This window comes from Salvia splendens, chromosome 17 (genome assembly GCF_004379255.2).
Source record: "Salvia splendens isolate huo1 chromosome 17, SspV2, whole genome shotgun sequence".
NCBI classification, from domain to species: Eukaryota; Viridiplantae; Streptophyta; class Magnoliopsida; order Lamiales; family Lamiaceae; genus Salvia; species Salvia splendens.
This window is the reverse complement of record NC_056048.1, coordinates 1,187,467-1,309,438: the sequence shown is the minus strand read 5'-3', so window position 1 is coordinate 1,309,438 and position 121,972 is coordinate 1,187,467. Positions and strand designations below refer to the sequence as shown.

The window sequence follows — 121,972 nt, the reverse complement described above, 5'->3', positions numbered from 1 at the left end:
AAACAAATAAATAAAATACGAGATCAGTTGAGAAATTCAAAAAAACTTAAGGTTGTATCATTTATTTAATTGTGAGGTGATTGTTTCAACATTGTAAGAGCCAATGAAAGGTATATTATTTTTCATCAAAATCGAATATTATCATGAGATGGGAAACCTTGTCTTTTTTTTGTCACTTTTTTGCTATTGTTTTAAGGCAACTATGAATTTTTATTTCTGTTTTTCTCGTTAAATTAACTTGTCGGATCCTATGTAACAATTAGGGTATTGTAAGCATATTTGGTGGCAATTTTTGGAAGATGCTTCACTTTCATATCATAAATTTTAGGCATGTTTTCTACACACATCTTATTTATAACATAAATCAGTATATTGTATTCTATATCATTAATATTGAGCATCCTCATTAGAAATCTAGACATCCACACGTACATGTAGTGCAATATTTATGGATTTCTAATACATACTAGTATTAATTAGTGCTGAATATCGTAGTGTACTTGCTATAGTTTTGTTTCAGAGTTTTCACACCCCACAACAAAATATTTCAGTATTGACATTCTTGATGAATTATGACACTTATAAATGATACTTCTAATAAAGTTATTACATACTCCCCCGTCCCACGTTACTTGAGGCGCTTTTTTTGGGGTCTCGTTTGATAAAATGAAAATAAATAGTTAAATCAGAGCGAAAATAATATAGAAAAGACTCACTACATTATTCTATTACTTATTTCACTTTTTATTCACTTTAACTATTTAAAACTATTATTTTTCCAAAACGACTGTGAAAAGTAACGTGGGACAGATGGAGTATTATAGTTGGGTAGCTATTATGTGTCAAAAAATAAAGACATATCACTAAATTTAGCAATATTTGAGTGTGTAGCTAATTTTGTAACATGTTAAAGTGTAGTTACTTTTGTGACATGCGAATTTATCAGTATTTTTCCTGACAATCAATTTGTAAGTAGTTATGAAAAATAATTTTATAAATAATTAAAGTAATGTGAGAGAGAGAGAGAGGGTAACATATGCATGTAACAAAAGTATTTTGTGATAGCTTACAAAATTAAGTTTCATTAAATGAATAGATGTCACTCAGTTTGTTACATGCATCTCTAAATGTAGCAAATTTTACTTACATTTTCATGTTTCACAAATGTTTACATGCATGTGAGGGTGCACCTAAATTTCGCTACACCTAAAAACAACAAATTTTGTGACACCACTCATGATGTCACTAGTAGCAATACAAAATTATAATTTGGACCACACTCTTAAAATCTCTCTATATATTTATAGGATATACCAATTCAAGATTCTATACTAATGAAAATATAGAGTTATATATGTTCATTATTGAGATAACCCAAAAATCTCAAACTTTTAAAAAATAGTACTCCCTCCGCCCCGCACTACTTGCACTTATTTCCTTTCTGGGCGTCCCAAGTTATTTGCACTCTTTTCATTTTTAGTAACAATTTATACCTACAGCCGTAATTGTTGACTTTGTCTATCACTCATTCCTTAATCTCCGTGCCCAAAAGGAAAGGTGCGAGTAGTGCGGGACGGAGGGAGTACTTAAAGACCTTCTACAATAAGAGTCGAAAACAACATCACATCCAACGTAATGTTGAGTAGAAAAAGAGAAGCAAACCAAAAGCTAACAAAGAAAACGCACAGAGCTAGCAACCATGAACATCTGCCAAAGCCAAGGGAGACGACATGCAATGAAAGGTCATGTTAACGAACAGTCTGTACTTATAAAGTCAAAATGATTAAATTATAGTAACATGGTTTGATTTATAATGTATTGATGCTTCATACCAACCAACAGATCTACTCAACTAATCACTCACACATGCCACTTTTGTAATACTACTTGAGATCACACATCGCACTTTTGAATTTAAATCGTATTAATATTTCAATATTTTTTGTTTTGGTGCCATATAAATGCATCATACTCGACGATCAGTATTTTTGTTAATTAAAATTATAGTACTAAAAATAATTAATTAAGTATAAAATTATAGTTATAATCCAGTTTTAAAAAACCGAACTGAATTAAATAACCCAATTTGTTTTAAAAAAAATCAATTTAAATAACCTAATTGGTTCAGGATGGTTACTCGATATAAGTCGGATGTTTTGCTCAACCCTAATTACTACAACTATCACTAATATAATCGTTCATAAGCAATCATTTTATGACTTCATTATAAAAATCAATGAAATTATTATAATATCATGAAATTGGCTCTTATATAGAGATGAAAAAATATACAAAAAACCTAAAACTTGGACCACAAACATCAAAAGTCAAAAGTTAACCCAACCGACTTAGTAGTATTTGATAACTCAAATCAATATAGTTCAAGTCACCGCAACCAAATGGTATTAATGAAGAATCATTAACGATACTATTTCAAAAATAAATAAATTAAAAGTCAATCTCTCGGGGCCGAGCCTCGTTAAAACCTCTATAAACGATCGAGAAATCAGTGGCAAAAGCACCAAGGGAGGGAAAATAGTTAAATTGTAATTTTCTTTACATATTCTAATTGTTATTTTCTTTACATCATTACGTAAAAGTCAATTTCTTCTAGATATTAAATAATTTTCTCCAAGATTACAATTCTAATACTCGTAGTGAGTTTACCATGTTTTAAATACTAGTATGGTGTATTTAATAATATGATAGTTGCATCTACCTCCCCCATAGGCATGAGAATTGAGACCTAGAAGGCTAGAACCAAAGTATACATAATTCTTATTAATTATTACAAAAATATATATAACCCATGACACACTATACACCACAAACTACTATTCCTTGCTATAGATTAGCACCCAAAAATACAGCTTAGTCTATAATCTAAATATTTGATTAATCCACAATCCAAAATACAGCTCAAGTGGTCCATACATAACCAAGCAGATGAGATTCCCAATTATCACAAGATGCAAATAAATATGATTGGTGAATTCACAAAGAAAATTAAGCCTATTAATTTGTCTATTCTAATCATACCATCCTTCCTAGCCTTCTCCCATTGCTATATAAATTCATTTAGTTACAACAAGTTATTTAACACAACCCCCTCTAACCCTATTAGTACCCCCAACCCCCCAAAAAAAAGAAGAAAAGGAAAAAATGAGTCCTCTAAGCATTAGCTTGTTTGTAATGTTATGTTTGCTGATAGCATCAATGGTGATATGGGGATGGAAAATGTTGAATTGGGTGTGGATTAGGCCGAAAAAGATTGAAAAACGGCTTAGGGCGCAAGGCCTAGCCGGAAACCCTTACCGGCTGCTTTATGGTGACACCAACGACATGGCCGCCCTGATCAAGGAGGCGAAATCCAAGCCGATCAAACTCTCCGACGACGTCGTGCCGAGGGTTTTGCCACTACACCACCACATTATCAATAAATACGGTACATATATATACCATAGTAATAACCATGATTTATTTATTGTTATCTTTATGGTTATTATTAAATATTACTAGCATTTTTCTTTATTTATTTGCTACTAGCATTTGATCACTAATTATAATCTGACTACATGATTGAGCTACTTGTCGTTTAAGTACACTAGAGATTTTATTATATTTTTCTTCTTTGATTTACACCACAAGTTGCTGAAGTAAATTCTTTTAGAATTCTTTTCTTTTTGCTACTTGATTTTGTGATGCATCAACTAGGAGAATAGCTTGATCGATCGTACCATGCCAGCTAAATGTGTTCATTTTTTGGTGTGAATTATTTTAAATATATATTCTCTTTGCCGTTTGACTTAACTCATTTCTTCTGAACACGCGCGAAAAATAAAATTGTAATGTAAATAAGTACGACCCACATATTTAAAGTAGGTTAAAGTTTTTTTCGAAATGTCTAGTATAACCAAACAAATAGTTCATAAAAAACACGGGCCTAGTCAAAAGGATGGGGCCGAGCAAAGAGAAATAGGCTTTTTTTATTCACTCAAAGCTGAAGGCGAGTAAAAGAGTTCATCCAAAACACTCAACCAAGTAAAACAACATCTAAAAACGAAAACATAACGATACTAATGAGTAATGCTTGAGGCCAAATGTCTCAAGTTGAGCCCCGCACCATTTCGCACTTCAAGGCAAAAACCTAAAAATTAAAAAATAGAATACTCTATTTTCGTTCAATTCGAGATCCATTTTCGTCCAAAAATGATCTGCCGAGATAATAAATGAATTAATTTGTATAGGAAAAGCATCCTTCATATGGATTGGACCAGTTGCAAGAGTATTGATAATGGAGCCTGAGCTTCTAAAGAAAATCTTGATCAACAACCACATTTTCAAGAAGCCAACACACAACCCTCTTGCTCAGTTTCTTGTCTGTGGATTAGCTGGCTACGAGGATGAAAAGTGGGCTAAGCATAGAAGAATCATTAATCCGGCTTTCTACGTCGAAAAGCTCAAGGTAATGAATTATAGGGATAACTAAAATCACAAAATTTTGTCAAATTTTGGCCAGTCTGATAAATTTGGTAAATAAAATATTAAATCACAAACTGTATTTTTTTAAAATTGTTTATCCATATACAAAATGATGTTTTTTCCATGCTTCAAACGATGTTATTTTATTAAAACAAGTAGTTGTTTTACTTTTTCTTTTATTTTCCTTTCTTAGTTTAATGAAATGAGTAATGTTGTTTTGTTGCTATCATCAAAAGGCGTCATTTGTATACGGACGTTATTTAATATATTTTGTTTTCAAATCTTGTAAGACATCATACTTTATTGGGATAATAGTTATTTAAACTAAAATCTAGTCAAATTCTAGTCCCATAAGATTTGAAAACAAAAAAAAAATCACAAAGATTCAATTTTTCTCAATTGTTTTATCCATATACAAATCATCGTTTCAACCGATGCTCAAAAAGACGTTTCATCACCAAGAACGTCGTTTGTACACAGATAAGACTAATGAGAAAAATCAATACTTGACTTAATAAATCGAACCTTATGGACTTATCTGAATTTGATTAAATTTGTGATTTAAATGAGTAATATGGCTAGTTTAATTAATCAATCAATCTACTATTGAACAATATAATTATCTAATTTGGACAAGATTATTTCAGCACATGGTGCCTGCGATGCACACGAGTTGTGATGAAATGATAAGAAAATGGGAAGAGTTGGTGGTGGATGAGGGGGCATTCATAGAAATAGAGGTGCAGTCACATTTTGAGGATTTAACCACTGAAATTATATCAAGAACAGCTTTTGGAAGTAGACATGAAGAGGGAAGGAGGATTTTCGAGCTCCAGAAAGAGCAGTCGGAGCTCACGCGCCAAGTTCTGCAGTCCGTTTACATCCCCGGGTGGAGGTACGTCTAAACACATGAACTTTCACAAAATTTTGGTTTTGCACATCAGCTAATATTTTCCCTGCATAACTTGTAATTTGTAGTAATTGATTGCAATTTAACTTCAATGGCAATTTTGTAATAAAATGCATGTCAATCAAATAGTTCACATTGAATACATGAATGAGAAAATAAATTTGCAAAAGAATAAGGGAAATTAGTGTCTGATTTAGCTGGAATAGTCAATTTTGGAAAATCTCAAACAAAATCAAAATTTATGATTTTTACTACCAAATTAGCTGGTACAAAAATCTAGAATTCGGCCAAAACTATGTGATATTAACAACAGTTGCTGAAAAAAATAATACAGTAACAACCAATGACTTGAGAAACCAGTTTATTAATTACTATCCAAATAAAAGGTAATAATGGCTTAGTTCTATCCTACAATTTTAACTATTTAAGTAGTAATTTAATATGATTATGGTTGAAGATTTAGGGTTTAGTTTGCATAAAAATATTTGTTTTCATGAAAACGTGAGAACACTGTATTAAACGTATAAAGTCATTGTATTCCCTGTGATATTACTTCTGCTAAAACAAATACTCCCTCCGTCCGCCATTAGATGTCTCATTTTTCCTTTTCCGTCCGTCTAAATATCTCATTTCACTTTTACTATATTTAGTGGACCCTACATTTCACTAACTCATTTCACTCACATTTAATTTATAAAATCAATATATAAAAATAAGATCCGCATTCCACTAACTTTTTCTACTCATTTTACTTTATAAAGTCAAACAATTCTTAAAACTCGTGCCAGTCAAATATGGGACATTCATTCATGGGCGCGGGAGCAATGATAAACATTTTTTGAAAAATGCAGATACATCCCAACGAAGAGAAACAGGAGAATGAAAGAGATCAACAATCAACTCTGCCGGCAGCTGAGGGGCATCATCAACAAACGAGAAGAGTCGATGAGAAAGGGAGAATTCGCGGACGATGACTTGCTAGGCATCTTGCTGAAGTCGAACGAGAGAGAGATACGCGAGAATGATGGAAGCAGCAGTGCCGGGATGAGCATCGAGGAAGTGGTGGAGGAATGCAAGACTTTCTATCTATCCGGGCAAGAGAGCACATCGAATCTCTTGTCGTGGACGATGATGTTGTTGGGCGCCCATCCGACGTGGCAGGAGCAAGCTAGGGATGAGCTTTTTAGGGTTTTTGGAGATGGAGAGCCTCATTTTGATGGATTGAATCGTCTCAAAGTTGTAAGTTCACGCTCAATTCTTGTTACAATTTATTAAAACTTGTGTTTGTTTGTTCGCGAGTGTATGCGTTGTTGGTCTTTCGTTTAGGCTTTGTCGTGTTCTGCTTTTCAGAGTAGTTGATCTTTTGTGTACGTTCATGAGTAGTCTTATGTTGTGTCGCGTGCGATGTCGAGTAACTTTCTCAATCTAAATTATTGATGACTTTAGGGTTAATAGTGGGTTTAATTTAAATTTATTTTCACAAAACACCAATAATTTTGAAAATTTGTTTAATTTCACCCTGCATCGATAAACGTGACATCGGACTTGAGCTAGGATATCGAAGCTATTACCGAAGTAAATGCAAATTTTACTCAGAGTATTTAGAAAAATGCCCTTTGTGGGGACGTCCTCACGCGGGGACGCGTTTGGATCGCATCCAATTAAGATATCTTAATTGGGGTTCGTTAATCACCTATTAGAAATTTTAATCCCCGATTAGGGACGTCCCCACACATGCGTGAGGACGTCCTTAAAAAATATTTATAATCTAAATTATTAAATGAAAAAAATGTAGGTTAATTAGGCTAGCAATTTTTTCTTTTTTAAATAAAACAATCTTTATAATCGGAGTAATTAGCACAAGTCAATCTTTATAATTCAACTTACATTTTGCAATTGAATTTTAATTTTTTTATATACTAATTTTTAGCAACTTTGCTTGTTAAAAAAGATCGATTTTAACTCCGTCGAAACTAATTTTCTACGTTTGCCCCTGCAGTTGACGATGATTTTGCACGAGGTTCTAAGACTATACCCTCCAGCAATAATATTCAACCGCATCCTCGAAAACGAGACGGAGCTCGGGAACATGACCCTCCCCGGCGGAGTGCACGTGCTGCTGCCGATCATCCTGATCCACCGCGACAAGCAGCTGTGGGGCGAAGACTCGGACGAGTTCAAGCCGGAAAGATTCTCCGAAGGAATCGCCAAAGCAACACAGAATCAGCTCTCCTTCTTCCCCTTCAGCTGGGGCCCTAGGGTTTGCATCGGCAACAATTTTGCCCTAATTGAGGCCAAGATGGCTCTGGCTATGATCCTCCGCCGCTTCTCGTTCGAGCTCTCCCCGGCTTACGCGCACGCGCCGTCGTTCGTCGTCTCGCTCCAACCCCAACACGGGATTCATCTCACCTTAAGGAGACTCCATAAATGATTTTATTGTATTTTATGTTTATGCTTTCATTTGGCTTGTGGTGATGCTGATATAATATCAGGAAAGTTTGATTAAATTCGGGTTTATTCCATATTTTTCAAATTTTGAATGATAAATCATGAAGTTTAAAAATTTATGCTAGTCTTTTAATTTCTTAAGCTCAAAATTTCGTCTTTTAGTTATCTGTGTCGTCACATTAATATACATTTACGTCACTATTCAATGAAAATATCAAAATTTTATGCGTGTGCACCAATTTAGCATCGAATTTATCTCCAAAAAAAAATTATGATGGGTCAATTAATTTTTTTTTGAAACTTCGTGATTTATCATTCAAATTTTGGGGTGGGATGAATCAGAATTTGACCAAATTTTTTGATATTATAGCCAATTTAGCCCTTTTCTTTTTGGTTAAGTGGAAAGAGTTTTTGGTTACCGACAAAATCTGTTGGTAATCAAGATTTTTGGCACGTTCGTTACTGGACAAAGCCTGTCAGGAAATTTACCAACGTATTTATCGTCGATCCATCAGTAATTAGAAGCAGCTTAACTATCTTTAATATATAGGTGTTTGAACTAGCTAGTTACTTAGCTTTCTCTCGTATTAAATTTCATTAAATTTATCAAGTTATTTTAAGTTTTCATTTAATTTTCGGGACCTCTAATTTTTCTTATGGGGTGAGAATAGATGCTAAGAAAATCTATTATAGTAAACGTTTGTATAATATAGAAGAACTCTGAATCAAGACACCTAACATGGTTATTAGGCACGTACTATATTGAAGTCTAATATGTAGGATTATTAATTGACTGTCGAACGATAAAATTTTTAGGTTTTTCCATATAATAAATTATTATATAAAAACATAAACTATAATAAAAAAAATATATTCGTATATTCTGATAACGATATTTACTTTCTAAATTATATAAAATAAATCGCCACGGTCTCCCAAACCGCTGGCTTCCGACCGTTTCTCTCTTAGCTAGCCGGAAAATCGCCATGGCCGCCCCCTCCACTGGCTTCCAACGTCGCCCTAAGAAGAAGTTCGCTGTTCGTTGGCCCATGTTGGAAGCCTCCGTATACCGCCATATACGGGTCGAGCTGAACGCCAGCTGCCCAAGTCATATAAAAACAAATAATTAAGCCCATTTTTAATCCTCATTAGCCCAAGTCACAACTCAAATGCCCAAAGGCGCAAACCAAGTTGCCCAACCCATATTATTTTGGTTTTGTTTGCAGTGTGACTTGTGTTTTTCTGCTTGAATATTTTAAGCACGATTGGTCGGGTCGGGTTAGCACGAAACCAAAAAGTTTAAGGCTTGAATCGATAATTTATAACTCAAATAAATTATAACCCGATTGATCCTTAATCCAATAGTTCGACAACATAAACATACTGACCAAATGGATTGGCTCGATTAACATCTCTGGCTCTAATGATCATTTTCTTCTCCTCCATTTCTCAACTCTGGATCTATCATTGAGTGGATTGATATTATTGAATACTAGTACTTTATAAGGAGTATAAGAAATTTAGACGCTCAAATGGGAGTGGATAGATATTATAAAAAAGTACACAAAATAATAAATTTAGAAAACTAAATACGAGTGAATTGATACTATTGTATACTATGTAGTCTATAGGGAGTAATTACAAAGGATAATAAAGCCAAGATGAGAGGTACTGTACTTCCTTCATACACCCTTATAAAATTGCATGCTTTAGACTCCAAAAAGTTTGAAAAGTCAAGCCTAATATTAATAATAAAACCAAGAAAACAAAATATATTATTTTTTTTAATATGAACAATGTGTAGATTCAAAAAAAGGTACACATTTGTAATCATAGGACTTCGGTAATAAATAATAATTAAAAGCAATTCAGCGCTTTCAATTTTCTAAATTTCCAATTTAAAAAAATGGAAACAGGACAATTAATAATTTAAATTATAAACCTGCACGTAACAACTCTATAAATATGAGATTATCAAGTATGTTATGTCACAGGATTCCCTTATAATTAAATTTACAGTGTACCTAAGATATAGAAATTTATGAAGAAAATGACACGAAAATGATAGCCTCGAAAAAGTTTGAATAGTCAATCCTAAAAATTTGAAATAAAAACCAAGAAAAGAAAATGAAACCCAATAAAATGCAACACATTTATACATCTCCCCATAATAACCAAACCCAATAAATTGCAAATAAAACAAGGAAAAACACAAAAACTAAACGAATCATTAAAAAAATAGTACATAGAAATATTAATAAAAGCAGCCAATTAAAATGAAAAATAAATTATAGCAGAAGTGGTAAAATTTTTAATCTAAGTCAACTAAGAGTTAATACTAGTACTATATACTACTCTCATCCTTCATTAATTGACATCATTTGACTTGACACAAATTTTAAGAAATGTAGTGGAAAGTAAATGAAAAAAAGTTAGTGGAATATAATAGAAAGTGAGTTAAAAAAGTTGGTGGAACTTGGATCCTACTTTTATGTACTCTCTTCGTCCCTCTGTAGTAGAGACATTTTTTTCGGCACGAGGTTTAAGAAATATTTTTTAAATGAGTTAAGTAAAAAGGAGAATAAAGTAGAAAGGAAAATAGTAGAGAGATGAACCGAGGGTAAAGTAAGAGAGAGTAAAATACTTTTTGCCAAAAAAGAAAATAACTCAGCTACAGTGCGACAACCCAAAAAGGAATACGACTTAGCTACAGAGGGACGGAGGGAGTATTAATTTAATAACAAAAAATGAGTCGGAATGAGTTAGTGGAATGTAGAGTCAACTGCCAAAAGTGATAAAAATGAAGTGAGACAATTAATATAGGACGGACCAAAATGGAAAATTGGGACAAATAATGGGGGACGAAGAGAGTAATAACATATGAATGAATGAATTAGTGGAATGTGGAGTTCATTACTAAAAGTAGGAAAAGTAAGAGTATCAATTACTCCATTAGTCCTACAATAAGAGTCACATTTCATTTTTTACCATAAATGGTAAGTAGGTCTCATATTCCACTGACTCACTTCACTCACATTTTATTATAAAACCAATATAAAAATGGGTCTAATAATCCACTAACTTTTTCAATCTACTATTCTCTACATTTCTTAAAATTTGTGCCCATAATAAGAGTGACTCCTATTGTGGGACAGGGGGAGTAATTGAGAACGAAAGAAAAACGAAATTGATGTCAATTAATAGGAAACGAAGGGAGTAGTACTCCATCGTCTGCAATAAAAATTTGAGTGTAAGTTTTTAAAAATGCGAATCCAATTTTGATAGAACAAGAAATGAGGATTTTAATTATAGACGTCCATTAATAATAAAATGAGACTTTATTTCATCGACACGGATAGTACTTATTTGCATATACAATAGAGTACTACTTACTAGTTTGTATAATCGATTTTATCCTCAAAATGTATTAGGCTATCACACATGAATCCCCTATTTAAGATCATGCTATTCTAATATGAATCTTGTCACGCCACCCTTTTACTCACATGACCACCATACGAACTCCACTTAGCTTCCCCGCCGGCGTCACTTCCCATCGGCTTCCACACCGGCTGCCACCACCGTTGAGGAGATGTCGTCGCCTTGCTTGTAATAGCTCCAAGGGTGGAAAAGGGTAAGTAAGAACATTACATGGAACATATAAAGTTATACTCCTATATTTACAATTAAATTAATTGTATATGCAAAAAAAATTAAAATTTGTTTTTCGTGCTATTCTGACTCTGGAGTTACATTCCTCAACAAATGTAATATATATTCTCGCAATATTTAGGATGGTCGGGTTCCATGCCATTGAACTACAAGTTCGAGAATATGAGTTGGATCAATTTAGAGTTGTGAATATTGTTTAGGCCAATTACTGTGAGACTAGTAAGACTACTCCAAATCAATTGTTTCTTATAGAAAATTATCAACTATTATGTATATGTAGCATATAAATTTTCGTAATATATATACTTGTTTTTATAATATTTGCAAATTATACAAACTCCCAAATACGCAACAGTAGAGATGTCAATCAAGTCAGTCTAGGAATTGCTGACTAATTAGACTATAAATAAATCGAGGCTATAAATTTCCAACTCTATTCCGAAAGAAAAAAGAAGTATGATCTTGTGAAAGGATGAATCTATTATTAATTATTTGGTGATTGAATAGGTATGTTCCAAGTCTTCTACATTGTTGGATTTAGTGATGAAACAATACCAGCACTCCTTGAGTCGTCATACAAATTCTTTTCTCCTTTAAGGGTATGAAATATTTAGTATTCCGTACACTTATTTTTTTTAAGGTTAATTGGCTATAAATTTGTCAACTATTAGTGAATTCTTGAATTTATTAAAAAATTGTTAACAAATTGAAAACCTTGAAAGGAAAACTCATTAGTTGTTACCCAGTTTCCTAACCTTGGAACTTTCATCTGTCTTTTTCTATTGTCTAATAAAAACATGGGGAAATTTTAAATATTGTGTATTCATGTTTTGAATTCTCTCCTGCTCGAATGTATCTTGAAAACTTCATTTTCAGACTACCAAATGAAGAGGTTTGTTCCACTAAAAAAAAACTTATCTACTTGTATTTGAAAATTTTAAAAAATAATAATAAGATGCAAAAGAAAACATCTCTAAATTAAGGACAAATTAACTTAATCTTTTATTATTTTAGGACACTTCTATTTGCCTCCTCTAAATATAAATGAGTATCCTTAAAAAATGTCTTTAACGGTGTGTTTTTTTGTTGCAGTGTGCATTACTATATATTTATTCAACATGATTTTAATGTTTTGGTGTCAAAGTTTGATTAATTTTTCCAGCAAAATTGGACATGAACATAATACCAAATATGGGTTTAGACAATCCACGTAACTTAATAATTTTAAAATATGAAAAAGCCCAAAAGGAGTTTGCCCGTTTAGGTACAGCCAATAATATTAATAATTATTATTGTGATGTCAATTAAAAATTTATTTAAAAATTCTAATATAATTTCTAAACGCATGGTTCATATTTGTGTATTTACAATAATAATAATAATATTTATTACAATTATTATTATGTTTTCAGTTAATAACTTATAAAGCAAATTTCAATTTAACTTTTAAACTATGGATTATTTGTTGTATTATTATTATTATTATTATTATTATTATTATTATCTCAGTTAGTAGTTTTATTAAAATATTCTTTCGCTAACTCAACTAAAACTTAAATAATATAAATTCGGGGTGTGTTATAATGCTAACTTTTCTTAAATTGCTAACTTGCTAACTCATCAATACAATGTATAAAAAATATCAACATAAATTTGTGTTGACATTTTACTATACTGTGTTGACATTATAAATATCAATGTCAACTATGTGTATTAAAATATCAACTAAGTTTATGTTGACAATTTAATGTCGTCGCGTTGACATTTTCAATACAGTGCATTGATAAGTTAGCAGAGTTAGCAACTTAATAAAGTTAACAACGGATCACACTCCTATAAACTCATAATTTTTAAAAATTTCCTTGATATTTTAAAGCACATTGTAAGTAATTATATTTTTATAGATCATATTTCCAGAAATCATATTCTCGATAACATAGTACTACTACAATTTCCTCAAAAAGAGACAAGCCATAAAAGTTTGGTGCACACTTTTATACTCCCTGCCATGACTAGCAATTAAAATTTGTGATATAAATAAATTTCAAAACAATTTTATTTTTAACCCCTTATTTTTGTGTGTAGCTTAGTTTGGAGAATAAAGCTACTGCGGTTGTACTTGACAAGAGTTCACACCCACTTCGTCTTCCTCCATTCGTCAAATCACGAATCGATGAATTAAACAAAAGTGATAAGCAACATTTGTTGTAAATCATTGTTTATTTATGAATCTACTACGTGTTAAGTGTAATAATCATATAGTGGGTTTAGCGTTTATTTATGAATCTACTGTGTGTTAAGTGTAATAATATATTTTAAAAAAGGATAACTGCCTTAAAAGTCATAAACTTTCACCAAATTTCGGTTTTTCCATGAACTATAAAATGGGCGTATAATGTCACGAACTTTGCCGGGTTGTTGGCATCTCCCATTCAAAACCTCAACTCTCCCGAGTTCTATTGTATTAAGGTGTGAATTATTCTTGTTTCCAAATAATTATTTCATCTCCCAATTAATCTAATTAATTCTACACAATCAAGTGGTGATCAAGTAATTAAAAGGAATAAACCCAATAATAATCAAATAACTACAAGAGCAAGGTAAGAACAAAAATCAATTGGATAAAAACTATGAAATCAGTGCATCATCACCAAGAATTCTACATTTCTCTACAAGAAATGTTTAGCTGCTCATGTTCAAGGAGGAAACCAAGTCAAACACAAAGAATCCAAACAAAAACATGAAAGATAGATACTAAGAACATCTATGGAACGAATCTATGGAATGAAGTCTTCAATCTTCCGATCTATAGTCTTCAATCTTCAATTCTCTCTCTTAGTGGTGTTCTTAGGGGGGTGTGTGAGTGTTGGAGGCGGTAAGTGTAGAATGTGTGAACCTTAGGCGTTTTTCCCTTTAATCCCCCATCAAAAATCGCGTTTTTGGCAAAAGAAAACGCCAAAACAACGTACCCGACCGGGTGATGATTTTAGACCAGTTTCTGCCCCTTTCAGCGCAGAAACACCGTACGCGTGAAATTTTCTGGACAGCACAGTGTTCATAAAATGGTCATAACTTCTTCTACATGACTTCGATTGAGGCTGGTAAGATACCCACGCGAAGATCTTTTAAAGACGAAGAGATTGATATACATGGGCTTATTGGACTTCAAAATCTCCAGTAAAAATTGTCTCAAACCAAGGTTATTGCACATCCACATATTTTGTACCTTTTTCTACACATTCTTAACAAAATGGTCAACATACCAATATAATAGAGAAGTAGATATAAACGCGCTCAATAATAGACGAAATATGATCAAATTCATATAAAATCACCCTCTAAAACCATGTAAATTCCAAGTATGTCACCCATACTCCAGAAACCCCCATCCGGCCTAGACCTACGGATTGGTTACCGCTTGCCCCTACGCGTATCAGGAATTTTCGGGAGGAAACTCAGTTCCACTAACATTTGACTGAGTGAGTCAAGACTCCCCTCCTCTGAACAAAGTGGAAATAAATTTCCATTATTTTTGTTGCTGAGAGGGGTCGAGCTCGAGATCTCTGTCAAAGATGTCTAAGCTCATTGCCACTAGGACAAAGGCTCCGGACAAAACTGTGTTAGGGTCAACTTTTTATAGTGACTGGTTCCACCACATGTGGCCCCATACTCCAGAAACCCCCTCCGGCCTGGACCTACGGATTGGTTATAGTGACTGGTTCCACCGCACGCGGCCCCATATTCCAGAAACCCCCCTCCGGCCTGGACCTACGGATTGATTACCGCTTGCCCCTACGCGTATTAGGAATTTTTTGGAGGAAACTCAGTTCCACTAACAATTGACTGAGTGAGTCAAGACTTCCCTCCTCTTACCAAAGTGGAAATAAATTTCCACTAATTTTATTGCTGAAAGAGGTCGAGCTCGAGACCTCTGTCAAAGATGTCTAAGCTCATTGCCACTAGGACAAAGCCTCCGGACTCTTTACCACATTCATTCATACATGCTTTCCGCTTTGTAGTACGACTCCTACCAAACCCTAATTCCTAAGCAAATTAATTAAAGAGCTATATTCTTGATGGTCCAATATATCATGCTTGCATTAAATATTCAGGAATTAATTGTTACTTATTATAAATTAATTATATTTTATTGCTATTTTCTTGGCCAATGAGGTCTAGTCCAAATGATAGCTTCTGCTTCGATATGTGCTACCTTTATTGTTATGCTATTATTCTGCAACTATTTGTAACATATAAATATCCAATATAAAATTCATCAAATGAAAAATTCAGTGTTTTACGATTAAATTTGAAAATTTTAGTAAGTACCTTGTTCGGTTTTATTTTTTATTTTAATTTTAATCTTATTTTTCAATATATGTCCTATTGCCTTAATTTAGTTGTATAATCATTAATTATAATTCACTAATATCCAGTTAGGCATTAGTAATTTAAGATTATGAATTTTTAGGTGATTGTAATTTATTATATTAGGGTTGGTTATACCATAAGTACGGTATGGTATACAGGTTATAACTTATAAGATTCAGTTTTTAGTGAATTGACTACATTTTAATCACTTTTTATAATATGTAGATTCAACTTAAAATACATTTCTCCATATTTTGTGCTATTTAATTAATTAAGGAAAGTTAGGTGTGTGTGTGTATACATCTTCAAGTTGTACCTTCCCATTGTGGTGCAATTTTTATCTAGTTGAAAGAATGTTGCATAATTCTTTAACTCACATCACCACACAATCGGCGTTTAGCTTCCCCATCGTTCCGAGACGGCATGCCGAGCAGCTACCGCCTCTCGTTAGGAGCTGCGATCGGCTTTTGCAGTGGCGGCCGCAGACGGCGAAGAGCACTGCAGTTGCTGTGAGCAATACATTAACCGGAGGTGGCAAAGGGTACTTGATTTTAATAGTATTGGATTGCCTTTTTTTAGTTGTTTAATTTGAAATTAAATGTTATGTATGATTGAATTTGTCACAAAATGTTATTACAAACTTTTTTGACAGGATGAGTTGGTTTTTTGAACTAGAACAAGATTGGATCAATTTGGAGTGGTGAATAATGCTATATATTCCAATCTATGTGAATATGGTAAGATTGCAACAAATACTTGGTTTGCTCCATGAATTTAAATTACGTGTTGGAAGATGATTTATTATTTTTTCTTAAAAAATATGTTGTACTATGCGTGAATAGTATTTTATTTTTATTTTTATTTTTAGAAATAATTATCTAAAAATAATTAATGATACAAACTAAGGAAATTGGGGTAGAATTAGTAAAGTTGAAAAGCCTAAGATATATTTGATGCAATTATGAATGGTTGGCAATAAAAATGATAAATTTCAGAGTTTGAATAACTAATAAAATCATAAAGACCAGGATAGATTGGACCCATAATCCCTTTCCCATATAATATTATTTTCTCTATGATCATGTTTTAACATAAAACAATATTTTTGTATATATCATAATAATATTTGAGTATGATGTTTGATCAAATAAGTTAAATTCTAATATTACAACAATATCTATCTTTAGTTTATAATGGATTAATAGATCTTGAATTTTAGTAATTCTAGGTCTTGCCAAATCAATTTTTTCTCCTAGTTAGTGAATGATTATTGAATACTTTTAATTAAGATATTGTGATTGAACAGCTACATACACACTACTTCATGAGATCGGTTTTGATGCTGATATAAAGTTAGCAGTGTCCGATGCCACAATCAAATATATCTCACCTTTGAAGGTATGAACTTATTTTAATATTTATAATGTTAATTTTTTTTTTCATTAATAATATTTTATATTAATGATTGTTATATTACAAAATTAACTATTTTTAACACCAGTGCGTTATAAAAATATCCAAACTAGTTTTCAGTTAAACATCGAAAAAACATTATTTCAAACTTAACCTATAATATAGCTCATGATATAATTCAAACTCGACAACAATTTTTAAAATAAAACTTTTATCTCTGGTTTCTTTATATATACTCTGTTTTTTATTTTTGCTTTTATGCACAGAGGAAAGATAGATATTTGCTAAAAGTGAGGTTATATGATTATTCAACTACTCGATTCTTTTTTGAGGACCAAGTATTCAGGCTACCAGATCATAAGGTTGGTGATCTTTTTTCGCATTTTAATGCTACATAATTAATTACTTCAACTTTTTTTAGTTTAAATAATAGGATTGTTCTTAAAGGTAGTGTAAGTAACAATGTTTTGAAACCAGACAAGCAAGCTAAAACAACGAAATCTATCGCTTGATGGTCGAACCGACATGTCCAGTCCGATTTTAAAACATATATACAATAGTTAGTAATTATTAAAAAACATATTTCAAGTACAATATGAAAATAAATTGTTATGTCAAGGTAATATATTGTAGAGTAGTATCTATAAATGAAAATAGACTAATTTTTTAATGTAATAAAATGATAAAAAAAAATTGACTATTTTTAAAGGACAAAAGAAGTACTCATACAATGCCATTGTGTATAACAATGCCTTTTGATACAAGGATAATTGTCATTTAAATAGCAATTTTTTGTTAGCTTCTGGCCAGTCACACACTTTTGAAACTAAAATATAAAATCATGACTTTTCAAATATTTGCAATTGTCTTAGAATGGTCAAAATCAAAACTAATGAGACAACAAAACGACGCCGTATCGAATGAGTCAACATTGTTTTTAGTTGATACAAAAAATAGAATGACGTTGTTTTGTGGGCACGTCATATTTCATTTTCTTATATTAGTTTTGATTTTGACCATTATGAGACAATCGCAAAAAACGTGGAACGTAGGATTGACCAGAAGTGTTAGTGAAAAGTTATGATTTAAATGACAATTATCCGATTTATATACTACTACTATAATAATGTTTTTTCTCATGGCAACGTTCGTTCGGTGCAGCCGATTGCATGGGGTACGGCCACATTGGTTCTACTAGACGAGAGGCTACGCCCAACACGAATCACACCTTCGATGATTTCCCAATTCAACAAATTCCTACAAACACACACAAACAAATGATGCTCGAGTTTTTAATAAACTTGGATTATTGTATTTGTATTGTTCTTGTTATATTGGATATTGTATTTTTGTGTCGTTCGTTTTTGTTGATTTTTTTGCTAGGGAAACTTACGTGCATCTGCACGTACAACAATAATTTAATACTAAAACTGTTTTATTTTTAATTCATTCTACCATTTGTTTCAATTTATTTTTATAGGGAGTAATATCTAATTATAATGTTCTTTGTTTTAATTAGTTGGTGAATATAATTTTATATCGAGTACTGATAACCTCAAAAAAAAAATACTCGAGAATAACCAAAGTAATAAACTTAATGATTTACAAACGTAATTTCGATGTACATAATTGAATCAACTTAATTTTGGGAGGTTTTGGAGATTTTGCTCAAATAACAAGAGTATTAAAATAAGAAGAAAAAATCGGAAACTCCCCGACGAATCAATTACCGAGCAATATTTATGCTCGAAAAGTGTATCCCGGTTTACCAAACACTTTCACCTTTAACAAAGCATTTCAGTTCTCAGAATACACTACCCGACAACAATATTTACAATATCAGAATTAAACTAAATGTACAAAACAAAACTTAATGTGTACTAAACGATAGTGATGCTCACGACTGGTTTTTGACTTTTCAAAATAATTCAATATCAGAATTAAACTAAATGTACAAAACAAAACTTAATGTGTACAAAACGATAGTGATGCTCACGACCGGTTTTTGACTTTTCAAATAATTCTTTAAGATTTATTGTTGCTAGGACTTGAATACATGACCTCATCTCTAAATACCTACTCCTTTACCACTCTACCACATGATCATTTTTAAATATTATGAACATTAATTATCATTATACATTAAATCTGAAATTCTTTTCCACCAAAACTAATAATTCATTTTAATTTTATATTCTTTTAAGAAATTGTTAATTATAATATATTTCTTATATTTTAATTATACGTTTACAATCACTAATATTTTACAATATAGGAGTTTATAATTATACATAGGGTTTAATACTAGTTTTTAATATTGTGTATTATAATTTATTATTGTATTTAAACTTAACGTCATTAAATATTCTAATATACTAGTACAAGACTTGTTTTCTATAATAATACTATTAAATTTATAACACTATAATATTTATTGATAAAATATTTAATTAAATTTTATTATTTACTACTAAATAAATAAATATATATATATAAACAGTATTCCGGTTCAACTAATGGTTTGACCAGTGAACCGGTTGAACCAGTGAACCAGTAACGACACCGGTTCGCTTGCCGGTCTGATTTTTAAAACATTGGTCCTAACTATTACTACTATTATTCCATAGTTTTCTCTCCATAGTAATAGAAAATTTGAAAATGGGAAACTCAACAAGAGACAAACAAGATTATTAATCCCAGACACGAAACAACGCTCCGTTTTCTCCGCAGATGTTGAAATTTTTGTCGACCTGTCTCTCATCTCCATATTTTGTCCAAATCCCCAACTTGCACATGCACAATATATGCATATCTCCACATCACAAATCAAAATTATTCCAATATTAATTCTCTACATCTCTATTACTCCTTCTTTAAATATTACTATCTCTCAAATTTACATTAAAAAAAATGAACTTAGCCTCAATCTTGTGCTCAATCCTGCTTGCTGCAGTGATAGCATGGGGAGTGAAATTACTGAATTGGGTCTGGCTGAGGCCGAGAAGGCTGCAGAAGCTGCTGAGGAAGCAGGGGCTTAAAGGTAATTCCTACCGGCTTCTGCTCGGAGACATGAAGGATCTCATCTCAGTGATGAAACAAGAACAGTTCAAACCCATCCAACTCTCCGACGATCTTGTGCCGCATATGTTCCCTTATTTTCACCAAATCATTACCAAATATGGTAAGCTTTCTTCATAAAAAGAGAAAGAGAGAGATTCTACTTTGCTTCTTTTGGCTTTGATAGTTCAAATCAGAATCCTTAATAAGATGTATGCATCACATGAGTTCGAATCTCGAAAAAGGAAATTTTCGTAATTTCACTGCAAATACAGTAAGGTGGTGTTCGATTTCCTTGATAAAATAGCAATAGTAAAATATAATCTATAATTAAGTTGTGAGATTATTTAGTAGTAGAGGATTGACTATGACCATGTGATTCAATCTTATAAACTAAACATAATACAAATTTAATAATGAAATATAATCTTGCAAACTGAAAACCCTTTTATAAATTCAGTACAGTGTTTTCGCGATAACGAACAATATGTATGCAACAGGAGAGAATTCTTTCATATGGTTTGGGCCGTCGCCGAGGTTGATTATCAGTGATCCGAAGCTCATGAGAGAGATTCTTGCGAGGCCGGATATTTTCCGGAAGCCGCTGCCCGATCCGATCGGGCAGACGGTGGCCGGAGGGCTGCTGTATCTCGAGGGCCAGAAATGGGCGAAACACAGGAAAATCATCAATCCAGCTTTTCACATGGACAAATTAAAGGTAAACATAAGATTTTTTTTAAAACTATTTTTTAAACTATTTTGTAAAATTCATTGTTGCCATTGGTGTAGAGTATGGTGCCGGTTATTGGTATGAGTTGTTTGGACATGATGGGGAAATGGGAGGCTTTGGTGGGTGGTGATGGTGGCGGAGGCGAATGGGCGGTGGAGATCGACGTGTGGCCCTTTATTGAGGATTTCTCGGGCCATGTGATCTCGAGGGTGGCGTTCGGGAGTTCCCATGAGAAAGGGAGGAGAATATTTGAGCTCCAAAAGGAGCTTGTGAAACTCGTTTTGGAGGTCATTCAGTTCATGTTCATCCCCGGTTGGAGGTAAACTATAGCATCAAAAGTGTTTGGATAATTGAGCTTCGGAAATTAAATTTGTCCCCCAAAAAAGTCCTCATAGGAAACTCAATCGATAAAGTATGAGAGAGAAAAAAAATAGTTGAATTAACATTAGTTAAGAATGAGATTCACATTAATTAGCACTAGTATTTAGTTATATTTGCATATTGTGAGTATTTTGTAAATAAGATATGTATATAGGCAATGCATTGTGAAAATATTTCAAAATAGAAGTGAGCTAATTTTATTGGACCGACCAAAATAATAACATACTCCGTATAAGACTACTTTTACTTTTAGGGACGAGAAAATTTGTTTAAAATTTTATTTTGACGTAGACAATTTTCGAGATCTCGTAAGCTTGTGAACGTCTAGGTTTGTCCCGACCAAAGCCAACAGAAGAACCAAAGCAATGTCGGAGGAAATCCGATCACTGCTGAAGGGCATAATCAAGCAAAGACAGAAAGCAATGGAGAGTGAAAAGAAAGTTGGCAGCGATGGAGACCTCTTAGGTACATTGATGGAATCGAATAGAGAAGCTCACGGCATGAGCATCGAAGATGTGATCGAAGAATGCAAGCTCTTCTACTTCGCGGGCTCGGAGACAACCTCGCTAGTAGTGGTGTGGACATTGGTGATGCTCAGTAAGCATCAAGGATGGCAAGCTAGAGCGAGAGAGGAGGTTCTTCAAGTGTTCGGAGAGAGACATCCATCCTACGACGGCCTTAGTCGCCTTAAAATCGTAAGATCGCATCCCCCTCCCTAACCAGGCCCAATCTCGAATCTAGGTTAGGCCGGGATATTCGATTTTGCTTGACATTTTAGCAACTGTCTCGAAAAATAGGTAATTGAAAAAAAATAACCAACATTTCAATTTTGACTTTAAAATGTCCCAGCCAAAAATTTCCGGACCAAATTGCCTCTGGAGTAATTTCAACATCTTCTTCAAGATCGAGGGGCAATTTGGTCCTCAACTTTTTGACTAAGACATTTTAAATAGAAATTGAAATGTTGAGTTTTTCTGGAAATGACTTAGAATTCCTAACCTAATAGTTGGAGGAGAAGCGCCTTATCATTAAGTTGCGGTTGATCGTCGATTTATAATTTTTTGTTTCATCCGATTAATAATGACTCATTCCAAAATAAATGAACTTTCTCTAAGCACAAAATGTGTTTTAAAACTACTTCAAATAGTACTACTAAAAATATGTTTTTTTCTTAAGTTACGTGCCTAAAAATAACGAGCTACTTATAATAGGACCGATGGAATATTAGTACGGAGTAATAGTTAGTTTTTATATCTTTGTTTTGCAGGTGACGATGATTTTGAACGAGGTGTTGAGGATGTACCCCTCGGTGCCGTTGCTAGCTCGGGCGCCAACGGAGACAGTGAAATTGGGGGACGTGACGGTGCCGGTTGGCGTGAACTTGATGCTGCTAATAGGGGCGATGCATCATGATCCGAAGATATGGGGCGATGATGTGAGCGAGTTCAAACCGGAGAGATTCGAGAGTGGAATGAGAGGGCAATCAGGGTTCATGCCCTTCAGTAGCGGGCCTCGCGTGTGCATAGGGCAGAACTTGGGCATGATCGAGGCCAAGATAGCCGTGGCAATGATGCTGCAGAGATTCTCGTTCGAGCTATCGCCCTCGTATTTGCATATGCCGTTCTCGATCATTACCCTCCAGCCCCAGCACGGCGTGCCTTTGCTTCTACGTAAGCTGAAGTAGAGGGTGGACGCAGGAACAAAATCATTGGTGGAAGTTGCATTTCTTAAATAATGAGCTTGAGGTTTTTAGAAGACTGTTTTCATTTGTAATATGCATAAATATTTACACACATAATTGATATTTTCACAATTTTGTAAAATAAAAATTAATGGAATTTGTTTTGCTTGTGGGCCCTACCCTGCACCTCCAAGATTATATTAGGATCTGATCCTTGTGTAAAATATTATGATAATGGTTTATTTAAAAAGGCCATTGTTGGACAACCCCATTGTTTAGTTCTGTAGTAAAAGTTATGAAATGCAACTCTTATGACTTTTTGGCTGTCGGCTTGTCTCTCTCTAGAATGTGCACATACTTTCTCTACTTCATTTGATTGCCACTTCCAATCAATATGTCATCATTATGTCTAGCTTCAAATAATAATAGTATTTTATTAACTAATTATTCATTACCATTAAAAAAGTGATTCTCAAAAAAAAATTATCATGAACAAATTAAAATGGCAAGCTATGGATTCAACGAAAGGGCCATAGCTAATTCCAAAGATCCAATGAATACACATGGAGCCTTTCGCAATGTCCAAGTTCCACCTAATTTTTGTAGGGACTTGAGAAGATATAGTAAAATATAGTAATATAATAAAAAAATTTAAAAAAAAAACATGGATTTGAAGATTTCATGATTATAACATCATTCACATTTTTAACCTATTAGAGATGAAGAAAAGGTATCCATGCAACTCAAACTGGTCAAAATTTTCAATTATATCATGAATGCAAAAGTAGTACTACTAAGATTCATGTGTTACACACACTTATCTTAAAATCATAAGCAAAAATAAGTGAAGCAGTAATGAATTAAAGTATGAAAACAATGTACTACTACCTCACTAATCAGCAGGTGTAACATCACGCGCCATTTCGAGACATGAGGCTCGGCTGGCTACAAAATGCAAGCATGTATTGATTTGTTCGAAAACTGAAAATAGGAATTGGAGGAGTTGAGGGCAGACCACGTTGTCTCTTCTGTCGATGAAGCTTTGACTGCAGCGTCTTTTGTCCAGAATCTGTTACAGGTTGCAGGTATCTAGCAAGGAAGCAATGGATATTTTGTCGGTTTAGTTACATGTATAGTTACCAATATCACACAACTAGTGCTCAAATATACACTTGCAACAAGTAGAGTAGTCTCAAAAGTGTGAAATTAAACACACATATACATACATACACGGGTAACAAAGTTATGAAGAAACAAATTCATCCAACTCTTCTCCTTTCAGTTTATTCTTAAATTTTGGAACAAATATTCATAGTGATTAGTGATGGATTAAAAATCTTGTGAACTGCAATACATTTGAACACCAAGTCTAGGTCAACCAGACAGAGGCAAATCAAGGTTCAGATGGGTGACTGAATAAAATAATCGGGTTACTCACCGGTGGCATACCCATAACTACATTACAATTCTCATAGCTCTATTGTGGCAAAGGTCCAAAATCTTCAGGTGGCCATACCTGCATACCAAAAAACAATATGATAAAGAACGTATTGTACAGAATACGAAATGATACAGCTCTACAAATACAGAGCTTAACCAAACATACTCTGAGCGAACTATAAATCTGAAACCAAGTATAGGAAACTAAAGAACAAATAAAATAAACTAAACTCAGAAAATTTAACACAAAGTACTCTAATCTGAGAAGGAGCCAAGCCTACGTACACTTATCAGTTGTCGCAAACATAGCAGATAAAAGAATAGAGAGAAGCTACGCAATACGAATAAGCGACACTTAAAAGGTCACAGTATTATAAATTTAGAGAGCAAATAAATGTCCTTTTATATGATATTTATAAAATGTACACAATCAAGTTTAACAATCAAAATGTAGTTGATAGGTAAAACTAATGCAAAGTTTGGCTTGCTAGTTGCTACAACCCAAAGGCCAAGATCAAAGTCATCCAGCCCAATGAAGCATGCGACGAGGTCAGTTCATACGAGCTAGTGGACTAATTTGTGCCCACTGCCCAGGAAATTCATTCAGACTGTGGCCGCAGTTTATCTCACCGATTCAAACAGCCAGCATACGTTAGGTCTGCAACGGCTAAAACACCTCAATCTGGGCAGTTCAGTTTGCTTTTTAAGGTAAAGACTTATATATTAATATCTCATCACATCCTACATGATGTTGTGCATCTTTCTTCATAGTTTTTAATCAAGCACACCACCACAAGCCAATAACACCAACAGGCACACCGCTATCCTCTACTGTTTCTAGATTTACCGAATTAACAAAATTAGAACAGTGCAAACCACAAAGACACAAACTAACTCATATGGGTAAACAGTGTCAAGTGCTGGGAAATGGGTATTGATTGAAGCCATAAGGTAAGCAAGCATGAAACTTTCAAGAGCACTAAAGAGTGAAAGTATTGAACAGTTAATTATACAGATATTTAATCAAGAATGTGGCAGCAAGGTTTACCCTGAAAAAGACTTTCCCATAAACCAGCCCATAAGGAACGGGACCAAAGTGTCGTGAGTCATTTGATGCATAGATATTATCTCCTTGAATCCACACATGACCCTTTGGTACCTGTCATTTACAATCATTGTGTATATCAATATTCCTTGATACTGCAGCATTGTATTCATCAGAAGAAGTTAAACATGTACAGAAGACTAATAACAGGTTCAGAGGTAGCAGTTAATTAACAATGTATGTCAGATGAGATAGCTCACACTTTGGTCTAATAGGTTTGTTAACAATTGGAGAACGAATTGATCGATTCTTGTTGTGAAAAGGAAATTTTATTTCACTGAAACAATTTGGGGAAAAATTGAGCTACAAACAGAATGAATTAGAGCTTTAACTAATCAGCCCTTATTTAAACAGAAACTAACGGCTACTTTAATCCAACGGCTAGGATTAAAACTAACTATTTAAACTCCATCTGACGGCTGCTGAAACAAGCTATTTTACCAGCCGTCTAACTTCATTTCTTGTTGAATCTTAGCTCCAGATTGAAGCTCCTTCACGCCAGCATTGAGCTATCACTTCTCATCACAAACTCCACCTTGATTGCTCAATCACTGACCACCTCTCTTCTCCTCAGCCCCACCAGCTTCATGCACAACAGAAACTTCTCCTTTGGCAACGGTTTGGTTAACATATCAGCCGGATTCTCTGATGTGTGAACCTTGAAAACTTTCACACTCCCCTTCTCAGTCTCCTCCCTGATAAAATGATACCGCACATCAATGTGCTTGGACCTCTCATGATAAGCCTGGTGCCTTGCCAGATATATGGCACTATTATTATCGCATCCAATGGCTATGGCTTCCTGCTCTATCCCCAGATCAGATAACATGCCTTTTAACCAAAAACTTTCCTTTATAGCAGCAGCTAATGATATAAACTCTGCCTCAGTTGTGGATAATGCTACCACACTTTGAAGATTTGATTTCCAACTTATGGCAGATCCATACATGGTGAATATGTATGCTGACTGTGACTTTCTGTTATCCAAGTTCCCAGCAAAGTCCGAGTCACAAAACCCCATAATAGCATCAGCTCCACCTTTATCATCTGCTCCAAATAATATGCCTACATCACTTGCACCCTTCAAATACCTCAAGAGCCATTTTAGTGCAGCCCAATGTTCCTTACCATAGCTTGCCATAAATCTGCTTGTCACACTGGTGGCCTGAGCAATATCAGCTCTTGTGCTAATCATAGCATACATAATGCTTCCTATTATGTTAGCATAGGGAATCTTTTGCATCTCCCTAGCTTCAGCCTCACTCTTAGGTCTCTGATCAATGCTCAGTTTGAAATGCATAGCTAGTGGAGTAGCAACTGCCCTCATGTTCTCCACCTTAAACCTCCTCAGCACCTTTGAAATGTAATCAGATTGTGTGAGCCAAATTTGTCTTTTAGCTCTGTCTCTGACAATATTCATCCCCAAAATCTTCCTTGCAGCTCCAAGGTCTTTCATTTCAAACATTTCATTGAGTTCATCCTTCACTTCTTGAACCACTTCCTTGTTCATTCCAGCCACAAGCATATCATCTACATAAAGTAGAAGAAATGTAGCATGCTTGCCTCTTCTTCTAATATACACACAAGAATCATAGCTGGATCTACAGAATCCAATCTTGATCATGTAGTCATCAAAAGTCTTGTTCCATTGCCTACTTGCCTGTTTCAGACCATACAAGCTTCTTTTAAGTAGACAAACTTTCTGTTCAGTTCCTGGTTTGATAAACCCCTCCGGTTGGGCCATGTATATGGTTTCCTCCAATCCACCATGTAGGAAAGCAGTCTTTACATCAAGCTGCTCTAGCTCCAGATCAAACTTGGCCACCAAGGCTAGCAACATTCTAATTGAAGTGTGCTTCACAACTGGTGAAAACACCTCATTAAAATCAACCCCATGCTCTTGAGTGAACCCCCTTGCCACCAACCGGGCTTTAAATCTGATCTGATCACCACTTGTACCTTCCAATTTCTTCTTGAAAATCCACTTACAGCTGATCACCTTCCTACCATCTGGTCTATCAACCAATATCCAAGTACCATTCTTGAGCAAGGAGTCTATTTCTTCTATCATTGCTGCCATCCATCTCTCCCATTCTCTGCTTTGCATTGCATCCTTATAGGATGATGGCTCTGCGTACTCAACATCTTCACTTACACAGAGGGCATAAAACAACATTTCAGAGTCACTGAACCTGGCTAGTAGCTTGATCTGTCTTCTGGCTCTGTCTCTGGCCAACATATAGTTCTTTAAGCCATTCTGACCTTGATCCCCAGTATCAACAGACTTCTCAGACTCCTCAGATCTCTCTTGCTCCACCTCAAGGTCAGTATTACTGCCAGCATCAGCTACAGGTTCAGTGCTATCAAGAACCACCTTCTCCTTAGTCAGGAATGGCATTTCTGCCTCAGAAAACACCACATCCCTGCTAACCACAATCTTGTGATTACCTGGTTCAATGCACCACAAACGATACCCCTTTACTCCAGGCTGATATCCTAACATTACACACCTGATAGCTCTAGCATCCAATTTACCTTGCTTTAGATGAGCATAAGCCTTACATCCAAACACCCTCAGGTCTGAATAGCCAGCATGACTGTCATACCACCTCCAATCAGGTGTGTCACCTTCTATACTAGATGAGGGACATTTATTGATGAGTTTCACGGCCGTGGTTGCAGCCTCGGCCCAAAATTCCTTTCCAAGTCCGGATGACAGAAGCATGCACCGGACCCTTTCCAAGATTGTTCTATTTGCTCTCTCGGCAACACCATTCTGTTGAGGATTTAGTGGCACGGTCCTGTGTCTTTTAATACCTTTCTCCTTACAAAAATTATCAAACTCCTTCGATAAGTATTCTAGACCGTTATCAGTTCTCAAACATTTAAGAACACAAGACTTTTCCTTCTCAACTTCAGCACACCACTGCCTAAATTTACTGAATGCTTCTGATTTATCCTTTAAGATGTATATTCACATCTTACGGGAGTAGTCATCTATCACACTCATGTAATACTTGCCACCCCCAACAGAAATCACAGATGCCGGGCCCCAAAGATCACTATGAGCATAATCGAGAATGGAGGTTGAGGTATGCTTACCCTTAGGATAAGGCTGCTTCTTTGATTTTCCAAGAATGCATTCCTCGCAAGGATTTGAATCTTCTTGTTGCTCACTGCTCTGAATAATTCCCTTCTTGGTTAGCTCCTTTATCGTGCCTTCAGCCGCATGAGCAAGTCTCATATGCCAGAGCCTATAATCATCCAATCTCACTGCATTGGCTTGTGCATTTGGAATTTCAACAGTAGCCAGTAGGTAATAAAGACTACCTCTCCTTTCTGCCTCCATCAACACCCTCTCACCCTTTGTAACCAGCATCTTTCCACCTGTAGAGCCAAAAGTGTAGCCCTTTCGCTCAAGAAGTCCAAGTGAGATAAGGTTCCTCTTAACATCTGGTATATACCTCACTTCACTGAGTATCTTCACTGATCCATCATTCATCTTCAGCCGGATCTTGCCGATACCCCGAATGTTGCAGACTTGGTTATTTCCTAGTATCACTGATCCTGTCATTTCTTGGATCTCCTCAAACCAATTGAGATTGGGACTCATATGAAGGCTACATCCTGAGTCCATGATCCAAGAACCTCCCAAATCACCATCCATAACATTTAGGATTTCAGGAGTGTCACCTTCTTCAACGCAATCAGTGGTAGGAACCCGATTTCCACCTCCATTCGCCTGCCTTTTCTTCCAAACGAAACAATCCTGCTTGAGATGACCTGGCTTTTTACACCAATAACACGAGCGAGTTTCCTTCTGATCACTCATAGATGCCTTCTGACTGTCCTGCTTTGGTTTCTGGAACTTTTTGTTGTTCTTGAACTTCTTAATGTTCAAGCTCTCCGCCACCACTTCAGATTTCACTGCAAACCCTTTATTATGCAGCTCTTTAGCCCTTATGGCGGATTGAACTTCAAGAAGCGTGATAGTACCCTCACGACCATACAGTATCGCATCCCGAAGTTGATCAAATGATCTAGGCAGAGCGTTCAGAAGCAATATCGCCTTGTCTTCATCTCCTATCGAAACGTCAATGTTCTCAAGATCATCGACCGCCTTATTGAAGTCCTCAAGTTGCTCCAATACGCCCTTCTCATCCGAGAACCGATAGGAATATAACCTCTGTTTCATGAATAGCCGGTTCGCCAACGACTTGGTCATGTACAGATTTTCAAGCTTTGAGAAAATCGCGGATGCCGTCTTCTCCTTCGCGACTTCTCGGAGAACTTTATCTCCGAGACATAGCACAATCGCACTATGAGCCTTCGCTTCGATCTCAGCTCGCTTCAAGATCTCTTTCTCATCAAGATCCACTTTCTCCCCTTCCTTCGGCTTATCCTTCTCTCCACCTGCCTCCAATGTCGACGCAAGTCCTTGATGAATTAGCATAGCCCGCATCTTCATCCTCCATAAGCCGAAATCGTTTCTTCCCGTGAATTTCTCAGCTTCAAATCTAGAAGCCATGGCACTTCGCAATCTCACCAACAAACCAGAAAAATCAATCGCGCCTCCTTCGTAGTTCCCACAGACGGCGCCAATTTGTTAACAATTGGAGAACGAATTGATCGATTCTTGTTGTGAAAAGGAAATTTTATTTCACTGAAACAATTTGGGGAAAAATTGAGCTACAAACAGAATGAATTAGAGCTTTAACTAATCGGCCCTTATTTAAACAGAAACTAACGGCTACTTTAATCCAACGGCTAGGATTAAAACTAACTATTTAAACTCCATCTGACGGCTGCTGAAACAAGCTATTTTACCAGCCGTCTAACTTCATTTCTTGTTGAATCTTAGCTCCAGATTGAAGCTCCTTCACGCCAGCATTGAGCTATCACTTCTCATCACAAGGTTGAAAACATATTGATGACAACAAAGGAATTCTTATAACCATTTCATCCAAGAAATTTCCTAGATATCTATTCTCTTTCCACAGCTCACTAAAATACCTTATTTTCATAAATCATAATTTTTCATTCTTGCATTCAACTATGCAGGAAAATTTGCCACACTGGTTACTGGAGTATTGGACAGAAACAAAAGTCATGCTCTTCCCATGAAAATTGGTAAGAAAAATATAAACCGGTGATCCACAGCACATTCCTATTAACCCATGACAGACTATGCTACAGATCCATGAAGACAAGATTCTCAAGGAAGAAGATGCTATTCATAAAGCACATTCCTATTACCGTAAATGTAACATTGAAGAACAAACATTTGGTTGATACTTGATACACTATGCCTTAGAAGCCAGTGCACATGATATGCTTACAAAAGCATTCATCAGAGTTTAGCTTTAACCAAAATTCATTTTCAAGTCTATTAGCAGGATTCAAAAATGCATCCAAACAGATTCAAGAACAAAGCTCACTGAAATATATCGACCAAATTTCTTCCGTCCTCACATTTCCTCAAATTTCTAACACTTTCGAAGGGAAAAACACAACAAATCATACAACAAAGTTCAGTTCTCTCTGAGCAAAACAATTCTCGACCCCTCCAAAATCCATTATCTCACGTGAGTCGTGACACAAACATAAACACTCTAAGCATAGAACCACAACTGGAATAATCAAACATTAAACAGCAACAGTCGGCTAACATGACATATCCAAAAACGCAATAAAAAAAAAAGACAACCAAAGCTAACCGATAACTCTCAAACTATAAAAACGTTGGCCATTATCTCATACATACCACCACCGAATTAGACTGATCACCGCGGCCGGAATCCGCCAAGAAGGTGACTGTATCTCCCTCAACGCCGACAATTCGCTTGGTTAAGCTCTTCCTAGGATTTTCCGGCGATCGCACCAGAACGACGTCACCGTTTCCCACCTTCCCCAGCAAGGGCGACAGCTTATCAACCAGCAAAACGTCGCCCGTGAAATTCAATGTCGGCAGCATGCTCGGGCCATAAACCTTCACAAAATTGAACCAATTAGACATAGAAAATTCCACGAGAGTACAATTTATCGATGATGAATCGAATCAGAAAGAGAAAAGGAAGAAGCTTACTAGGGCTGGGGAGCAAATGTAGGTATCGGTGATGTGCAAAAGGGAAATAAATTGAGCGAAGAGGACGGAGTGGCTCAACACATCCTTAGCTGCCGACTTCCATTGTAGAGCGTATTGCTGCAGCAGTTTTGGAGCTCTCATCGTCTCGAATTTGCTGCCATTAATGGCACCCGAGCTCGGATGTATATACGATTGCGGCGTTTTTTTTTTGACGTAATAAAAAAAATGGTCATTAAATATAGGAAAAATACATTATTTTGTTTTATTTTTTGATACATCTTTACCATTTTTTTTCATATAAAGAAATAATTACTTTTAATTAAATTTTCAATCCGACATCGATTTGAGGTTCGAATTGCACCTCAGATAAATGTATGATTAAAATGCTCTCAACAATACTTTAATTTGGTTTATTGAAAATGGTCAAAATGCATACACAATTTATTTTACATGGAAAGTACTAAACTTTGTAATAATCCATGATTTTCATTATCATCAATCAATAATAGTTCCTTGATACAATGTCACTCAAGCCTAAATACAATATTTGAATACAATCATTATTCATAAATGCAGCTTCCATAACCTGCAATCCACACAAAACATTGTTAACAACCTCCCATTTACATTATTTGAATACAATATTTAAATATCGCGCTTTCTCACTATAAAAAGTGTGGATTACCGATGAATATCTGTCTCTAGTTGATTGTCGATGATAATTCATCAATAATCATGATTACTGACATAATTTTCAAAATTCATGTAGGTAATCCACCGGGGATCATGATTACCGTCCATGATTACCAGCGGAATTTCTAGAATTTCCGTTGGTAATCCGTTAGTAATCATGATCACTGCCAAAGTTAGTGGGGTCATGCTCGGGTTGGCTCGATTATACCCCAATTAATACTATAAAGCGTAAAAAACATACTCGGGTTGGTGACGACGAGAAGGCCAGAGTTGCCAAAGTAGCAATTCCAGTGGTTGCTGCCTTTAGAGTGATAGTAGAGATTCATGGCAATTGAGGCATGGTTGATCAAATTATTAGGTATGAAGCAAGGGCAGCCCTTCTGCAGAATTCTGCAGTCTACTTGAGAGCAAGCATAGTTGATATTCGCTATAAGAACACTCTCTTCCGACGACGGTTTCGCAATGCACCATGTTTTCTGGCCAAAAAAAAAACTCACGATATATTATTGACTTTCGGTGACCTAAAAAGTCAAGGTTGTTAAATTTGAAACGAATTGGATGTGGTGGTATTAGTATTGCAACCGTTTCTAAAGTCGTGTTAAAATTAAAAAAAAATAGTGAAAGTTCGTGTATTAACCGACAAACTCACCTGTGTATCATTGTTATGTACAACGAAACTTGCATGTGAATGCGGAGTGGCTGGCAATGAAAATCAAACATAACATATTGCTAAAGTTAGAACAAGAATTTAGTAATAAAGCTACTAGAGTATGCATATATACCATAAATTTATTGCAATTAAGTAACATGAATGAAATATGTATACCTGAACTCAAGAAAAGCAACACAACAAGGAAAAGAGCATCCATTCTTGATTTATTCTCTCTTGATGATGGATTTTTAGTTAGTAGGAATGTGTATACATATATATAAGAATTATTGTGTTGTGACAAAGTAGAAATTTGAAAGAGAGGAAAAGGGACATAAGCAACGGCTAATTGGAATTATTTATTGTTTCTATATTGACTTTTAGCTATGTTTTTTGTATTATTATTTGTCCACTAAATATCTACAACGTTATAAATTCTAATGGTGAATTGGTAGTCACCAACTAATGATTGATAAGATAAATATTGTCAAACAAATACGTTCCAGTGTATTTAAATGTAATATAGAATAAATCCAATGTAAAATTTAATAAATTCTAATTATAAAATTGGCGAATCCTAATAAGATTTAAAGTGATACTTACCCTTAAAGTGATAATCATTTTGTATGAAATCCTTATTTAATGAACATGATAGCAAAGGAAGTAGATATTTGAATCAAACAAACTTCATAAATATTTCATTCATTAGATGAAAGCAAAAGAAGGTAAATGAAGCCCCATATTTAGTCATAAAATGACATTAGTTTCTTCTACCTAAGTTGTAAATGACTAAAGCCTACCACTGATGAGATGCTGCTGTGCACAAATTTTGCAGTCTATACACACATAGTAACAACGATCAAGGGGCAAAATCGGGATTTCACTGCCTTCGCCATCGTGATGCCTCTACGCAGTTCTCATCACTCTGCAGCATTTCAACACAGTGGATTACCAACTGTTAACTCATCCATACAAAACTCAGACACTGTATTTACGCAGAAAAGTCGACACCGTACCTTCCCAATTGCGAGAGCTTAGGCTCTTGGAGCAGCAGGTACTGTAGCGTCGCTTCCTTGGACGGAGAACTGCAATAGACAAGAAAGCAACACGTTTAGTTCGTCGTCTCAAAACGTGTTCAACGAATAAGCACAAATATGAAAAGTTTAACACGTTCTTGGATAACGTGTGTATATAAAAATTTTCCGAGTTTGGTTTTACTACTAAAACACGAAGCTAGCTGACGTTATTGTTGAGAATGGAGTATGAAAGGAAGTTATATTTAGGCCCAACACAATTCCTATTGTGGATGGGATCAAGGTTCATTTTTCTGCCTATATTATATCTCCTCTCTCGTTGTAAATTGTATCTGAAAATTATATATTGAAATCCCTGTTCGGCATCGGCCCCAGATGTAGATACCTGGGTAAACAATTCATATGTTTATGTTCGCGATTATCTGTGCTTATTTCCTAACAATTATGCAAGTCGGACTCTACCAGGCTAAAAAGCAGACGAACGACGAACTCGGGAAAAAAAACGAACCTGTGAATGAAATCGAAAGATAGAAGCCGGTGGCGAATGGTGTAGTCGCTTTCAACATAAGTCACGACGAGGTTGCCAGCATCAGGGTGAGGCCAGCTCCTTGACGTAGGGAATCGCAGTAGAAATGTCCCGGGATCTTGAAGACCTCCCGTGCCTTGAAGTGCAGATTCCGCTTCTTCTTTGGTGATGAACCCTTCAATCCATAGAGGTGACACTGAATCCCACATTGCGTTAACAGCGCTTTGCGACAAGGTAAATGCTACTGGGAATAGCCATGACCACATTCTCTCGAAATCTTCTTGCATAACGACATCCCGGCAGCCAGCTATTCTCCTCAAACACTCGAGGTCCTGTGATTATGGTATTAGATGTCTCAAATCACGTCAAGTCCAAAAAAAAGTTTAGCACGAGAGAGAGAGAGAGGAGCGAGACCTGATCCATTAAAGGACGAGTAGAGCAAGCAATCTTCATGAATTGTTCGTTAATGCTGAAAACGAGATTCTCCCATAGAACGTGGTTGTTGTTCGCGGATATTGAAGTCCAAGCTTGAATTCCCTCCTCCACCAATCTCTTCGTCATTTTTATTTGACGCCTGAAACATACAAGACTCCAGTTACCAGATCATGTATGAAATTCGTTGAATAAATCCATCAAAATGAATGATTGGATGTAGACGCGCGTGTGTGTGAGCAAGCAAACGAGAGAGAGAGGCAGAGTATTATTACCTGTGATGTGAGCATCCGGAAAAAAGGGAAACATGCTTTGCAAAATCGGCTAGTTGCTCTTCCGTAGCTGAAATAGCAATTTCCTTGAGAAGATGGTATTTCTCTGCTGGACCTCCGAGGCAGTATTTGAAAATTATCAAATCTGAAATTGGACTCGAAACACTGAGCACGCTTCTTGGGTCAGAATTTGTTGCTTCACTATTATCGGAAGGACATGAGTTGTTCTCTGTTCCACAACGGTCTTTGGTTTTCCTCTTCATACTCGTTTCATGTGTATTATCCTAATTCCGACAAATCATTAAATCTTAGTGCAGTACCACTACGAAGAATTAAGGAACGACAAAGGACAAGAAATCAATGTATGGTAGATGTAGTCACCGAGGACCACAGACCCATACGGAGTAAACTGGCGTTAAAAGACTACCTGATTAGCAGTCCAAGCACGAGAGTGGTGAGCTTTGTTGGCTTGCCTAGCTTCTTCTTTGAACATCACGAAAGGCACGTCTTGTCCTAATTTGATCCGCTTTGATGAAGGACTTGGTTTGGCTTCACGAACAGTATTGGTGATAAGTTGCATCGATCCATCATCAGGACTAGGCGATTCGCACACATTCCCATAGTAACTTCTGCTGGAGGACTTTCTCAATGTAACCGAAGCTGATTTTGTACCCCTACTGCGTGAGACACAACGGAAAGGAAGAGATAGCGTCTCAAGAAAAGGGTGTTTTCCCAATCTTGGAACGTCAAACATTATCTGGAAAAGCCTGTTGTCACACTTTGAAGAAAGCTGAAATGCAAAATTCGAAGAACTCAGTATCCATAGATCTAACAGATGGTACTTGAAGGTTTCGACAAATTTCTGCGCTCATAAACACCTAACACTGCATTGAAAAAGAGGAAAAGAAGCCAACTCAATGCATACCTGCGATATCTTGAGCTTAAAAGAAGCACGCCCGTTGATGAGTTTGCACGGTCTATCATGAGAAGCATATTCGATACCGTCACAGTTCACAAAAACGGGAGGTTCTGCATCATTAGTGTTCTCAACAGGGACGCCATTGTCAGCATAGAGAAGTGAAGCAACAACCTCGAATTCTTTGTTCACAGGACCACCAAACGCATCCAATAACACAACGTCCAGAGAAAATATCCTGCGGCAGGATGCCTGTTTTTGTATTTTTCACGAAAGATGATAGATTACACAAGTTAGAAATAGAATTGGAAGTAAAGACGATGATGCACGGATTCAGTAAGTAATTCCCTATGATCGTTTTTACCTTGCCCCCAACAATGCTCCACACACCGTCACTGTCTTCTTCAATCTCCGATGCAGTTGAATTGTCAATTGCCAGTCGCAACGGAGGATCCTGGGCATCATTAGGGGGAAACAGTCATAGAACAACGGAGTAACTCATACTAAGAAATAATTAAAATAAACCTTGACATAGTGGCTTTTGATAGACGTTTCTTGGAACAGGACATCAAGCCCATGAACGTAACCATGTAATATATCTTCATTTTCGTCGGGGCATGCCAAGCATATCCTTTTCAAACCCTCTTCATACAAGTCTATGTCAAATGAGCAAGTTAAATGATTTTCACCGACAATTTCTCCATCTACGTGAAGCCTCATGAGATCCCTCGAAACCTGACATGAAATTCTCACGCTATCAAGTTCACCTCAAGAAATCAATTCACGGTAGCTACTGTAATAAAGGAAACATAATGCTGGAAAGCATAACACTGATAGCAAACCAAATACCTCACATCCAATATGAACCCATTTCTTCATAGGAAACTCGATCTCAGTAGACACGCACGCAACTTCAGTCAAGGGAATAGGTTTATCAGGATTTGGAGCCTCTTTGTACATATACAGGTACGGGAAGAGCTTCATTTTCTTCTTATCGTCCAAGTACAAGAAAGGCAGATCAGGAGTGACATCCGGGTGCTTCTGCATAATGAAAAGATGATCAAATGAACCACGTCTTTCGATCTTAACACAGGCATGATTCTCAATTCCCATAGTGAAGTTCAGCTCACATAAGCTTGTAAAGATCGTAGAAAATAAAGGATTGGATCACTTCATTATCACATTATTCATTAGCACTAAACTTGCACCTTAAAGAGCAACGGTATGAAAGACCATGCCGTCACTTTCTCTAGACATAAACATACAATATCTTCAAAAACATTGATCAAATACAAAAACAACATGAGTATAACTTAAAACACCATGTCACCCTCAAAATATCGATTTATCATCATACCACACTCACTTTGAAATACAATGTGACAACGAGTGAGCATCAACATGCACAATCATCCCATGACGAGATGAAAGACCATGCTGTCACTTTCTCTAGACACAAACACACAACACCTCCAAAGGCATTGAGCTAATACAGCAACAAAATATAACTCAAACACCGGGTCACCCTCAAAAAAACGATCTACAATCACACTGCAATCACTTCGAAATACAATGTGACAATTACTGAGCATCAACACGTATAATCAATCATCCCACAAAAAACCTTCTTCAACTCTTAAAAAGACATTAAATTGAAAAACCCAAGCATCCATACACCCACATTTACTCAAAACACATAAATCAGCACAGAGGAACAACACAAACGACAAGAATTTCCCAAAATGCACAAGAAAAAAAAGGCATAAAAGGAACACAACCGCCTCAAAGATTCAAACTTTCTCAACTAAGCGACGAACCCTACATTTCTCAGAGCCCATTTCTCAAACAAAAGGAAGCCCGAGTGAGAAAATGACCTGAACCAGAACTGAAAAAGGCAACGAAACACAATCATCAATGTAAATCCAGAAACAAAGCGCGAAACACCCTTCTCCCTCCTCCCAATCGTCGCCTCTTCCCAATTCCACTTTGAGATTCCTCAAGGGAACATAATCTTCACTGAAATCACTCATCCTCCCCCAAATTTTCTCTGATCAACTCTTTTGCAGAAACCCTTTCTAAAAATCGGCGGTTTCTGCTTACTTTCACCGCTATTTGAGCTTTATACGCTGCAGCTGCGGTCCCTTTTTAGGCAGAATTTCAAGAATCTTAGGTTGAATTTATGGTCCCTTTTATTTTTGGTTTGTTTCTGTGGGGAAGTTGAGAGTGGAGTTGTTGCGACGGCTGTTAATTGACGGTTGGTAGAGTCTTCGGCAGTTCTGCTTCTGGTCTTTTTCCGCGCTTCTCAATTTTGGGGTGTGTTTGCATGTTTCGATTCAGATTATATAGATTATATTTATCTAATCGAACAATATTTATTCAGCATCCAAACACTCCTCTACAAAGAGAATGTTTTCAATGGTTTATTAGGCTTTTTTTTTTGCGAGGAGTGTTCGATTGTTCAAAATTAACTTGTTTCGAGACCGACAGATATTGTATAAATTAAAATCACTCGGTATTAGTTTGTCATATGAAGAGACCAAGACTCATAAAATAGGACTAATTTTACATAATTTTGACACCGGACATTATTAACCTAACTAAGCAGTTATTGTAAGTTTTAATCTTATCTAATCGATCAAACCAAACACAACCATATCAAGAGTGTCCCATGATCGGTTTTTATTATAATTTGGAAATTTGTTCAAACCAAACACCGCCATAGAAGATCATGTTTCAATTAAGATTGTATAAATATCGGGACAAGATCTATCCAACTGAACAACATTTTATAAGATGCGTGTGCAACACTCCATAACATAGAGATCGTATTACAACATATTGATAGTCTTGTCTTTAGCTAAGAGACTATTTACCTAGCTAAACAATATTCATAAGACTCAATTTTTATTTAATCGATTAAAGAGATCATTTAAGTATACAACTCATTCAAGAACATTGTAATATATTCTCCCAAATCAGATCCAAACCTATTCTCTCAAGACGAATTAGGCACATGGAGAGGCCAAGACTCATAAAGTAAGACCGATTCCACGCGACATTATTTCAAAATTAAGCCCCCGGCGATATTTACCTAACTGAACACCATTCTTTATTCGATCAAACCGAACACCACCTTAGAAGAACGAGTCTCGTGATCGGTTTAGATTAAAATTCAGGAGAGATATCTTATAAGTATACAGCTCATTCAACAACATTACACTTTATTCTCTCCAATCAGATCCAAAGTAATATACACATGAAATAAATGTAACATGTTACAACACAAACAGCTCTCTCACAGCCAATCTGAGGCAACTTTTTATGAATATAAATACTAATTACAAAATCCAGCATTTGTAACCATATTATTGCTGACTTTGTTTCTTCTTAAAAAGCCAAAATCTACTTAGGCTTTAGTTTAAGGGCAGCACTGCAAAATTCAACAGGAAAAAAATGGTAACCAGTTAGCAGAAAAATAAAAAAGAGAGATTGAAAGGCAATGCCATGGATTTTTTCTACACACAACCTGTTGATGCAGTAGCGTTTTCCCGTAGGCGGAGGGCCATCGTCGAAGATGTGGCCGAGATGAGCATCGCAGACTGCACAGAGAACTTCTTGACGCGGCATGAAGATGATAGACAGGTCCAGCTTCGACTTCACGTTGTTTCCCACAGGCTGGTAGTACGAGGGCCATCCGGTCCCGCTGTCGAATTTGGTTGACGACCTAGGACACGGGACGCATGGGGTTCAGACACAAATACGAGATCCCGAGTAGTAGGGAATGTTTGAATGTATATACGAGGGATACTCACTCGAACATAGGAGTGTCGCAGCAGATGCAATGGTACGTCCCGGTGGTTTTCGTGTTCCAGTATTCTCTGGAAATAGGATATGACTAGACAATGTTATCCCGTCGTCTCAATTAATAGTGGGACGACACTAAAAGGAATACGTGTCAATCATACGCAATGATCGGGCTCACAAAGATTGGCATGAGATGCAACTACACGATTCTCAAGATCCCTAGCGTTTGGTAGCATGGAATCGGGGATGGATTTGGAATTGGAGCCTTCAATTCTAAATGCACTGTTTGGCTACAAAAATGTATGGATTTGGAATTGAAACCTTCTCAATTCTACCTACAAAACAAACATCGCACTCGACACTACATACACGATACACACACTGCATATGCACATCATTGATCACACAATACACATACGGAACACACGCTGCACACATAAATGCACAATACACACACTGCACACACAATCAATCCAAGGAAACCGTGAAGTTCATACGAAGCTAGCGACTCCTAAACGATGACTCACACATATTCATAAAGTAGAAGAACAAGAAACATGAATATTCCTACGAGGAGATCATATGTACCCGGTGAATGCCCTCTCGGTGCCCTTCTGTCTAGTGACATAGAACTGCTGATCGGTAAGCTTCTTTCTCCACTCTGCTTCACTTACTGAACTGTAATTCGTGTTTCCCGCCTCTGCACCACACTCACAACAAGAAGAATGTCACTAGTCCTACCTATACAACAACATTTAGTAAATTTAAAAACATCATCAACAACTCTATGATGTCAAAAACTACAGCTTGTTTGGCAGTAAAATGGCTTCATTCCAACATCTAAGCTATCAACCAACAAATCATCAAGGCTCAAGTACCCCATGAATTTTTAGCATAAAGTCTCTCTAGAATTCCAAATAACCAATGTAATCAACTAAACCAAAATCACCAAAAACCTCTTATCCTCCAAAAAATCAATCTTTATCTACTCCAAACTGACAAATATGTTCAAGTCGAAATATGTTAAACTTGAAAATGCTCAAAGATTCTTTTTTTTAAACATTGCAATCAAACAGGAATTTATATGAATATAGAAAGAGAGGCCCTTCAGTCTCACTCCTAATAGCACATCCATCTATAACAAGTTCACAACTCACACACTATTACTAATTGAAAAAAAAAAGAAAAAATTACAATTGTGCTGGTTAATGTCATGAACACAAGTTGCATAACAAGTATTAAATCCACACTTTTGCCCATCAACAAAATCACCAAAAATATATCAATGAAACCTCTTATCCTCAAAAAATTCAATCTTTATCCCTCCCAAATCCAAGAAAAGGACTTCCACCAACAAATATGCTAAACTTGAGAGCACAATCAAACAGGAATTTCTATAAATCTAGAGAGAGAGAGAGACCTTGAGAGCTATCTTGTTTCTGAGAGGAGGATGAAGAGCCCATGGCAAAACAGAGAAGAGCGGCCTGCTTCTGATTGTGTGAAACGATTTCTCACCAAAGGCAAGTGAAATCTGACGCTTACTGCCTAAACCGAAATGGGATTTTGCAGTAGAGTGGGGATTAACAAGACTGGCCAAATTGGTTTTGACTATGGCGTAGCACCCCATCTTCTAGAATAAGCTCATTGAATTCCACAGGCAACTGCTTATGCTTCTAAGCTTTTGGTTTATTTTGGTGTGTGCGAGCTCATTGTAAATTGGTGCACCCTGCAATCTCCACCGCGTAATTAACCAGCTGTTGATCTTCATGTCAAAATGTCGGGCTCTTATTGGATTGTGATTTTGGCGCCTTGAAATGTTTCCGCAGCGGAATTTTTTCGAACAGATGGCGAATGCGTATCCATCCGTGTAGGATTGAAGGCTTTACAGTCCACGTCAGCAGCAACCAGTGTGGAGACTTGATTTTTTTTTCTTTGGGAGAATATTATGTTATCCCATAGAAAAATATGGAGTAGGAACTATATTTTAAATTTATTTGAAAATATATCTTTCAATATTTTGATGGGATTTTTTCTAATAATTTATCAGAAGAATTAGATAAAATTCAAAATAAATAAAACAAGAATTAATTAAAAATGGTGGGGCTTATAAATAAAACATTACATATGATAGAGTTTTGGTTAAATAAATGGATAAGAACCAAGATATAGTAGTAGTATCTTATTTTCAATCAAGGCAAAGGAATGATCCTCCCACATCATATATCAACGTATCTTTTTATCCACAATAATATCAATTCCATCATATTTTTCTCAACTTACTAAATCACATATCGAAAGTTATGATCCATATCAATTATGATATAAAACCAATATAATTAATTAATTATAGAGATTAACGATAAATTCAACCAAGGATGGATAAAATATAAACCTATGAAGATCTAATCATCAAACTAATAATAATAAATTTCAGATAAAAACAATTATTTTTTAATCAAAACAAAATCCAGCATCAGCCGTCACTCAGCTCAAGTTGCTCAACTCTCCAGTCCTTCCACACACAGTAAAACACACACACACAAAATCAAGAAGAAGAAGAAGAAGAAAATCAATCCCCAAAATGGTAGCATTCGCAGCCCTCTCAACCCCAAAACCATATCCCCAATCCCCCAACCTCGAAACCCCCCAAATCCACCCCCAATCCGCCCAATTCCGCCCCCCTCCTCTCCCCACCCCTTCCTTCTCCCTCAAATCCTCCCCCGCCCCCTCCCCTCCGCCGCTGGTGGTGGTGGGGTCCGCCAACGCCGACATCTACGTCGAGATCGAGCGCCTCCCCCGCGAGGGCGAGACCATCTCCGCCGCCACGGGGCAGACCCTCGCCGGCGGCAAGGGCGCCAATCAGGCCGTCTGCGGCGGCCGCCTGGCCTACCCGACCTACTTCGTGGGCCAGGTGGGGCCCGACGCCCACGGCCGCCTCATCGTGGAGGCGCTCCAGGGCGGCGGCGTGGCGCTCGACAGGTTGACCACGGTGGCGGGGGCTCCTACCGGCCACGCGGTGGTGATGCTGCAGCCGGATGGGCAGAACTCGATTATTATTGTGGGTGGGGCGAATATGGCCGGGTGGCCTGAGAGCTTGGCGGCGGAGGATGTGGCGGTGGTGGAGAGTGCCGGGATTGTTTTGCTGCAGAGGGAGATTCCTGATTTTGTCAACATTCAGGTTGCAAAGGTGAGATCTTTTTTTGGCCCTTTTCATAGTAGCACTTTTTAATTGTGATATACTCGTAAATTAACGAAGTTTGATCGAATTCTGGTTATAATAAGGGCTATTGGGTTGGTGATATTGTGACCGAATTTCAGATTTTCCCACGGACTTTAAACTTGATAGTAAAAGTCATGAATCTTGATAGTGTTTGGGATTTTACCCAATGAAATATGATCGGATAGTCTAATCGCAAAGGGGAAAGCAATGGTGTCATTTATAATAGCTTACGAGCAAACGTTGTGTGTAACTAGGTTTGATACAATGGCTAATATGGTGTAAATTAATGAACTTTGATCGAATTCTGGTTATAATAAGGGCTATTGGTTGCTAATTTTATGACCGAACTTATAATCTGATGGTAAAAGTCATGAATTTTGATAGTGTTTGGTAATTCCCGTAATGAAATATAGTCGGATAGTATAAGTGGACTAATCGCACAGGAAAAGCAATGGTGTCGTTTTTAATAGCTTGCAAACCATTGCGATTAAACCTCAACATAAACTTTTACTTGTTCTCAGATGATATTGAGTTGAGTGTTCAGTGCCCTTGTTAGTCATTTGCATCGATTTCTTCTCCTTTGATCAGATTTGATTTGGTAAAGGCCACATATGGTTCAATTTCCCCGGAAACATATTGTGGGAAATCCCAGCCACAACAAAGTTCATGACTTTTTCCAGATGTCATAGTTTATGATATTAGCGAACAATAGCCCTTATAATAATGGCTGAACTCTTAATTTGATTTGATCGTGAGCAGGGTTCGTATTTCAGTCCAAAACGACGATGTTTTGTTAAGTAAAAGCCGGTGCCATAATAGATTGAACTGAAAATTCATTCTGCCACAAAGATTTAAGTTGATGTGAAAGATCAGAATTTGGTGTAGTTTATATGCTATTATTTCTTTTCTTGTAGGCTTTATTTTTCGCTATTTGTCACGAACCATTTTCTTGAATGATGATATCTTCTCCGCGTGGAGACTGAAAGGTGAGAACTTGGCATCGTCATTGTCAAAGGGATGCATTTGGTTTTCCAAAATTAGAGTTAGATGCTGCTTTAGAAAATTGTTTCTTGATGTTCAAATTTCTTGTTAATGCTGTGTATGGCTGCTCAAGAAAAGTGAATAACAGAAATAGTTAATAATTTGTGTATGTGACAGATAGATTATGACAAATGATGCATTTGTGTCGAATGATTTTAACAAGGCACGTGCTAAATATTTCTCGTGCATTCAGGCTGCACGGAGGTCTGGTGTTCCAGTCATCTTGGATGCCGGGGGAGTTGATGCTCCAATCCCTCCGGAGCTACTCCAGTTTATCGATATTCTGAGTCCAAACGAATCTGAGCTTGCTCGTCTAACAAATATGCCCACGGAAAGCTTTGAGCAGATCAGCCAAGCTGCAGGGAAATGCCACGAAATGGTTGGTGGCATATCGCATTCGTTTCTGATGTTTCTTCCTTGATTGGCATTGCCCCGTTTATTTAAGAACTTCTCCAACAGTCGTTCAACTTTTTCCGGTTTTTTTCTAGGGTGTTAAGGAAGTGCTCGTGAAACTTGGAGCCAAAGGCTCGGTACTTTTCACGGAAGGGAAGGAACCAATGAGACAACCGATCATATCAGCTCCGAAAGTGGTTGACACGACAGGAGCTGGCGATACTTTCACTGCTGCTTTTGCTGTCGCCCTCGTGGAGGGAAAGCCCAAGAAAGAGTGCCTGGAATTTGCTGGTATGTTCGGCTATCGCTTTCGACTCTCTCTTAGTTAAAGCTCAGTCTGACAAAGTTACGGATTGTGTTATCAGCCGCTGCGGCTTCGCTTTGTGTGCAAGTAAAGGGTGCCATCCCGAGCATGCCCGACAGGAAATCAGTCTCGAATCTTATCCAGATGCATTATTAGCTCACCAGGGGCGTAATAAGAGGTGTTCTTCTCGATCCGGTTTTCTTGCTTATCTGCAGAAACAAATGCCCGAATGCCACCCCGACACATATTTAAAAACCCGGCTTAATCTTTCATTTTAGTCCGTCTCTTAAAATTGTGCACTTTCATATACTCCATTAACAATACGTCAATCAATTTTTTCGTTTTATCTCTCTTACTTTACTAATTGTAGATTAAAACTCGGACCTTCCAAAGTTCATATTTTCATGTGACGGGGGGAGTATTAAAATCTTGAATATTCCTTTGTTTTTTCTTCTATGGGTGAAAAATTGCATCTTTGCATGTCCCGACTCGAATTAACCGGGTTGAGTTGTATCATTGTATGTATTGTTGGTTTTGTGAAGGGCATCAGCAACAATGTGCTCAAATGCCGAAGCACTCTTACACCGGGGCGTGTAAGACCACATCACTTCGTTGCCCAATCTGAGTCCGCCATGTGGCCGGATTTTTAATTTTTTCAATAATTAAAAAATCAGATTATAAAAAAAAAAGTCCTCCAACGGCGTTCTCGCTTATTCGTATTCTTAATTTTCATTTATAAATACACTCATTCTCCGTTCATTCTTCGCACCTCTAAACTCGCGTATTTGGTGCAGGACAAGCGTCATCGTCATCCGAACTTCCACTGCTTGCAGGCTTGCAAACTCTGGATCATATCATTCCTCCTCAAAACTAATTTGAAGTTGTTAACTGCACATATTTTTTTTGTTATTTTTTTAGAATATAACTTTATCAATAAATCATGTGGTGGTGTTTGTCTTTCTTGACAATGAGTATTGTTGGGGTTTTTGAAATTTTGATTTTAAATTTTTATGTCTTATAGCATGTTTCTTCAATATACTATCCATTATCCACACACTTACAAGATTCGTTTGTTGAGTAGTTATATAGTACTACCAATTAATAACTCATACTTAAAATTTTTTTTATCACTTAATAACAAATCTGATTCTGATTAAGATCATGCACATACTTTTGAACATGTCTCATTATCATCCAACACTTCACGAGTCATATTTTTTTTATTGGTCAGAACACAAATGGTTTTTGCAGACACCACCGGTTTCTTGAACTAGGGTATGTGTCTGTATCTGAAACACACAAATAAAACTCCAATTGAACATTAAACGTCTAAATTGGAAGCGATGTGCCCGCAAGGGCGTAGCGCAGTTGGCAACGGAGGGACAGATCTTGCTGCAATGAGCCTGGGGTTTGAATCCCACTACTGTCGTGTAGTTGCTTCCATCTGCGTACCCCGATTGAACCCCTTTACATGATATCGGGCCGAAGTGTGGGGGCCGCCAAGGCGACGGAATCGCCTTTTTGCTGCAATGAAAGCGATGTATGTTTACCGACTACTAGTGGGTTATGCAGATTTCGGATTGGGGGTGGGGGTAAAAACGTAATCTTATCTCCAAAAAGGCAGTTGTACCGTTGTACGTATAACGTTGGTAGTTGCTACGTACACTTCACTTCCACCTAATCGTTATTAACTAACGCATTTATATTAAAATAAAAATAATAAAAGTTAAAAAATCCGAAATCACGCTAAGCCACATACTTGTGAAATCACTTTAGCTTCTTCTTCATTTCTCAATCCCAATCTTCACATTTCCAAACCCTAATTTTACTCATCCCTTCCAAGTTTCTACCTTTTTTCTCCACCGATTTGCTCTGTTCAGGGAGGATTTGTTTGTTCGGGTGCGGTGCACTGCAAATGCAGCTGATTTCTCGTTAGTATATAGCTCGGCGTTTTCGCTTCGTGATTAGTGATTTTTTTTGTGGAAGGATTGTAGCTTTGATCCGATCGGATCGAGGAGCTAGGGCGGCGCGGTTTGTTTATTTAGGGAAGAGGAAGGAAGTATGCCGCTGCAAGATCAAGGGAAGAAGGTTTGTTAGGTTTCGTTGCGCGTGCGTGAATCACTGCTGTTTTGGCCTTTTGTTGGAACGTTGAAATGGAAATAGAAATTGTGATCTTATCTCCTTCTTCTCCGGAAGTATGGTGCTATTTTTTTTTGTATTTCAAAGCTTTGTTTTGGATTATAGATCGAGTTCTGCGATTTCTCTCGATTCTGTTGTCATGGAAAAATTGCCGATAGAACCAGATTTTTATGATTATGGAGAAAGTTTGGAGTGAATTAAATGCTTCTGTTTGTCAAAATTGAATTCTCATTTGACTTGTGGTTTTGAAATTCAAATTTCTGTCGGCTAGCTATGTGTTTGATAGGTTAGACAGCCGTACTTTGTTTGATTATTTTGGAACTTTATGTGGAAAATATAGGATTAAGTCTTCTGACTATAACAAACAGGGGGTATATATTGATGACACTGTTTACAGCTTCACGGTTTAAGCTATTTTTTCCATTGACAGCTTGTGGGGGTGTGATTGAATATACTTTTTTATTGTACTTTCTTCTTTCCTTGTCTCTTTGATCTTTGCTACTTTCATTTTTTTAGATGTAAATTTGTGAATAAAAAGTTTTACATCTTATTCTGAAGTTGAACATTATGTACTTAAAAATGATAATAATGCTAATTTGTTGCATGGTCGCGTCACGCTATTGTTTTGTCAGATCCTGAAGGAAGCAGAATTCTTTACCGACTATGGAGATGCAAATAGATATAAGATTCTTGAAATTATTGGAAAGGGCAGCTATGGAGTTGTTTGTGCTGCAATTGATACACATACAGGAGGAAAAGTAGCTATAAAGAAAATAACAGACATTTTTGAGCACATGTCTGATGCGATTCGGATTTTGCGTGAAATTAAGTTGCTACGGCTGTTACGCCATCCTGATATTGTGGAAATTAAACGAATCATTTTACCACCCTCTAGGAGGGACTTCAGAGACATTTATGTTGTTTTTGAGCTTATGGAGTCAGACCTTCATCAAGTCATAAAAGCTAATGATGACTTGACACATGAGCATCATCGATTTTTCCTCTACCAGATGTTACGGGCTCTTAAATTTATGCATACAGGTAACTCATCCACTGCACTAGGGGATACTATAGATAAAACCTTTGTCTGTGTTTTTTGGTTTCATCATGGAATGTATTGATTGTCTTTTCTTTTATTAACTAATGTTTTTGCCAGCCAATGTATTTCATCGGGATCTCAAACCAAAGAATATACTGGCAAATGCCAACTGCAAACTTAAAATATGTGATTTTGGACTAGCAAGAGTGGCTTTCAGTGATGCTCCAACAACAAGTTTTTGGACGGTACATATTTTCTGTAGAAGTCATTATAGGATTAGGGCGTCTCTATTTCTTTTACTTTTGCGATAGTGACGAAAGGGTAAACTTTCTGAACGATTTGTTCTGCTTGCAGGATTATGTTGCTACAAGATGGTACAGGGCTCCGGAGCTGTGTGGTTCTTTCTTCTCTAAGGTAATAAAACATGGCATGTTATCACCTTCATTCCTTTCTCAATTAAGATTTGACTGCAAAGTTCCAATGTTATGGTTTGCATTTAAACAATCAAATATCATTAATCTGTGGAATAAGAATATTGCGCCAATGTCAATCATGAAAACAATTTCCTTGCAAATCATAATTGGCTCACAGGACATCTTGGGTTATTAGTATTGGAATTTCCTTAGTGATTTTAATTTTTTGCTGGTGATAGAAGTTTGAAAGGATTTAGTTCTTATTATATATCTTTATGTCTTAGCTTCTGATCATGTCTAGTGAAATTAGTAGTGCTGTAGATTAAAAAACAATTTTTGTTCAGGGAGGGCTATTGAATTATCCTGGAAGTTGATATTTGTATTCTTCAGAGGTAAATTGTGTCAGGTGGTTTTTCATAATGGATTTCTTACTTTATTCTTCTAAATTCTCATTTATCTTTTTCATACTTTCTTGCAGTATACTCCTGCAATTGATATTTGGAGCATAGGCTGTATCTTTGCCGAAGTCTTGACGGGCAAGCCTTTGTTTCCTGGTAAAAGTGTTGTGCAGCAGCTGGATTTAATTACTGATCTTCTTGGGACACCTTCTTCGGATACAATTTCTGGGGTACTGAACAGAAATACCTTTATGTAGATTATTTTTATGCATAAAACTCTCAAAACTGTGGGGCATAATGTTGTGCTCCTGGATGTAGGTACGCAATGAGAAAGCAAGGAAGTATTTGTTGGATTTGACAGAAAAGCGCCCAGTGCCTTTTACTGAGAAATTCCCAAATGCAGATCCTCTGGCTCTCAAATTATTGGAGAAGATGTTGTCATTTGATCCAAAGGATCGCCCAAGTGCCGAAGAGGTACTTGGTGCCTGAATAGATCATGATATTGCTTTTAATCATTCGTATATCATTTGACTTTTTTTTATATAATATCAGTCTGTACTTATTTTGGTTTATTTGGACACTAGGCGCTATCTGATCCCTACTTCAAGGGGCTGTCTAAAATTGAGCGGGAGCCATCTTGTCAGCCAATCTCAAAATTGGAATTTGAGTTTGAAAGACGAAGAGTGACAAAGGAAGATATTAGGGAATTAATATTCCGGGAAGTATTGGAGTACCATCCTCAATTATTGAGGGATTACATATCAGGAAACGGTGGCACGAGTTTTCTCTATCCTAGGTGCCAAATCATTCTTAACTTGTCCATGCTTATCGACATTTTGATATGATTCTTACTTTGGTTTATGTGTTTTTTCAGTGCCATTGGTAATTTCAAGAAGCAATTTGCTTACCTTGAGGAAAATATTGGGAAAAATGGGCCTGTGATTCCTCCTGAGAGAAAGCATGCATCTCTTCCAAGGTTGACCTTTAATTTCTGGATTCAAGTTTTACTTGTTGAAGGAGCAACTCTCTTGGCTGTTTTTAGGGGAAGATGCACTAAGTTGATATTTCTGTGGTCTTCGTTTTTTATTCTATTGAATACATGTGACTGACTTATTCATTACTCTCCTATTGATATAGTTTCTTATGCCTAGCGTCCATTCATACATATACTAGCTTACGTTTAATAACCGAACAAGGCCTTGATCCTTTATTTTATCTTTGTGCAGGTCTACAGTAAATTCCTGTCCAATTCCTCCCAAACCAGTAGGAAACAATTGTACATTCGATAGTCGTCAAATCACTGGAGAAATGTCAACTGCTGCCATTTCAGGGGATATATCAAAGGTTATGCGGCCGCCACCAAGGGCACCTAATGGTATTGAAGGATCCCTACCTTTAAATTTGTGGCCACTAAACTGGCTTGTGAGAAGTTTGTGTGCAAGTGTATTGTCTTTTCTATGCTAACGAGCTCTTTAACCGTTGCAGCAAAACCAGCAAGACCAGCTGGGCCGGTTTTACCTTATGAAAATGCCAGATATGCAAATGATAGTCATGACGGTAGGATATATGTCCAGAATGCTATCCTTCATCAGTCGATCTCTCCACATTGTTATCACAGAAGTAACTCAGGGAAGTATAGTCGGATAGCATCCGAGATGGAAGCATCTCAGCTGAAACAAGCAGTTAAATCAATAAACGGCACGGGTCTTGAGATTGATTCTAAAGGACAAGCTCAATACACCCCATCTAAATTGAACTCCTGCACGAGTTTCGACATAAATAGCAATCCATACTACCGGTCTCAAGTGAAAGCAGGAATGTTGAACGGACGATTTGCTATTGATGCGAAATTGTTGCAAGCGCAGAGTCAGTTGGTTGCAGCGGGAGCTGCTGCTGCTGCTGCTCGTGAGGTTGGTGCCGTTCAACTCGGACTTACATGAGAGATGATTCGGTTGCATGGTGATGGGTTTCCTTTGTGATGACTCGGGGCAAAAAGGGATGTAACCGGCTCTCGACGTAGCTTCATTATGATCTGTTTGTGAGAAAGAAGGTTGTCTTAGTCTTCTAGTTTTAGTTCATTGTATAGCAACCCTTCATTTATTCATATATCCAATCTGCTAAATTGCTACTGCTTTATACTGACCAAAAATGATAAAAACACATATTTCAAGTGTACAAGTAAAATAAATTAAAAAATAAGTAAAATCTCAAATATTGAATAAAAATATACTCCTACATACATTTGAAAAACGGATTTATTTTAGTAACTTCTAAAGTTGAAAAATTGATAACTAAATAACGGAACTACTATTTTGTTATAGCAATCCTACATCATTCTCTGTTATTTTTGAGTCAACCTATAAAGCCAGGTTGCATGCTACTCTATCTGTTCCCGAAGAGTATGTTTCTAAAGAGTATGAATATTTGATTTGACACAGATTTTAATGCATAATTATAAAAATAAGAGAGATAAAAAGAAAAAGTTTTTAAAGTATTGTAAGAGAGATAAAAAGAAAAAGTTTTTAAAGTATTGTTAATGGAGAATGAGTCCCACCTCATTAGAGAGAAATGAGTTTCTAAAATTAGAAAGTTCATACGTTCTCCGTCCCCCAATAATTGTCCACTTTGGTTCCAGCACAGATTTTAAGAAATGTAATGGAAATGAGTTGAAAAAGTTAGTGAAATAGGAGTCTCATCTTTATATATTAGTTGTATAATAAAATATGAATGTAATGAGATAGTGAAATGTGAGATCTACTTACCATTTATGGTAAAAAGTGAAAGTAAATAATTAATAGAGGACGGATGAAAATTACAAAAGTGTACAATTAATAGGGGACGGAGGGAGTACTTTACATGTACGGACAACAAAAGAAATAGTTCATACTTTTCAGAAACGGGTGGAGTATTTTATACTCCCTCCGTCCCCAAATAATATGCAGTTTGAGTTCGACACATGTTTTAATGTAAAATTGGTAAAGCAAGAGAGATGTAGATGGAAAAAGTAATTAAAGTATTGTTAGTAGGGGATGAGTCACACCTCATTAGAGAGAAAAGAGTTTCTAAAATTGGAAAGTGTATATACTTGTGGGACAGACTAAAAAGAAAAAAAATGCATATTCTAGTGGGACGACGGAGGGAGTATATTACTTGGGTTGAGCTTTGTTTTAGACTATAAATGTTTAGTCGAATTGTTGAACTATTCGAGTCGATCTATGGATTTCAGACGAAGTAGGTAGATATCACGTTGGAATTTGAGAGCGGATCCATCACGCATTTTCAATTATTCTTCATCTATTTTTATATTCTATATTTTGTCTTATTTGAATGACTCTTATAAATTGTTACCTAGAGCAGTCTTAGTCTTAAATGACAATCTATCTAATTCTTAACCAATCGAATAGATTTACTCAATATCTAACAGTGTGACAGTGACACCCTAACTAGCTAGCTAGCATTTGTAATAGAGCATTAGCCCTATCTGCACAAATTCAACCTAAAATTTGTTTCTTCATTCTCGTGAAACGATATTAAGAAGCCCCTCAAACGGTAACTCATTAAATTCCCAACGGTGATCTCACATGAAAACAATTCCCACATCATAACGTCGAAATAAAATTATTCGTAAAAAAATACAAAACAAGAGAAGAGTTTGCGACAAATCTCACTAAAATTTCAAGAAAATGGAAGCATTGTGGAAATTAGAAGACAAATGGAACCTCTCAACGCAAAAGGCCATAGCCATATTCACATGCTCCTCATTCCTACTCATCGCCGCATGTTTTGCCGCCGCCACGTGGCGGCGGCGGCGGCGGCGCGTGCACCAAGAGGCGCCGCCGCCGCCGCCGAGGAGGAGCGTGGAGGTGCTGCTGGGGTCGGTGGGGTGGAGCCGGCCGCGGATCGAGTGGGAGGAGATCCGGCGGCCGGTGCTGGTGAAGAGGGAGGGGCAGAGCCACCACGACTCGGCGGCGGCGGTGTGGCAGCGGCCGATTCTGATGGGAGGGAAGTGTGAGCTGCCGAGGTTCAGTGGACTCATTCTCTATGATCAAAGAGGCACTCCACTTCACCAAGGAATCATGTGCAAACAGGTCCATTTTTTTATGTCCTATAAATTAGTATTTACTATATTATATACGTGAGGGAATACTTTTATCGTTTTTGGTTCGACCTTGAACCTAGGCGAAAGATGTGATCGCATAGGGTCTAGGCTTAAAAGATCCCAAAAATGTCTACTATTTGTGTCAAGATTCATAAAATGGTAGGATCATAGGAACAAGGTTCATTTGTATATCTCCAAGTTATTTCTACTAACAATAATCTTTGTAGAGGATAATAAAAATTTTAATATGTAAACCTAGTAAATATAGAGAAAAAAATAATTAAGATATTATTAATGAAAATTAGGACCCACTTCATTAGAATATAAATGTATTAAAAAAGAAACTACTCCCTTCGTCAGCGAATAGATCCCTTGTTATGGAAAAATTTATAGAAGGAGATGTTGTGCTTATTTCTACCATTCATTGAGTTTTATACACTTAATTTTTTTTAATTTACATTTAAATAGGGAAGATGAGTATAATATCCTCTGTTGCGCATTTTGCCGCAAAGAATCCATCCTCATGTTAACTAATTTTTGTGGATGTGATATATGAAACTAGGTGTACTTCATTGATTATGAGTCCTATTTGATTTGTGCATGAGTTTTAAGAAATGTAAAATAAAGTGTGTTAAATAAGTTAGTGGTAGGTGGATCCTACTTGTATACTCATATTAATTTTACAATAAAATATAAGGTGAGGCATATTTATTACTCCCTCTGTCCCACTTTAGGAGTCTCGATTGAGTTCAGCACGAGTTTTAAGAAATGTAAAGGAAAGTTGGTGAAAAAATATAGTGGAATGTGGGTCCTACTTTTTATACTATTAGTTTTATAATAAAATGTAAGTAGAAAAATGTTAGTGAAATGTGGAGCCTAATACCATTTATGGAATATTCTAATCGAGACTCTTAAAGTGGGACACCCAAAAATGGTAACCCGGGACTCCTAAAGTGGGACGGATGGAGTATTTATAGTAAAAGGGAAAGAAAGTATAAGAATTGGACATTTCTCTGTGATCCAAATAGCTAAAGACAAATGAAGTCATTTCTCTATATTAGTACCGATTGCGTCTTTTAATGGTTTTTTATTTGATTCGATTATAATCATATATATCGAAAAAGCAAACTGACATGTAAATAATGTGTTATATTGTCGAATTAAATAAACATGTGATAACAAAAGATGATTCTTATGCATTACTACATTTTTCCTACTAATTAACATAGTTTTACTTGGGATTTGTAGGAGACGATGCAGGCTGCAACTACATTGAGGGACTTGCTATGACTTTGGTGTATTATTTTAATTATACTTTGCAGAGAGTTTTGTCCTAATCTGGTTATGTTAAAATTAAACCTATGATGACAAAGTGGTTATTATTAGAAATGAAAAGTTTATACTTTTCAACTTTTAGGTCATGTGCTATTTTCTAGCTTAAATTTTAGAAGTCAATGGGCTTTAGATTTTATGTATTTTGGATTATGTGAAATTAAATATATAATGACAGAGTGGTAGAAATAATTGATTATTAATGTAACACCCGATTAGTAAAACTGAATAAGTGGTGTTGGCTTTGATGCATGCTACCACCTATTAGAAACATGCCTTTCTACCATAAATTCTAATCCTTATATTTATTTTTATTTTCTATTTTATAAATTTGGGATATTACAATAAATGCCGATTCTGCTTCTAATTCTTATATTTATTTCCGTTTTCTATTTTTATAAATTTGGGATATTACAATAAATGCCAATTCCGTTTCTAATCCTTATATTTATTTATGTATTCTATTTTTATAAATTTGGGTATTGCAATAAATGCAATTCCACTTCTAATCCTTATATTTATTTCAAGTATTTTCTATTTCTATAAATTTAGGGTATTACAATAAATGTCAATTTCGCTTCTAATCCTTATATTTAATTCTATTTTCTATTTTATAAATTTGGGGTATTACAAATTTTAAAGAGTGCAATTGCAGGTGGATATATAAGGCAGAATTTTAGAACATTATTGCATGTGTTGGGGCTAGCTAGAAGATAAAATCCTGAAGTGATAGGAGTAAAGTAGGGATGGATGGATTTATATGGCAGATTTAATCAATTGAGTAGGATACTTGTGTAGGATAGACTAAAAGCGTCGGAGTGCATGTTCTCAATTGTGAGATTTAATCTCATAATTAAATCAAACACACTACATATTTGATTGCAAACCGAACAGCCCCTTACGGAACAGAAGGAGAACTAGATCTATTCTTATTTTTAAAATTGTACATATAATAATGGAGTAATACACTAAAATTATAATCCTTATATTTATTTTTATTTTCTATTTTTATAAATTTGGAATATTACAATAAATGCCAACTTCACTCCTATAAATACCCCACCATTTCTCCCACTCAAAAACACTCCATTCCCAAACACTACATTTCAGCCCTGCATTTTGCATGATTTTGTAGAAAGGGGAAAGAATCAAGATGGGAAAAGTAAAAGCAAATAATAATAATAATAAATAAATGAATGAAAAATAACTTGTGATTTGAATGGTTTTTTATTTAATTTGAAAATATATATACATCGAAAAAGCAAAGTGTCATCATGTAAAACAATGTGTTATATTTTCGAACTGAATAAACATGTGACAACAAAATATGATTTTTATGCATTACTACATTGTTCCTACTAATTAGCATACTTTTATTTGGGGTTTGTAGGAGATGGTGCCGACTCCAATTACATTTGAGGAACTTGCTATGACTTTGGTGTATTATTTTAATTATAATTGCAGAGAGTTTTTGTGACAATATCACTTTTATTATTACTAGTCGTCACTCTAAACGATGACATATCAGATAATTGCTATATCTTCGTTGCTTTAACTTCCTGATTTCATTTTAATTCTACCCATACATTGGTTGATTGAACCATATGTAGCAGAATTTTGTGTTCTTGGGAAAAATTGAACAACTATCTAAGTTAATTTGTGATATATATTATATGTCAAGTTCAAAATTCGTGGAAAAAAAACAAATTTTTAAAAAGTTTTGTGATATTAGATGCCAATATTCGTAATAAATATGAGTATAAATGCCATAATTTGTCAATGAAAGGATTATTATTAGAAATGAAAAGTTTATCCCTTCAAGTTTTAGTTCATGTACCACTTTCAAGTTTAAATTTTAATTAGGAGCCAAAGGTCTTTGGTTTTGTTTATTTTATGTGCAAATATATGATTTCATTTTTATTTTAAGCTCATGACTCCTGCACATTCAATTTCATGTTTTAAAAAAACATGTTTTCTTTGGATAAGGTCATATCTTAGTTTTTTGAATTTAAGTGAATCAATAATTATTTTTATTTTCTCAGCCCATTTCTTGTGTAGTTGGAAATAGATTGACTAATATTTCAATTATTTATTTTACAAACTTTCGAATTCGGAAGTTAGTTCAATTGGTTTCGGTCACCTCTGTCCTGCCTAATTTAATTGAGTTGATTATCATATCTAAATTTGTGTTTAATTTAGCAATGGAATAATGCATTTAATAGAAAAGTGAACTATCAAATTGATACTCCATCATTATCAAGTAAATGTAGATTGCATATTCGCAATACCATGCGATAATAAATAGCATCAGAAGTTTCTAAATAAATCTTTATTTTATTTGAGGCAATTTTTCATTTTTGATACTATTTCTTTTGCATTTTAACCTCAAGGCTAAATTTGTCCACTATTACTAATAAAACAATTATAAAATTGGCACCAAATTAAACTATTAATGTAATACTCCTCTTCATATTTGAGTATATTATTAAAAACCTTAACATACAAAAAATTATAGTAATCACTACTACTAATTAGATTATATCTAAATGAAACTAGTTCTACAAATTGTAGACCAAATCTAAAAAACGACTTCGTTATAAAAAAGAGTTTTTTAAGCCTAAATTTACCAATTTAAACTCGTAATTGTGCATGTAGTCGTAGTAAGTCACGAGTCAGTTATGTCTAAAATATGAACAAAGTAGTAATTAATTGCGGATATTATTAAACAAAAAATACAATGGCTCTCTTAATTTTTTAAAGTGAGTTTTTTTGCTCTTGTTTATAATTAAGTTAGCGCAAAATAAATCATTCAACTTTTCGTAAAATGCAATCAATAAAGTTAATCTTTACCGTATAGTTAGTTAATAAAAGGTTTACATTAGTATGTCTTTTATCTTTACCCATAATAAAAGAAATTGACAGACTTTAACCACATGAGTTTACTTGTTGCTTTGTTTCTAAATGTAAACCAATAGATTTTTGCCTCTTCCACTGTAATTTGAACTGGATAAAATTTATGCAGCCATATTATGATTTATACCTAACAAGATTATTTTATTAAAATTCATAAAAAAAATAATAAATTAATAATTCTAATTAGTATGTAAATTATTTTACCTATGAACCAGTTTCCATCGGTTCTAAATAGAGATTACGAATTTATGACTATTAATTCACTTTCTCTCATTATTTACGCTAAAATTATTTAAATAAAAAAGTACGCATAAATTATTATTTTCTTGTCTTATTTTCATAATTCACCAATAATTTAAAATATAAAATTTTATTTCATAAAATTTAAAATCTTAAAAAATTCGACAATTCCACAATTTTTACTCTATATTTGCTTTTTAAAATCAAATAATGGTAATGCGTCTGTTTAGCACCACTCTTAAAATGACCCTAAAAGGAATAGGAAAAAAACATGTTACTTTTCTTAAAATCTAAAAGGAATAGAAAAAAGAAAATGTTACTTTTCTATAAATCTAATTCAAATATTCATCCTTAATTTACTACACAGTTCAATATATAGAGACATTTGAGTAGTGTTAGGGAGTTTAAACAAAACGTGAACAAATCGGATGTCCTGAAAGGCGTGAAACACTTTCAGATCAAATCAATTTGGCGGTTCTACTAATATTTGATCGGATACAATTTAAGTTTCGAAGATATTCGTATGTAGATTCCCAACTTTGAACCCAGAAAATAATCATAAGAAGAGACTGAAAACGAAGTGTCGCGTGTCTTCGTTTCACAACTGTTTTAACAGTTTTTGGCGGGAATAGGAAATTGCAAAATAGTCCTTCAAATTTCAGAAATTACGTTTCCGGATGAATTTTCTGTACAACAACTTTAATGGAAATAAAAAAATTTCCAAGCTGGCCTGGGGCTCTGCCCCTTGGACCCCGCTACTCGGGGGCGCTGCCGCCGAACCCCCGTCTAATCATAAGGAATTCAAATAAGTGTACACTCCGCACTTTCAACTTATTTGATGTCTCATTATGATCACGTTGATCAATCAAATTAATCTAATTACACTAAAATATCCAACAAGTAGAACTATCATCAAGTCAAATTCTTTTGACAAAATAGTAGTACAAAGTAAATTCTTAAAATAAAATCCAAAAAAATCTACCTTTAACAACATAGTTCAATAAAGAGATTTGAGTAGAACTGCGATCCAATCAAAATCTTTTGACAAAATACAATCCAAAAAAAAATTCAGTCTTTACTAGTACATAGTTCAATAAAGACATTTGAGTAGATCTATCATCAAGGCAAAATCTTTGACAAAAAATAAATTTATAAATGGAGTATCTTTTAAACCAATATTGCATATTTGTATGCTACAACACTACTAAGGGCATCCACAGTGGGCACCCTAAGGGATACCCTAAAGCTCGCCCTATGCACCGCCACGTCAGCACTTTATCCTTCTGCCCTTCCACCTGCAGTGGGGCGTCCTAAGGGGCGCCCTATAATTTTTACTATTGTTTTGTTAATTAATTTAAATGTTTTCAAATATATAAATGCAAACTAATTAAAAAACACAACGATTAAATAGAAACGACAAATAATACATTGATTAAAAAAAGTTACAATGGTTATAAATAAAAAAAATTGACTATTCTACAAAAGCCCCAACTTCCGGCGCAATTCATCGATCAACCCCTGGAGGTATTCGGCTGTGGTCGGATCCGTACACTTCATAAAGGGCGTTGTGCGTATCCAACAACTTCCGCGCCATCGAGGCCGTTGCCAAATCCTAGTAGGCAATTGTCGCCGGGATTCGGGGTAGGGATCGGCGATGGGGGCCGGCAGCCGAGGAGGATGTCGCCTTCGCCTTCCCCTTGTTTTTCGCAGCCTTGACGCCTATGGGACGCCGCCGGGAAGACATCGGTGTGCCAGAACACTCTTCCTCCGTGCACGTCTGGTTGAGGTCCACCGGAAGAGTTCCGCTTTCGCTGGTCGTGTAACCACCAGTGTCGGTGGTCTTCGTCCTCTTTGTCGCACCGGTGTGAAGAATCCCGCCTTGGAACTTCTAGTTGTCCCTCAAGAGCGCCCAGATGCTGAAATGCTTGAAGTCGCCGTACATGGACTGGTACGACAACAGCGCTCTATCACGCACGTCACTCAAGCTCTCGCCGCTTCCCTGATCCCTCGAGCACTTCTCATACTCCGCCGCTAACAAGTTGACTTGCTTCTTCACCTGATCCCGGTGCTTGCGAAGCTGCTCCCTTTGGCGCTTGTACGCGCTCGGTTGCTTCGCCTCATTGTAGCTCTCGGCGATGCGCTCCCAGTACGCGAGCTGCTTTTGGTTGTTCACGAATATTGGGTCCTCCGATATATCCACCCAACACCTCGCCAAGACGAGGGTTTCATCCGGCTGGTAGTTCGTACGGCTGGGGGCGTACTATTCATTCATTGCCGGAGGTGGCAACTTGTACGCGCGGTGCTTGGTCCGCTTCTTTCTGGCTGGGGCGGCAGCGACGGAGGGGGCGGCGGCCGAGGGCTCGTCGGCAGAGGGGGCAGCGGCGCGATGGGAAGGGGCGGCAGGGCGAGTTGGAGACGGCTCCATGTCAGAGAGACCGTACAAATCCGTACTAAAGTCGGGGTCGTACTGCGTGTTGTCGTCGAACGACCGATATTCGCCAGGTTGTGTACCCGGCCACCGTGCGCCATCTCCAAATATCGAGCTACCAGGACTTGAGTTTCCATCGGAATCTATTTTATAGCGTAATTTGAGAGTTGGAAAGTGAATCGAAAAGTTACAAATGAAATCTAAGGATGGGGTATTTATATAAACAAAATTTTCAAATTAAAAAAAAAAACTAAAACGCGTTGCATCGTCCGCTTCGCCCACAGTGGGCGGACGATGCCCTATCGTCCGCGCTTCGTCCGCGGACTAAGCTTAGGGCGCGGACGACGCATCATCCTTCGTCCGCGCATCCACAGTGGCGGACGATAGCGCGTCCAATGCATCGGGCGCGCTATCGTCCGCCCAATCGTGGATGCTCTAACTAATATTTCTAAAAATAAACGCAGCCACGTGAGAAATCATTGATTCATTATTATATAATGTTAGTTCAATAATAAAGTTTCCACCTACCTCTTGTGATTCTCCTCCATCTCTCCACTACATTTATCTTTTCCCACACAAATCATGTTAGATTTTATAAAGTATTTAAAGGACTCATAGTAAATTTTTAGATTTTATTAAGTAATTAAAAGGTTCGATCGTACTAAATGTTTAGATTTCATAAAATATTTTAAGAATTTATTTTGATAATAAGATGTATGGATTAATAAAAAAAGAAAAAAAGAAAGATAGATAAATAATAGATCTCGAAGTATTTTAAAGAAATTATATTGATAAGGACAAATAATAGAGGAATAAAGTGTTGCATGGGTGCATTTGGCGAGTAAATTAATAACATAAAGATAAATGAAGAATCATTTTTATTAAATATTTTAAAGATTTATTTTATTAATAAGATGTAATGTAGAGGAATAAAGTGTTGTAAGGGTGCATTTGGAGAGTAAATTAATGAAATAAAGATAAATGAAGAATCGTTTTTATTTAATATTTTAAAGATTTATTTTATTAATAAGATGTAATAAAGTAAAATAAAGAAAAGAAAAAATAAGTTTCTATTGAGGATTTGATTCTAAATTTTTAGATCCGTTGAGTAATACTTTAACTATTAGGCTATTGAATCTTTTATGACAAGAACTGAAAACAAATAGTATTACTATATTTTTACATTTAGAAAGAAGTGACGATTATGATATTTTTCGATTCAACTCTAGATATATTCAGACTCTCCGAAATATTCGAACCCCCTTCTATCCTCTAAATCCGCCACTGTCTTCTCATTGTCGTCCTCAAACTCCGACGCCAATTGAAGATTTTCCGTCTTAACTTTAATAGACATAGCAAAAAAAAAAGTAAGACTATTGATTATGGACAAAGAAAGTGTTCTATCTATCCCAAAATAGATACTCCTATCACACTTTCTTTTTTTAGTTTGTTTCATAAAAATTACCAAATTTTTTAATTTTATTAAGAGTAGTGATTTAGAGATATAATGCATCTATGTCATTATGCCCCCTATGTCACTTTGCCATAACCTTAATTTAAATATGTACTAATATACCCTTATTTTAGATAAAATTTAAATATGTACTAATATACCCTTATTTTAGATAAAAGGAAAATTAGTAGTCATGTATAACTGATTACTAGGGAAGGAAAGTCAAATCTAATCAAATTAACTATCTATAACTAATTAATACATAGTAGTATCAATTAAGATTCACGTTTATTAGCCAAATTTTAACAAAATTTCAACTATTTGCACTACTTAGTTTCTTATTGATATCCAACAAAATAATATCTATATTTAATTATTTTATTATTAAAAATTCTTAAAATTCTAAATAAAAAAACTAAATTTAATTTTATAAAAATTAGAAGTAAATTATAATTATAATAGTCATTGTCATCTAATTATTTTATTATCAAATAGTTATAAAATTTGCAAGTTATAAAAAATACTTGATGTCTAGTATAAAATAAATTAAAATGATACTCCATTAAATAGTAGTAACATTTAAATTTTAAGTCATATAAACGATTATATATATTTAGTGTTAAATAGTCATTCACATAAAATTATTTTATTAGATTTAAATAATCATTTAAATGATAAGTTATGGAAACAACTACATGTATTTGCACTCAATTTCTCAGTGTTATCGTTCAACGAAATAATATATTTATTAAAAGTTTATTAAATTTTTAAGTTGTAAAAATGGCCACATGTATATATCAGGATATATATTACTATTGTTTCCAAAATAATGAACAAGATTAGATTCCATAATTTAAGGAATTATTTAATATGAAAATAATTGATGAGACTTCTATCCACATTTTAATTCATTTTAGTGTATTATACATCAACTACTAATTGATATTAAAAATTAAGAATATAAACAATCACATGTTTTAAAAATTTTAAGAACATGTGATTGATTGATCTAGCTGTGACTTTCAAAAAATGAAGAATTTAAAGAATGTAAAATTTTGGAATCCAAAAATATTAAAATTAAAATTACGAAACTTTTAAAATCAAAACCGTGAACTCAACTAGTATTAATATATTATCATATACTATCAAATTATAATTTATTGCATGATATAGTGAACCGAGCTAAGAACTATAATATTTTGTACTAAAAGGAGAGAATATAACTCAAAATATTCCGTATATAACAAGTTAAGAACATGTGATTATTTTTTTTGGATGTTCGATTGTAGCGTTCCAAATTTTAAGAATTAAATAAATTAAATTTTTGAATGTAAAGAATTAAAAACATATCCAGAAACTCAATCAGTATGATTATTATATACTTTGTATCAAATTTGCATTTATTGCATAATATAGTAAATGATCCTATAACTCTAATAATTTATAAAGAAAAAAAGAAAATGTTAACTATATATTTTTGGAATATTAAATAGATGTGTTAAGAATATGTGATTATTTTTTTTTATTAAAATTTGATGCAATCTTTCAAAAAGTAAGATTTTAAAAGAAATTAAATATTTTGAAAATAAAGATTAAAATTATAATTTCTTAAATAAAAGCTCTAACTTAATAATAATATATGAAGTACTATTATATATTAAATTTTTATCGAGATTTGATTATAATATTTCAGAAATTAAGAACTTATGAAAAATAAATTTTGGAAAGTAAATTATTTAAATTAAAATTCTTAAAAACGACACTGCAAACCAATTAGTATTAATATATGATATAGGAGTATCAAATTTCAATTTGTTGCATGTTACGATGAATACAACTAAAAACTCTATTATTTTATAAAAAGATACAAATTATATGTCTTTAAAACATTAAATAAATGAGTGAACAATATGTGATTTTTTTTTATCAATTTCAACGTAACGTTCCAAAAAATTGAGAATATAAATAAATTTTAAATCAGGGAAGTTAAGATTTAAAATTTAAATTATGAAAATTTTAAAATGAAAACCATAGACTTAATTAGTACTCTTACACTCATATACTCAAATTTTAACTTATTGCATATTACAAGAATTTGAGCTAAAACTCTAATATTTTATTAAGAAAATGAGAAAATAATAATTATATGTATATTTAAAATATTAAATAGATGAGTTAAGAACGCATAATTATTTTTATGATAGGGGTTCATTAACGTTCCAAAAATTATAATTTTGGAAAGCAAATGATTAAAACCGAAATGGTGAAATTGTACAACTCAAAACCGTATACTCAATTAGTATTAACACATGTTGTAGTTAAGAACGTACGAATATTTTTTGATTGAGGTTCGAATTTGATGCTCCAAATTTTAAGAATATAAAGAAAATAAAATATTAATATTGATATTATTTATTTTTTAAAAATCAGAATCTTAAACTCTATTAGTAATACTCCATAATATATCAAATTTTAATGTATAGCATGTTATAGTGAATTGAGCTAAAAATTTTAATACTCCGTATAAAGAATCTTCTGAATAAAAAAATGATAAAATTTAATTTATCAATATTAAAAATTACAGTTTAACTGTAAAGTAATTATTTTTGGCCATATTTTGTAAATCTAATTCTTTACGATAAAGAATTTTAATACTTTATATAGCTATTTATTTTATTAAATTATTTAAATTAAAATTCGTAAAAACTAATTTGATAAGAAATCTGTTGTATAGTTCATTTTCTAATAAATACTAGTAAATCATTATTTTGTTAGGTAGATAAATGTACACTAAATATATAGATTCAATGAAATACAATATTTTAAAATTTTAAACACGTGTTCTTAAATAAATGCTATAAAATGTAAAAAAAATATCATCATAAATATGAGGATTGCATGCTAAAAAATTTGTAAACGCCTAATTAGTGTAATGTCCTTAAATAAGTATATTTAATGAATTTAAAAAAGTAAATAAGCATAACATAAATTTAAATAAAAATATGATATAATACATAATTACTATTTTATCTGGCAATGCCATTATGTCTCTAAAATATTTTTTTATTTAACTCGTTAAATACCATCTCCTAAAATAAACATGTCATCACCTCTCAAATGTATAGAATTAGATTCCTTAAGGTCAATTTGGTCATTCCACATATTCTTTCTACACACATGAATAACAACTCATCACACTATCATTACTTACTTTCTGAAATTAAACCGAAAAAAAGGAATAAAAAAGAAAATTTAATAAATGTAATTTGCATGATTCGCCGAGATCCTATGTATAAATAGAAGCGGGAAGTTGATCGAAATTCAAGCTACTCAAATCCGATTTCTTGGTCTAAATCATTTCCTCTCTCATTCCTCTTGTTTTCAAGGGGAATTTTTTTATTGTTTTTGTTCTTTTTTTCATTCTGAATCTGATCCGAGCAACTGCGAAATGTGAGTTTTTCTTTCCGAGATCTCATTCGCTTCATTTCTGATCCAATGTGCTAGATCTGTTTGAGAATTCAATGCGTTTGCTTCGTTGCGTTTGATTTCGGATTTAAATCATGTAATTTAGTTTAGGTGTTGGTTTAAGCTTGTGCTTGCTGAGCAGTTATGGTAAATGTTTGATTTGGTTGGATGTTTAGAGCTGAGTTAAAGATGTTACTGTTTAATTGTCATGCTTAGTTGCTTCTTATTATGGAAATGATCTGCGATTAATACCTAGAGTTCGGGTTTTTTTTTCTACATTGGGGAAAACTAGTGAATTTTATTGAGTTTTGCGGAATTTGATTGGAATTGTTAGGTTTAGAGATGCAAAAACTTGATCTTGGTAACTTGATTTTGCCTGTGGCTTAAGTGAAGATTTAGGTTACAGGTTAATTTTCATTGATTTGAGCATAAATTTGCTGCAGAATCCCCAGTGAAGATGTCGACATTTACTCCCAAAAATATCCTGATTACTGGGGCTGCCGGATTCATTGCATCGCACGTTGCGAATAGGCTAGTTCGAAACTATCCTGAATACAAGATCGTTGTTCTTGACAAGCTTGATTACTGCTCCAGTCAGAAGAATCTATACCCTTCCAACTCCTCTCCCAACTTCAAGTTTGTTAAGGGAGACATCGGTAGTGCTGACCTCGTGAACTACCTTCTCATCACTGAGAACATCGACACGATTATGCACTTTGCAGCTCAGACTCATGTTGACAATTCATTCGGCAACAGCTTTGAGTTCACCAAGAACAACATCTATGGCACTCATGTCCTTCTGGAGGCCTGCAAGGTTACTGGGAGTCAGATCAGGAGGTTTATCCATGTCAGCACTGACGAGGTGTATGGGGAGACGGATGAGGATGCTGTTGTTGGCAACCATGAGGCGTCGCAGCTGCTTCCCACGAACCCTTACTCAGCAACCAAGGCAGGGGCGGAGATGCTTGTCATGGCATATGGTAGATCTTATGGATTGCCTGTGATCACGACTCGTGGGAACAATGTATATGGCCCGAATCAGTTCCCTGAGAAGTTGATTCCCAAGTTTATCCTCTTGGCCTTGAGGGGGCAGCCTCTGCCTATCCATGGCGATGGCTCTAATGTGCGGAGTTATCTCTACTGTGAGGATGTTGCGGAGGCGTTTGAAGTGGTTCTCCACAAGGGAGAAGTTGGCCATGTGTACAACATTGGGACGAAGAGGGAGAGAAGAGTCATCGATGTTGCTCAAGATATATGCAAGCTGTTTAACAAGGATGCTGACAAGTGCATTCAGTTTGTGGAGAACAGGCCATTCAATGATCAGAGGTATTTCCTTGACGACGAGAAGCTGAAGAATTTGGGGTGGGCTGAGAGGACTGCTTGGGAAGACGGGTTGAGGAAGACGATGGAGTGGTACATCAGCAACCCGGACTGGTGGGGTGATGTCTCTGGTGCTCTGATACCTCATCCTAGAATGTTGATGATGCCCGGTGGCACGGATAGGGGGTCTGAGAAGTCTGAATCGGGGCTGTCTGGTAATGCTAGCCAGGCCAAGACGTTGGTCCCGGCTGCCAAAAACAGCGGCTCGCCTCAGAAACCAGCCTACAAGTTCTTGATCTATGGCAGGACAGGGTGGCTTGGTGGCTTGCTCGGAGAGCTCTGTGAGAAACAAGGGATCCCTTACGAATATGGAAAGGGGTGTTTGCAGGATCGTGCATCACTTTTGGCAGATATTGCCGCTGTTAAGCCTACTCATGTCTTCAATGCTGCTGGACTAACGGGCAGACCCAACGTTGACTGGTGCGAATCTCACAAGGTGGAGACAATCCGTACCAACGTCGTTGGCACATTGACTCTTGCAGATGTCTGCAGAGAGCAAGGTCTTCTAGTGATGAACTATGCAACTGGCTGTATATTCGAGTATGATGCTGCACACCCCGAGGGATCTGGGATCGGTTTCAAGGAGGACGACACCCCCAATTTCGCTGGCTCGTACTATTCCAAGACCAAGGCCATGGTAATAACCCGAACACTGCAATCTGTTATCAACATTACATCTCATTCTGTTTGTATACTGACTTCTTTGCATATCGTCCGCAGGTAGAGGATCTCTTGAAAGAGTTCGACAACGTGTGCACGCTAAGAGTCCGGATGCCAATATCCTCCGACCTTGAGAACCCGCGCAACTTCATCATAAAGATCTCCCGGTACAACAAGGTGGTGAACATCCCCAACAGCATGACAGTCTTGGACGAGCTCCTCCCAATCTCGATCGAGATGGCCAAGCGAAACCTCAGGGGAGTATGGAACTTCACCAACCCTGGCGTCGTCAGCCACAACGAGTGCCTGGAGCTGTACAAGAAGTACATCAACCAGGAATTCAAGTGGAGCAACTTCACGCTCGAGGAGCAAGCCAAGGTGATCGTTGCTGCCAGGAGCAACAACGAGATGGACGCGTCCAAGCTGAAGAAGGAGTTCCCGGAGCTGCTATCCATCAAGGAGTCGTTGATCAAGTACGTTTTCGAGCCCAACAAGAAGACCTCTGCTGCTTGAAGTGTGTTCAGATTTGCATACATCACATTACAATACAATACATATTGTATTAGTTATTATTACTGCATCTTCTTGTTGTTTCTCTCTTTATTGTATGTTAATTTAGAGTTTGATCAACGCCTTTGGCTTAGTTGGTTGTGCTTGTTTGTGGGTGTAACATTCTTCAAACATCGTACTAAGTAAATATACTACATACAATTGTCACATTCATCTTCATTTTCTATATTTGAGTCAATTTTATACCGATTATTCAGGTGTATGTAGTTTTTAATAAATAACACTCCGTTTTGTCCCATTTGAAATGTCTCATTTTTCTTAGAGCATCTCCAATGCACGGATGTCCCACTCGGACATCCACTAGCACTTCCCAAAAACACCTCCTGCCACGTCACTAGGACTTCTCATCCCACTGCCACGTCACTAGGACTTCCCCTGCACAATCCTCTCTTCCCATTGCCCTTCCCACTAGGACTTCCCGCAATAAAAAAATCACAAATAAAGCAATTTACGTTTACGGAAATAAAATTTCAACACGAATACGAACGAGAAAAATTAACTTCATTAAAAAAACATACATGATTCGAAAAAAAAATTACATAGTAATAAAACAAAAAAAATTAATCACATCAACGTCAACCCCTCCGCGTTCAACGAGCCGTATATATAGAGTTTAAAAAAAAAATTTAATACCGGACGTCCGACCCACGCCACAATGGCGGACGTCCACCCGCCCGTCGCCCGCACGTCCGAGGACATCCGACGTCCTTACGGGACGTCCGTATCCGACTTGCCACGCCACAATGGCGGACGTCTCGGTTGCCCGTCGCGGATGTCCGACCGGACGTCCGCCATTGGAGATGCTCTTAGAGTATTAGAAAAGGATACAAACCAACAAATTTTATTCTAAGATGAAAATGTGACATTCAAATAGAATAAGCCGAAATGAAATATGAGATGTTTCAAATTGGACCGAAATAATAGTACTCAATTTCTCTTATTTACGTAGTCTTTTATTTTAAACGTAACTAATAATATTCTCCATTTTTTAGTTACGATTCACATATATTTATCTGCCTAACACTCACTTAAGACTGAATTATTCAAACTGACGATGGTCCTATTTTTCATTTATGAAATGTAAGTATGAATTATAGTATTATGATAAAAAGTTTTATTATTCGTGAATTAATCATAATAGATTCGGGCCGGGTTCGGGCCCACTGACTGCTGTAGTTGGATTCAGACTATAAATACTACCATTCCCGCCCTCCGCCATTGAAACGGAGAGAGAGAATGGTGCGGAAGAGACTGCTGCTGCTGTTGAAGCCATCTTATGATCTATCGCTTCACACCACCGCCGCCGCCACCACCGCCTCCTCCAACCGCGACAAGGTATAAAAAGTTTAGCCTCGAAATTAAAATTAAACCCTCTAATTTTGTTAGTTTTACCGTTCAATTGGAGCTGGTATTGAGGTGTTGCGATTTCTCTCTGTTATGGCGAGAATTATTCAATAATTAGATCTTCGCTTTTGAGATTCATTTCTGTTCGGTTCAGGAAATCTGGTAGTTTCCCCAATGATTATTCTGCATTGCGCTATGTTTTTAATATTTGGGGAGAAGGCCCAATTAGGAAAATTTGTGCAACCTAAATACCTAATCATGTAGCAATTCCCATGGATGAGATTATTTTATTTTATTTTTCACTCAAGATTGTCGATTTATTGTTCATCGTAATGCTCCCTCCGTCCATGAAATAATGTCCACATTTAACCGGTGCCAGTTTTAAGAAGTGTGAAGGAAAGTGGATGGAAAAAGTTAGTAGAATGAATGTGGGTCTCACTTTTATTCAAGAATCAATCAGTTCTCTCTGGTGTGAGGAATGTGCTTTTGAAGAAGTTGCACGAATCATTTTACTTGATGCTTGTACCCAGTAATATGTTAGAATCACGCAACGGTTGCCTCACTCGTCTCACTCTAATAGTGCGTTGTGCACACTTTTATACGATGTTGCTACCAGCCAGAACCATCATGGCGATGCCACTGTTATGAGATTGAGTTATCTTGATGAATAAAGTAATGTATTACGGAATTAGTTTGCGTCGTTTTGGTCTGATATTCTGTTAGGAGCTATTACAGAGAACTTTGAGAAGGATAGTCAGATTTGTTTGTTTTATCAGCTGCCTCTCCATTTGATGCCTTCTCAAATGCATCGTTCGATTCTCAGATGACATTCATTTTATTCGCTGGTGGTATTGCAGGTGTTGAAATACTTGCATAACAGGACGTTGTCTCACAAAAACACGGTCAACTTCTGCCAGAAAGTTTTGAGCAAAAAATCCGTTGAATGGGAAACTGCTCTCCGTAGTGAGATTTCTGAGCCTATCCGTGATGTTGATCTGGTCATTGCAATTGGAGGTGATGGCACACTACTACATGCAAGCCATTTGGTGGATGATTCGATCCCGGTCCTTGGAGTTAATTCTGATCCTACTCAACCAAAAGAAGTAATTAACTTCACTGCCTTCTTACTTTGCTAGATCAGATATCTTAATTTGATTCCATCACCTTCTAATGCCTTATTTAAATGTGTTATTTAGGTAGCAGAATTCATTGAAGAATTTGATGCAACAAGGAGCACCGGATATCTTTGTGCTTCCACTGCCACCAACTTTGAAGAGGTTAGGTTTCACAAAATCTATTTATGTATTTGAAACCATCGGCTGCTGGCTGCTATTCGAGAGTATGACTTTGATTGAGTAACGAGTTTCTGATACTAGTGGAAGTTAACATAAATACGTAGAGTAGGAAATTCGTCTCTTTCGGCCTAGAAACGCACTTTCTAAGTTCATAGCTACTGGTTTCTGAGCCCCTGACCCGACCTTCTTTCTTATTGGCATGCTATATCTGATACGTTCTCCGAAATTATGAGTTTTTTTTTCCTCTCTTGCAAAGATCGAACTGCACACGGGTGTCTCTTAGTCTAGGATTGGATTATGTTCATCCTTAGTACTTCACATTCTTATATTATTGGGTTCGCAGATTAAATGAGCTTTATAGTTTTTTTTTTTGTTCCTAAGTCTAAGTTACCACCATGAAATAATGACACTCTGATTTTGTTTTGTAGGTTGTAGATGATATCCTCGAGAATCGTGTCAAACCATCCGAACTATCACGGATGGCCATTGCTATCAACTCAAAGCCTATTCCTACGTATGCTCTCAATGATATTCTACTCGCTCATCCATGTCCTGCAACAGTTTCTCGATTCTCATTCAGGTCGGGAAAATGGAAAATGTTTTGGTTTTCTTATTTTTAATAAACACACAAACTGTGTATGATTGGTATTATTGCTCATATAGGATCAAGCAAGATGGGGAGCCCTCCCCTCTACTTCACTCGAGATCAAGTGGCCTCAGAGTGTCGACAGGCGCTGGATCAACGGCTGCAATGCACTCAGCCGGTGGATTCACAATGCCCATCTTCTCCAGGGAGCTGCAGTACTTGGTGAGGGAGCCCATTGCTGCAGGTTCAAACTTAACACACGGGTTTGTAAAATCGAACGAGACGATGGATATCTCCTGGTTCTGTAGAGAAGGGAAGCTGTACGTTGATGGTTCGAATGTGTTCCATTCTGTAGAGCTAGGGGATACGATAGAAATGTCTTCTAGGGCTCCGCAGTTGAAAATGTATCTGTCACCCGAAATTATATCACGTAACAAGTGAATACACAGATATATATGATGTCTCGAGTAGTTTGCAGATGGTAATCCCAGTGTTGCATTTACTAATATGTCGTTTTAGTTTCTATCAGAACGACAGTTGGGTGTTGAACGAACGAGTTACTTCTATGTCAGTGTCACTGCATGCCTGAGGAGGTAACTGCAGACATGGTTGCAGTTTCATTTTCAATTATAGCTTCATCACCTGCCATTATTAAGCAAGAACGGAATTTGATATCATGAATCAATACGAATAAACAAAATGTAAGAACCTAGAAGAACGAAATCGTTATCGAGAGTGTTATTAAATGTTGATCATTATTGAAAACTAAAACAAAGATACACGATGTCACATTAGAGTAATTCTACCTACATCTGAGACTATATATTGCAGTAGTGTAGCAGTTACTGGGCTTACATGAACACATGAGGTCGACTACGCGAGAGTTGAGGCCGCTTTATAGGTGAAAGGATAAGATTCCTCAGAGTCATTGAAGGATTTGCTGGGCGCTGTCCAGCTCCAACGCCAAAAGATGGATGAGAACTTGGCACTCGGCTACCAGTTTCAGCAAGACCGGCCGATTGTTTGGCAGGTGAGCCACCAGACATGTCAAATGTGGAGTTAGAATTGTTGTGTCGTGCCGACCACATCTCATCTCTTGGCCCTGGAGTGTCAGGAGTGAGAACCGACCAATCTGCGACAAATAAGCCGGACTAGCACTTTTGGAAGAGTGTGAGAATAATTAAATATGCCATTATTGGTAATTTTCAAGAGATCAAGTAGAACATTGTGTTATGCTGTAAAGATAAAAGTCTTAAGGTAACTATCAGAGTAGAGCGGAACAGTGTAAATATCTATGTAACTGAAACTGGCGTCAAATGGGCTTACCTGTCCTCATAGTCTCTCTTCTGTCTGGTTCTGAGAACATGTTAGCTTCTGGCCTAGTGAAGAAATTGTTTGCAGGCTGAATTGCTGAACGCTTCATTGACTCAATTTCATTTCTTGCTTGATCGTACATATCATCGAGTTTCCTTTTTTGCCTGGCAGTGACAATAAGATCATCATTAGTGACCACAACCATAACTAAAGTAAAAGAAGAGCAGTAGATTGACCTGCACTTCTCTGAAAACTTTTCTTGCAGTTCCACTTTATCCTTAGTCAGATTCTCATTCTCTTGCTCCAATATCTGGCACCTCTTACGCATTTTCTGGTATGCGCCAATTGTCTCCTCCATTTTCTGTGTAAGTGCCTCTTTCATTAATTCACATTTCTGCCGATACTGAGCCGCTAATTTATTCATCTTGGCTTGCATCTCCAATTCTTTTTGCCCAATATGAAACATGAAACTTTTGTATACACACTTCAATGCTAGGACCTTTTAAGGAATACTTAATTTACAGGAAGAACTAGATTCATAGCCTATCATACTGGTGAAGCATAATCAATCAAGAAACATTGAGCTAGACTCATTAGTTAAGGATACATATTTGAGGAGATAATCCCATCATGACCATCTGCACAAAACAACAACTAGTATGTCATGGAATGTGGTGAATGGCATATGATATTAACTTAACAAAGGTTAATTGACACAAACAAAGGATAAATTAATCAAGAGACAGTGTCTTTGCCAGAGAGTTTCCTTACATTGATCCATTCGTCATTTGGATTGATGTCCACTGGCTTCATATGACTGCCAAGTAAAAGGACGACATTTCAAACCAATTAAAACCAAATGACTCCATAGATAACCACAAAACTATACCTTGTCTACATATTAGAGACACATGAAGAAGGGAAATATATGATTAAGTTCAACTTTCATTGCATCAGATGGGTAAAAAACTTCTGACACATAACATAACAGCTAGTCTATAATTTGATAACAGAATTGTTCCTTTTGGAAATTATAGACATATAAGATAAAATGAACAAGTTTCACTTTGTTATCAATACCTTCTAGAGAGCACTTGATCACAAACAGGACATGAACCATCATTACTGAGGATCCTACCAGCATCTTCCGTGCCTTTAAAAGTCATTAAGGAAATCTGACAAAACACACCAAAATAAAGATTTTGATAGGTATAAAAAGTATGCGAATTAATCCATTCGTATTTGGATACACATGATGTGACCACATGTGGTGGCGACTGCTCGCCCTTCCAATTCCCGCCAGCACGCATTGCATCTCATTTCAGTGTCTCAGAATGATTTAATCAACACTTCGCTCTTTTGAGTTCAACTTTGCAATATGTTGATAACCTGAGAATTGTAATAAGAAAACCAAAAACCAACTCAAGACACAAGCTTATAAAAGTGTTAGGCACAATAAAGCTGTTTAATAGTAATATCTAGCCAGTGTAGTGTTATAAATGGATTCTTAAACATGTAATGCATAGTATAACACCCCCCCCCCCCCCCTCCTCTGCATTTAGAAATCCTGAATTGCAAGAAGATCTAGTGGTTACATCTACAAATGAGTTGAGAGGAAAATGCATTTTTGCATTTACTAGTGTAAGCAAATAATGAGAACTGCTATCAATCAATGTACTAGATCAAAATTCCTCTTTGACCTCAAAAAGCAGAACCTGCATGCTTGACCACAACACAAGTCCTGGATTCCAATTCAAACACAGATGAAGAAAATCTCAAAGATAATAAACAAGATCAGGTGCAATTCATCATCTTCGTCTCATCAAAAAAATCACTGGGAACACTTAGTATAGCTACGCTACCAAAGTTATACAAAGAAAAACTCGTGAAGATTAAACTCTCAATACACGAGAAATATAAAACGGTATAGCTCAATAGATCTAGTTCACCATTCACTCAAACAAAATCTGCAGGAAAAAAGCATCAATTTCAAACTTATCGCGCACGATGCTCAACTGAGACCTCTATCGTCAAATAAATCAGCCAAATCAAGCAATTAACCAATAGCAATTCAGATTCCTAAAAATCGGAAGCTAAATCACAGAAAATTATGGAAGCTCGCGAGCACTGTACGCTGAATTCAGCAATTGTGTGAATAGAATTCAGATTGCGGCAGAAATTAGGCAGCGAAGAAAGTGTACAAACTGACCTTTAACTCCGGAAACAAGCGGTGGTTGCTGAATTCAGAAATGCAGAGAAATGGTAGAGAAATCAAAGCACTACGAAGCTAGGGTTATCGACTTGGAGCGAGATCGCAGATTGCGCGGCAAAGACGAGAAGAAATTCCGCGAGACGTTGCTGATTTAAATGATCTGCGAAATGGTAGTTATAATATATAACCTTTTTAATTAGTGTAAAATTTTGTGACTGATGCATGTTAGTTAGTGAATGAATGAAAAAAAAATTATTTTATGTCCCAAATAAAATATATTAAAAAGAATTACGTATAATGTCATTTAAAGGATTATATAATTATAAAAGGTTAATATATATTGTGATAATTTGTCATATGTATTATCTTAAATTACACAATTTTACCAACATCACCTCACCGCCTCAAAACAACACTCGCATCGCAGAGCGATACGTGTTCACACTCAGCTTCCAACAACTATCCAACTCCACTATAAAATGCTGCTCACCACCTCCCCGCCATTTCTCCCTCTCTCGGTTAAACCGCTGCTGCAACCCTCCTTTCCCCCACCTGAAGTTTCCTCCTGCTCTCTAACCGTTCGCTACCTGTGTTCTCCGCGGCTGGCGTGTGAGCAATTGAGCGCGGGAATCGTCGCTGTTGCTGCTCTGTTGCTTTTGGCGATGAAGATTCAGTGCAACGTCTGTGAGGCGGCGAAGGCGAAGGTGCTCTGCTGCGCCGACGAGGCGGTCCTATGTGGCGACTGCGATCAGAAGGTGCACGCCGCAAATAAGCTCTCCAGTAAGCACCAGAGGGTTCATCTCTCTACGTCTTCGTCGCAGAAGCCTAAGTGCGATATTTGCCAGGTAGGTAGCTCACGATCCTTTCAGATCTCAATTCTGTTCCGCTTTCAGCTTTCAATTTTGTTATTTTCTAGTTTAGTTTGTTGAATTCCTTCGTTCCGCGTAGATTTGCGTAATTTGACTCAAACGATCACAACTGTCAAATTCTGAAATGATATGATGAACATTCAACTGTGTTTTTTCTAGTTTAGTTTGTTGAATTCATTCGTTCCCCATAGATTTGCCTAATTTGACTCAAAACGATCGCAATTTCCAAATTCTGGAATGATATCATGAAGTAGTGTGCTGTGTGTTTAGCAACAGAGATTCGAATTAGATGTGTTCTTCACGTGTGGCTGTAGTTAGTTCCACATTACGCAATTACAAACTTCGAGATGCAGAAGCGATTTCCATGTGATCGTTTGTTTCCTCCTCCAAAACTGCAAATTAGGTACCTGAATATGTGAAGTAGTGTGTTGTGTGTTTAGTAACAGAGATACGACGTAGATGTGTTCTTCTAGTGTGGCTGCAGTTAGTTACACGCTGATCATGAAGCATCTTTAAGAAATAATCAATTTGTGAAATTAGACATTTCACTATTATCAAACATTCGAACCTCGAGATGCAGAAATTAGGTTCCTTCCATGTGATCGCTTGCTCCTTCTCGAAGGCTATGGAAAAATTTGACTAAAACTGCAAATTAGATTCCTGGATATGTAAAGCTTGGTTCAGGATTGGGGAGTTAATCTGAGATTATAATCTGAAATATTAATTGTTATTCATTGCTGCAATAGTATTCTGACTTCGATTATCTGGGGATTCCATTTGCAGTCTCTTTTGTGGTTGATTTGATTAGTGGCTTGACCCTAATTACTGAGCTACATAGGTTTTGATATTCAAACTCCATGTATGCAGGAAACGGTAGGCTATTTCTTTTGCCTGGAGGATCGAGCTCTGCTTTGCAGACGATGCGATGTTTCTATACACACTACAAATCACTTGGTCGCTGCTCATCAGAGGTTCTTGCTCACTGAAGTTAAAGTAGGTCTCGAAGCAGCCAAAGTTGATCCACCAATGCCATCCCTTCCTGTTGAGAGAAGCTCGGGATCGAATGCTCCTCCCACTCCAAAGAGCGTCATGAACATAGCAACAGCTGAACAATCCAATAAACCTCTGCCTGTCCAAGCCAGTGTAGGTGGGGATATTTCATTGTCGAAGTTGTCTTTTACAGGAGGTTCTGCGGATGAAAGTATTTCGCCGTGGCAGTTGGATGAATTCCTTGAGCTTGGCGACTTCAGTCAGAAGTATGATCTCATGGATCCCGGCTCATCCAAGGTTCAATATGTTCATATCCATATGATTTTTGGATAGAAAGTTGAAGGTTTTAGATTCGAATATAATCTTTGCCAACATGAGAATATTCCTCACAAATTGCAGATGTTTGAAGATAAATTGGATAACTTGGTATGGTTTCAGACGGATTCCGGGATTGGAGATTCAGACTACTCGCCTATCTTTCGATTTGCTGATATGGAGGTCGAGGGTGATGAGTGTATGGGACAGTCACCGAATAATTTCTGGACGGTGCCGGAGATTCCATCTCCCCCGACAGCATCCGGGCTTAACTGGCCCATGATTCCCCAGACCCCATGCGACTCTGCTGCCTTTGTGCCGATATAATCTCCTTGCCTACACACCACCGTCGTTCACACGGTGGTGATAATTCGAAGCGACGGAGAGTTGAGTTATGCACAATAGTTTTCTAGGGCTATGAATATGATAGACAATCTTCATAGAAATCTATGGGTTCCATCCTAAAACCAATTGGTGAATTGGTGATAGGAGGAGTGGCCCATGAGATTTAGAGTTATGCACAATAGTTTTCTAGGGCTATGAATATGATAGACAATCTTGATAGCAATCCATGAGTTCCATCCTAAAACCAATTGGTGATAGGAGGAGTGACCCATGAGATTTATATACTAGTTTCAGTTTTCTTTTAACACCGATGTGAGATAGTTATATGTTATTTTTCTAGTTTCAATTGCCAACACGCCCAAATTTTAAGTCCAAATATATTGTTTGGTCAGTCATTTTTTCGGTTTTAGCTCAGATATATTGCTGGGTCAGTTAAATATGACCCACAGTCGGCGACCTGCTCTGATACCATGATAGAAATTTATGGGTTCCACCCTAAAACCAATTGGTGATAGGAGGAGTGGCCCATAAGATTTATATACTAGTTTCAGTTTTCTCAAATTTCTTTTAACACTGATGTGGGACAGTTATATGTTATTTTTCTAGTTTCAATTGCCAACAAATCTGATCATAGCAAGTGTTGAATCTTACTCGTTATCGTTGTATGCAAGCAGTGTTGTTTTGCCATCGTCGTTATCCTCTTAAAAGAGGTTTCTCGTTATCGTTGTATGCAAGCAGTGTTGTTTTGCCATCGTCGTTATCCTCTTAAAAGAGGTTTTGCAAGACCTGTCGAAACCCAATGTCCCGGTACTGTCTAGACTCTAGGAAGTCTTTTTCCGGCTGGGCCCGACCGTCGCGACGATGGCATGGTGTTGGATGATGTTGAATTTTTATGCTTGATGGATATCTAACTTTTGGTAGCTATGAATTGAAAATTTGCAATGTTATTTCAAGTATTTAGAAGTTGAGTTTAATGCAAGTATAGCAATATGGGAATTTAATTGGCAGTGATTTCTTGATTGAAGTATAAAAGTTATTCATTCAAAAGTTTATTTTGTAGAAAACGAAGTACAATATGAAATTAAAATGAGACCAAAACAAAGAATGACAAGCTGAATTTTGTGTAGATCAAGCTTGTCACTATTTGTGTAGATTTGTACTATGAATAACTTAATATTCATGCACTCTTAATTAATATTCATTTGCAATCTTAATTATCATTCACTAGATAAAATGCTTATCTTTGGAGAAAAGAAAATGAAAACCAATTATTTCCCAAAGAAAAATAAATAAAAGCCAAATATTCTCTCCACCCAATAGCATGAGTTCCATTTTTTTCTAGTTTTAAGGAATGTGATTGAAAAAATTAATGGAACTTAAATTTTATTTGTATAATGAAAAAAAAATTAAAAAATTAATAGAACACAAACTTTATTATTATTGATTTTATAAGAAAATATAAGCAAACTGAATTGACAGAATTTAATGAATTTGAAATGTACTTGTAAAATAGTACTATTTTATTTGGAAGAACCATAATGTCAATAAGACTTCAATTGGCACAAATGAAGAGACTTACTCCCTCCGTCCCCGATTAATTGTCACTCTTTTCCATTTCGGTCCATCCCTCAATAATTGTCACACTTCATTTTTACCATAAATGGTAAGTAGGTCTCACATTCCACTAACTCACTTCACTCACATTTTATTATAAAACTAATATAAAAAAGTGGGTCACACATTACACTAACTTTTTCAACCAGCTTTTCTTTACATTTCTTAAAACTCATGCCAGGTCAAAGAGTGACAATTAATCAGGGACGGGGAGTAACATTTTTCCTATTTGAGAGGTTAAATATACAATCTACAAGTGATTGTGTCTTTGTAATTTGCAGATAGAGAGAAATTGTTTACATCAAGCTTTAAACTTCTTAGTTACATGCATTCTCTCATTCATGTTATTTTCACATAAAATGTAACAGAAAAACACAAGAGTGAAACCTCAGACCTCATTTCATACAACAGACAGAATACTGGTTGAAGACTTTCCACTTTTCATTATCAACAATGAATGCAAAATTCATACAACAGTAAGCCTTAATTCACACTTGGTTTCAAATCCAACACCAATTCCAAATTCACAGCAGAAACTGCTCTTCTGTAGCTCTCTCTACAGCTTCTCTAGAACCAGAGTCTTGTTAGTTGGTCATTGAAATGAAAGAGATTTTGGTAACTGTGAAGACGGACTCGCCCTTCACTCTTCCATTTCGTTTTATTGTGTCAGTTTATCCGGCTCAAACTCAAGAGCCGGCTGGTGGCAGCTGCACAGTGATTAATTAGCGAATTAAGAAAGTTAGCCGTTGCGTACTAGCCTCTATGTGAGCCAGTTTTGGAGGAACAGTTGCTGCATAAGGATTGCCAAAATGCTGCCCATGGATATATTTAGGACATTGACAGCGTCATTGTTGAGCTGCAACGCAAAGAAGGGAAAACGCTCAAAACCACAGAAAATGCCGGCTTCCCACATAATTCACGAGGATGATGCGCATATAACTATTATACAAACCAAGAACGATGATAATATCCGCTACAAGAAACCGTTTCTAAAAATGTATACAAAACATAACTCAACAAGAAAGCAAGTCAAAAAGCGAAAGAGAATATCTAACCCATTGGAACCCTTCTTTTTCTTGGAATACTGCACCGATGATACTCTCTCCGAGATTAGCAATCTGGGAAGCAATCACACAGATGACGGCTTGTGGTATGTTTATCTGTTCAGACATAACTCTTCATCAGTTGGAGCTAAGAAAATCAACATTGGTGCGGAATGCATCAAATTTATTGCAAAATGTAGAGATTTATCAATCGATATTCGTGTTAAACAATGGGGAAGAAGATGACATCCTAACTTTTACCTGACCAAGAACAACACCGACAGAAGCAAGAAGAACCGAAGCTAAAATTCCAGCAAGAGTTCCTTCAAGGCTAACGGCTCCTTCAGTACCCCTTGGGACTATCTTGAATGTTGTGACTAGGTAGCTACAACAAACATCAACTAATCAACGAACATGTACAAGTATAAGTAGAACAATCACTCATCAATATAATGCAGATGAATCCAAAGAGAATGCATATTTCTTTTCCAAAAACTAGGCTATGGATGTGAAGAAAAGAGCATATGTTGAATAAAAACACACTCGGATAACTACACGAAAAGAGGTGAACCTACGTTGTCCTGCCATATGCTTTCCCTATCTCACTCGAGACAGTATCGCTGAGTTTGGTGCAGAAACTAGCGACAAACCCAAGTTCCCAAAGGGGGGCAAGTGCCATTCCACCGATTCCGGAGATTGAGAGGGCTGCACAAACACAGCCGGCAGCACTTGATCCTACCACACTTCCCGGTCCTCGTCTTCCTTTCATTTTCTCAGCAACCCCCTGAGCCTCCTTCTGCTCCATTTTGACCTTTGTCACGGCCGTTCCCTGCAATTATCAATCCATCACTCAACACTTCTACCTTAGAGGATACACAAACTCCACCATCTAAACACTCAACCAATTTTTTATGAATGTGTCAATATTTGTAATACGCATACCTGAAATCCACACAACACATACACAACAATCTTCACACACTACTTAGCTTGTGATTCAACACAGGAAACAGCCTTATGCCATCCTGCTTATGTAAGAGGAAAAAAATCCAAAACAGCCAAAGTAGCAAAATGTAAAAAAAATTTTTGTAGTTGATTTAAATTCAGACATTGAGAAAAGCGCGCACACACACACAGACACCCACATTGTTCCAAATTCCAACAATTCAGCTACCTCACAATTTAAAAAAACATTATTCAACTCAAAACTCTACTAATGAAACTCAATATTTGCAATACAAATACCTGAAATCCACACACACACAATAAGCTTCAAACCCTAATTAGCTTGTGATTCTAAACAAAAAAACAGCCTTATGCTACCCTGCTTATGCAAGAGAAAAATTCCAGAACAACCAAACAAGAAAAATGTATAGTAATTTATTTATAGTTGGTTTAAATTTCAAATCTTGACGCATAAATCAAAGCAAAAACACACACATGATTCCAAATTCCAACAAATTCAGCTCCCTAACAACTCAAAAAAAACACAATTCAGCTCAGCATTCCACTAATGAAAACTCACAATTCACACAATTGAACAAGGAGAGCTCACAATGACAAAGTAAGTAGCCACAAGAAGGAACCCAGAGTAGCTAAACGCGCGCCACGTGAGCGTTCCGAGCAAGAACGCCGCCGCAAATCCGGGCGGCGACAATCCGGAGAGGAGAACCGGGGAGCCCAAGACGAAGATCGCGGCGTTGCTGAGGAGCGCGGATTGCCACGTGGGAGGCGATGATTTGACCAGCTGGATAGCCTGCTGAAGAAGACCCGGATCAAAATCAGTCGACGCTTGAATTTGGGATGCCGATTTCTGCTTCAAGACTGGATTTTTAGGGGTTGGCTTCAGAGGGGTAAAGAAGAGGGCTTTTGAAGTGGGATTGTGGGAATTGGAGAGAGGGAATGGAGGGGTGAGAGAGAGAGTGGTTGGTGTTGAGAGAGAAGTTGCCATTTTTGTTTGCAGTAAGATAGTTTGGTTTGGGAAGAAAGAAGCTAATACTATTATACAAAGACTTCTCAATTTTATGAATAATGATTTTATTGTTATTCAAAAATTAGAGTATTAATATAAATTGAATGGAAAATAAATATCGTGCCACTTTAATTTGGGGCACCAGCTCTGTTCATTTATGTACGCCGACTTTTTAGATACTAAATAAAATTTGGAGTAATATTACTTTACACTCCATTTGTTAAATTATAAATGAAGCATATTTTGGACTCAAAATTTTAAAAAAATAAAGTACTAGTAAAGAAAAATTAAGAGTGTTATTTAAAAAAAATGAAATGGCTTGTTTATAGTAAGACAATAAAAAAAAGCACGTTTATATATAGTGAGACGTATAAGTAATAATTTTAAATATCACACCTTGCTATAGTATTATAGAAATTGTATTAGTAATATTTTAATTTGATAAAATTCACATACTATTAATTTCTAGCAATTAAGGCAATATATGGTAGCTACCACGGCGCGGACCTAGATTTGGCATCCCTTCTTCAAGAGTGGGGTAAAAGAAATTACACTAGTACACTATATTTTATTCATTTTATTTTAGCTTAGTTGTTATTAGTAATAATGATTTTCATTTATTTTTTTAGTTCCAATGCATAAAATTTTAGCCTTGCCTGATTCAAGTAATAACCTAATTTCTTTACACTTTTCGTTTATAACTCATATTGTTAATCAGAGATGTAAACATTTATGGATAGTACTAGTTATGGATGAAAAATTGAGTTTTTCATAATTTTTAAAAAAAAATCAATGAAAGAATGAATACATTCTTTGATTTTACAGTTAGTCGTCTCAACAACATGTACACGTAGAAAAAAGAATGTTTTTAAAATTTAAGTAATGAGAAAATTTTACTATTTTGGAATTAAATGAAATCCTTTAGCAAGGAGAGTTGCATAGAGCAGTTGATTCCAAGTATCAGGCACGCCAGCGAGGCACCAGTGGCTGCAGTCGTTCCCCTTCTTCCCGCCGATGCCGTATGCTGACGGATGGCCGTCTTTCCGCAGCGCCGAGAGCGTGGTCACGTCCAACAGCTGCACTGGCGTCGTCATGTTGCGTAACACACGCTTTACCACTGCCACGGCTGGCAGATCCGGCCCAGGGTACACAGACCCGCGGACCGGCTTTGTCTCTCCGTAGCAAGTTGATCCCTTCGGTGATGCATTATTCCACTTAGTACCACTGTACAGGAAGATACGGTCAGTGACGGATGCAAAAATTTAAATATATTTAAAAAAGTTGAAAACTACTAAATTTTTTTCAACTACTAATAATGTTGTCATTTAAAAAATTATAAAATATTGTCATTTGTAAAATAAATATCTTGAATAAAAGAGAGAGGGATGTGATCTCGTATTCTTGCTCGGAAATAAAATTAAAATCGTTTAGGTGTAGTAATCAACTAACAGTAAAACTTTTATACTCTCCTTTGTTATAAGCTTCAAGCAAATATTACTATTTTAAATGTGATGCTATTATAATTCCTAGTTACGGTTTTTTACATGAAAATAACTACTCTTATAAATAAAAGCTATAGCATGTATAGAATAATAATTATTATTATTCTTATATGAATATAAGCTATAGTGTGATCGAAATTAAAAGTGACTTTTTGTAATTTAAAATTATTGTTGCAAAAAAATAATCTAAGATGTTCAGATTGCAATAATATATCTCATGTTTAAATATGTATTATGTTGGTTAATAAAATCGAGTCTCACAACTTAATCCTAGATAGATAGTTACGTATATAATAATTAATCATATCACCGAACGGCACGTTACTATTTACCAATAGAAGTCTTCATTTTCCAATTTGGTAGTTCTAACAATACAAATCTCATTCTCTACAATTTCGTACTACCTCTTATAATTGTCTAGGACTTTTTCAATATCACATTATCACTAAAATTTCGCCTTTTTTATATAGGGAGATGGAGTGGATGAGAGAAAGAGAGAGAGAGATTGTACTTGTAATGAGTAGGTGAGATGCCTTGAAAGAAAACCCTAGTTTTTAACGAATTGATGTTAGAATCCACCCAATTGGACCATGTTCTTAGCCCCAACTCGTAAGCTTTCAATCGATCCATGTCTTTGTACACTTCACCACCAAATTCGATGTAGTCCCACCTAACCAAATCAATATATAATTCTAAATAAAAGAACTCAAATCACAATTAACACAAAATAAAATAAAATAAAATAACAAAATCACTTCTTCTTACGGCGTTTGTCTTCCCTTATGAACCCACCAATGCCATGAATTGAACACAAGCATATCAAACCCTTTCCACGACTTCCCATTCTTGATCGAATCAAGCTTCAAAACCCTCCCCCTTTTCCTGTCCACAATTAAATCAACCAATAGCGCATTCCTCGATAGCATCAACGACATATTGTACTCCTGCAAATGCAAACAGTGGCGGTTAGACAGTTAATCGGTTATTTCCAGGTACGATTCAATTCTGATTAGCCAATCAAATATAAAATCGCCAACAATGTTACATCAATTTGGCGTAATTAAGGCGATCATGTCCAATATGGACCACTGTTCATTGTATGATCTGCGTCTATCATCAACACGTACTATTGTATGACATGTGACTATTCATACAATGAACAGGTTTGTAATTTGCGACCGTCACCAACACATATATTGCATGGATCGAACACACATTGTATCAATCTAGTAGATTCAAGCAATATATATGTTGATGACGAGTCGCAAATTATACCATTGTTCAGTGTATGATCCGCGACTATCATATCAACATATATAGCATGACATACATAAAATAAAAATGACAACCTTAGATCATACAATAATCTAAAATTTTACCGGCATGTAAAACGTGGAAACCCCTCCTGTCTTTTTGATAGTGTAGTTTGACTGAGGAACCGATGCATGAAGCATGCATGCAAGAGATTCCCACTGATTCAAGCTAAGGGAATCTCCCACAAACAATATTCTCTTCCCTTGAAACCTCCTCAAAAAATTCACCCCACTAAATCTAAAAGAAAACAAATTTATTTTGATCTTATTAGTACTATCTATCTATTTATTATAATTAATTATATACAAACAAACACACACACACTTACTTTGGCAATTTGCAGTTGTTGGGCTTCCATGTGTATTTGAGGTAGACCTTGTCCGGTCTTCCGTTTCCGGCGCAGTCGAACTGTTTGTCGACGAAAGGGCACATCGGAACGTAGTAGATAGGGCCGGCACCGGCCACCCAAGTGCCTTGGAATAAATCACAGCCCACATCAAGGCTGGATGATAATTGAAACCATGTGAAAGTGAGAAACACTAATTTGAGGGTGATGGTTAAGAATGTTGCAATGTGTGACATTGTTTGGTGAGATTTATGTTGTCTATGGATATTTTTTCGTGTGTGTATATATAGTGTGTGTGGGAGTGTGAAGTGGTGTTGGTTAGAGCTAGGTGGAATAATAATGGATGGATTGACTTGAAGGGAATGACAAAATGGGATGGACCCTTGTAAGTCTCATCATTGCCTTGTTGGCGGATCAATGATTGAAACAATGGAACCTCGATTTATTAGTTGGAGGAGAAAAACGCCATATCAATTAAGTTATTACGTTGAACGTATAAAACTATTTATTGTGTCTTTTATATTTCGGTTGCTTATTTACAGTTTCACCCAAATTATACTTTGTGAAAAAATTTGAGTAAACAATAAAGTTCATAATTTTTAATGATAACTAATTTTGAAAGTTGCGGAATAGACTAGGATTTAACCAAAATTCAAGATTCGTCTAGCAATTTTCTCTAAGTAGAAATACTTCTAGCATTATTTGTTTCTAACATTTAATCGAGTTGTGCAGGTGAGTCATTCCGATGCAGGAACAATTATCAGTACACAACTGATGGATCAGCGAATTATTGATGTTAGTAAATGCTGGTAGAGAATTATGACACAATGAATTTACGTGGTTCGATTTACTGAGGTAAATCTACGTCCACGGGGAGGAATGAGGGCAGGTTTGTATTGCTTGATCTGCGAAAATACAGCTTACAATACAGACTTGCTATATGCTATTTTATCTCTAGAGAGCTTAACCCTTTTCTATCAGATCTAAGTTCTATTTATACATTGAACTAGGATCGTGGTTTGCAGCCCCACTAACAAGATCGTGGGTGAGCAATAACTGCTCAATAACTGCTTCATACCACTAAATAGATCGTGGGTATAGTGGAGGTCGTGGAGGCCTTTCGTGAGTCCACCAACTCCTAGTTCGGTCGAATGCTGAGACCGAACTGCTGGACTTTACCGATCAGCTCTTGCCGATCTGAGAGGAGAGCTTGACTGGTCGGCTTTTACCAAGCTGTAGGCTGAGTCCGAACTCTTTGGTCGTGCCGAACTCTTTGGTCGTGCCGAACTCTTTGGTGCCGAACAGATACTCTTTCTTGGGCTCTGGGCTGATGGGCCGTCACTGTTATTGGGCTTGCCATTAGGGTTTAGTTCGTACCCCATCACTACCCCCCCCCGAAAAGCGAAGTGGATCACTTCGGCGAGGTGAGTCACTTCGGCATTCTGGATAACGGTAAGGGGGAGGCTGACGTCAGGGGACGTGCCTAGCGCATGCCTGCATTAAATGCGACAGTAAAATCCGGCCGTTGATTCCTGAAAAGGTGGGATTCGAAACGGCGCAACGATTTCGAAATCTTTCCCGTATCTGATAAATACGCTCTTTCTTCATCATTGAAGCACTTTTGCTGTTGCGTCTTCTATACTCTCTTTCTTGCGAAAATTCTCTCTCCGCTTTCAAGAATTTTTTCCAGACTATCTTCACCTTCAAAAGTAAGAAAAATGTCTTCTTCTTCTTCTTCGGAGTCGGGTAGCGTTAGGAAAGGGGGTAAGGGGTCTTCTAGCCAGAAAGAATCCGGGGAGAAGACCGTAGAGTATTTTCACAGTATCTTGAGTAAGGATACTGTGATATCCCTTTACGAAAAATACTCTTTTCCTGGGGGGAAGGCGGTGGTACCTGACGGTGATCACAGGGCTGACTCCCCGCCGGAGGGTTACGTCACCGTGTACGAGGCCTGCTTAGAATGCGGGCTTCGTTTCCCCCTCCCTTCTGCCTTTATAGATTTACTAGATTTTTTTCAGCTTCCTTTAGGCCAGGTGACTCCGAACTCTTGGAGGCACTTGTCGGCCTTCGCTGCCGAACTCCGTAGGTTAGGAAGGGATTTGTCTTTGAAGGCGATCCTTAAATTCTTTCAATTTAAGAGGAAGGGGTCTTGGTTTTACTTGATCCCTTTACAGCCTTTTAGGGCCTTTTGTAAAACGAAGTGGCCGAAGTGGCAAAATCGCTTCTTCTACTATGATAGGACCGCGGCTCCTAGTTTTCCCTGGAGAGGGCCGGAGTCCGTTATCCGTCACCCTCGGCCTGAACCGTTGGACGAGCTCGACGGCGAGCTCAACAAGATTCCCCTAGTTAGGAAACAATACACGGAGTCTGAGCTCGTCAAGGGCGACGTCGTGTTCGACATCTCGTCTTCGGACGAAGAGGCCGAGGGTGAGGATTTCTCTTTATCTTTATGCTCTACTGCTTTAACGAAGAAAATCTGACTTTGCTTTCTTGCTTTTTGGCAGTGTTCATGTTGAATAAGGCTATCAGAAAGTCCTCCGAGCTTGTGGAGCCGGAGAGAGAGAAGGCTACCAGCTCGGCGCCTGATGCCGAGAAGAATCCGAAGAGGCAAAAGACCTCTTCGGGTCCAAAGAAGCCGGAGTCGACTTCGGCAAATAGGAAGGGGAAGACCCAGAAGCCCCCGAGAGCGCCAGAGAAAGACATGGTCTTGGCGCCTCCTTCGGAGCATATCTGTGAGCCATTTCTATGGCCCACGGACTTCGCCGAGGTGAATTGTCTTCTTGATTCCTTGGCTTGGCTTCTGTCCTGTATTTTTGGTGCCCTCTGTTAACTTTTTTCCTTATCCATTTTCAGAGGAATGATATGCTCTCCAAGCTCGTCGCCGTCGAACTCTCCAAAGCGTCCAATGACTATGCCGAGATGCAGAGGAAGTTGGCGGCTGCTTGTCATCGGGCCGAACAGGCTGAGGCTAAATTTGAGAAGGCCAGAGCTGCTAGGATTTCGGCCCAGGATGAAGCTCAGTTTGCCAAAAACCAGCTCGTCATCCAGCGAGAGCAGGCGAAGCGGAGCGATGCTGCTGCCGTGGTTGCCCAAGGGGAGGCTCTCCGTGTTTACACGGAGAAACTCTTTTTGAGCAGCCAGTTCTCGGCCTTTGTCGGTAGCCTGGTAAGGCTAATTGCCGATAAGGGCGAGCAGGGGGCCGACGTCGTGCTGCCTCTGTACAGCCGAGAGATAGCAGCTCGGCTTCAGAATCTGCCGCTCCTTGAGGAGCTCGCTTCATCTTCGGTCCTGCTTTCTGCAGACCGAGTCCGGAGTTGTCGAGCTGATCGGGACGAGAACCTGGAGGCTATCTTTGCCTCCGTGGGACCCGTTTCACCCGCTTCGACTTACAACGGAGAGGGTGAGGCCGAGCCGCTGGAGCGGGAGGCCGAAGTCGATCAGGCCGGGCATCCGGAGAAGGAGGCCGATCAGGAGGCGGAGGCGAGGCCGGCAGGAGGCGAGGCCGAGGCTGAGGTAGCCCAGGAGAAGGAAGCTGTACCAGACCGAGGAGCCGGAGACGAAGCAGGCGGAGTATGATTTCGTCTCCCTTCTCTTAGTCTAGTTTCTTCCTTGTAAAATGGCCTTGAAGCCATAGTGTAAAAAATTTTCCTTGTGAATGAAAAATTCTCTACATTTGTCTTCGTATAGCTTTTCGTACTCGCCTTTATTCCTGTTGTATTTTACTATCTGCTCGGTATAGCTGCCGAACTAATAGCTGCTTTGTACTCAAGGAGATGGAGATACTTCACTGGAAACGGCTGTACTCTTCGGCTTTAGACGAAGCTGAGAGAAGAGCTATAGCCGATCAGACGAAGAATGACGAGCTTCTGGCTCGTTTAGTGAAGCTGGAGGCCGATATCAAGGACTTAGAGTCCGATAAGAAAGATCTGGAGGCCGAGCTGAATACGACCATTGCTGAGAGGACTGCGTACGAGGATTACATCCGTGTGCGCGGGGGATTGACCATATCAGATGTTCAGAGTCGAGTTGACGAACTGTGGGAGGAATATCTTGTACTCCGGAGGAACAATGCGCTGGAGAGCTCGGCTTGCCAACAAGTTGTGAAATCACTACGGCGTTGGGCTTCTCGGTACAACATTGTTCTTTCTCGGCGCCCCTCCATAGAAAGATTCCTTCGGCATATCGTGCCAACAGATGCTCGCACTCCAGATCAAACCTCTGGTTCCCTTGTTCAAAATCCTACTCCAAGTCAACAACGAACTCCGGAACAGCCGGAAACGTCTAGACGAGAACGGGCTCAGGAGCAACCGGAATCGTCAAGACAGGGACGGACTGAAATTCGCCGAGGAGTTGTGACTATGAGCGAGCAAGATCAGCAGATGCTTATTGCAGAGACTCTTCATCGCCGAGGTGTTAGGACTTCTCGGGCTCGGGGAAGAGGCGTTGGGTCGAGGATAGCATCTCGTCGACCTGCTTATTCTTCATCTGCTCGGAACAACCGAACTCGGCTTCCAGAGGATTTTGCAGATAGGTGGCTTAACTTCAGCAACCCTGGACGGTAGAATAGTCCTTTGTAATAGCGTAACGCCATTTTGTAGGGTAGCGGAGTTGTATGCCGAACAAGATTTGATAAATGAAATTTTGTTTTCGCTTCTAACACTGTATTTACAGCTTAGCGAAAAAATTTCATCGTACTTGTCCTCGGTCTTATGAAGTAGACTTCTTTGACCGGACTTGGTCCTTGGTCTGATGAAATAAACATCTTTGACCGGACTCGTCTTTGGTCTGATGAAATAAACACCTTTGACCGAACTCGTCTTTGGTCTGATGAAATAAACATCTTCGACCGGACTCGTCTTTGGTCTGATGAAATAAACTTCTTTGACCGGACTTGGTTTGTGTTCTAATTTTGCGATTTTTGTCGCCGGGATCGAACTTTCCCTTGTCCTAATTCGGCGAGTTTTATCGCGTGGATCGGACTTTCCCAGTTAACCGAAGTGGTCTTATGCAGTAAACCTCTTTGACTAGACATGGTCGTCCTCGGTCTTATGAGGTAAACTGCTTTGACCGAACTTGGTCGTCCTAATTCGGCGAGTTTTATCGCGTGGATTAGACTTTCCCTTGTTGCAGTTCGTTTCAGACGAAGTGCTTATTAAGCTGAATTGCGGTCTTGTATCCTCCTTGGAAGCTTGGACGCACAATCGTTGGCTTATTGCAGTTCGTTTCAGACGGACTGCTTGTTAAGCTGAATTGTGGTCTTATATCCTCCTTAGAAGCTTGGACTCACAATAGTCTTTAATAATCGATCTAAAAAGGGGATCAGTCTTTAAAGAACGATATACCTTGGTACCATTTGTAAGAGACGACAAGCACATAGAGACAAAACACATAGAGAAAAAAAGAAAAAGACGAAAGAAAAAAAAAAAAAAAAAAAAAAACTTTAAACTTTTATAAAACGACAAGTAAAAGATACAAGTAAAAAAAAACAAACAAATAAAAACATGTACCCCTATGACCGAACTAGACACAAGACAGACTGACCGGACTTTGTCTCTTACAAGTGGAACTTCTTGAGGTTGGAGACGTGCCATGTTCGGGGTACTTGTTCTCCTGACATGTGAGTCAATTTATAAGACCCTTTGCCGAGGACTTCTGACACCCGATATGGACCCTCCCATGTGGGCTCGAGTTTGCCCAGCTTTTCTGCTCGGCTTACTTCGTTGTTTCTCAAGACGAGATCTCCCACTTGAAATTGAAGCTTTTTCACCCTTTGGTTATAGTACCGGGCTACTTGCTCCTTATACTTGGCTGCTTTTATGCACGCCAATTCTCTTCTTTCTTCGGCGAGATCTAGTTCTGCTCTCAGTCCGTCGTCATTCATTTCTGAGGAGAAATTTAGAGTTCGGGGACTGGGTACGCCGATCTCCACCGGGATTACGGCTTCAGTGCCGTACACCAGACTATACGGAGTTTCACCGTTGGAGGTTTTGGGTGTAGTTCGGTAGGACCATAGGACTTGAGGGAGATTTTCTACCCATTGTCCTTTGGCTTGTTCTAACCGAGCTTTTAACCCTTTCACCAGAATCCGGTTCGTTACTTCCGCTTGTCCGTTTGCTTGGGGATGGGAGACCGAAGTGAACCGCTGTTGAATGTTTAGCTCTTGGCACCAATTCTTGAACGTCTTGTCGGTGAACTGAGTCCCATTATCCGAGATGAGGATGTGGGGTATGCCAAATCGGCACACTATGTTCTTCCAGACGAAGTCCAATGCCTTTGAGCTCGTTATCGTAGCTAATGGTTCAGCCTCCACCCACTTCGTGAAGTAGTCCACGGCAACGATAAGGAATTTCATTTGCCGAGGAGCTTGAGGAAGTGGTCCCACTATGTCTATGCCCCATTGCATGAAAGGCCAAGGGCTTTGCATAGTGTACAGATCGGTCTGCGGCATCCTTGGGACATTTGCATGAATTTGGCACTTCGTACACTTCTTGACGAGCTGCACTGCCTCTTGTACCATGGTTGGCCAATAATATCCCCATCTCAGAACTTTTTTAGCTAAAGCTCTGGCTCCGATGTGGCTACCGCACGATCCTTCATGAACTTCTCTGAGGATGTAGTCCGTCTCTTCTGGTCCTACGCACCGCAATAACGGCTGGAGGTAAGACTTTCTAAAGAGGACTCCTTCATGAAGTTCGTACCGAAGAGCTCGGCACGTGATCTTCCGAGCTTCTCTCTTATCCTCGGGCAATTGTCCTTGATCCAGATACTGCAAGATCGGCGTCATCCAGTTCGGCGAGCTGGATACTGAATGTACCTCGGCTTCATCAATGCTTCGATGCATTAATTCTTCCGCCTTTGAGCTCGGATCTGAGGCCAACTTACTTAAGATATCTGCTCGGCTATTTTCCGCTCTGGGAATACGGATTATCCGAAAATAGGAGAAACTTCGGCTGATGCTTTGCGCTTTGTCCAAATACTTCTTCATTCTCTCGTCACGGGCTTCACTTGTACCCAACATGTGATTTACTATGACTTGTGAATCACAATGGACTTTGAGAGATTTGACGAGCAGACTTTGCGCTAACTGGAGTCCGGCCAGGAGGGCTTCGTACTCGGCTTCATTATTAGTAGTGGGGAATAGGAACCGAAGTGAGTAGGTTACCTCGTGTCCGTCGGGAGCGACAAGTAGAATACCAGCTCCACTTCCCATCTTGTTTGAAGCTCCATCTACGAATCCGCTCCAACAGTCCGGCGGTTCTACTTCGGATTCCAAGGGCTGTGCTAGTTCGGCATTGGCAGAATTCTTCTGTTCGGCAATAACAGGACTTGCTTGATCGAACTTTGCTTCTGCAAGAAAATCTGCCAAGGCTTGTCCCTTGATGGCTTTCCGAGGTAGATATTCAATTGTGTGCTCTCCCAACTCTATAGCCCACTTGGCGATTCTGCCTGATGCTTCCGGTTTGGTCAACACTTGCCGAAGTGGCAGATCAGTTAAGACGCATACCTTGTGAGCATAGAAGTATGGCCGCAGTCTCCTTGCTGCATTTACTAATGCCAGAGCAATCTTTTCCAGTGGTTGATACCTTGTTTCTGGACCTCTTAATGCTCGGCTTGTAAAGTAGATGGGAAGCTGCTTTAGGCCTTCTTCTCGTACAAGCACCGCGCTGATGGTTTGATCCGATGCCGCTAAGTATAAGAATATTACTTCGGCTTCGGTTGGAGCAGAGAGCATAGGAAGCTCGGCTAGATAACTTTTGAGCTCGTCAAAGGCCTTTTTCTGCTCGGCTCCCCACTCGAACTTTGGTGCCTTTTTCAACACCGTGAAGAACGGCAGTTGCTTTTCGGCTGCTTGAGAAAGGAATCGATTCAGTGCGGCTATGCATCCGGTTAGCCTTTGCACGTCATGTATGGACTTCGGCATTGCCATGTTTTGAACGACTTGAACTTTTGAGGGGTTTGCCTTGAGTCCGTCCTTTGAAACCCAACAACCCAGAAACTTTCCCGAATCTACCAAAAAGGTACACTTTTGGGGATTAAGTTTGAGGTTGGCTTTCTTGAGCACGTTGAGAGTGGACTTGAGGTTGTGCTCGTACTCCGAAGTGCTTTTGCTTTTGACGACTATATCGTCAACATACACTTCGACCTCCTTTCCAATCAGGTGCCGAAAAAGCTTGTCTACCATCCTTTGATAAGTGGCTCCGGCATTCTTTAAACCGAATGGCATCTTTTTATAAGCGAAAATGCCGAAATCAGTAATGAAGGCCGTTTTTGAAGCGTCAATCTCATCCATTAAAACTTGATGGTATCCTTTGTACAGATCAAGAAAACAAAAAATTTCAAAGCCTATCAAAGCTTCTACTTTTTTATCTATGTTCGGAAGGGGATAGCAATCTTTGGGACAGTGCTTATTTAGATCGGTGAAATCTATGCACATCCGCCATCCTCCTTCCTTTTTCTTGATCATGACAGGATTGGCTACCCACGAAGGGTACTTCACTTCGAATAACACATCCGCCTTCAATAATTGACGGACTTCGTCATGGATGACTTGATTTCGTTCTGCCGCAAAGAGTCTTTGCTTCTGTTTTATCGGCCGGACTGAAGGATCAATATTTAACCGATGAGTGATTACCTCGGGGGGCACTCCGGTCATGTCCAACGGAGACCATGCAAAGACGTCTTTATACTCCTTGAGGAGCTGGATGGTTTTTTTCCCGAAGTAGGGGCGTTCCCGCGAAGCCGATCTTAACCGTTCGGGATGGATCGTCTTCGTACAGCTGAACTGTCATCGAGTTCGGCTCCGGTATGACTTCGGTCATCGCCTCTGACTCCGGCTGCTGTGATTGCTATGCTTGGTGGTGCCGATCTGACTGCTCGGCACTTCTAAGCGCAATTTGCAGACATTCCTTTGCTCTCTTTTGGTCACCTCGGATGACCGCTATCCCTCCTTTAGTGGGGATCTTGATGGTGAGGTGATAGGTGGAGCAAACGGCCCGAACTGTGTTGAGCCAGTCTCTTCCCAGGATGACGTTGTACGGGGACCGAGCTTTCACCACGAAAAACTCAATCATCGTACTGGAGCTAGTAGGCGCTTTCCCCACCGTGATCGGAAGGCTGATAATACCTTCAGGGCGGGTGTCCTCCTGGGTGAAGCTCTTCAGGGGAAGCGGAGCCGGACTGAGCCGAGCTGGGTCCACTTCTAGTTTGTCGAAGCACTCTTTAAAAAGAATGCTAACCGACGCTCCTGTATCCACAAACACCCTGTGGATCAGTTTGTTTGCCACTCCGGCTTGGATGACAATGGCGTCTTGGTGAGGAGAGATGGCCGGGACGGGATCAGCAGCCGAGAACGTAATCACTTCGTCCTGCTTCAGCCTTTTATGCGTTGGCTCCTCTCGATTGGAGCCTCTGCGTTCTGACTTTAGGGACGACTTGGTCTTCCCGGCAGGGAGCGCGTCAATAGTCTGGATTACTCCATCATATTGCGGCTCGTCATCGTCTTCGGGATCCGGCTGCCTTTTCGGATCCTGAGGGGCGCAGTTCGCACCACTCTGCTTTTTATTCTTCTTTGGCTGCTTACTTCGGTATTTTTTCAATGTCCCTGCCTTCACAAGAACATCGATACCTGCAGCCAAGTTTCTGCACTCCTCAGTATCGTGACCGTGGTCTTGATGGTAGGAGCAGTAGTTATCCTGTGGTCGGCGCGCGGCTGATTTCGTCATCCGCTTTGGCTTTTCGAATAGGTCAGAGTGCAGTTCGAAAATTTCCGCCCTCGGCTTGTTCAGCGGTACGAGCTGAGCGGGCGGCTTCTCGGGATTGAGACGAGGTCCCAATCTGTCTTGCACCGGAGCCCTTTGAATTCTTTCAAATGGAGTCCGGCGAGGATGCCCCTGATCGCTATGATCGGGCTTCCTTCTGTCTCCTCGGGACGATGAGCTGTCTAACGACCGTTTACGACGGTCTGCCTCATCGGCCCGGGAGTACTGGTCCGCAATGTCCCACATTTCCTGAGCTGTCTGCGGACCGCACTCAACGAGCTTCCTGTAGAGAGCTCCGGGCAGGATTCCATTTTGGAATGCCGAGATGACAAGCAGATCGTTGAGATCGTCTACTTGCAGGCATTCCTTGTGGAATCTTGTCATAAAGTCGCTAATTTTTTCGTCGCGACCTTGACGAATGGAAAGCAGCTGAGCCGAAGTGATTCGGGCTTCCGCTTTCTGAAAGAACCTCCTGTGGAAGGCATCCATTAGATCTCGGTAAGATCTGATGCTGCCCTGGGGGAGGCTATCGAACCACCTTCTCGCGTTCCCGATGAGCAGCTCGGGAAACAGCTTGCACATGTGGACCTCGTTGAGACCCTGGTTCGCCATGTTATATTGATAGCGCCCCAAGAAATCGTGAGGGTCCACGAGCCCGTCGTAAGTCATCGACGGAGTTCGGTAGTTCTGTGGTAGGGGAGTTCGGGTGATGTCGTCCGAGAACGGAGTCTTCAGTGCTCCGTACACGGCGAATCCGATATCTCGTCGGTATGGAGGAGATTGAGTTCTCCTGTGATTCCGGTACCGAGGAGGAGCTGGAATATGTCGGGGTTGAGGACTCTTTCTCCTGGGAGATGCGACACTACTGCGGTAGTGACTTTCTTGTGCGGAGGGAGAAGGAGAATCCGTCGTTTTCGTCTCCGGCTGCTTTTGGCTTTTTCGCAGGAAGGTTAAGAATTCCTCCTGCTTTTCAGCCAAAAACTGCTTAACAGCCTCATTCAAATCGGGCTGCTGGGAAGACTCAGTGGGACGATTTTTGGAGCGGCTTGTTCCTTCGCCATGAGAACTGGTGGTGGATTTATCCCTAGGCTGTTTTCCCGACCTATGGGATGGATTGGCTTCCTCCTGGTTCTCACGGGCTGGAATACGGGTATTCTGCGATCTGGTATGCATTTTTTGGGTGGAAAAAATGGATCAAAAATTCGCTTTATCACAAATTTTGTTCTCTGCTTCCCACAGACGGCGCCAGTGATGGATCAGCGAATTATTGATGTTAGTAAATGCTGGTAGAGAATTATGACACAATGAATTTACGTGGTTCGATTTACTGAGGTAAATCTACGTCCACGGGGAGGAATGAGGGCAGGTTTGTATTGCTTGATCTGCGAAAATACAGCTTACAATACAGACTTGCTATATGCTATTTTATCTCTAGAGAGCTTAACCCTTTTCTATCAGATCTAAGTTCTATTTATACATTGAACTAGGATCGTGGTTTGCAGCCCCACTAACAAGATCGTGGGTGAGCAATAACTGCTCAATAACTGCTTCATACCACTAAATAGATCGTGGGTATAGTGGAGGTCGTGGAGGCCTTTCGTGAGTCCACCAACTCCTAGTTCGGTCGAATGCTGAGACCGAACTGCTGGACTTTACCGATCAGCTCTTGCCGATCTGAGAGGAGAGCTTGACTGGTCGGCTTTTACCAAGCTGTAGGCTGAGTCCGAACTCTTTGGTCGTGCCGAACTCTTTGGTCGTGCCGAACTCTTTGGTGCCGAACAGATACTCTTTCTTGGGCTCTGGGCTGATGGGCCGTCACTGTTATTGGGCTTGCCATTAGGGTTTAGTTCGTACCCCATCAACAACTAAATAGAAAAATGCACTACTATTTGTGCTAAAATCAATTACTCCGAAGCTAGTATAAATTTTGGATCCTAGAATTTCGTTCAAATACAGACAATAAATAGTATATGCTTTAAGATATACTAATTCTCGAAACAAGAATTGATTATTAATTCCATCTATCTCAACCTATCTTGATTAATTATTCCTTCTTAAGTATCTTATTACTAGTAAAAATGTGACATGAATATACAACCTTTCAAACAATGAGGTTGTAAAGAATCTGATTCCAAGTATCCGGAACTCCAGGCAAGCACCAATGGCTGCAGTCCATCAAAGGAAGCCCGTAAATCGAGGGATGCCCGTCTTTCCTCATCAACGAAAGGACCGTCACGCCCAATAGCGTGACGGGCTTCCTCATCGCCCCAAGCACCTTCTTTAGCACCCCTAGAGCCGGTGGCAAACCCCCAGGATACGTGGGCCCCACCACGGGCTCTTTTTGTCCTATGCACGATTTCGCACGTGGCTCGTTCCATTCGATCCCACTGCTCGTCACAATATGCATATAATTCATTAAATAAATTAACAACAAAGGAAGGGGTGAAACTTACTTGTAATGCGATGGGGAAATCCCTTGAAAGAAAACTTTGGACGTGGTGGGGTCCACGTTGTCGTCGACCCAACCGGCCCACGTGTGGAGCGCTTTCTCGAAGGCGAGGACGCGATCCATGTCTTTGAAGAGCTGCCCCCCTAATTCGATGAAGTCCCACCTACACAATTGTTGCATCCAAACCACAATTTTGGTCATGCATCATATATAGATGGAATTAGCTAGCCTGCCATATTAGCTGTTGTCGCCTTCAGTTGTTTACCACTAAATTTTTCTGATCCTGCTTCAGTAAAACTCACTATTTTATCTGTCAAAACAACTCATTTTTGCTGTGTAGATCAATTAATCATTTTAATTATAGACGCCATCGTACAATACAATTTCTTCATCAACTTATCATTTTTCAACCACAATATTACAATTAACGTTTATTAAAATCAGCATACACCTCGTTAGATCTATTTTTAAAAAGGGAGTATTTTTATTTAATCATGCCCGCGTGCTTTCCATAATTTCAATTCCAATAAAAATCATCCCATTAACTAATAATTTAGTAACACATTTAAAATCATAATATTTTAACAATTACTTATCATTTATTAAAGTCAAGTCACTATATTTCCAAATAAAATGTAAATGAATCATAATAATAATATAAATATAAATAAATTTGATTATTAGATTAGACTATTATAATCATTATTTTTTATAAAATTAACAAAAACATTACTCCATTGTTAAAAAAATGGTGGGGAGAAAGAGGCACCTTGATAAGTTGCAGGAGTTTGGTCGCCAGTTGTACCTAAGGTACAAGTCGTCGGAGCGGCCATTTTTGCGGCAGTTGAACTCTTTTTGGATGAACGGACACGATGCGTAGTTGTAGAGAGTGTACGGTGCGGACGATTCAGACAACCATTCCCCTTCAAACAAATCACATGATTTATTTTCCTCTGCATTTGCTTTGGATTGCCACAATGCTACGCTAATCGCAGTTGCAAGGATTAACATACCTTTTAATCTCATCTCCCTCTCTCTCTTAAAACAGCAACGTGTGTTAGAGAGAGAAAGAGAGGAAATAGGATAACAAATAGATCTCTCTCTCTCTGAGGATATATGTCTGTGTGCTTTCTCAATATATAATGAAATGTTTTTGACTTTTTGTGTCGGAAACACATTTATAATGCCGTGGTAATATTTTTCTATAAAAGTAAAAAACGTATTTTAGTCTCGCTTTTACTATTTTTGTCCGTTAATAGGAGTCCCATTTTCTATTTATACTATAAATATAACGTGGGAATCCTAACCAAAGGAGTAATTTATATACACAAATGCTTGTTTAGAATTTCGAGTTTACTGACTCGTTCCTGTTTGAAATATTTCATTCCGCTTTCAGATCGAAGAGTAAAACTAAGTCAACTGAACTGGTCCACGTTAGATGTTTTTACAGTCGAAGTAAAATACTCTCCCCGTCCTATAAAAATAAAGACATGTGGGACAACGCGAGTTTTAATGTATAATTAGTAAAGTATGATTGAGAGAAAAAAGTTATTGGAATATGTTCGTGGAGAATGAATCTCTATTTTTATAGGACCGATGGAGTATTAGAATCCGATTTGCTTATTATAATCTTACTTGTATATTCGATTTAATGACAATAATGTCACCGTATCATATGATGCACTCTATTATTTGAACGATATAACATATAACTGATAAAATAATTTAATTCAATATAACCTTCTGTCTAAATAAGTTCGTGATAGAAATCACAATAAAAAAACTAGATGGTTTATAGTATACTCCACAATGATTCACAATAATACTATTAATTAGTTCAAAATGTATCTACATTGTTTTATGTTACTAAAAAATGGAGTATTTGAAATCTGCACATAATATAAAAGTTTTATTACATTTAAATTTAATACTACATTATATCTTTAGTATTGTCAACTCTTTAGCTATATATGTGGCATACAAAATATACAAAATGTAATTAATAACTCTTTAATTAAAATATAAAATAATGTAAAATTACTAATCCTATTCAATTTGTTTGATTAGCGGTTAAAACGAATAGCAAAAAGGGTAGTGATAAACGTAGTACATAAATTGTACGTGCATTACTAAATTTTTTTGAGATTTTACATTGAAAATTAATTTATTGTAAATTTTAATTAACCACATTAACAAATCCAAATTAGTATAAAAATCGATTTGTTTTTTGTTTTGAGTATATCTATAACCACTTTACAACTCCAAAATCGTTTTATTTTGAGTGTATATATATATTGAGTGGAGTGTAATTGCATTTTCCAAACCATCGCATAAGATTCCTTCGTCCTCGACCAAAGTCATTCAAATTTCTCATCTTTAATCCTTCAACAAAGGTTCGATTACGCTATATTATAATTTGATAACTCAATTGGTTTTCAATTTTAAATAAGAATATTTTGTGAGCTGCAAGCAGTTGTGGTTCATAGATTTTAGATTTTAGAAAAGCATTATTTAACTTTACGATCCTTATGTTAGAACAAGGATTAGAGTTAATCATTTTAGTACTGTACATGTTATGTTGCATATACATGGATCGTAGTTTTGTGGATATTTGCTGAATTTTATGTTTCTTTTATTTTCAAATACTACTCCATATTGAAAAGCTGTATTTATTGAGGGGAGGGGTGTGTGTGCTTTGGTTCATCATCTGTTTCTGTATATAGCTAGTGTAAATCTTCCATCCTTTTGCAACGAGTCTAGCTTTATACTATCTTTCTATTTCACCATTGGAATTCTTCTTAATTCTACGCTCCTACTCAACTTCAATAGCCTTGTGTTTACATGTTCATGTACATCGTGCGTGTGCATTGTGTGCATAGGGTGCTATGCGCACGTGTCTAGTATGTGTATGTCGTGCGTATAGTGGTGCGTGTTATGTATGTGTGCATTGTGTATTGCTGTGTTTGATGTAAAGAGGTGAAGGGACTGATTATTACTAATTAGAAGTAGTATAATGGATTATTTGTTGATACGGTCAAGATCTTACAATCGGAAATATTGGGGACTCGAGAGCTGTACTAGGGCTGAGAGACGAGGAAAATGCATTCGTTCCAGTGATGAACGTGGATCATGACGAGCTTGTAGTCTTAGAACCAGCCAGGGTACATTTTTTTCATACTCATTCCATTGTCCACTGCATTTTGACATAAACCTTTATAGTACATTTTTCGCAGGTTTGGGACGAGCTCTGCAACGGGGATGTGCAAGCTGTCGTGTCCAGATCCCCTACACGCTTGTGTGCAGCTCGAGCAGTAGTGAATGCAGCACATACTGGATGGAGGCATAAGTATAAGGTTGATGATGATGAATGTGCAGTGGTCTGCCTCTTCCTCGACTCGCCTCAAGAGTCCGACATGGGGGAAATGAGGACGAAGACAGGACTTCATATTTGTTCTCGTCCGTTGCAGTTTGTCGAGCGAGTGTGGCTATAAAGATATAGCTCGCCCGTCATATCTTCGCTAGCAAACTATCATTTTTGAGACAGGGGTTGTGAATCTTTAAATTAATTAATAGTAGTATTACTTAGTCTTTAATTATTCGGCTTGTCACATGTTCTCATCAAAATCATTACCTTTGTTCATTTCATTGAGGATCTAATCTAGCTTGCCTTTGGACTTTGGAGCTTAAATTCAGTAACTAAATGTCTACTTCTTGTAAGTTGTAAGAAAGGTTTTTTGTTCTACTAAGATTTGAAGAGGCGTTTCTTTTCTTTTAAGCTAACAGATTTAAGAAAATGAGATTTTGTTATATAAGTGAAACGAATAAAAGTAAGAGAGAATATAGTGTAGAGGAAAAAATAAGAGAGAATGCCGAAAAAAGAAATGACGCATTTAACTTGGACGAATGTGAATCAGTTAACAAGGGACGGATGTAGTATAAAAATGCGTTCGGGCCTTAACCGCGGAAGAAGAGAAGGTTAACACTCGACCAACTACGTGAAATAGTTACCAACAGATCTAAATACATAGTTTCATTTTTCACAAAAAGTTTCCTCTGTAACTCTCTACTCAGAAAGTGGATAGAGATCAGCAGCAGAATTTGAAGAACCACTCCTCGGCGCATCCATGGAAACACCCTCCCCATCCAATGTACCCATCTCCACTTCACCGGGTCTCGTCTTATCAACTGAGATGCGTGTCTCGGAAGCCAACTTAGGAATGTCATCTTTCCCCTCGAGCATGGTCACTACAGCTGATATACTCGGCCTTTCTGCAGCTACAACATTCGTGCAAATGAGCGCCACATTGATAGCTCTCGCCATCTCTTCCTTGTTGAAGGTTGACTCTAATCTTGGGTCGACTAGCTCCAATAAATTCCCTTTCGCTTTCAAGGAAATAGCCTGAGTGAAGAAAAAATGAAAGAAAATTAAAATAATGTTGAAGTTAAGAAATCCAACTTTTTTCATTTTTATATGTATGATGGATATAATTAAGTTAAAGTACTAAATTTGCAATTCCCTTCTACGAAAAAAATGTTACCCAATCGAGAAGATAAAAGTTATCCTCCTTGGGCTTGATGCTTATGTTGCTCCTTCCACTGACAATTTCCAAAACGACAACTCCGAAGCTGTACACATCTGCTTTATCCGTCAAATATCCGCGCATTGCATACTCGGGCGCCATGTATCCACTGACAATTAAATATTTAAGTATACAACAAATAAGTTTTGGTTTTTGTATTGAATATTTGAAACAGGGACAACGAGTATTGATAGATTGATTGACTACTTACAAAGTTCCAGCAATGCGCGTGCTTATGTGAGTGTCTTCTTCTTCATGCAGCTTCGCGAGCCCAAAATCAGATATTTTAGGGACTAATTTCTTATCAAGAAGCACGTTAGTAGCCTTGATATCGCGATGGACAATTTTCAGCCTTGATTCTTCGTGGAGGTAAGCCAAGCCCCTTGCTATCCCGACGCAGATCTTTTGCCTCATTGGCCAATCCAAATGCAATTGGTGTTCTAGACCTGTTATGAAACATGAATGTAACAAAAAAATTTTAAAAAAAACATGGGAAAGCTGTTTCACAGCTAGTTTAAGGATGACTTAAAATAGAAGTTTAAACGTTAAAGTCGCATACCAAATAATGCACGAGCAAGGTTATTGTTTTCCATGTACTCGTACACAAGCATCAACTGATTGCCTTCCATGCAGCATCCATACAACTTAACAAGATTAGGATGTTGTAAAGCGGAAATCATGCCTATTTCATTTACGAATTCGCGGTTCCCTTGCTTTGATTTCGATGAAAGCTGCTTCACAGCAATGATTGTACCGTCCGATAGAACACCCTTTAGAAAATAGAGAACAGTAAACAAAGATAAGAAATGAAGAGTAACAATATATTTGTAGTTTATGTTACCTTGAATACGGGACCAAAACCACCTTCGCCTATCTTATTAGCAGGAGCGAAGTTGTTTGTGGCAACTTTGAGTTGCCTTAGGGTAAATGATCCACCCTTCAAATCTGATAAGAGAATCAAATAAGTCAAGGGAACATGAGACAATTTGCAAATCAGAGGAATGAGACAAATATGATTATGTGAATTATGTTAGTAGAGTAATTACCATTGTGCATCGAATCTTTACGTGTAAGACAACCCTTCCACCAAAGAACACCCAGAACCAAAATAACTGCGAATATAGCTACCATCACTATACCAGCAATAGCACCTCCAGAGATACTGCTTCCACCTCCTCCCGAAGCCTTAGCTGCCGGACTTGGCGCGACGCTCTTAGCACCTCCCGAAGCATCTGGCGCTGCACTTGGTGCGACGCTTATAGCACCTCCAGAAGTACTGCTTCCGCCTTCTCCCGAAGCATCTGGCGCCAGACTTGGCGTGACGCTCATAGCACCTCCAGAAGTACTGCTTCCGCCTTCTCCCGAAGCATCTGGCGCCAGACTTGTCGTGACGGTCATAGCACCTCCAGAAGTACTGCTTCCACCTTCTCCCGAAGCATCTGGCGCCGGACTTGGTGCGACGCTCATAGCACCTCCAAAAATACTGCTTCTATCTTCTCCGGGAGCATCAGCCTCCGGACTTGGCGCAGCGCTGAGCGCCGGGCTTGGTGACACATAGAATAAGCTCCTAAAGTTATGCTCTCGCAGTTTCCTGAGTTTCTTGCCGGTATTAGGTGCTTCTGCAATCACTTGTTTTTCTTCAATCTCCTTTTCTTCGATCTCTGCATGCATTGCTGAGATCAAATTAGGGCATTCGCTATTATAAAGCAGACAACAACAAACCTAGCCGGCATATATATTTGAAAATTAACAATGTTATACTTGAAAAACAGCTGATGAGCACTTCAGAGTTCCGACACTCTGCTGGTAAACTTCCATATGTAAGGTTGTTGTATGACAAGTCACTGCATCCAAAATCCAAATTGAAAATTTTCAAACAAATTTGTTTTCATGGGTTCGATACTTCATAGTATGATGAGTAACCAATGTCCAGTTTTAAGAGACACGCAGAATAGTGGGGATGGGAGTCTTACATGCCTTTCCTGTCTTTCAGCATCCAATCCGGCAGCGGCCCAGTCAGGGAATTCCCGGTTAAATAGCTGCAACATTAGTATCTTGAATGAGCAAATACACCAGTAATGGTTGTAGATCGAAACTCTTACATGTACTCCGTTTTTGATAGATTAATAAAGCTCTCAGGTAATGGCCCTTTTAATTTGTTGAAACTTAGATCTCTGCACGATGCAAAACAACAAATCCGTTAAAGAGCGCTCAAATAATTTATTCTATTACATGCTGATGCTACTGAAACTGATTTGAGATCTCAGGTACTAAGAACTCAAAAGCTTTATTGACCTTAGAATCATTAAGGTGATTCTATACATACGCATGATAAGACCTTATTCAAAGGATATGCATAGTTTTCAGATTAGAATAGGCCAGACAACAAAAATTGGGCCGAAAGAAAAGTTGTGCTTACAAGAGTTTAAGTGTCGTCATATTCCCAATATACTCTGGCAATGTTCCGACTATGTTGCAACTTCTCAATATTCTGCAGAGCAACATCCACTGAGTCATATAAAAGGAATGAAATACAATACTATGAAATTGCAGTGACAAGCATCACACTAACAGTGTCTTTAGCTTTTTCAATGGACTAAGAGATGGTAGACTTGAATCGTTCCCATTCAAGTCGCTGATTCTCCTGCACGTTTGGAATCACATGAATACATGTAAATCATATGAATTCTTCTCAGTGTCAAAGAGCCAGATAACATATCGTAATCCATACTTACAGGTCAGTCATTTTGGTTAAGGAAGCAATACCAGAAGGGATCGGCCCAGCTAGACCGCTAGCCTGAATCACTCTGTAATCAAAAGACGCGGTATATCAAGAGATAATCAGTAAAGAGATGGCTTTGGGGAATACCAAAAACATCAATGTAAATGTTGATCAACCCTTACAATTTTTCCATATTTGTCAAGTTCTGGATAAAATTTGGTATGCTTCCGATGAAGTTGTTATCACTAACACGACTGCATCGGAAAGGCGTTTAGGTATGTCAGGATTGAAGAACTGGTATCAAAAGGTTTTCATGAGATCACTTTAATAAAAAAAATGAGAAGAAACTTACAAATCTGTCAAAGTGGTTAGTTTTGCTAGACTTGGAGGCAATTCTCCGGTTAGATTGTTGGAGGTAAATAGTCTTCACGATGGTATTATAGAAAACGAGTAGAAAAACAACAGCTTGAAATCAGTAAATTTATGACAAACCATCTAAATACAAAGGGAGTACAATTTGCAGAGGCCTTACAGTCTTCGTATTTGAGGAAGATCCCCAAACTCGGGAGGTATAGTTCCGGACAACTGATTGTACTCCAAATCCCTAAAATTTTTGAAGAGGCGAAAGAACGTCAGAAAACACACTATTTATCAAATACTATAAATCATAAAATCGGCAGAGGACGAAATGCTACAGCTGTTGAAGCGAAGTGATGTTTGCGAGCTCTTCTGGTATCGAGCCAGTAATACGGTTTCCATTCAGAGAACTGCATATATAACAAACATAGCATATCACTTTAGCATTATCCAAACATCCATACACATTAAATACATGCTTAATTTTGCCTTTTCTATAACTTTGGTAACTCTTCATGCATTCATCAACCCTCCTAAAAAATTGAGAGAGAGAGAGAGTACATGTTTACAAACTTCAAGGAACCCCATTGTGGAGGGATGGTGCCGTAGAGGAAGTTCCGGCTGAGCTCACTGATTAAAAAACAGCAGAATTTATACTCGAATTTGAGATTGCGTCAAAAAATGTGGAGTAATTAATTGATACTTACATCTGTTGAAGGAATTGGAGCCTCACGAACTCAACTGGTAGCGATCCATTAAGATTTTGGGCATTCAGAACTCTGCTCTTTGTTTGTCAAAAGATAATTAATCTCAACTTCTAATGTTTTTTCATTTTTCTTGTAAACTTTAAATTAAAAAACATTATTTTGTGCTTCTTATTTTTCCCATACAATAAATTGGGGTAAATCAAAATTGAGGTGGGAATATAAACATATGTTGTTTCTTTTTTTTTTCCTTTAAAAAAACGTATACATATATAAAATACAGTAAAAAACTATTACATCGGTCCCATAACAATAATCTTCTTTTTCAATTTTGGGATGTTCCACAAAAAATAGTACACTTCCAATTTTGGAAGTTTTTATTTCTTATGAGATGAGTCCCAATCTCTACTCATAATACTCCAGTCACTTTTTCTTTCCACTTCTCTCTTACTTTACCATTTTACTATTAAAACACGTGTCGTCCCCAATGTCCCTATTGTTATGGGATGAAGGGAGTGTTAAACTAGAAACGCTCAAGTTGTTCCTATCGAAGTTGCCCTAAGCAATCTCTAGCTTTGTCGATCAACCGCGATTCGAATACTCTGAATGGATTCAAAGAGAAGGTTGCAATTATGACATTGTTAGACATATTTGGTCCTTGTTGATAAACAATGGTGTGTGAAGATTAAGTATGTCTATCGTGAAGCAAACCGAGTGGCTGATTTTATGGCCAACTGGAGTTGTTAATCTACTCTAGCTAGATAAGGAAAGTGAGACTATTTCACGATTTGTTGCTGCTTAAGCATATGTGATCCTAGAGCGTTGGCTCTCTTCTTGTAACAAAAAAAATGATAATGGATCTGGGTAGGGATGTCAATCGGGCCGGCCCGTCGGGTTTCGGGCCAACCATACTCGGGTTGCGGGTCAATCGGGTTGTGATTTCTTTCGGGTTATAAAAGCTCGGGTTTCGGGCTAGTCCAACGGGTTAATCGGATTGCTACCGATAATATTAACATGCGACCAATCCAATAAATAATTATTAAAATTACCAATATTCATACAATGTAAAACATTTAATTATGATATATTTGAGATATATGCTTAAACTTAATCATAAACATGATCAAATACTAATATTTGAGATATTTCGTAGAATTTTAATGCATGTTTTAGAAATTTAAATATTTTTTTTGTGAATTTGAAGTTTTTAATTTATTTATCAATTATTATATTAATAAAAATTCAATATATAATTTATATATTTAATATAAAATTGAAAATAAATTTTTAAGTTAAAATTAATCAATGAAATGTCGAATTAGGACTAAAAAAAATAGAATAATAGAAATTTTATCGGGTTTTCGGGTCTGACTCTAATGGGTTGCGGGTTAATCGGGTGCGGGCTAATCGAGTTTTGATTTTATCGGGCTAGAAATTTCCAACCCTAACCCTATAAATTTGGTGGGCTAATCGGGTCAGCCCACAGGTTACGAGCTACATTGACATCCCTAGATCTGGGGTACGGTTGGGGATTCGGTGATGGAGGATCCGTAAATATAGGATGTTGATTGATTATAATGGTGAATCGGTGACGAGATGGTATCACAAGATTCACAATAGCAGTATTAGAGTTAAAGTGACGATGATGTTTCAATAACTCTCGGCCTAGAATATTTGTGTCCTTTTTTGCAAGAAAGTTGATTTCATATCACAGCGTAGGTCATATACCTAATTTGACCAAAATTTATAATTTTATCGGTAACTTTTCTATTAATAATAAAAAAACAAAAACTCACATGCTAGTGACGTGGCAAGTAGTGCTATTGCCGAATCCACAGTCGCAAGTCACTGCATTTTCGAAGCCTTGAACCGGGTTCCGGGTCGCCCAGCCCGACAACCCGCTGCATGGATCCACGTCGAAATCCCAATCCCCTTTTCCCAACCTCCCTGCTATTACCCTCAGAGATTCCACTGCCAAAACCAAATCCTAATTTTTTCAGAACAATATAATTGAGTTTTTTAACAAAATTAGTGATTCAACAATGAAAAAATGTTGATTAGTTAGAGCATAAATCTTGTATATATATGCGTATGTGTGTGAAAATAAATAGACTTACACTCTTGAGCTGGCAAACGAGCTGCTACAGAAGCAAACCCAACAAACCAAATCAATGCTAACAACATCACTAATCATCAATATGTATTATGGCTTTAAAAAAATGTTCAAGAAACGATGTGAACAATATATATGCATTCAAAAATGTAATTTTAATAGTAATAAATAAATAATGCGACCAAGACTTTAAGGTTGGGGTGGGGCATACTACCATTAATTAATATTAAAACAATGACATTGACAGTAATGGAGAGAAAGCTATATATGTTAATGCTTTGGAATGTTTCAAAATCTAATAGTTACAACTTCTAGTGAAGTAACAAAATTGAGTATTGGGTATTTGATTGTGTGAGTGAGATTAAATTTAAAATATAAAGGTATGTACTAATAGAAACATCACAATTTTATTGGAATGAGAGAGTATATACATAATTGTTTTCTTCAATTTTAAAATTAATTTTTGAATCTTTTTCTTTAATTCAAAATTCAGTTAATGTGTCATATTCATAACAGTTAAAAGGGTCAATTTTTTTGTGAAATTTTGAAAAAGTTAAACCGCAAGTTGGATTTAGACAGAGTTTTATAAATATCTTAATAGTAATTTGTTTTATCATGAACACTTTTGAGAACGTCAAATATTCTTTCATAGTTTGTTAATTCTCGGTATTTTTTGTAAAATCATCCTTCCATAGTAAATTGTTAAAGTTTTCATTCATCATGTATAGGTTCTTAATGGGATTTTAAAAATCTCCATAAAATAGTTTTATGATTTATAATATATACCGTATGCTTTTTATTGTCAAATATTTTTATGGCTAAAGTCCAAATTTGACTTCTGTACAACTATCCAAAATATCTATTTGGTCTTAGACAATATGTTTTGATCTTTTCGTCAAAAATTAACAATCCCAAATTACATCGTGTAATTAAAGAGTCTGTGTTGTGTGCGAGTCATGTCTGTGTTTAGAGTTAGATATTGTTGAATTAGATGATTATTAGATAACCAAAAGTACGATTTAGCAATCCTAAATACAACTAACCCACAAAATAAAACTTTATATTTGAGGACAGTACAATGTTATGATTATGAATATGCATGTACTTTAAATTAATTTGTTATAAAACAATACAATTAATTAGTTGCACTGGCCCTTCTTATTCATGTGCATCTTTGTGATTAATTAAATTAAATGAAGTTTTTGTATTTAATTATAGCTTATTTCATAAGTATCATGTAGCCTATACAGTTATCCTTTTCTCTTTAAAGGAATCATGAATAACATATAGATTACTACCAGAATAATTGATTTTGATTTTGATGCTCCTAATTTCTTACTTACAAATATGAAATATGTGTACATCGAGTGTTTTCAAATAAACAAATTAAACTATAATTTATATTTTCACTCTGTCACTATGTATTAATTATTGTACTCCATCAACTCACTTTTTAGCAAGCATATAATTCAAACATCAGATTAATTACATGTACTAGGCATAACATATATATCACAATCCTATATATATATATATACAAACGCGTGATTATTATAAGTAGGATATTGAAATAAAATGTTGGAATAAGCACTCGTAATCATGAGGAAATTGTAGCAAGACTTGTGAAAACCGACAACACTCAAGAACCTTAAATACGCGACGTTTTGATGGAGAAGTGAAAATGATGAAACAACTTAGACCTAAATGACAAAATTCATGCTAGAAAAATCGAAGGCACGGAGCAAAACCCAAGACCCACGGAGACGACTCGACTTGGTCAGAGTCATTAGAAATGGATCATTCGCCTCCTTTAAAGGAGGCCTTATAAGAGGGGAGAGTTATTCACGCTTATATAGATGAGATGAGATCATTACTAAGTCCATGCGAGACAAAATTTAGAGTTTTAACAAATACTTATATGTAAACCAATGTAAACCAATGAGATTGTGTGAATTGAAAATGATATATATCTAATAAGTGTGATTATTTATTAAATTAATATGGAATTAAAATAGAGTGAGTAAGAGAGAGAGTTTTTAGGTAAGAGTAAGAAAACGGGGAGAAAATTGATACTACCAATTTTATTTGCAATAATAGAACGGAAAAAGAAATTAAAGAAAAATATTTATATTATTTAAATTGGTACGTGCATATACGACATATTATAATTTGTACATATACAGGCCAGTGGAAAATTTTGAATTGGATAATTGTGAATATTTCAAATTTTGTGATTTAATATTATTGTTATTTGAAAAATATATGGTACTGACCCGAATTTAACTATATTGTTAATTTATTTGATAATTTGTTGTAAATTTAACAAAAGATAAATAATGATTTTGTGATAATCAAAACTTACGTATTTACTCATTTTTCAGCAAGCATGTAATGCAAACTTCATATACTAGTTACATGTAATAGGTATAAAATAATTTTACTAACAATCAAGATTATAATTCCACTAACAAAAGGTAAGATTTTGAAAGCACCATGTTTTTTAATTAATTCTCTCTTAAAAAGCACCATTTCTTGCTTACTCTTGACGTTAGGGTTAGCTTTGAAAGAGAGTGAGATATTTTTGTATAAACGCGTGAATAGTACTATTGACAGAAACCCTTTGATATTTATTATACCATCACCATTTACTCATTTTAAAATAAATTGAAAGGGCGTGTTTGATTTTTTTCTTTTGATAAATACAAATGCTCAAACTTCAAAGGAATGAGAGTACTCTGCTTCTTCATGTTCTTGTTTAGATCTTAGTCACTTTTGGGCTAAGATCGTGTTTTTGGAACATTACATTTTGATTTTATTTACGGGTTGGGGGTTTGCATAAACCCCCGTCCACAAGGGCGGTTCTGATTTAAAAAAAAAAAAAAAAACTGGCCAAAAAGCAAAAACCAAGAAACCCAAGAAAAGGTCTCGACAAAATAGCCAAAAAAACCGAATTATCAAGACAACACCAACACAAAAACAAACCGCTCACTTAAAGATAAAGCTGTCAAACCTGACGACCATTCATTCCTCAGTTCGTCCAAAAGAACCAAACAAGCCCTCAGAACGTCACAATTAACGCCGAGCTTTGGGTTCTGTCTTTTTTCTGACCACCTCCTTAAATCGTTTAACTTTTCGAAAGAGAAAGGAAAACCATGCCACCAACCTCAAATCCACAAGCCCATTGATTTATATTGTAAAGTTTTTTTCACACTAGATCACACTCGTGCTATTGACCCATTTTATTTACTTCAAGGTTATGAAATATTCCCTCCATCCATGAATAATAGACTCAATATGATTTTATATGAATTTTAAGAAATATAATGGAAAATGTATGGAAAAAGATAGTAGAATGTGAGTCCATATTTTATACTCTCTCCGTCTCATAAAAATATGTGCACTTTCCATTTTCGTTCCTCCCATAAAATATGGTCATTCTATTTATGGAAAGTTATCCCCAACTCGTTACTCATATACATCAATTTATTTACAACTTATACGACTATGGCTACCATTACAACTCATTAAACAATAATAATAATATGGGTCTCACCAGTGGCGAGCCACGTGTTGTCGTTATAATATTATTAGATATAGCTAGCAATAACTCACAGACTTGGCCTAGCAGATTTTCCTCTCCTTACACAGCAAAGAACCAAGTTTGAATCCCCTCAAACGCCGCTCGCCATTCTAAAACCCATCTAATGCAGATATCTTTATTTTTGTGTTTTATTAAATCTTATGCATTTTTTTAAATATTAATGCATTTGAAAGTTGAAACCTACACAATTCACATATATATTTATTCTTTCTGTTTTTCAAATCCTTCAAAGAAATTTTTTTCATATGTTCATCATTTAAAGTTTTTTTAAAATATTCTAATGTATTTTAATTTCATGTATATCACTTGGTCATAATATATATCTTTCCAATTCTCTTCTGTACATTTTTTTAATAACAATAAAATCATAAATTTTGAAGGAGAAACAAATTGAAAATTAATGTTTTGATTGAGAAACAAATTGAAAAATAATGTGTAGTCCATTACCAAATGGACTAATGGAGGGACAGACGAAATGACAAATGAGACAATTATTGGTGGATGGAGGGAGTACAATTTTTTTTAAAATATGAAATAATATGATTATATGGGGTTTTAAATTAAAATGTACTTTAATACTAATAAATATGTACAACAATAGTAGTGAGTTTTAGTAAAACAAAAATTGTGATATACTACAAAATTATGAGCTTATTATCATTTGTGTCACAAATTTGAGATAAGAATAATTTTACTATATAACAATAATATAGATAAATGTACATAAATATAGAATAAAAATATATAAATGAGGTGAGTTTGAAAAAAAAAATTAATTTACATATCCATATTTTAAATAAAAATCACCAGACTTTAAATCTTCGTCCTGGCAAACGACGACGACGACTCTCCGGCCGTTTGAGATTTCCTTGGCTGTTCAAGATAGAATATGCAAAATAATTCTCGAGAGATATATTCTCTATCTCTCCCCAAATGTCCAAATCAATTGGACCTTAGTTGTCTCACAATTAGAAATTTTCTGAAACCAATGGTCTATTAAAATTAACAATACATCCATATTTTCTGCCAAAGTTTCCACCAAAGCTTGATTCATGCAGTAGTATATTTTTTTTCTTCTTTACTCTCACACAGTTCAAGATTTTCTCTCTTTGACCGTTCAAGACTTCTTCATTGAAATGCAAGCTATCACTCACACTCTCTCTAATACTCCATTCCTCTCATAAAAATATGGAAAATTGATATGGCATGAGAATTAAGACAAAATTGGTAAAATAAGAGAGAGGAGAAGAAGGGTACCCCTCCGGAAATTGATATATCACGGGAATTAGGACAAAATTGGTAAAGTAAGAGAGAGAAGGGAAATGTAGTTAAAGTAACATTAGTGGATAGTAGAACTCACACTATTAGTACTGTTTAATTGTGGTATAAGTTGTAAATAAGTTGGTGTATAGGGGTAATAAATTGGGATACTTTTCAAAAATGGAATACACATGTATTCGTGGGACGGACGAAAATAGAAAGTGCACATATTTTTATGGAACGGGTGAGTAGTATACTAGTACCCCCTCCATTCACTAAATATAGTAAATTTTGCTTGTTTTTTTATTTTTGGTAAGTAAACCCACTTTTTTAAAAACTCATTAATTTTTATAAAATTAATATATAAAAATGAGATTCACGCTCCACGTACTCTTTTCTATTTTGTTTCTAAAGCATAGGTGTTATACCTTATGAGTTATGAGCCTTTAATTCGGCCCAGTGTAACTTGGCTGTAACTCTCTACTCAACAAGTGGATAGAGATCAGCAGCAGAATTTGAAGAACCACTCCTCGGCGCATCCATGGAAACACCCTCCCCATCCAATGTACCCATCTCCACTTCACCGGGTCTCGTCTTATCAACTGAGATGCGCGTCTCGGAAGCCAACTTAGGAACGCCATCTTTCCCCTCGAGCATGGTCACTACAGCTGACATACTCGGCCTTTCTGCAGCTACAACATTCGCGCAAATAAGCGCCACATTGATAGCTCTCGCCATCTCTTCCTTGTTGAAGGTCGACTCTAATCTGCGGTCGACTAGCTCCAACATGTCCCCTTTCGCTTTCAAGGATATAGCCTGAGTGAAGTTAAGAAATCCAAGTTTTTTTTTTCATTTATATTAATGTGATGGATATAATAAAATTTAAAAGAACTAAACTTGTATTCCTTTGCATGAAGTAGATATGTTACCCAATCAAGAAGATAATAGTTATCCTCCTTGGGTCTGATGCTTCTGTTGCTCCTCCCACTGACAATTTCCAAAACAACGACTCCGAAGCTGTACACGTCTGCTTTATCTGTCAGATAGCCGTGCATTGCATACTCGGGCGCCATGTATCCACTGACAGTTAAATACTATGTAAGTACATAACAAATAAGTTGTACTCTTGAATATTCTAAACAGAGACAACGAGTGTCGATTGACTACTTACAAAGTTCCAGCAATGCGCGTGCTAATGTGGGTGTCGTCTTCTTCATGCAGCTTCGCGAGCCCAAAATCAGATATTTTAGGGACTAGTTTCTTATCAAGAAGCACGTTAGTAGCCTTGATATCGCGATGGACGATTTTCAGCCTTGATTCTTCGTGGAGGTAAGCCAAACCCCTTGCTATCCCGATGCAGATTTTTTGTCTCATTGGCCAATCCAAATGCAGTTGGTGTTCTACTGGACCTGTTATGAAACATGAAGCAATTGTGAAAGCTGTCTCACAGCTAGTTTTAAGTATGATAAAAAAAAATCGAAGTAATTGTTGAAATAACGTTAACATACCAAATAATGCACGAGCAAGGTTATTGTTTTCCAAGTACTCATAGACGAGCATCAACTGGTTGCCTTCCATGCAGCATCCATACAACTTAACAAGATTAGGATGTTGTAAAGCGGAAATCATGCCTATTTCATTCACGAATTCGCGGTTCCCTTGCTTTGATTTGGAAGAAAGCTGCTTCACGGCAATGATTGTACCGTCTGATAGAACACCCTTTAGAAAATAGATAACAATGTGCAATGATCAGGAATATTCAAACAGAACAGTATGCAAAGATCATGAATGAAGAGTAAGGCTAGATAGTAGTATATGTTACCTTGAATACGGGACCAAAACCACCTTCCCCGATCTTATTAGCGTTAGCAAAGTTGTTTGTGGCAACTTTGAGTTGCCTTAGGCTAAATGATCCCGACCGAAGATCTGAACCTTCCAAATCTATTAAGAGAATCAAATAAATCAACGAAACATGAGACAATCAAGAATCAAATGGTTATGTGAAATATGTCAGTAGAGTAATTACCATCGTGCTTCGAATCTTTACGTGTAAGACAACCCTTCCACCACAGAACACCCAGAACTAAAATGACAGCAAAAAACACACCTATCACTATACCAGCTATAGCACCTCCAGAGATACTGCTTCCACCTCCTCCCGAAGCCTCCACCGCCGGACTTGGCGCAGCACTGAGCGCCTCACTCGGTGACGCAGCAATGTAGCTCCTAAAAATATGCTCCCCCAGTTTCCTGCCGGTATTAGGTGCTTCTGCAAGTGCAATCACTTGCTTTTCTTCGATCACTACATGCGTTGCTGAAAACAAAATTAGGACATCCGCTATTATCGAGCAGACAACAACAAACCTAGCCAGTATATACTTTTGAAAATGTAATAGTGTTATACTTGAAAAACAACTGATGAGCACTTCAGAGTTCCGACACTCTGCCGGTAAACTTCCATATGTAAGGTTGTTGTATGTCAAGTCACTGCATCCAAATTGAGAATTTTCAGACAAATTTTATTTCATGGATCTTAAGCACACACAAAATTTCATACTATGATGAGTCTTACATGCCTTTCCTGCCTTTCAGCATCCAATCCGGCAACGGCCCACTTAGGGAATTCCCGGTTAAATAGCTGCAACATTAGTATATTGAATGAGCAAATGCACCAGTAATGGTTGTAGATCGAAACTCTTACATGTGCTCCGTTTTTGATAGATTAATAAAGCTCTCCGGAAATGATCCGTTCAATTTGTTGAAACTTAGATCTCTGCACAATGCAAAAACAACACATCAGTTAAAAAATGCGCGAATAATTCAAAGAGTGCGTATAGTTTTAAGATTAGGCCAACAGAAAAAGTTGTGCTTACAAGAGTTTAAGCATCGTCATATCTCCAATATACTCTGGCAATGTCCCGACAATGTTGCAACGTCTCAATATCCTAAATAGCAACATCAACCGAGTCATAAAGAAGCAATGGAATGCAATACGACATAGCAATGATAAACATCGCACTCACAATGTCTTGAGCTTTTTCAACGGACTAAGAGATGGTAAACTTGAATCGTTCCCATTCAAATCGCTGATTCTCCTGCACATTTGGAATCACACGAATACATGTAAATTATATGAGTTCTTCTCAGTGTCATAATACATTTTTTATAAATTAAGTAAATATAATCTTTACTTACAGGTCAGTCATTTTGGTTAAGGAAGCAATACCAGAAGGGATCGGCCCAGCTAGACCGCTAGCCCGAATCACTCTATAATCAAAAGACGCGGTATATCAAGAGCTTATCAGTAAAGAGATGGTTGTGGGGAATACCAGAAACATCAATGTAAAATGTTGATCAACCCTTACAATTTTTCCAGATTTGTCCAGTTCTGGATAAAATTTGGTATGCTTCCGATGAAGTTGTTATCACTAACACGACTGCATCGACATGACATTTAGATACGTCAAGGACTCAAGAATCGGTATCAAGAGGTTTTAATAATATTACAAGAATAGAAATGAGAAGAAACTTACAAGTCTGTCAAAGTGGTCAGTTTTGCTAGACTTTCGGGTAATTCTCCGGTTAGACTGTTGGAGGTAAATCGTCTTCACGATGATATTATAGAAAACAAAGAGAAAAACAATGATAAATCAGTAAATCTACATCAAACCACATAAATAAGAAGGCCGGAGGGAGGGAGAAGAATTTGGAGAGGCCGTACAGTCTTTTTATTCGAGGAAGGCTCCCAAACTCGGGAGGTATAGCTCCGGACAACTGATTATACTCCAAAACACTACAAATTTTTGAAGAGGAAAGATCATCAGCAAACACTCTTATTGTCAAATAAATCACGAAGTGGAGGAAATGTTACAGCGTTTGAAGCGTAGTGATGTTGGCGAGCTCTTTTGGTATCGAACCAGTTATACGGTTTCCAAGCAAAGAACTGCATATATATCATTACATCACTAGTTAAACATAAATCCAACTCCTATTTGCAAATCTTGATTCAATTGATTATCCAAACATCCATGTGTGTGTCTGTGTGTGTGCACGCGCGCAAAGACAGAGAGAGCGTACATATTTACGAGTTTCATGGAGCCCCATTCCGAAGGAATGGTGCCGTTGAGGTAGTTCCGAGTGAGATCACTGTGGAAGAAATATGCTATTGAAACTCGGCAGTTAAATTAGTTACTCTATCTTATAAATATTGACTGATAATGAAGAGGTTAACTTTTATTTCGAATTAAAAATTAATATATGATTATAAAATTAGGGATATGCTTATTATTGAAATGCTGAACTGATTGAACACGGTCTCTTATGGTGAATTATAACAAATATTAATTGTGAATTAATGACGTCTTCATGTGAGATTAATAATCCTTAGTTTAATAATTATAAACTCTAATTGGATATATTACTTAAAAAATCAATTAATTATTACTTACATTTCTTGAAGGAATGGGAGTCTCACAAGTTCGCGTGGGACCGATCCATTAAGATTTTGGGCCTTCAGAATTCTGCAATTTATTTGGCAAAAAAATTACAATTAATCTAATAAATAACATTATTTATATGATCTATGAAAATCATAATTTTAGAAACAAATAACCTTTTACTATAAATTTATGACCTCTGAAATATCTTAGTTTATGACGATTCGTAATAGCAGGCTTTGATTGGGCCACCTTAGGATATTTTAATCAATTCAGTACTTGGGTATATTTATCTAATTAGGATATTTTAATCAATTGAAACAATAATTCCATACCTAGGTATATTTTTCTAATTAGGAAATTCTAGTCGATATTATGGTGTTGATACATCTAAAATTATTGAATGAAAAGAATAAAGTAGATTTATTGACCTAAGTATGAAAGAGAAGTAAATTATATGTTAGGCCAAATGGGCCATTTGACAGCACAAGAAACTTTATTCTTTTCCATATGTAAATATTGACTTCAAAAATTACTCATATAAAGTAAAACTGCTGACAAAACAAATGAAAAATTCACAACCTAATGACTGCAACGTGATTTTGAAAATGTCAACTTAATCAAAATTCTCAGTCCATTAATTGCAAAATTCCGACAACGATAAATTAAGAATATGCAGCTGAAAATATAACAGTAAGAGCATCTCCAATAAGGAAAGGTAAATAAAAGAGGTATGTCATCTATATACCTCCTCAAAAAGTGAAATATACCCTTCCAAAAAGAAACATACTTCAAAGAAAAAAGGTATATAGAAAGGTGAATGGTTTTTTAAATATAAAATAATAGTACAAAATGCATTAAAAAAACATTAAGTGTGATACCTTCTCAAATACCTTCTCTCTTGAAGAATGATTTTTTATGAAAAAAAAGACAAATATGGTAGTTGTAAAATTTGTGGAGAGGTAAAGATACCTCTTCAAAATGGGAAAATGTATAATACCTTCTCAAATACTTATCTCCTTGGAGAATGACTTTTCATGAAAAAAAAGGTAAATATGGTAGTTATATAATTTTACCTCTGCATTTACCTTTTCCCTTACAGATGCTCTAAAAAAATGAAGGAGTTATTATTGCCTTTGAGCCTGACATAGTATTAAGAATTTCTATAGTAATAATTCATTTATTTTTTGTAATGAAAACAACATTAGAAAAAACAACTATAAGCATTTCACATTTGGCCTACAGATTATGAGTATTCATCCATATAGTATTAAATAAATAAAATTACAGTCATTTAAATCGTATTGTTGATAAAGTCTCATGACAATATTGTTTTATAAAAAAATATCTTTTCCTTTCCTATTTTAATTAAACAACATTGTCTTTAACCATCATCGGTGATATCGTTTTGTACTATAGATGAGAAAAAATGAAACTTTGTAATTTATAATGTTTGGCATTAAACCGTAGAACTATTCTCTTATGCCACAAAAATTAGTCTCATTTGTGAATGACAAAAATTTTAATGTACGATTGGTAAAGTAAGAAAGAGAGAGTGAAAAAAGTGGATAATGTAGGAGAGAAAGGAGAAAAGGTAAGTAGAGTATTAGAGAGAAACTTTCCATTTTTAGAAATGTGACTACATTTTGTGAATATCTCAAAATAGAAAAATGAATATTTTTTGTGGACGAAGGGAGTAGTACTAAATATCGTAAACTCACATGCTGGTGACGTGGCAAGTAGTGCTATTGTCAAATGTACAGTCGCAAGTCACTGCATTTTCGCGGCCTTTAACCGGGTTCCGGGTCGCCCAACCCGACGACCCGCTGCATGGATCGACGCCGAAATCCCAATCCCCTTTCCCCAGCCTCCTCGCTATCACCCTCAGCGATTCCACTGCCAAAATCCACAAACACAAGCAACACACTTTTCACCATAATCATTCACTAAAATAGTCAATAATTCAGATTCATATATATACACAAACACAAAGCCTATATCCATCAACCTTCATCAGGAGGCAAAATCGTTGCTGCAGAAACCAAGCTAACAAACCAAATCAACGCAATAAACCTCCAAAAAAACAACATTATGCCTCCAGAAATGTGGAAGAAGAAACTATAATATACTAATGAAGAAATTGGAGTCAATTTTTGAAATATGATCATATCATGTTTGCCTATTTCTCAGTAGTCAAAACTGAAACTTATATTTCATAGACAGAATATATAGAGAGAGATACATCATGCATGGGTGCATGTGAAGAAGACAAGCAAGCAAATGAGGAGAGAAGCTGGCCAGTTGATATATTTAATTAATATAAATACATATACACGCGTTTACTATATGGAAAATAAATAAATAAATAATATGGATAATGATTGAAAATTACTAATAGTATTTAATAGTGAGCAGTAAATTTGTCAAACGAGTTGGTAATAGTACTTGGTAGCGACTAGGGGTATTCGGTTGGCAAGATTAAATCTCATGATTAAATATGTATCATGTTTGGTTCATAAGATTGAACCTTTCAACTTAATCCTAAATGGATAGTCTCATGATAATTAGTCCTAGTCTCCCCCCTCCAACTAAAATAATCCCACAACTTAATCCTAGATGGATAGTCTCATAATATTAGTCATGGCAACCGAACGCCACCGTAGTTGTGTACATATGTGATCTCATATGTATATATATATATACAAGCTTAATACGAGTAATAAATTTAATTGTGATTTCATGGATTTGGACTATGACCTAATCAAACTCATTTCTTGTCATTATAGTTTAACATCTTTTTTATCTTCATCCAAACCCAAACAAAAATCAATCAAATGGATTTATAATACCACATATTTTCTTCAACTTAAACTTCAAATAATAAAAAAATTATAAAAATATAGTACTTATAAAAGAAGTCAAGAAATTCAACGCATGGCCGGCGAAATAAATCAAATTTTATGTGTTTATTGTAAGTTTTTTACTGTTTGTTTTTTATGAATTTATTGATTCCGTGTTCTTGTAAATTGATTTATAAATTATATGAGATTTAATTTATCAAAATAAAAGGAACAGCGATAGTTTGGCATCCAAAAAGTTAAAACTCAATTCTTTTACTAGCTAGAGGTAATAATATATGACAGTAGTGTTGGAAAGATCACTTTAGGTGTCCTAAGTATATTGGGAAAAGAAAGTGTGGAGTAGGGCTGGCAATTTTCGACACGACACGATAATCCGACACGAATCCGCACGAAATTATTGGGTTGGAGTCAAGTCTTATTGGATCCGTGTCCTTATCGGGTTGACCCATTAAGAACCCGATAATTTCGGGTTGGGTTCGGGTCGGATGCGGGTCGGATACGGGTAACCCATTAAGAAATATTATTATTATTTTTATTATTATTTAAAAATATATATATTACTTTAATGTTTTAATTTCTTATAAATTAGGTTTAAATAGTATAAAACGAATTTTAATTGTGTAAATTAGGTTAAAAATTAAGGTTTAATCGTGTAATATTAGGTTTTAATCGTGTAATATCATGTTCGGGTTGTTATCGTGTCGTGTCAACCCATATTATATCGTGTCGATAACGGGTTCGTGTCGGGTGCGGGTCGTGTTCGGATTTGAAGGTAGCAGGTCGGGTTCGTGTTCAGATTTACAGTTTCCTTAACAGGTCGGGTTCAGGTTAGGCCTTATTGGGTTGGGTCATTATCAGGTTGACCCGATAACGACCCAATCCGCACGACTTGCCAGCCCTAGTGTGGAGTCTCAAGAATATTCGAAAGAGTCACTTTAGAGTTTCAAGGAATATAACATTAATAGTGTTATAGTTCCAATTGTTTAGTTCCTAGGTACATTACTTCTCTAGTCCTATAAATAGGGATGTACTATGTATCAACAAAACAATTCAAATCAATCAAAATGTAGTCTTCAAGAGTTCTTCAATTTTATTTTCCGCATTTTACTTTTTAACATGGTATCAGAGCAGCTAACGATCCTTCGTTAGTTTGTTCAAAACCAAAAAAAAATATTGGTTGAATGTGTTCATCCTATACCCCAAAATCTTAAAAAAAAAATTTAACCAAAATTCAAGCCTTCTCTGCCGAAGAAAATAATTTTCAGCCACAACAAAAAAAAATATTTATCCCAACCAACACCATCAGCAACGTTCTACCCTACTCCAAATCAATTCCAAGTTCCTATGATGTTTTGAGAGAAACGGGACTGCCAAGAATGTCGGGCAGTGGCTGCCCGAACTGATCCGGACAGCAGCTCCAGCAGACAGCAGCAACGGGGCGACCTCGGCGAGCTCCAGCAGCGGCTGGACGCCCTCGCGACTCCAGCGCTGGAAACTCCGGTTGACGGTGACTCCAGCAGCCGCTGCTCAGCCCCAGCCGATGGCGAACGGTATCAGGGATAGACGACGGCGCAGACCGCAAGCAACGGAGACCCCGACAACAGCAACGTGATGATGGCCTCTCTTGTCAAAGCTGCTGAGGAGCCAACGGAGCACTAGTGCCGATAAGGAGATGGCAACGAGCCCGAGATCTGGAGAAAAATCTGTATTCAAGGAACGTCCGGCCGAGGGGGAGAGGAAGTATCCGACCGAACGATTCCTCTCAAAACTATGTTGGCCAAGAAGGCCAAAGATCTGATGAGAGGGAGCGAAACCTACAGATGACGAACCCACACGCCAATGCCTGGAGGCTGGAATGAATCTCGAAGATGCAAAGAGAGCCGATAGAGCAGTGATGCATTCTGAGCAGGATCGGAGAAGGCGAGTGTATAACGAAGGATAGGTGTAAGGGCACCTGGTTGAATGCTGAGAAGAGAGCAGCGAAAGCAGCCCGTAGAATATGGGCCGCTGAGAAGGGTGAGGCGGTGATCGAGCATATGCAGTCGAGAAAGCTACGGAGCTAAGAGCCGGCGATAGGGCAGATGCGGCAAAGCAAGTTGTTACCGAGAAGATGCCGCTGACTGTGAGGAACTGCGAAGTTTGGCTGCGACTCGTCGAAGATGGCCAGGCCTGATGAGAGAGGAGAAGCTAATTAATAGCATCCAACCGCGGTGGAGATGGCAGCGCGAGAAGCATAGGTTGGCGGCTGGGGAGGAGATGCACTAAATAGCCAACCAATGCTTCCATGGATGGAGGAAAAGGCTCCAAGGGAGCAGCCCTGTTGGAGAAGGCCGAGCAGAAAAATGGCAGCATGCTAGTCATCTATCCTCGAATCAAGGAGAGAATCGCAGAGAAGGAGGCGGAGCAGCCAGCCAGCATCTGCGCGGCGAGGGGGGAGAGAGATGGCGTCGCCACACAGCTACTGTGAATGCCATGGTAGGAA

At 37.2% G+C, this 121,972-nt stretch overlaps 17 protein-coding genes, 1 long non-coding RNA gene and 1 pseudogene across 22 annotated transcripts; 9 read left to right on the top strand and 10 right to left on the bottom strand.

Annotated features, from left to right (window-relative positions):
- Positions 1-3,216: 3,216 nt before the first annotated feature.
- LOC121775392 (cytochrome P450 CYP72A219-like) lies at positions 3,217-7,823 on the top strand. Its single transcript, XM_042172475.1, has 5 exons — positions 3,217-3,445; positions 4,248-4,465; positions 5,130-5,377; positions 6,244-6,631; positions 7,392-7,823. The coding sequence occupies exons 1-5, from the start codon at positions 3,217-3,219 to the stop codon at positions 7,821-7,823; spliced, it is 1,515 nt and encodes a 504-aa protein (XP_042028409.1).
- An 8,711-nt stretch (positions 7,824-16,534) lies between these two features.
- Positions 16,535-18,669, top strand: LOC121774663. The gene is made up of 4 exons (XR_006044974.1): positions 16,535-16,620; positions 17,190-17,281; positions 17,563-17,658; positions 18,458-18,669. It is a non-coding gene; the product is annotated as an uncharacterized LOC121774663 (long non-coding RNA).
- A 1,429-nt stretch (positions 18,670-20,098) lies between these two features.
- Positions 20,099-23,324, top strand: LOC121773355 (cytochrome P450 CYP72A219-like). The gene is made up of 5 exons (XM_042170182.1): positions 20,099-20,477; positions 20,854-21,071; positions 21,143-21,402; positions 21,793-22,159; positions 22,732-23,324. Exons 1-5 carry the CDS (start codon positions 20,207-20,209, stop codon positions 23,146-23,148), a joined length of 1,533 nt encoding a protein of 510 aa, XP_042026116.1. The 5' UTR covers positions 20,099-20,206; the 3' UTR covers positions 23,149-23,324.
- Positions 23,325-23,878: 554 nt separating this feature from the next.
- LOC121774594 (mitochondrial inner membrane protease subunit 1-like) lies at positions 23,879-31,978 on the bottom strand. Its single transcript, XM_042171444.1, has 5 exons — positions 31,776-31,978; positions 31,455-31,679; positions 25,634-25,744; positions 24,584-24,661; positions 23,879-24,234 (listed from the first exon to the last, which is right to left on the bottom strand). The coding sequence occupies exons 1-4, from the start codon at positions 31,914-31,916 to the stop codon at positions 24,623-24,625; spliced, it is 516 nt and encodes a 171-aa protein (XP_042027378.1). The 5' UTR covers positions 31,917-31,978; the 3' UTR covers positions 23,879-24,234; positions 24,584-24,622.
- Positions 31,979-32,171: 193 nt separating this feature from the next.
- On the bottom strand, positions 32,172-33,443 carry LOC121775226 (glucan endo-1,3-beta-D-glucosidase-like). Its single transcript, XM_042172263.1, has 4 exons — positions 33,295-33,443; positions 33,118-33,167; positions 32,710-32,944; positions 32,172-32,361 (listed from the first exon to the last, which is right to left on the bottom strand). Exons 1-4 carry the CDS (start codon positions 33,335-33,337, stop codon positions 32,336-32,338), a joined length of 354 nt encoding a protein of 117 aa, XP_042028197.1. The 5' UTR covers positions 33,338-33,443; the 3' UTR covers positions 32,172-32,335.
- A 344-nt stretch (positions 33,444-33,787) lies between these two features.
- LOC121775225 (SH2 domain-containing protein A-like) lies at positions 33,788-38,620 on the bottom strand. The gene is made up of 11 exons (XM_042172262.1): positions 38,172-38,620; positions 37,147-37,338; positions 36,823-37,032; positions 36,662-36,751; positions 36,307-36,549; positions 35,809-36,171; positions 35,385-35,665; positions 35,092-35,251; positions 34,660-35,009; positions 34,134-34,202; positions 33,788-34,042 (listed from the first exon to the last, which is right to left on the bottom strand). The coding sequence occupies exons 1-11, from the start codon at positions 38,325-38,327 to the stop codon at positions 34,024-34,026; spliced, it is 2,133 nt and encodes a 710-aa protein (XP_042028196.1). The 5' UTR covers positions 38,328-38,620; the 3' UTR covers positions 33,788-34,023.
- Positions 38,621-39,501: 881 nt separating this feature from the next.
- On the bottom strand, positions 39,502-41,761 carry LOC121773435 (annotated as a pseudogene).
- An 830-nt stretch (positions 41,762-42,591) lies between these two features.
- Positions 42,592-46,077, top strand: LOC121774696 (ribokinase). Its single transcript, XM_042171561.1, has 5 exons — positions 42,592-43,288; positions 44,556-44,741; positions 44,851-45,046; positions 45,121-45,237; positions 45,854-46,077. The coding sequence occupies exons 1-4, from the start codon at positions 42,683-42,685 to the stop codon at positions 45,213-45,215; spliced, it is 1,083 nt and encodes a 360-aa protein (XP_042027495.1). The 5' UTR covers positions 42,592-42,682; the 3' UTR covers positions 45,216-45,237; positions 45,854-46,077.
- A 715-nt stretch (positions 46,078-46,792) lies between these two features.
- LOC121774695 (mitogen-activated protein kinase 15-like) lies at positions 46,793-51,184 on the top strand. 2 transcript variants are annotated; one of them, XM_042171560.1, is made up of 10 exons: positions 46,793-47,147; positions 47,831-48,239; positions 48,355-48,482; positions 48,592-48,651; positions 49,129-49,278; positions 49,367-49,522; positions 49,633-49,844; positions 49,923-50,024; positions 50,275-50,423; positions 50,534-51,184. In XM_042171560.1, the coding sequence occupies exons 1-10, from the start codon at positions 47,121-47,123 to the stop codon at positions 50,986-50,988; spliced, it is 1,848 nt and encodes a 615-aa protein (XP_042027494.1). In that variant the 5' UTR covers positions 46,793-47,120; the 3' UTR covers positions 50,989-51,184. The 2 variants fall into 2 exon arrangements, with proteins under 2 accessions (XP_042027494.1, XP_042027493.1); XM_042171559.1 differs by having other exon boundaries at positions 47,117-47,254.
- A 1,430-nt stretch (positions 51,185-52,614) lies between these two features.
- Positions 52,615-54,619, top strand: LOC121774156. The gene is made up of 2 exons (XM_042171070.1): positions 52,615-53,136; positions 54,396-54,619. The coding sequence occupies exons 1-2, from the start codon at positions 52,732-52,734 to the stop codon at positions 54,435-54,437; spliced, it is 447 nt and encodes a 148-aa protein (XP_042027004.1). The 5' UTR covers positions 52,615-52,731; the 3' UTR covers positions 54,438-54,619.
- A 10,140-nt stretch (positions 54,620-64,759) lies between these two features.
- LOC121773349 (trifunctional UDP-glucose 4,6-dehydratase/UDP-4-keto-6-deoxy-D-glucose 3,5-epimerase/UDP-4-keto-L-rhamnose-reductase RHM1-like) lies at positions 64,760-67,730 on the top strand. The gene is made up of 3 exons (XM_042170179.1): positions 64,760-64,963; positions 65,422-66,995; positions 67,079-67,730. Exons 2-3 carry the CDS (start codon positions 65,436-65,438, stop codon positions 67,529-67,531), a joined length of 2,013 nt encoding a protein of 670 aa, XP_042026113.1. The 5' UTR covers positions 64,760-64,963; positions 65,422-65,435; the 3' UTR covers positions 67,532-67,730.
- Positions 67,731-68,824: 1,094 nt separating this feature from the next.
- LOC121773233 (NADH kinase-like) lies at positions 68,825-71,298 on the top strand. Its single transcript, XM_042170047.1, has 5 exons — positions 68,825-68,923; positions 69,790-70,035; positions 70,129-70,209; positions 70,656-70,807; positions 70,891-71,298. Exons 1-5 carry the CDS (start codon positions 68,825-68,827, stop codon positions 71,252-71,254), a joined length of 942 nt encoding a protein of 313 aa, XP_042025981.1. The 3' UTR covers positions 71,255-71,298.
- LOC121773234 (E3 ubiquitin-protein ligase CCNB1IP1 homolog) lies at positions 71,210-74,473 on the bottom strand. Of its 2 annotated transcripts, none has more exons than XM_042170048.1 (9): positions 74,337-74,473; positions 73,378-73,516; positions 73,208-73,280; positions 72,899-72,944; positions 72,735-72,765; positions 72,364-72,619; positions 72,140-72,291; positions 71,669-71,945; positions 71,210-71,455 (listed from the first exon to the last, which is right to left on the bottom strand). In XM_042170048.1, exons 2-9 carry the CDS (start codon positions 73,445-73,447, stop codon positions 71,452-71,454), a joined length of 909 nt encoding a protein of 302 aa, XP_042025982.1. In that variant the 5' UTR covers positions 73,448-73,516; positions 74,337-74,473; the 3' UTR covers positions 71,210-71,451. The 2 variants fall into 2 exon arrangements, with proteins under 2 accessions (XP_042025982.1, XP_042025983.1); XM_042170049.1 differs by having other exon boundaries at positions 71,669-71,915.
- A 261-nt stretch (positions 74,474-74,734) lies between these two features.
- Positions 74,735-77,163, top strand: LOC121773746 (B-box zinc finger protein 22-like). The gene is made up of 3 exons (XM_042170659.1): positions 74,735-75,184; positions 76,076-76,495; positions 76,598-77,163. Exons 1-3 carry the CDS (start codon positions 74,819-74,821, stop codon positions 76,838-76,840), a joined length of 1,029 nt encoding a protein of 342 aa, XP_042026593.1. The 5' UTR covers positions 74,735-74,818; the 3' UTR covers positions 76,841-77,163.
- A 1,601-nt stretch (positions 77,164-78,764) lies between these two features.
- LOC121775524 (protein VTE6, chloroplastic-like) lies at positions 78,765-81,508 on the bottom strand. The gene is made up of 5 exons (XM_042172604.1): positions 81,071-81,508; positions 80,091-80,344; positions 79,777-79,900; positions 79,528-79,632; positions 78,765-79,328 (listed from the first exon to the last, which is right to left on the bottom strand). The coding sequence occupies exons 1-5, from the start codon at positions 81,464-81,466 to the stop codon at positions 79,233-79,235; spliced, it is 975 nt and encodes a 324-aa protein (XP_042028538.1). The 5' UTR covers positions 81,467-81,508; the 3' UTR covers positions 78,765-79,232.
- An 818-nt stretch (positions 81,509-82,326) lies between these two features.
- On the bottom strand, positions 82,327-84,885 carry LOC121773831 (protein trichome birefringence-like 41). The gene is made up of 5 exons (XM_042170751.1): positions 84,632-84,885; positions 84,369-84,540; positions 83,755-83,933; positions 83,501-83,659; positions 82,327-82,711 (listed from the first exon to the last, which is right to left on the bottom strand). Exons 1-5 carry the CDS (start codon positions 84,883-84,885, stop codon positions 82,384-82,386), a joined length of 1,092 nt encoding a protein of 363 aa, XP_042026685.1. The 3' UTR covers positions 82,327-82,383.
- Positions 84,886-96,504: 11,619 nt separating this feature from the next.
- LOC121774590 (protein trichome birefringence-like 41) lies at positions 96,505-97,911 on the bottom strand. Of its 2 annotated transcripts, XM_042171437.1 has the most exons (4): positions 97,870-97,911; positions 97,626-97,779; positions 96,861-97,019; positions 96,505-96,794 (listed from the first exon to the last, which is right to left on the bottom strand). In XM_042171437.1, exons 1-4 carry the CDS (start codon positions 97,880-97,882, stop codon positions 96,509-96,511), a joined length of 612 nt encoding a protein of 203 aa, XP_042027371.1. In that variant the 5' UTR covers positions 97,883-97,911; the 3' UTR covers positions 96,505-96,508. The 2 variants fall into 2 exon arrangements, with proteins under 2 accessions (XP_042027371.1, XP_042027370.1); XM_042171436.1 differs by having other exon boundaries at positions 97,626-97,895.
- Positions 97,912-100,713: 2,802 nt separating this feature from the next.
- On the bottom strand, positions 100,714-107,473 carry LOC121775187 (probable leucine-rich repeat receptor-like serine/threonine-protein kinase At3g14840). Its single transcript, XM_042172218.1, has 20 exons — positions 107,337-107,473; positions 107,016-107,190; positions 105,223-105,294; positions 105,077-105,145; positions 104,854-104,925; positions 104,691-104,762; positions 104,511-104,582; positions 104,341-104,412; positions 104,172-104,243; positions 104,009-104,080; positions 103,856-103,927; positions 103,539-103,610; positions 103,410-103,475; positions 103,198-103,280; positions 102,483-103,109; positions 102,278-102,381; positions 101,996-102,206; positions 101,648-101,882; positions 101,395-101,545; positions 100,714-101,255 (listed from the first exon to the last, which is right to left on the bottom strand). Exons 1-20 carry the CDS (start codon positions 107,401-107,403, stop codon positions 100,920-100,922), a joined length of 2,772 nt encoding a protein of 923 aa, XP_042028152.1. The 5' UTR covers positions 107,404-107,473; the 3' UTR covers positions 100,714-100,919.
- Positions 107,474-111,692: 4,219 nt separating this feature from the next.
- LOC121775188 (probable leucine-rich repeat receptor-like serine/threonine-protein kinase At3g14840) lies at positions 111,693-118,832 on the bottom strand. 2 transcript variants are annotated; one of them, XM_042172219.1, is made up of 20 exons: positions 118,638-118,832; positions 118,351-118,555; positions 116,642-116,713; positions 116,271-116,339; positions 116,065-116,136; positions 115,915-115,986; positions 115,727-115,798; positions 115,559-115,630; positions 115,389-115,460; positions 115,217-115,288; positions 115,067-115,138; positions 114,895-114,966; positions 114,766-114,831; positions 114,598-114,680; positions 114,220-114,507; positions 114,016-114,134; positions 113,702-113,912; positions 113,365-113,602; positions 113,123-113,273; positions 111,693-113,009 (listed from the first exon to the last, which is right to left on the bottom strand). In XM_042172219.1, the coding sequence occupies exons 1-20, from the start codon at positions 118,795-118,797 to the stop codon at positions 112,674-112,676; spliced, it is 2,574 nt and encodes an 857-aa protein (XP_042028153.1). In that variant the 5' UTR covers positions 118,798-118,832; the 3' UTR covers positions 111,693-112,673. The 2 variants fall into 2 exon arrangements, with proteins under 2 accessions (XP_042028153.1, XP_042028154.1); XM_042172220.1 differs by lacking the exon at positions 116,271-116,339 and having other exon boundaries at positions 118,638-118,831.
- Between the last annotated feature and the right edge of the window lie 3,140 nt (positions 118,833-121,972).

Coding starts and splice junctions, on each gene's coding strand:
- LOC121775392 (XM_042172475.1), top strand. CDS start 3,217: ATGGTGATATGGGGATGGAAAATGTTGAATTGGGTGTGGATTAGGCCG. Junction 4,466..5,129: donor TCTACGTCGAAAAGCTCAAG/GTAATGAATTAT, acceptor AGATTATTTCAG/CACATGGTGCCTGCGATGCA. Junction 5,378..6,243: donor GTTTACATCCCCGGGTGGAG/GTACGTCTAAAC, acceptor TGAAAAATGCAG/ATACATCCCAACGAAGAGAA.
- LOC121773355 (XM_042170182.1), top strand. CDS start 20,207: ATGAACTTAGCCTCAATCTTGTGCTCAATCCTGCTTGCTGCAGTGATA. Junction 20,478..20,853: donor CCAAATCATTACCAAATATG/GTAAGCTTTCTT, acceptor TGTATGCAACAG/GAGAGAATTCTTTCATATGG. Junction 21,072..21,142: donor TTCACATGGACAAATTAAAG/GTAAACATAAGA, acceptor CCATTGGTGTAG/AGTATGGTGCCGGTTATTGG.
- LOC121774594 (XM_042171444.1), bottom strand. CDS start 31,916: ATGAGAGCTCCAAAACTGCTGCAGCAATACGCTCTACAATGGAAGTCG. Junction 31,680..31,775: donor ACATTTGCTCCCCAGCCCTA/GTAAGCTTCTTC, acceptor AATTTTGTGAAG/GTTTATGGCCCGAGCATGCT. Junction 25,745..31,454: donor ATCAGTCTAATTCGGTGGTG/GTATGTATGAGA, acceptor TGTAAATGACAG/GTACCAAAGGGTCATGTGTG.
- LOC121775226 (XM_042172263.1), bottom strand. CDS start 33,337: ATGGATGCTCTTTTCCTTGTTGTGTTGCTTTTCTTGAGTTCAG. Junction 33,168..33,294: donor GTTGCTTTTCTTGAGTTCAG/GTATACATATTT, acceptor TTTCATTGCCAG/CCACTCCGCATTCACATGCA. Junction 32,362..32,709: donor TCTCGTCGTCACCAACCCGA/GTATGTTTTTTA, acceptor TGTGGATTGCAG/GTTATGGAAGCTGCATTTAT.
- LOC121775225 (XM_042172262.1), bottom strand. CDS start 38,327: ATGAGTGATTTCAGTGAAGATTATGTTCCCTTGAGGAATCTCAAAGTG. Junction 35,252..35,384: donor TCCGGATGCTCACATCACAG/GTAATAATACTC, acceptor TGTATGTTTCAG/GCGTCAAATAAAAATGACGA. Junction 34,203..34,659: donor TCTTTCGATTTCATTCACAG/GTTCGTTTTTTT, acceptor TGTCTATTGCAG/TTCTCCGTCCAAGGAAGCGA.
- LOC121774696 (XM_042171561.1), top strand. CDS start 42,683: ATGGTAGCATTCGCAGCCCTCTCAACCCCAAAACCATATCCCCAATCC. Junction 43,289..44,555: donor TCAACATTCAGGTTGCAAAG/GTGAGATCTTTT, acceptor TCGTGCATTCAG/GCTGCACGGAGGTCTGGTGT. Junction 44,742..44,850: donor CAGGGAAATGCCACGAAATG/GTTGGTGGCATA, acceptor GTTTTTTTCTAG/GGTGTTAAGGAAGTGCTCGT.
- LOC121774695 (XM_042171559.1), top strand. CDS start 47,213: ATGGAAATAGAAATTGTGATCTTATCTCCTTCTTCTCCGGAA. Junction 49,279..49,366: donor CTTCGGATACAATTTCTGGG/GTACTGAACAGA, acceptor TCCTGGATGTAG/GTACGCAATGAGAAAGCAAG. Junction 49,523..49,632: donor ATCGCCCAAGTGCCGAAGAG/GTACTTGGTGCC, acceptor TTTGGACACTAG/GCGCTATCTGATCCCTACTT.
- LOC121774156 (XM_042171070.1), top strand. CDS start 52,732: ATGGAAGCATTGTGGAAATTAGAAGACAAATGGAACCTCTCAACGCAA. Junction 53,137..54,395: donor AAGGAATCATGTGCAAACAG/GTCCATTTTTTT, acceptor TGGGATTTGTAG/GAGACGATGCAGGCTGCAAC.
- LOC121773349 (XM_042170179.1), top strand. CDS start 65,436: ATGTCGACATTTACTCCCAAAAATATCCTGATTACTGGGGCTGCCGGA. Junction 66,996..67,078: donor ATTCCAAGACCAAGGCCATG/GTAATAACCCGA, acceptor TATCGTCCGCAG/GTAGAGGATCTCTTGAAAGA.
- LOC121773233 (XM_042170047.1), top strand. CDS start 68,825: ATGGTGCGGAAGAGACTGCTGCTGCTGTTGAAGCCATCTTATGATCTA. Junction 70,036..70,128: donor ATCCTACTCAACCAAAAGAA/GTAATTAACTTC, acceptor TGTGTTATTTAG/GTAGCAGAATTCATTGAAGA. Junction 70,210..70,655: donor CTGCCACCAACTTTGAAGAG/GTTAGGTTTCAC, acceptor TTTGTTTTGTAG/GTTGTAGATGATATCCTCGA.
- LOC121773234 (XM_042170048.1), bottom strand. CDS start 73,447: ATGAGATGCAATGCGTGCTGGCGGGAATTGGAAGGGCGAGCAGTCGCC. Junction 73,281..73,377: donor CACATGTGGTCACATCATGT/GTATCCAAATAC, acceptor TGACTTTTAAAG/GCACGGAAGATGCTGGTAGG. Junction 71,946..72,139: donor AAGAGAGACTATGAGGACAG/GTAAGCCCATTT, acceptor TATTTGTCGCAG/ATTGGTCGGTTCTCACTCCT.
- LOC121773746 (XM_042170659.1), top strand. CDS start 74,819: ATGCTGCTCACCACCTCCCCGCCATTTCTCCCTCTCTCGGTTAAACCG. Junction 75,185..76,075: donor CTAAGTGCGATATTTGCCAG/GTAGGTAGCTCA, acceptor CCATGTATGCAG/GAAACGGTAGGCTATTTCTT. Junction 76,496..76,597: donor TGGATCCCGGCTCATCCAAG/GTTCAATATGTT, acceptor CACAAATTGCAG/ATGTTTGAAGATAAATTGGA.
- LOC121775524 (XM_042172604.1), bottom strand. CDS start 81,466: ATGGCAACTTCTCTCTCAACACCAACCACTCTCTCTCTCACCCCTCCA. Junction 80,345..81,070: donor TGGCTACTTACTTTGTCATT/GTGAGCTCTCCT, acceptor TGATAATTGCAG/GGAACGGCCGTGACAAAGGT. Junction 79,329..79,527: donor AAAAAGAAGGGTTCCAATGG/GTTAGATATTCT, acceptor TTTGCGTTGCAG/CTCAACAATGACGCTGTCAA.
- LOC121773831 (XM_042170751.1), bottom strand. CDS start 84,885: ATGTCACACATTGCAACATTCTTAACCATCACCCTCAAATTAGTGTTT. Junction 83,934..84,368: donor TTTCCACGTTTTACATGCCG/GTAAAATTTTAG, acceptor TTGCATTTGCAG/GAGTACAATATGTCGTTGAT. Junction 83,660..83,754: donor CATAAGGGAAGACAAACGCC/GTAAGAAGAAGT, acceptor TGATTTGGTTAG/GTGGGACTACATCGAATTTG.
- LOC121774590 (XM_042171436.1), bottom strand. CDS start 97,882: ATGAGATTAAAAGGTATGTTAATCCTTGCAACTGCGATTAGCGTAGCA. Junction 97,020..97,625: donor AACTCCTGCAACTTATCAAG/GTGCCTCTTTCT, acceptor ACAATTGTGTAG/GTGGGACTTCATCGAATTAG. Junction 96,795..96,860: donor ATTTCCCCATCGCATTACAA/GTAAGTTTCACC, acceptor TGTGACGAGCAG/TGGGATCGAATGGAACGAGC.
- LOC121775187 (XM_042172218.1), bottom strand. CDS start 107,403: ATGTTGTTAGCATTGATTTGGTTTGTTGGGTTTGCTTCTGTAGCAGCT. Junction 104,926..105,076: donor TCCTTGAAGTTTGTAAACAT/GTACTCTCTCTC, acceptor TTATATATGCAG/TTCTCTGAATGGAAACCGTA. Junction 104,413..104,510: donor CTAACCACTTTGACAGATTT/GTAAGTTTCTTC, acceptor TTTCCGATGCAG/TCGTGTTAGTGATAACAACT.
- LOC121775188 (XM_042172219.1), bottom strand. CDS start 118,797: ATGATCATATTTCAAAAATTGACTCCAATTTCTTCATTAGTATATTAT. Junction 114,135..114,219: donor TAAAGATTCGAAGCACGATG/GTAATTACTCTA, acceptor TTCTCTTAATAG/ATTTGGAAGGTTCAGATCTT. Junction 113,913..114,015: donor GTTTTGGTCCCGTATTCAAG/GTAACATATACT, acceptor TATTTTCTAAAG/GGTGTTCTATCAGACGGTAC.